Source organism: Talpa europaea (assembly GCF_964194135.1).
Source record: "Talpa europaea genome assembly, chromosome: 3".
NCBI classification, from domain to species: Eukaryota; Metazoa; Chordata; class Mammalia; order Eulipotyphla; family Talpidae; genus Talpa; species Talpa europaea.
Genome location: NC_140069.1, coordinates 30,845,918 through 30,974,950, shown reverse-complemented (window position 1 = coordinate 30,974,950; position 129,033 = coordinate 30,845,918). Strand labels below are relative to the sequence as shown.

Sequence of the window (129,033 nt, the reverse complement as noted above, 5' to 3'; positions counted from 1 at the left end):
CCTACACACACAAACACACACACACACACACACACACACACACACACTGCTTTGCGTGTGTTCCCAGCCTCATTTATTACTTAAGTGACCACCAGTCCCTCTCACTTTCTCCCTCCCCACTTTTTTTTTCTTTTTTATTCCTTTCTTTTTCTGTCCATACAGGGACTATTCTGCTGACAGGCTGCAGGAGGAGGGAGTTTTGCTTCCCTCTGCCTTTCATTCTTTGACAACCTTAAGCTTTGGGCTGGCTAGGCCCTCTACCTTGGGCACTGGTCTTCTCTAGATAGTGGCAAACATCCAAGAGAACTGTGTATCAGGAGGATTCTAAGCCCTTTGTATATATTATTTCATTTAATCTTCAACACAATCTTATAATTACTCTAATTAGCCCTAATTTACAGATGAGGAAACTGAGGCTCAAGGTCACCCTGCTCCAGAGCCTGGGCTCTTCACCACTAAGCTACTGAACTGACTGTTCTCCTCCTGGTCTCCTCTGATGATGCCACTCTGGCCTAATCCCAGCCCTATTATGTTCCCTTGATATAGTCTCATGATGGTCAAGTTCTAAGGCTTTAGGTTCAAAGTCAACCTTTTCTCCCTTATTGTCTTTGCGTTTTGTTTGTTATTTACCGTATTAACAATAAATGCATTTATTGTAATACATGCACATATGGATATTATATTTATAATCTTATACAGAGAGTAATATTATTTACTATAGTTACAACATAAAAGCACATGTAAAGAAACAACTCTTTCCTCAGATTTTTATTTATTTATTTATTTGTTTGCTACTACACGTCAACAATGGTTTGGCCTATATGGGTTTACCTCCATTCCTTCTTTATTATTCTTTACTTTTTGTTCACATGTCATTTTCATGTTATTGCAATCCAGGGATAAATGCTGTGTTGTATCCTTCCCTAGTCACTTAACCATGTGCCCAAAGCATGTCTGCTGATTCTTTTCATTTTTTGGTTTGGCTCTGTATTATCGCCAAGAAACTTCCTTCACCTATGCTCCTCTGTGGCTCTTCTGCTCCTCTCTGCAGGTTTTCATCAGCCCTCCATTGGCCTGCACAGGCCACCCCTGCAAAACCACAGACATGAAACGCCTTGTTTTTTTATTTACAGAAGCAAAGTTCCCCCTTCTCCCTACCTGTCACCCCTGGGGTGCATGTGGTCTGGTCTGGCCTGCTCTGAATCCTGTTCCTTACATCCGTCTCTGGATTGTCATCCCGGAGAGGCTTCCTCCTTGTGGTCTCTCTCCATCCCTTCCCTTGGGGGAAATGAACACTTGTGGTTTTCGTTATCAGCATTTTAATTTCTATCAGTATGGAGTCTGGTTAATGATGATTCATGGCTTCAGACCCTTTATTCCAATAAGGATGTTTCCTGCCTGCAGCTGCTGCCCTGCTTGTTCTCTCTTCCTTTTGCCCACAGCACTTGTTATCTTCTACAAGTTATCGGTAAACAGGAAACAAAGTAATGAACCTATTTGCTGTGCCTTCAGATCTCTCAGCACATTAGATGGAGTCATGTGTAAGAGTGAATGACTCTGGGACAGGGACCACAAAGAATATAGTCTGTCCTCCAAGCCTCAGGATTCCACAGGCAGACTGGACCCACCTTTGTTGCTGCCAGCCTCTGGTCTGTGCAGGGAGAATGCTGGTGGTCTGCGCTTGAAAGGACTGCCATGCTCATTCACAGGTGAGTTACAGAGGGACAGACACACTCAGGAAGGGCACCGGAGCCAAACTCTTGCCAGGACTAGGAGACGAGGCTGACTCCTAATCTAGTGCTTCCTTCTATTAAAAAAAAAAAAAAAAAAAGAATTCAATATGTTGGCAAGCATCTACTATAACAAATAAATCCTTACCTCTTCCCCCCTCATGGGTATGTTCCAATAGAATCCACCCCAGTATCAATTTGACCATGCCAAGGAGCTCTCTCTCTTAAAAATAAAGATACAAAGAGCAAGCTTCAAGTCAAAATCTTTAGATCTTGTCAGAACATTTTACAAATCTGAAATAATGCTGCTAAGTTTTCAATGTGGCCTTAGATTTCCCTCCTAATTCTTCAACAGTTTTTTTCTATAAAGAACATTAAAAAGTGAGAGGCTCTTGAGCTGGAGCAAGTGGGTGTGGTATAGGCATCTTTAAGAGTGTAATTGGGGCACTCTTAGATTTTTCCCCTCCCAAATATAAGGAGACAGAGACAGCTGGGCAGTGTGGTATGTGCTGCCCCCTTGTGGACTTTGAGGAAGTAACCGGAGCAAAACAAGTAATGCAGGATGTGGGAATATTTATACACACAAGATGAGCAAGGGACAGTGACATCCATGAACGTAGTCTTAACAAATTAAGAAAGTCATATATAAAAAAATATATCACATTTACAACCAAACATCCATAAATGAGAGCTCTGCCTGCCCAGAGATACAGCACCAAAAACAAATAGAATTACCTTGTTACTCTCTGAAATCTGTGCTGTTATTGTTTTAAATCTATTATCTCATATTTGCCCAGGGAGAGAAGATTCTCTGCCTGAAGCTGCTGCTCTGCTTGTTCTCTCTTTGTTTTTCACACAGTAATTGTTATCTTCTACAAGTTATCAGTATGAGCAGGGAAGCTTATATCTCTTGCTCATCTCATTTTTCATTGAAGTGTTCCTTGAAAGTCAGCTTTTATAAAAGTGGCTTCAGAGATTTGACTTTTAGTAAGGGACCTACCCACAGGTGAAATAACAATCTAATTATTGGTTTAATTGAGATACTGATTTCATATGGTCCCAGTTAGAATACAGATGTCAGGGTCCCTATTCATATTTTACTATCACTGGTGCACTGTTCCAAATATAATCTGAAAAGATTTGCGAGCAGCGACCTATGTGGTCCAAAAGAATTACAACTTGTAGCTTTTCACTTAAAGAAGGTTGATGGCAAAAAGGCCCAGTGTGCTGGCATTTAAATTCTGTTGTGTTGAACCTTTAGAATTTCTAGGAAATGAGGAAGAAATGAAGCAGGGAACTCACACTGCCCACACTCACTTCAACATAAGAAGTCCTTCTCTTACCTGGTCCTGATATTTTCACACAAATTCATTAAAGAAAAACTCAAAAAAAAAAAAATGAAAGCCATTGGCATGAATGCTGGGTAATGTTCCTCAAAGATGGGCTTCTTCGTCATAAATTTACTGTTCATATAGGTGTGGGTTTATTTCTGGGCTCTCAATTCTATCCCATTGGTCTATATGGCTGTTTTTATGCCAGTACCATGCTGTTTTGATTACTAGAGCATCACAATATAATTTGAAGTCTAGAAGTGATGCTGCCATTCTTCCTCTTTTTTTTTTTGGTCAGGATTGCATTGGCTATTCGGGATCTTTTGTGATTCCATATGAGTATCAGTAATGTTTGTTCTATTTCTTTGGGAAATGTTATTGAAATTTTGATAGGGATTGTATTGAATCTGTATAGTGCTTTGGGTCAGATAGCCATTTTGACAATATTAATTCTTTCAATCCACGAGCAGGGAATCTCTTTCCATTTCTGTGCATCTTCTATTTCTTCTAACAATATCGTATAACTGTCTTTATATAGGTCCTTCACCTTCTTTGTTTATTCCTAGGTATTTTTTTTTTTGGTGTAATGGTAAATGGGATCATTTTCTTAATTTTTCCTCGTCTACTTCATTGTTTGCATATGCAAAGGCAACTGATTTTTGTGTATTGATTTTGCAACCTGCCACTTTGTTGAAGTGATTTATTGTTTCATGCCCCTACACCATGAAATAGGGGCAAACTCAATTAGTTTTTCAGTGGAGTCTTTAGTAGAGACAGTTAAAATGAAATGGAGTAAAGGGTTGTGCCTGGTGGATATAGTATGTATAATCTCTCTGGGTCTCAGTTTCCCCCTCTATCAGCTGACTTAGAGATTCAGTGGTCCCGTGTCTGCTATCAGTATGTCAGAACTGAGATTGGCAGGGAATTCAAGTTCAGTTCTGGATATTGAAATAACTATGATGGCTCACTGCAAGTATCAAATGGACCCAATCGCTGTTCTTTGGTTCCACCTCAGGGTATGTAGATAGGCAACCATTTTATAGTGGCTCAATACCAGTGGTTCTCAAAGTGTGGCCCCTGGATCAGCAGCATCAGCATCACCTGGAAAATTGCTAGCAATGCCATTCTTAGGTCTCACCCTAAGGCCTCGCCTTAAGTCTCACCATCATCTAGTGAATCAGAAAGTCTGGGACAGTGATCTAGGCTTTAACAAGCCCAGGGGGACTCTGATGCCTGCTGAGGTTTGAGACCCACTGGTCTACACCATGAAATAGCAGCAAACTATATGCCAAGAACTTCAAGAAATGCTTTGATTTTTAAGAGACAGTTGTAAAGAAAATGCACAGTGTGCATCTTTATTCTCAGATTAATGATTCTCATTCCTAATGAGCAAATCATTTTCATTCCCCATGCAAACCAGGTGTATTTAATTGCCTACAGTCATATCATACCAGGTCAAACATGGCAGATCTGACCTGATCTCTAAAATAAGCAGGGTTGGTCCTGTTTAGAACCTGGAAGAGAGACAAAATCATGTCAGAAGAAGCAGGGACATCTTATATGCTGATGGCTACTAAACAAAAGGGAAGGGACTTGAAACTGATGGTTCCCACCAATCTGTCACTTCACAGTTTATGACCTCAAAATCTCCTAACTTTTGTTTTATTGCATCAGATGGAGATGAAAATATATCCCTCTGGGTTTTTTTTAATGCAGATTACATACAACAACCTATATAAATCCTTATTACAGATATCAGTAAGTATGGTGAATATTAATTGCTCAACCATTTGGATTTTTAAAATATCAAGTACTTCCCTGTTAATCTTGGTACTCATTTTTTATAAACTTTTGCTCAGGAACTGCATTTAAAAATTTCAATTTAACTAGCTTTCATATCTTTTTAAGAGTTTCTTTTTGTTAAGTAACTTCTCTAAAAAGGCTAAGTTTGTTTGACATAGTGAGCTTTTACTGTATTTCACTGTGAATTTGTGGTAACACTTTTCTTCTGTAATGATTCGACATGTTTTATGTTTGTCCAAATATTCCAGATTAAAAACACATTGCAGTTTGCTAATGGGTATTGAACAGACAAAATGCCTTCTCAAATGAGCGTATAGGATGCTTATGAGAGTAAAGATGATTAAATTCTGGGAATGATTTGATCCTTGCCAAATCTTGCATAGAAAATTACAATTACATAGGAAATTGTCTTTCCTGTTTAGGATCAAATTTGGTTTTAAAAATTACTACCAACTTTGTAAACATTAAAATAGAAGCAATAAAGATGTGAAATTTCACACAGGGGTCCTACAATATCTGGATAATTATAAACATATGGCTACTTTACATGAGATCTCTGTTAAATGTGTATTTACTAGGGCTCTGGGAAAACAGAGGTTCTCAAATTCAGGGTTTATTTACATGCACTGAGAATGTTGCATTTACTAACAATTTATCATAATCTATTTTTGCTTCAGAAAACTAAATAGCATTAACTAAATGATTGCACCATCTTTTGCTTATTGCTTTCTTCTCTGTTAATGTAGCAGGTTTACTTGTTAAAGAAATCACAGAGAACAGTGAACACCTGGAGCAACAGTGGTGACTACTTTCTCAATCACTCTTAAAACAATTTCAAATATTTTACGATAATATTCAGAGCATGAGCCTGACTAGCTTCAGTATATTCTAGTCAAATAGAAATGACTGATGCAACTATAAATTGCCATGTTGTTTTAAACTTTTTTAAAAAAAGATTTATTTATTTATGCATACAAGAACTGGGGTACAGGCCAGTGGTGTGGGAGGTGAGAGGATTCACCAGGGACAGAGCGGGGAGCAGACCAGGCAGACTGACAAAATACACTGCTGAGGGGAGCAGCAGGCAAGACAGGAGAGGTCTGCCGTGCCCCATATGGGTTTCTCCCTGGCTGGCCAGGGATTGGACTCGTGCTGCAGAGGCTGCGGATTGCTTCATAGTACGGTGGTTAACCCCCTGTGCCACCAGGGAGGCCTCCATGTTGTTTTTATTTATTTATTTTTCCTTTTTTTAAGAGCTGGGGTACAGGCCAGAGGTGTGGGGGGTGAGAGGATTCACCAGAGACAGAGTGGGGAACAGAACAGGCAGATTGATCAAAGTACACTGCTGAGGGGAGCAGCGGGCGAGTCAGGAGAGGTCTGCTGTGGGTTGCTCCCTGGCGGGCCAGGGATCAACCTCATGCTGCAGTGGCTGCGGATTGCTTCATAGGCTGTGTCTTAACCCCTTGCACCACCAGGGAGGCCCTCCATGTTGTTGTAAAAACAATACTTCAATGTATCTGTTTCTAGGAATCAATAAAAACAAAGATAAATGTGTTGCTTATTTATATAGAATTCATTAAATTAACACTTTAATCTGAGCAAGTTGAAATTTCATTTTGAAATTGATAAATATAGAATTGAGAGTTTGAATGGTGGTGACTTAGGGTGGTGGTAGCTTGTAGCCGTGTAGCTCTGTTCCTTTCTTGAGCTCTTAACCCATTTCCCATGTGCCTTAATCCTAGTTGCTTAAGGAAAGACAGAATTGTAAAGACAAGATAGTCTGATGACCTCTCCTTTTAGAGACTAGGAGCTATGGCTCAAGAAATTGGTCGGGGCCTTACTCAAGCTGCCTCAGTTCATCCAGTCAGAACCCTGGTCCCTGGCTTGAGTCCAGAGCACACCACCATGATTTTTGGCACTGTTCTCCCCTGAGTGTACATTTGAGTGTCTTCACTCAAGGAGACTGAGCACTACAAAAACAATGTAGGTGTTTCGTATACTGGACGAGTTCCCCACTAGAGTGGACAGATATGATGTAGAGATTTAGTCGCTCTATATTTATAGATGTTCAATATAGGTGTTTACATGCTTTATATACCTTTAAGTGGACTCCCCTGGGTGAGGCAGACATGATACAATTCTCAGTCTATATGGTCTGTATCAATACCTGCGCTGAAATAAACTGATCTCCACTTTATCTTGCTCTTTCTCCTACAGGACAAACTCCACAAGCATTATAACCCTTACTGAGCATTTTGCTACCTTGAAAACCATTATGGACTCGTGACCAATTTTCTCTCTTCCTTGCTGAATAATCCTGGCTTCTTCAAATGTTTCAACAGAATCCGCTGTTGCCAGGAAAATCCCACCCTCCTATATAAAGACTGGGGTGAAATTTAGTCTAGGTGGATGTCAGCTACATTCCAATAATCGAATCCAATCTTCAAGGATTTTTTAGTTCTGATCTTCATCACTTCTCACACTAGAAAACAATCACTAAGGTGGAATCTAGCTCAAGTCCATTCATTGAGATCCACTGTCATTTTTACATTGAAGAGGAACTGGAGTTGCACAAACGGTGGTTATTTACCAATCAGTGATTTAAGAGAGCAAGGAGAAAGGACAAGACCCCCAGCCTGTCAATGAAGCAGGGGTTTGCTCTGGTCTTTCCCACTCCCCTGACTCCCGAGACCTGCAGATGGCAGCCTGTTCAGGGTGCTCTCGCTCTGCTTAGTTCAGCCATACAGTCATTGCCCTGCCTCCAGGTCTTCATTCCTGCTGCCTCCTCTTTCTCCCATGCCTTATTTTTACCTTCCTCATCCCTCCCTCTTTTTTAAAAAAAAATATTTTATATTATATAATTTTTACATCATTTTTCATCTTTGCACAATATATGCATTTTCATCATGGTTATATTCCCCATATAATTGCACACCCCCCCCCCTTATTTTGACTCTAGTCCTTCCTCTCCCTGCCCCTTATCCCCCCCACCCCCAGTGTGTCTCTGGTTTATAATTGCTTGTTGATTTTGATTTTTACTTTGTATTGATTAGTCTTTTTCCTGGTCCCTTATTTAGGTTTTCTAAATTCCTGCTATGAGTGAGCCCATCCGGTATTTTTCTTTTTCTTTCTGGCTTATTTCGCTGAGCATGATCCCTTCCAGCGCCATCCATGTTGCTGAAAATTGCATGTGTTTATCTTTTTTGAATGCTGAGTAATATTCCATGGTGTATATGTACCACATCTTCTTGATCCAGTCATCTATTTTTGGGCATTTGGGCTGTTTCCAAAGCTTAGCTATTGTAAACAGTGCTGCTATAAACATAGGGGTGCAGGTGTTCTTTGGAATTGATGTTTCTGTGTCCTTTGGGTAAATACCTAGGAGTGGAATTGCTGGATCTTATGGAAGCTCTATGTTTAGTAGGTCCAGAAATCTCCACACAGCTTTCCACAGTGGTTGGACCAATTTGCACTCCCACCAACAGTGCAGAAGAGTTCCTTTTTCTCCACAACCTCGCCAACATTTGTTGTTGCTAGTTTTTTTAATATGTGCCCTTCTCACTGGTGTAAGATGGTATCTCATGGTAGTTTTGATTTGCATTTCCCTGATGACAAGTGATGTTGAACATTTTTTCATATGCCTGTTGGCCATTTGCATTTCCTCTTCAGGGAAGTTTCTTTTGTTCCTCCCTCTTTCTATCCCTTCTCCTTTAGCTAGAATTTGGGACTGGAGCACATTTAAAAAACTTTTCTCTCACATTGGTCCTAACTTAAGTACCAAATGAATTGAATTTTATATTTTCCCCTTAAAAAACCACCACTTGAAATTAAACTACTTTTCCTTTTATGTAAAAATGTCCCTTGATAGATTTATTTTCCCACAGTGGCCTAGAGGGGGGAAACAAATACCCTACCTCTCCCATAAGGATTTTATTACTTGATATTTGTTTAAATATGGCATCAAATAAATACTGATTCTTTCCCTGTATGTTATATTTTTATAACTAAATGGAGCCAATACAATTATTCCCTTGGTGCACTTTTTTAAAAGTTCAAATGCCTGCCATGGATTATTTGACCCTCTCTTAGAAGTTAACTCATATTTGAGCAATATTAGGCAGTACCCAACTTGCCAAGAATATCACTTCAGGAGTGTAATACCTGAAATTATCACTTTAATGCTAAAGGTTTCTTCAATGAGCACTGAGCTTCTGGCATCCAGAGTCTGTTGCAGTCTAATCTTAATTTCTTGTCCCAATGCTCCTGAGCACACACCTGCCTGTCATGGTGATATATGAGGTCCTGGAGCCCTCTGAACCTGTGTGCATTTTCTCATCATCTACCTGTGCCTCATCAGGAAGGCTGGCTTGCCTGCCTGCCTGCATCCTCTCTACCACCTGCTCTTAATATTGACACACACACTGTGTCATCAACCTCTGCCACAGCCCCTGCTGTGCCCCGCAAGGGGCAGGAGAGTTTGTGGAGATGATGGATAAGGGGGACTAAATCTCCTTGGATGGTTTGATCAGTTTTCCTGCCTTCGTGTTCCCAGATCACCTCCATATATGCACATACCCCTTGTTCTAGAGCAAGAAAACTAGGGTTCATCTTATAAAAGTAATATTTCTCTCAGGCTCTGTATCACAGAACATATCCAAAGAACTCCAAGAAGGATAATTTCATGGGAATCACTTTTGAGAAACTTCTAACCACTATGACAAGAATTTTTAAAAGTCAGATTCAAGAAAGAAAAACCTAAGGTATCTCCCAAGATGTGAGTGTGACCTGGCTGTGTCATCTGTCACCACACTCATCACCAGGGGAGATTCAACCTAACTGGCTAAGTGGGGGGTTCCTTCCTCTGTCACTTCCCCATGCAGATACCGCCTCCATAGAGGAGGGCCATTTGGTTCATGGTACACCAATCGCTGCACTCTCATGATAGAATCTCCAAACAAGCACACAGGGGACATTTGTAGGAGAATGTAGGGCAGCCACGCTTCTAAGACTCCAGACATACCCAGATGAGGCACTGCATGTGGCAATTGTCTTTCTGAAAATAATCACCCAGCTCAAGTAGCAGGAGGAATGATGATACAGTTTGCCCAGACACAATCTCTGTTCTGCCATTGTGGATCAAGACCCTTGCCATCTTCTACAACCTCTCCTGGACTTGACAGCTTCAGCTATAGTGTGGGGTCACCATAGCATCTAGCTCACATATTTGTGGTGAGGGGTAAATGAATGAATACTGGCAAAATACTGAGAGGCACATAGAAACATTTTCATTGTTAATCATATTACTATCTTATAGACAAGAGAAAAAAAGTCCTACACAGGTCTCAGACTTGGCAGCAGAGCTCGTACAAGAGCTGGAAAGGGAAACCACACCCTCGCACTCCCATTCATCTAGAGAAGAGGAGGGTGCCTTCATGAAAGTCATAGTGATTCTTTTATAAGGATGATTCAAATGATCAGAAAAGGACTGATCAGAGGGCAGAGATTCCTGATGCCTTCTAGTCACTTTCCAGGCATGCTGGAATAAAAACAAATTGAGAACTTTAATATCACCTCTCAAGACCAAATGCTCTAGATGACAGTGTTTTACACACTGTGGATTGTGACATGGTAGTGGGTTATGACCTCAGAATATTAATAACCAATAGTTTTTGAACTAAAGAGTGGAATGGAATGGAAGATATTAGATTGGTATGCACGGTACAAGTGCAACCCTTAGAAAACTTGGTGACATGTATATATGTATGTGTTTGTAAGAAAACCCATAAAATTCTAAGTGACATAGTTAAAATTGTTTTGTGTTTTTGAAAAACACTTCTTTAGAAAGAGTCTTGAATACTTTTTAGCACAGCACAGAGCTAGAAGATAGGAAAACAGTGAGGAAAAACACCCCCTTAATTCCCTTGGGCTAATTGTTCCATTAGCAAAGCCTCTTCTATTCTTTCTTCTGTGTGGGTGCTAACCTGCTTTACGAAGTCAAATGTTCCATGCAAAAGAACCAGGAGAAAAGAGCACTTGGGGGTCATGGAGCTGTAGGAGATGCTGTTCATTGCTATCATTTTTCAGAAATCTCTCCCAAGGGCCAGCTAGTCCCACGGCACTGAACCAAACTTCTAAGTTTCCAATCAAACAAATTGCTTTGGCCTCATGATTGATGACTGAGAAAATATTAAAGCCATCAGCAAGAGTGAAAGGATTAAACGTTGGAGTCAGTGACTCCCAGGCTAGTCTCACCCAAGAAAGCCTGTCCGACAAGCCAATGTTTCCTTAAAAGTTGTCTGCAAAATGTGCCAACTGACAAAATGTTTACACAATCCCTAGTTCTCCACCAGCTAGGTTTACCTTTAACAACTTGCTGAGATTACTCTGTAATCACCACTGTTCTGTGATTATCTTACTTACATGGCTAGAGATGAAAGAAAACTAATAACCGGGGCCAGTTAATTCCACCTGCCATTCTCCCCCACAAAGAAGATGGTCACATTAACTGTTTAAAGTGGTTATTTTGACTCGTTTTATAGAATGCAAATACAGAAACAGTGAATGAATATACCCTGGTTATTCCACACCTTATCCCTACTCCCCACCAAATCACTGTCTGTGAAATTTTTTAATTTAGAAAAATTCAATCCATTCCTTTATCCTCAGGGAACACTAACATGTGCCAGAAACAGGTTGATGACCACCTATAGGGAAATTAACAAAAAAGCCTATTGGCAATCCCCAGCTTGGTGCTTGAGAACTAGCGCTGACTTAAAGCCACCCACACATTCAGCTGCCTTGTGGGGTATCCTTTCTCTAGTAATTGACTTTAAAATGTCTGGACTGTCCATCCCAGATAAGGTTGGAAAATCAGCATCTCACCTGTTCTTGCTGTTTTGGGGCGGAGGTGTTCTTGGGGCACATGTCTGTTCTATTCCCCTTATTCCAACATCCTGGTTATGCTGAGTTCTCCCTCTGTCCTTCTAAGATTGACTCTTCTTGCATCTCAGCCTTGGATGCAGTTATCACCCTTCTAGCATCTAGCTCCCCCCAACACACCAGGCTGCCACATATGCTAGATATTACTGAAGTGTATAGCCCCTGGGCTGTCTCATCCCCCTGTCCCCCCGCCCCAGCAAATGACTTAAAAGGCATCATTAGATGTCATTGTTCTTAAGCAGTCTGCATTTGGACCTACCTCTGCCACTTCCTCTCTGCCATCTCTGTACTCCATCCCTTGGCCTCTGCATTGTTTACACACACTTCTCCATACACTGTCCAGAGAATCTCAAAATCCACTTTCTTTATTCCATAAATTAGTTTAGTTCTTGTTTCTTCCTCTCCTGCTGCCCCAGAGATACTTCAATACCTTGCAACAGTCAATCACATGGCCAACCTCTATTCATGACAGGAAGAAGCCCACACACCTCTTGAAATTAAAAGCTTATTTTACCTTAGAATCAAGCTAAGTTCATGGGTGACCTGATCTGAGATAGGCTGCTTGATCTTAGTAAAGAAGGAATAATATAGGTTTCCTAAAAATGGGTTTTTCAGTGTTTCTCTCATCACTATAATGGATATTAATAAACTTTCCCGACTCAGGAATGGCTTTTTAAAATATGTGACACAGAGTTTGTACAAACCAACTGTGCTGAAGGACTTCTCTGAGCAAGGAAAGAGGTGCTCAGATTTCCAGAACTCCTTGAGGCAGCACTTTGTCGCTGCAGTGGTTATTAATACCTTCCAGCCAGTGCATTTCCCTTGCTGGTGAAGGGACCGTCATTCTTCTGGGAACTCTGGATTTCCCCACTCCCGCTACCTCTCATGCCTCCATTGGGAGGACCCAGGACTGACGTGGGGTCAATCATAGTGTTACAGGGCAAACCCCGATATAAAATGGGGTTGCCTGACTGTGGGTCCTCACCTGTGCGCTTGAAGGGGACTTATGAATGCTAAACAGACACACACAAAAGGCTGATAAAAGGTTTATTTACAAGGGAAGGGGAACTAGGGAAATGAATAACTCAGGGAGAAAAAGAGGGAGATAAGTTCATAAATGTGTCCTACCCATTCTGCTGACCTGGAATCCCAATGACCCGCCAAGCGAGCAAAAACCTAGCATGCCTGGTGGCTAAGCCAGCGCCCCCGGCCACATGGCCAGTTAAATACCCAAACCACAAGGCTAGTTGTTTAACAAGAGCCTAGTTGTTTAACTCTGCCCTCGGGTCCTCGCAATCTTCCCTTTGGCGATCATGGGATTTGTAGTTCCCAGTGTCGTGGGGGTGGCGTCCACAAAGCCTGTTTGGAGTTTGCGCAGGACATCCTTTCCCCTATCAATAACATGAAAGACAGGTGCTGAGCCAATCAGGACTCTTCACTGAGATTTTTCCAAACGAAGTTGGGGAGGAGGCTGGACCCCTTTTTCTCTCCTGGCAAAGTTGAAAAGATGTTGGCAAAATATTGCCAGCCGTGTTAGTTCTAGCCGTATTAGTTCTAGTTTCAGAGAAAGCTGGCACATTGTAGGAGGGAAAAGAGCCCATATCCCAGGAAGGCTAAGATGACAGAGCATCTATGGGGCAACCTCCTTCCTTCCATCCCTTTATGATACCACCCTGCCCTTTTTGGCTGAAGTTAGTTTGGGTTGGGTTTCTGATACTTGCAACCAAAGGAGCTTTGACTAATGAAGTTGCTTCCAGCCTCTGAAGTCCCCAGAGCTAATGCCAAAGCATTATGATCTTTCAGTGGTCTTTCAATTCTGGAACCCCCCACACTCCCAACGCCCCATCATTCCAGTAAATCCTGATCTCAGTGTAAGCATGTTCAAGCTGGGTGTCTCAATTTTGCTTTTTACTTTTCTAGATCCATTTCCTCTTTTTTCAGCTTCTCCATGGGTTAGTGACCCTTAGGAAGGAAAGTTTTTCTGCTCTTCCTCTAGAGACATATGACCCATTTGGTTCCATGAGTGTAGCCAAGAAACACCTCTTTCTGGTCAAAAAGTAACAAGGCATAACATCCCCAGGTGGGCCAGTAGACTCTCCCAGAAGTCTCCTCAGAGAGGGACTTGTCCTGCAAATGAGCCGTGGCTGGTTAGTTTTGAGAGCTTACAGAGCTCCAATTGCTCCAGGTTCTTCCAGCCTTATGACCAATCCCTTTGCAGCCACATACTATTAAAGTGTGCTGGGAATGGGAGAAAGCAAGAGGGAAGGAAGCACAAAGGTCTGTGGTGATGGACTATAGGTGAGTTGGTGGTGGGTGCACTCATTTTTTTTTAAGATTTATTTTTATTTAATTATGCACATTTGAACTGGGATGTAAGCCACAGATGTGGGGGAGGGGGGAGAGGATTCACCAGAGACAGAGTAGGGAGCAGAACAGGCAGACTGAGTGAAATACACTGCCGAGGGGAGCAATGGGTGGGACAGGAGAAGTCTGCTGTGCCATGTGGGTAGCAAACTGGACAGGGATCGAACTCATGCTGCAGTGGCTGGGAATAGCTTGATAGTACTGAGACTTAACCCCTTGCCCCACCAGGGAGGCCCAAGAGCACTTTTTTCATAAACCTACTCTGATTCAGGCCAGATTAAAAAAACAGACAATGTCTACTATGAACTGATGAATGCTGTTGGTCTCTCTGGTAGGTTATTTGCCAAGTAGAGCTCAGCTCTGGGAACAATACTGAAACAGGCAGAATGCAGCGAGACAATCTACTATTTGGTTTTGAGATGAGTGAAGTGGCAGATCCTCAAAAACTTCTCACTGAAATAATTAAAAAGATTTCCTCATCCTTCCCAGAAGCTTCCTCGCTTCTAGGGCTCAGAATCACTATTATTTGCCCTTGTGCCTAAATTATCCCTGGAAACTAAACCAATCTTGTGGTTGCTTATTAGTCTTGACATTGGGCAGACAGGAACCAAGGAAGTTCTGTGTTACTTTGCTGTGACCTGAATTCATAGTGAAGAGTCAAGACTTTGCTCTAAAATTGATCTAAAATACTGGGTTTTTGGGCCTCCTTGGTGTCGCAAGGGATTAAGCACAGCACTATAAAGCAATCGCAGCCTCTATAGCATGAGGTCAATCCCCGGCCTGCCAGAGAGAAACCCACATGGCGCAGCTTGCTGCTCCCCTCAGCAGTGTATTTCAGTACATCTGTCTGTTCTCTTCCCCACTCTGTCTCTGGTGAATCCTCTCACCCCCCACACCTCTGGCCTGTACCCCAGCTCTTGTGTGCATAAATAAATAAATCTTTAAAAAAGATATATAAAATACTGGGTTTTGTTTCACCGAGTGATAATTGTCAGGTTCTAACTCTGATCCAACCACAGCGAAAGCAGAAACCAGGCTAACGGCGCCCCCTGGTGTATGACCAGCAACATGACTCTTTGTAATCCTGGGAGCTCAAGGAAGGGACCCCAGAGAAGAGTATGAAAAACCACTCGCAGGGAGAGCTGCAGCCCGCCCTGCACCTTGCCTGTCATAATCTTGTCCTGAGTGGAGAGGGAGGGTCCAGCACTGCTGCCCTGGAAACCCCGTCTGATAACGCTGCATTATCCTCGGAATTTGTTGACTTCCTTTTCTGTTTCAAAGTATAGAAAGTCACTCTCTTCTCTCATTGGAGAAAACATTGCTCCACTGTCCCCCCACTCAGTGAGTTCCCCATATCTAAACAGAAAAGACTGCCCACTTTACTGTGTGTAAGATGGTTAAACATGCTAACACTGGGCACGGGTGTGGTAGGAGAGGCATGCGCAAGGGAGGCACCGACGCGTCTTGGCTACCCTGCGTGGACACCACTCAGAATCCACTCTAAGTTTTACTTCCCACCCTGAAGTGATTCAGCTATCAAGAGGCATCCCAAATACATCTGCTTTCACCTCAGAGTGTCACAGAAGCAGCACATGAGCTTGGTGCAGAGGCGCATAGGTGTAACCTGCAGGATTGCCCAGCTCAGTATGAACCCAGGCGTCTGGACAGGGGCATCTCCGTGGCGACCACATGGGAGTGATCGCCAGACTGGATCCCCCCTCCCTCTCCTACTTTTCTGAAGATTATGACTCCAGGACACTACTGGCACAAAGAATGATGAAGAAGCCACGATAAGCAACTTACACTGAAGTGTTCACCTCAGTTGGAGAATGGGATCCTGAGCAAGTTTACATTTAGAAAAGTAAGAAAATGAACAGTCTTTTACCTTGTGGCATGGAGCAACTCCTGTCTGTTATAGGAATTTATTAATTCCCCCCATTCCACTCCATTCCACAAGGCTTTGAGCTATATAAGAAAAAAAATTCTCCCCAATAACCATTGTGATAACCATTTCAGCGCATATGTAAATCAAATCATTATGCTGAGCCTTAAACTTATCCAGCACACATTGCCAATTATATCTCAATGATCTGAAAGGGAAAGACTTCACTCAGTTAAGTCATTCTTTAGAAGAGACATATTTTTAGTTTTTCTAGTACGGGTGGTATAGTATTTGGAATATTTAGGAAAAAAATAGGGAAGAACACACCTCCGTAGTCGCTTTTCATCAAAGTTCATAGGAGTTGAGTAGCACCCAGTTTAAAGTTACTGACTACGTGCAGCACTATTTACAATATGCAGGACTTGGAAGCAGCCTAAACACCCATCAACAGATGATTAGATCAAGGAAATGTGGTCTATTCACACTTTGGAATACTATTTAGCCATAAGGAAAGATGAAATTCATCATGGTAATGTTACTTAGAAATAGAATCTTGAGGGTGAGAAGTCATTTTGTCCACCCTTCTGCCTCAGAACTGAAGTTAACTCAAATGGCTTCAGATAGATAAAGGCCTGGTGACATCTAAATATCTCTTCACAGATGGAAATTGCTGGCTGTCTAGATGAGAATCTAGACATATAGAAAATGATCAATAAACATTCCCAAAGTCAAATAGAAATGCAACAAAGCAAAGCTCATGATCAAGTAGATTTACTGCAACAAGGAAACTACCCTTCTCATCCACACTTCTCTGGGTTTTACCCTGGGTACTGGGCCACCTGTTAGAAAAGGAATAATAGTGTTTGTGTTTTCTCCCTCTAAGAAAGCCTTTGACAGCTGGATGCAGGGAGAAGTAGCCACAGAAAATACAAAATTTGTGGTTCCCAAGTAAAAAGGTAGCTATATGTTTGGTTCTTCTCTTAATGTCCAGCAGGTAAACTGAGCTCATATCCTCTCAGTCTTATAACAGCAGGTAATTTGGGGGGCCTGAGGTTAAAAGGTTTTTGTTGGGCTTTCTCCACGGGGGGCATCAAAACCTGATCTCATGACCACTGAGGATTTGCAAGCCACAAGAGACATCTCTAAACCAGTGCTTCCCAGCCCTGGCTATACAACAGAATTATCAGAGGGCTATAATAAAAATATCATCACCCAGGCTGTTCTTCAAACCATTTAATTCAAAATCATTTGGGGGTAAAATCCAGACATAGCTATCTTTGAAACAATCCAGATGATTCTAGTATGTAACCAAGGATGAAAATCACTGATACAAAGAAAGTTGAGGTTTAAGCAATCATCTTCTTCATCATCATCGTCATCATCTCCATCCTTTTACCCTATTTTTTCTCCCAATGCCACATATTTTGACATAAGAGAAAAATCAGTTGTCTGACAATAAGGTAAGTTGGGAATTTTAAAATTCCATTACTAATGGAATTAGTAATGTGATCCTAATATCAGAATTACTAATGTTACAGATGATGATGACAGCTTAAAATTATTGCACCCTTTGTGCCAGAAACAATGCTAAGAGTTTTACATGCCTTATTTCAAGCAATCCTCAGAACCAAAGCAGTATAGTAAACATCATTTTACTAAAGAAGAAACAGAGGTCTAGGAGGTAAATTCAATTGTCCAAAAATGACAGAATAAGCAACAGAACCAAGATTCAAACAAGTTGTCTGACCTAAAAGTCCATGTTCTTAACTACTTTTTATTACCACCTCCCTCAGTAACTTACAGAACTGATAAATCAGAGAAGATCCATTCTGCCCAACTTCAAAAATCACTCTTTAACTAGTATGTTGTACTACATACCAGTAACTCATGTTATCAGCACAAAACTTAATTCAGGTTGGCATCATTCCTTCAGACCTACTCACTTTCCTGGAAAAAATGTGGATGACATTGAAAAAACAATCCATGGCTAGAAGGATTTAAACAATCAGACTAGTGGAAATGGTCTCTGTATTGAACTGCAATTCCAGGGACAGGCAACTGAGTCCCCCATTTGCATGTTCAGAGATTTATATTTGTCAGACAAAAAACACTATTCAGAGGTAAGATTTAGGACCAGAAACTGCAGGTTTGCAGGCTGGTAAATTTTTCTCGCACTGTATTCCATATGGCAATGGCAAATGGAGTCTCTGATTGCTTTCATTTCTTTAGAGACTATAAAAAAGTATACATTTGCAAAAATCAATATGTGTTTCCTTTTCTGCCATTTGACATAACAGACAAACACAACCCCCCATCCCACCATGGAAATTACGTCGCACTTTTAGATCGCCCCAGAAATATGTACATAGCAATGTCTAAACTCATCAGGCAGTTTAATCTCAAAGTGCTCTGGTGTCCTGGGCTGAAATCTCTGGAGAATATGTATAATATATATTCAGATGGTTCCTGGGAAGCTTCGAGGACATCTAAGGCAAGGCCTGAAATTGATTAGAGCAATATATTCCAGGAGAAATATTTTGCATGATCTTCCTGGAGCAGGCTGTCACCACTCAGGAATAAGACCTTGAGCCCACAGTAACTCACACCTGATAACAGGACCTGGTAGGCAGGGCTGGCAAGAGACTCGTGGTCTTTTCAATGGTATGTGGCCAAGGGATAGGTGTCTCTCCATTGCATCCATGTGAAGAAAACACCTTAAGTGCGTGTGTGTGTGTGTGTGTGTGTGTGTGTGTGTGTGTGTGAGAGAGAGAGAGAGAGAGAGAGAGAGAGAGAGAGAGAGAGAGAGAGTTGGGAGGGAGTCTCTGGAAGTTTATTTCTTGCAAGTAGGGTCCTATAACATGCCAATCATTTGTGATGTTTAATAGAGAGAGGAGGGAGGGGTTGCCTAAAGCAATGAAAAACCAGCTTTGGAGTCCTGCTACCTTCAGGTTCAGAATCCACCTGGGCACTGTTGATTAGTCTTGTGTTCATTCACACCTTCTCCTCTCCAAATACTGAGTCCCTAGTAGGGAATCCCAGCCGGCAGTGGAGTAAGCAAAAGCCCCATCCGATGTAGTCGCCAGTCTAAGGTGTGAGATAGACAATCGATAAAACAACCGAATAGATATATAATATCATGTCAGGAGGGAAAAAGAAAAACCTGGAGTAAGGGATTGGGGGGGGGGTGCCTGCTGAGGACATGGATTTCCAGCAGAGCCCTGAACCAAAGGCGAGATTGAGCCTGATCTGGCAAAGAGCACTTCAGGCAGAGGGAAGCTTGAGCATGAAGACCTTGAGGTGGGTAGTGTAGGGTGAATGATTGTCAGGCTTTTCTGCTCTCCGGCCATTAGGATTGATGATGGATCCCTGCAGTCCTGAATGCATGCCTGATGGTGGGCACCTGGAGTAGGGTGTGGGCATGCGTAGGTGGGTACACCTGGGCTAAGACTGGACTGGGAGGCTGACCATTGAAGAGAATCAATGGTCCTTAAAATCAACCTAGTCACACCCTGGAAGTAGTTATTTTAACAATAGATAACAATTTCACAAAGCAATGAGCCCCTCCCCCAAAGAAGAACACCCTGTCAGTGCAATTTCTGCACCAGCCAGAGGCTGCTCCCTGCCCTGGACTGCCCGCCTGGCCTGTGTCTACACAGGCTTCTCTTAACAAATCTGTCCCTTCTCAGCACAGCTCTTCCTGCCTTCTTGTATCTGTGCAAGCATCTTCTTCTCCTTCCCTTTTCTTTCTTTCTTTTTTTTTTTTTTTTATACAATGAACCTGCCCTTTTGGATGTAATGAAACATCTCTGCCTTGTGGGCTAACTCACTGCGTGCTGCTGAAAAGGGAACTCTGGTGAAACTTTTCTCAGAGGGAACCCAAGGACCCTGCTCACTAAACCCAACTCCTCTCCAAACCGACATCAGGACTGGTTGCTGCTCTGGCCCCAGGTAATGTAACCCTGGCTCTGACACAGAAACATGATAGACTTGCAAGAGGTAGCCACGATCAAACCGAATGTGCACAATCTGAACGTGGTGCTTCAGCCTCGCTGATGTGCTGTCTATCTATGTTGCAGAAATAAATTCTAGCCTTTTACCCAGGCAGGGGAAGAACAAGCGGTACTTCAGGAATGGTGAGGTCAGGAGAAGCTTTATTACTCATGCATGAGGTCCCAGACCTGGGCAGCCCCATAAGGTCTGAGCACCTGTCTGGAGACAAAGGGCTTCTTTTACACACAACCGTTGTCACTTTTACAGTGATAACATTGGTTAGCAAGCACAACTGTTTGTTGTAAAACTCCTAGGGCTCTCCTTTACCCCATCTGCTTGGGTCATAGAGATCGGCACCGTGCCCATCCTGCCGCTACAGTATGTGTTTGGCTTATCAGAGAAACAAGAAAGATGAAAACAAATCACCCTAGTTAGGAACAGAGGACCAGCTCAGCAAGTCAGAAACACATCACCTAAGTCTAACACGCAGGCTCCAGGTGCCTCTACTACATCATCAGTGATGGAGGCTGAGAGTAGAGAATTGTAGAAGAAGGCGTCACAGACTAGATACTGGAGGTAAGGATAGAAATGTAACCTCGTTTAGATAAGCTAAAACTTAGATGGAAAGCTCACTAAGGAAAGGTTTATCAAGTAAGCAAACTTGTTATTTACAATTGTATTTGGATTATTTACTGCACCAGGCCTAAGACCCTTTAGCAGGAAAGATTTGCTTAGCAGTTCCTTTTCATCTACACTGTGTAGCTGTTCTCTGCAGATACACGCAAGTCATAGCGAGCAGAGAATGCTGTGCGAACATTAAAAAGTGCAAGACTTGCTTTTTATTCAATGCAGGGTTAAGGTATCTAAGTAAAATGTAGAAATTTAAAGTTAAAATTAAGAAGCTATTAATATTTGACATAACTATGCCTGCTCAGTAACTTTAAATGCCATTTACTTAAATAAATTGGAATGTATAAAATTACATAGGTGAATCAGCAACTAATGTAAAATAATATAATAATACAAGCAATGTAATTAAATTGAAACAAATCAGTGAAGATTATTTTTCCAGGAAAAATAAAACAACTGGGAAATTATTTCTTAAAATTATTCACAGTGAGCTTTTCATTTTAACTCAATATGCAAAAGTATATCTTAACTGCTGCTGAATAATCATTTGATATTGTGAATTGTTTTGCTTTTCAGCACTTAACATAAATACTGGTGGAAGAATTTTGCAGTTTTCTTATTCAATGAACTGTTAATTGGCTATTTGTCAACTATTTTATTTAATTCTCAAAGACAAAGTCTCAAGAGCAGGCACAAACACCGTTACAGGGCAGCTAACAGCAGCCCATGGGCAAGCACAGGCCACCTGAGAAATGACTCCAAGGTCATGCAGTGAGGTGAGAGCAAGCCCTCCAACCACAGGCATGTGTTCATCGTAGTATTGTAGCACCCATCTAACACTTTTTTTGTGCGTTTTCCTTAAACTCAGTGTCAGTGATGTTGTTGTGATACCTGAGAAAACCCAACTGATGGAAGCTAAAAGTAGAAAAGTTGAGAAGGAGGCATCACAAGACCAGAAACTGGCTCACACAAGGCCAGAAGCTGGAGGGAGGGGTAGAAATGATTAACATAATTGTTAAACAAGTTATATAGAAATGTAAAGTATCTAGAGGTGCAGAAGAGGTGAGGATATGGAGATGGAGGGTCACTGTAAAAAAATCACCGGTCCTTTCAAATTGACCTAGTCAAACCAAATACAGAAAAAGCCTTTAGATGCCAAGCCTAGAAAAAATTAACGGCAGCTAACAACCCCCCAGAGGAATGAGCCCCTCCCAAAGAGAAGACTACATCAGTGCAAGGTCTGCACTGACAAGATGCAGCAGCCTCCTGCCCACCTGTGACTATGCAGGTGTTTGTCTTCACCAACCTTCTACAAAGCAGCAGAGGCAGCTCTCCTCCCCAGAGTGCCTGTCTGCCACTGTGCAGGCCTCTCTTTTAACAAACCTGTCCCTTTCGGGCAGCTCTTTCTGCCGGCGCATGTCTGTGCAAGCATCCTTTACTTCCCTTCCCTTTTTACAATAAACCTGTCCTTTTGAATGTAACTAAATGTCTGCTTCTTAGGGAAATTCATCGTGTGCTGCTGAAAGGAAAAGTTTGATGAAACTTCCTCAGAGGTCACTGCAGGACCCCGCTGAACCCAACACCTCTCCAAACTTATGTCACCAACAGTGGAAATTAAATAGTAAGGAATAAGATTTTGTCAAATGGGGTTGAGCTTTGGAGAGCCATATATTAATCTACTAAGATTTTTTTTGCATCCCACCCAAGAACCAGTTTTCACCCTAAGGTGCAATATTGCTCTGCTAAGATTGCTTATCCTAAATTGTGAGCTCTTCAATCTTAAGGTCTATGTCCTTCTCATCTTTGTATTCCATACCAGTATGGGCAATTGCATAGAGGTGATAATCCAAATATTTGATGAGTAAAAGAATGAGAGAAGGAGGTAAGAGTAGATTAGTGAAACAATAAACATTAATCCAAGAGACCATTGTACACTCAAGTGGTCAGTGGGAAAATTATGAAGGAAGAGAAAGCACCAGGAGAGGGCTTTCTTGACAGAAGAATCGTGGAAAGGAAGGACATGGAATGAATTTCAAACAAGTGAGAAGAGGATCTTGCGCTGAGGATGATAGGGTTCTGGGTTGAAGAAACAACATAGCCTGGTAGGAAAGTAGCACATCTCCTTTTGGAAACTCACTGATTCAAGTCCAGCCATAACATTGATTGGCTTATGACTTAGTGCAATTCACATAGCCTCTCTCTCAATATTCTAACCTGTAAAATGGACATAACACTGACTTCATAGAGAAGTGATCAGATATAAACAATACACATCAAAAGCTGTGAAAGTAAAAATAATCCTAGAAATATGGTTATAGAGCCTTACATGTGGAGAGAGACTGTGACAAGCCAGACTGTGACAAGCCCCAAATACCCCACAGAGATGTAGAATTGCCCAGGAGCAGACAACTAGGTTATTAAAAGGCAAGGGAGAGATGTTTATTGACCATCCACTGTGTAGTAGCACACACCTCTCACACACCTTGTCTAAACTCCACGGCCTGCCTTAAAGTAGATCTTAAAGTTCTCACTGGGCTGCTGAAGATACTGAGGCCCAGGAAGATTAAAGAGACAGAATTATCTAATGGATTGGATATGGGGTGTCAGAGAAAGGGAGGAATTAAGGATGTGTTTTGCTTTAACATGGAGTGGATAGTGGTGATCGTTTTGAAATTGGGAACACAGGTAGGAGATGTGGTAGCAGAATTCAGCAGCTTTTTGGTGGGCATGTTGTTAAGTGGGAGGTGACTTGGAGACTTAAATGGAGGAGAGTAGGAAGTGGGGGGTTTTATTTTTTTTTTTAGAGATTTATTTATGCACATAAGAGCGGGTGTACAGGCCAGAGATGCGGGGGTGAGAGGACTCACCAGAGACAGAGTGGGGAACAGAACAGACAGACTGACTGAAACACACTGCTGAGGGAAGCAGCGGGCAAGACAGCAGAGGTCTGCTGCGCCATGTGGGTAGCTCCCTGGCTGGTGGGGGATTGAACTGGCACTGCAGAGGCTGTGGACTCCCTCATAGTGCGGTGCTTAACTCCTTGTGCCACCAAGGAGGCCCCAGGAAGTGGGGGGTTTTAGTGTGCAGCTTGAAAGAGAGGCTAGAGATGGAGCTACACTTTAGGGACTCCTCGGTATAAATGTTGGGTTTTAAGTATTTTTTAAAGCATGTTATTGAGACCACAAGGAATTATGGTAGAGGAGAAGAGAGGATTTCCACATTTAGAGGCTGGGATGAAAGAAGCAAATAGAAGGATGTGGTGCCTTGCACTGGCAGCCGAAGGGATCAACTTCTGGTTTTTGTAGATTGAAGGGGGAACCAATTGGGACAAATGCTGCTGGGAGGTAGAAGATGACAACTGAGAATTGACCTCTGCATCAGCATGCAGGTGACTGCTAGCCTCGTCCAGAAGGACTTCAAAGGAATGAGGCAGCAGATTCAATTAGAGAGAACAGAGAAAAGAGTGAGAGATGAGGGAGTGGAAGCAGTAAGCATTCCTTTGCAAATACTGTCACGGGAAAAGGAGAGATGAGGCTATTTGTATCTGGAGGAGGAGAAGGAGTAAAGGTAGTGTCCTAAATGATTGAGGACTTTTCAAAATGTTGGTATGCAGAAGGAAAGGATGACCCAGAGAAAGGGAAAGTTGCAGCAGCAGAGTTCTTGGATAACTGAGAAATGAGGGGACCTTGCACACAGGGGAAGGGCTCCCCTTCTAAGGGAGATGGAAAACCAACAAAAGGTTGTCCACGATGGCAGCAGGAAAGGCAGGCATGTGCGTAAATGTGTGGACAGGTTCTGGTGGTAGGAAGATGCAGTAGTCCTCTTCGGGCTGCTCCTTTTTCCTACTTTCTGTGATGTGATAATAGAAGCCCTGAGGAGAGTGAGGAAGAGGAGGATGAGGTGGTTGTTTAAGGAGAGAGGAGGTGCAAAATAGTTGTCTTGGGGAAAGAAAGCAAATTGGGGAGAGGGTGAGATCAGTGTGTGGTAAGGAGGAGCCACTCGAGAACTGTTACCCTTCAAGGACCACATTTTTTCCTCAGTTGAGCCAATTGGGTGGTAATAGGCACAGAGTAGCCAGAGTTGGTTTTAATTAAAATTGGGGGCTTTTCAGGGGGCCTCCCTGGTGGTGCAGCGGTTAAAATCTCAGCATTATCAAGCTATCACCAGCAACTGTGGCGTGAGTTCGATCCCAGCCAGGGAACTAACTAGCAAGGCGCAGCAGACCTCTCCTGTCTTGCCCTCTGCTCCCCTCAGCATCATGTTTCAGTCAGTCTGCCTGTTCTGCTCCCCACTCTGTCTCTGTGAATCCTCTCATCCACCCCCCTCACCTCTGGCCTACACCTCAGCTCTTGTATTCATAAATAAATAAAATAAATCTTTATAAAAATAACTGGGGGCATTTCAGGGGAGCATGATGGAGCAAAAGAGAAGTCACAGAGTTGAGGGCATGTATAAGAGAGGGACTACCCTGATGGACTACAGAATCCATGCTGGGTGCCGAGGGAAATGAAGAGGTAGGGGCAGAAGAGGCAGTGGTGAGGGACAGTGAGGTCAATGGTTTGAGGTCCTAAGAAGAATAAAGAGTTTTTGATGTCTGAGTACTAAGCAGGGGACTATGGGATGCTGGAAATCAAGTTTTTTTTTTTTTTTTTTTTTTGATAATGGCAAGATTTGGGGTAAGACCATGGGAGTAGGGGTCTAAAGAGAGCTGCAGGAAATGATCATTGAAATAATGAGGCTAAGTAATTGAGGCCAGAATGTTGATTATCTATGTGGATGCTGAAACCACCAAAGCTTCAGAGATGCTTCAGAGATCCATCTTTATCTCCCTGAGGCCTGCCCATGCCATAGTGTTTTGTGATCCCCTGGGTATTCCATCTTTACTGCAGAAGCCAGCATTTCTAGAGCTATGCTGAGAGAGTTTCCATCCCTTGTAACCATAGGATACAATAAGAATTCCCCAGGAATTCCTCCTATTTTCTGCTAGCAAGTCATGTTTCTGTTTTATTTCCCTTGAGCTCTGCTGACAGAACCTGGGAGTTGGCATATGAGATATGATGAGGCTGGATCCTGAGGTGGGCAGAAGAGGAGGGACGGCTGCATACTGTGTTCTTGGTTTATCTTTGGCAGTAGATTAGCAGATTGCTCTAGAATTGCCCCTAACTTTGCTGTTACAAGATGTCTCTTGCATGCATGCTCTAGTCATGGTGAGTACACACCGTGTTCTGCACATGGTGGTAAGCTGTATTATGCTTTGCACAATTTTCAGACTTTGATCTACATCTTAAATTCCTAAACACCATCGTTTTTGTAGAGGAACTACAGAAAGTCTAGTCAGATCTAATATTTTATAGGATTCTCTTGACTGTGGGACAAGATTTATGATGAGATAAAACTCAACTGAATCACCTAAAAAGATTCATGCTCAGAAAAATAAAAGAAGAAAGGAATAAATGAAAAAATATACACAATGACATCATTTGACAGATCCTGCTCCATTGAAATTCATTGGCACATCATTGACAGTGATTGAAATTTTCAGCAACTCCTAAGTTCGGGCTGCCTTCGATAGTTTATAATCTGCAGGGAGACAGAGCTGCAGCTGTCCATCCAAAAGGAAAAGAAATCATTCTCTGAAATGGTCATTTAATGTGTGGCAGATGTGACCCATAAGATAGAATATCATCAGAATTCTGGTTTTTACCCTGTTTCTCTACAGGGAAACCATGTAATAGAAAGGGATTTATCAGGTGTATTACCACTAATGTTCTTTGGGTGCTAGCGTCCCAGTGGAGTGGCCCAATGGCTTAAAAACAGCTGCCAGCTAACAATTAGGACACATGGAACATGTGAGCAAGTGTAGCAGGTAACAATGGAACAAGAAGGAAACAAAATCCCGAAAGAATTTTGTTGGGCCATCCTGATCATCAGAAGGCCCTTGGCACATGGAATATTGCTTTCCTCTCAGGCCCAGCACTAGCAGTCAGATGAGGTAGAACTCAAGGCTCCTTCAATTTTGTCTGCCTTTCTCTCACCAAGGAGCCAAAGGGCATTTGGGACATACGCCAGAAAACTTGTCTACAGGTTTCTATATCCTGGGACTAACCATGCTGTGAGTTAGAGCTTTATGGGCCAAAACACCAGCAATCCCGGCCCAATACAAATCCTGTCATGAAGAGGTTTTTTTTTGTGACTTATTTCCAGGATGTTTTCTTAATGCCACCGTGTCTGTGTGTGTGTGTGTGCGCGCGCGCGCGTGTGCTCTTGCATGTGTGTTTAAACTCTGTTAAGTCCTGAGATTTTCTATAGAAAAAGGGAAGAAGACAAGAAAATTAATCTCCTGGATGAGGTAGTGAAACATAGAAATAGAAGTCTGTATCTGCAATTACCAGAGGAGATGTAACACTTGGTGGGGAGCGCCTTAAAGATGCCAACTCTATCTTACTCATCTTTGACTCTTTAGTGCTTTGGAGATTAAGAAGAAATAGTCTATGACTGGAACACAAATTGCATGTTCCAGGAATGTTTGCTGAAATTAAATGTGTCAGGCCTATAGTGTTCCAGACACATATACCACCTCATGTTATCCCAGACACTCTGCAATAGATGTCATTATCCCTCTATCACAGATAGGAACAAAAAGCTCCGACAGGTTCACTCACTTTTTCAAGGTCCTACACAGCTGATAATAGAGTAAATTCAGTAAGTTGAGTCTTTACATCCTAGTTCATGATCTTTCTATTATGTCATGCTGCTTCCTTTTCAATTATAAATTGGTGGCATCATCACTACCCTGGTTAAGTCAAACCTTGATGACTTAAACATTGCATTCAAATAGTGTCTCTTTCTTTGTGTTTGCAACCAGAACATGAATTCCATGAGGACGGGGACTAATCTTAGTTCATACCTCCAAAGGAGAACACTCAACCTGGGGCCAGATATGCAGTTGTCTCATTTAGCTTTGTGTTCAGTGTCTGTCTCAAGACCTGGCACGTTGTATGTAATACTGTGTAATAAAAACAGTATAAATCAATAACCAGTTGCTATGAACTGTTTGGAATTTCATATATATTATTTAATGATTCTGTGAGTCTTACCATGAAAACTATTTCTCAGTGATTCATTCTTCCATGCCTCCAACAATGTATGACTTTGTAGCCATAACTATAAGGAATCAGACTTGAACTCTCAGAAGTTTTAAGAGAACTCTGAAAGAATAATCTCCAAGCCCAGCCACACCTGATGATGTGGTTCTTGTCAACTTCCCCAGCCCCGTTTTTCCAACTGTCACTTTCTTGGCCATCCCTGATGTTCCAAAGGACCTGTAGTCTCCTCAACCCCCAGCCCCACAACACCATTAGCCTAGCTCCCACTTCCTTACCTTTTCTCACATGGATCTTTACCCTGGATTCCTTCTCCCTGGGCCCCCCTCTGCCTGTCCATCCCAATCTCTTATTTATATCTTATGAACTAACTTGAGATGACACCTCTTTCCGGAGACCTTTCTGGATTCCCCACCCTATCCTGACAGAGGCACCACATTTTTGGAGCTTCCAATTGCCTCCTCATCATTACATTTCCATTTTCCACTAAGTTGTATGTTTCTCAAGAACTAATATGTTTTATTTATCTTTGTATCACCATATCACAGAAGACTAAAGAAGGGAGGAAGAGAGGGGTCTCCCGTACTTGATGCGTTTGGGACAAGGAAGCAAAGGGAAGAGAGTAACAGTTCCCAAAATTAGGGACAACTCAAGAAAAGACTAAGTTGGCTTGAACATTTAAAAATAGGATGGGGCCTCCCCTGGTGGCACAGCAGTTGAGTGCTGGGCTGCGAAGCTGCCCGCAGCCTCTGCAGCGCTGGTTTGATCCCCGGCCACTAGCGAGGGTCCCACATGGCGCACAGACCTCTCCTGTCATGCCTGCTGCTTCTCTCAGCAGTGTATTTCTTCAGTCTGCCTGTTCTGTACCCTGCTCTGGCTCTGGTGAATTCTCTCACCCTCCTGCACTTCTGACTGTACCCAGTGCTTGTATAAATAAATAAATCTTTAAAAATAAATAAATAAAAATAGGATGTAATTACAATTGGGCCAAAAATGGGAGAAGCAGGAGAGAAGAGAATGAAACTCCTGGTATTTGTTGCCCACAGCAAGGGAACAGGCAACAGGAGAAGCAATCTGATTCTCTAATTATATAGACACTGCTGGGGTTTTCATTCTCATTACTTAAGTGATTCTTACAGCATGTGCTGGACTTTTATAAGCTTATATGACTGAGCCAACTTTGCATAGTGCATATATTCTGTGGAAATGAATATTTATGCTGAGATAGTTGGACAAATACACAGCTTGTTGGAGTTTCTTTGCACAAAAGGTATCAAACTGAAAGGAAAGTCGACTCATGTATAATGGGATTTGCTGAATGTTCATCTCAGGGTTGTGCCAATGTGGGACTAGTAGAAAAGTAATTCTATGTCTATTAGGTGGTTAAAAAGCAGTTGCATAAAATCATCACCAAGTATCATTTTCATAGGGCCCCAATTCACTCTCACCAAGTAATTCTAGAGTTAGGAAACTTTCCAAAGAATTCCTGCATAGCTATACCGGGATAAAATCTGGCCCATTGTGAATATAAAATGGCAATTTTATTTAAACAGTTGTAACTCCTTGGGTCTCTCCTGGCTGACTCTAACGTTGCTGCTTCTCTATATACTTTGGACACATTTTCACTTTCCTCTAAAAAGAGTTTTACTGCTTAATCATCTTCCTCTTGCCACCTCTCCCTTCTAGTGAGTTCTGTGTTGCAACAGTGGAATAATTTTGGCTTGGCAGTGTGCTGATGAGTTTCATAAGAAAGTTATCCCTAAAAATCCCTAATTCATGCCCCTGATGTGGCACACTGACCAAGTCACTTCCCCTTCCTCTGCCATCATTTTTCCAGCTGTATAATTCAGCTGATAAGTCTTCATGCCTCAAGTCTCAACTGCAAAAGGTTCTGCTATGTAGAACCATTTCTTTGCCCAGAGTGAGTAATGGCTTTCAACAGGCAAATTAGAAAGGCTGACTTCAATTATTGTCCCACCTGTGTCACTTCTCTGGCAAACATGGACTAATAAAATGCATGTGACCTTTAGTAGTAGAATGTTTAGTAGTTTTTTGCAGGGTATTTCTAGTTTACGACCATGAACTTGAATGGACTGTGCATTGACCAGTTAATCGCATCATCAGACTTAGCCATCAGGATGAGTTTAAGTTTCATCTAATAACAGATCATGATTTAAATTTTTGAATAGAGGGGAAAAAAAGATTTACATGCAGACAAAAAATAATTCTTGGATATATACTATGTGCCAGGCATGATGAAGGATAGTGAGAGTGTTGGTTGTTTTTTTCTTCAGTGGTGAGACTGAGCTAACCAAAGAGTAAAAGTCATGGGCTTTGGGAATGTGGGTAAAGCAGTTTCTATGGCAATGGGTGCCTTTAGGTATACCCAACAGGTTGTGTCTGACAAGGCTCCGTCTTTTTGGTTTTTTTTTGTGGGACCCTCACTGGTGGCCAGGGAACAAACCGGCGCTGCAGAAGCTGTGGACAGCCTCACAGCCCAGTGTTCAACCGCTGCGCCACCTGGGGAGGCCCCAAGGCTCCGTCTTTCCTCCACTCTCCTGATACAAACTCAAGATGGCCTTGATATGATCATTTTTTTCTACCAACCTCTTAGCCAGATCAAAGAACCAAACACACCTGCCTAGGAGGAAGGGGCTCCAGATCAGCACCTACTACATCAGCTGCATCAGCCTAAATTTGCAACCTTCCTAAAATCTATTCTAAAAAGTCTCTGCTAGTAAACACATAATCTTTCCTTCCCTTTGCAACCAAATATCTTGAAACAGAAACCTGTGCTTGCTGCGGATGTCTTTTTATCCCACTTTGTTCCTCTTCCAGTTCATCTTCAATGTCACTCATTATGGGACCCAGTCACTTAACTTTACTACGCAAAAAGCTTTAGTGACTAAGAGTTGACTCCCTATATGGTGACCCCCTATATGGTGACTGCATGCCCTGTGGGGTTTCATGGCACCCTATCAGGCTTTGAGAGATCAAGTATTTTGTTTCATAATCTCAGTAGGTTGCAAACCCCTTAAGGATAAATACCTTGTGCTCATTGCACCTGAGCATGTGTGTTTTGGCTCTATTTCCAGCTCTCTGAGAAGTCTTTCCTTGCACCAACCCACATGCCATCCCTCATTCCCAAGCAGAATTAACAAAACCATTTTCTGTCCCCAAAGTATCACATTTATATCTCCAGCAAAGCCCTTGTACTGCAGTTGAGTTACATGTCTTATCTGTCTACCACCTGACCCCTAGTTATGTCTCCAACAAGACCTCCTTTACTGTCCCCTTTGTTTTTTTATACTGCAGCCACCCTGGCCACCCATCCATTTCTCAACCAAGCACATTCCCACCTCTGAGCTTTTTCCTTTCTAGAAATTCTCTTCCCTTGCACCACATGGCTTAATCTCTCATTGTCTTCGGCTTTCTCCTCAAGGTTCACCTCCTCAGAGAGGCTGCACCCACAGCTTCTATCACTGTACCATTGCAGGGTAAATGATTGTCAGGCTTTTCTGCCCTCCTGCCATTAGGATTGATGATGGATCTCTGTGGTCCTCAATGCACACGTAATTGTGGGCACCTGGAGTAGGGTGTGGGCATGCGTAGGTGGGTACACCTGGGCTGAGACTGGGCTTATAAGGGCAGCATCACTGGACGCCAGAAGAGCAGAACACCAGATGGAGAACAAGAGAAGAGAAAGAGAGCAGAGCCAGCAGAGAAGCAGATGCCACAAGAGAACTCCGGAGAGCCCAGAAAGAGTGAAAATTTGCTGGGGGCTGGGAGGCCTGCCAGCCTCCTGGCACCCCTGCCTGCTGTGTACCTGGTAAGAGCCCAATAAAACCCTGAAAAAGACACCAAGGCTCCAGGATGACTCCTCTACCTGTCTGCTCCAGTCGTAGAGAACCTGCACTGTCTCTTCCTGCCACTACAATCATCTTCTACCATCATTCTCTACTTCCTGGTCCCTTCATAGCACTGACCCTGACCGGCTTGCTATTATTCACTTCTTTGTTTGTATGACTGCTCTCACCTACAGTAAAAGGTAAGCTCCCTGAGGGCAGGGATTTTCTCTATTGTCTCTTAGAACAGTGCCTGACATGTAGTAAGCAGGTATTTACCTGCCAAATATTTGAATGAATGAATACAGTAATGGATTTCCTAAGGGTCTGTGAAAGCCTCCAGAGCCAGGATTGCTCCTTACCCTTTAACCTCCAGCATCTGCTAGTGACTTTAGCCTTGTTGTAACTTGAGCTTGTTACCTGATTTCTGATGCAAATTAGAGGTGTGCACAAAAGCAACTGACTTTTAGGTCCATCCGTGATGGGTCTCTGCTATATGACTTGGGATAATGCTGTTTTCACTTCACAGTTTTATAAGGTATTTGCTGTGGCCCCCACTTAGAAGGGAATGAGACTCAGCAAAGGATGGACTTGGGATTTGAATGTAGTTCTGACTCCAACTCCTATATTCTTTCTTCAACTTGATGCCTCTCCTGAGACCCCAGCTCTATATTTAAACAAATGGATATTTGACCCATGAAGTCCTGTAATTAATGAAGTAAGTCAAAGTAGAAATTTTAGAAAATTGTTTCTAAGTAATCTATTTTACTTTCTTTGATTTTTAAATTTATTTCCCCCTAAGTCAGTGATATTTTCAGGTTCCCTCTTGAGGAAGTAGGACAGAAGTGGTAATGATCATGAACATAACAGTCATTGAAACCAATTGTGACTATAAATCGCAGCAATTATGAGACTAAAGTTATTGTGCCTGCTTTTGAATTTGCTTACTCATATTTTTCTGAGAAAAATTAATTTACTTGCCCTTGCAGCTCTTTCAGTGTAACCTTAAGTGTTCATAAAAGTTTATCATTTAAGAAAAACAATGGATTTGCAACATTCCATTCTCCAGTTCTCAAAGGCTTCCTTTCTTTAGAGGTATGCTATTTGGATGCTGGGGTATGAGGGAGAAGAGTAGCAACAGACTGAACTTGTTTAAACTCTTCGTGGAGAACTTCTTGGAGATGAGATATTTTGCAAGAGGAGTAAAGTTTGGACTGATTTTACAAAAGTACTGATTTTTAAATATTTTGAATTTTCCTAAGTCTGAAATCAGTATCCGCACCAGATGACATCATTATCTTGGCGACTGTGGTTCAGGCGAAGCTCCCCAGTCAATTAAGGACTTATCAGGAGAAAACCTGGGGTCCGTGACATCTGGAGGCAGACATTTGTGCTGTTTTCATGGAATAAAGGGTTTGCAATGTGATGGTTCCGCCATACAAAATGAAACAGACACCCCCATTTGTTTAAGACCCAACTTGGATTTAAATATAGTCTGCGGGTTGTTAACGCCTCATTTACATTGCCTACAGAACCTCTGACACAGACCCCTCACCCAGCCATCAGCTGCTACTTGGGTTCCCCTTTGGGCTTCTAACAAGCGTCTCAGATACCTCACGCTGGGCACTGCACTGCCCTTTGCCTCTACCCACCCAAACCAATTCCTGCTGTTCACCTCATCTCAGCAGTGTTGACTTTGCCCTTACAGAGGCTCAAGCCAAAATCTTGGCGTCATCCTTGACTCCTGTCTCTCACACCCTGCGGCTAGTCTACCAGAGAGCCTGTTGCCTTGTATCCAAAATCTGGTCCTTCTCACTAGCTTCACTCTGCCCCTCTGGTCCTGGCCACCATCACCACTCATTTGAGCTCTAGCCATTGGTCCCCCTGCATCTGCCCCTTGTGACCATACCCCAACATCATCCTATAGTGATTGATTTTTTTTATTTTTTAATTTTTTAAAAGATTTATTTATACAAGCACTAGGTACAGTCAGAAGTGTGGGAGGGTGAGAGAATTCACCAGAGCCAGAGCGGGGAACAGAACAGGCAGACTGACGAAGTACACTGCTGAGGGGAGCAGCGGGTGTGGCAGGAGAGGTCTGCCACGCCATGTGGGACCCTCGCTGGCGGCCAGGATCTAATCGGCGCTGCAGAGGCTGTGGGCAGCTTCACAGTGCTGGTCTCAACTGCTGCGCCACCAGGGGAAGTCCTATAGTGATTTTTTAAAAAAATAAATCAGATCATGTTATTCCACTACTCAAAGCCTTCCAAAGACCCCCATATCAGAAAGCCAAGCTCCTTAATATGGCCTCTAGGGGCTGTGCACTTTCCTTGCAAGTTGCTACAACCTTAGTAACTTAAAACAGCAGAAATTTATTCTCTCACAGTCTGGAGGCCCAGAGTCTGAAATCAAGTCCCCAGCTTCCCGTGGAAGCTGTCGGGAAGAATGCAGCACTTGCCTCTTCCAGCTTTTAATTTCTGCGGGCACCCTTGGCTTGCTGCTCATCTCTCCTTCTCCATCTTTCCATTGCTTTCTCTGCATGTCTGTCATAAGGACACAAGTCATTGCATTTGGGGCCACTTGTATAATCTAATATAAATGCCTCCTCTAAGGATCCTTAATCATATTTTTACTATATAAGGTGATATTCACTTTTTGCCAAATAGGAGTCTAGTCACAGGTTCTGGGGATGAAGGCACAGACATCTATGTGGGAAAGGCTACCACTCAACCACTATAAGGCCCCAATGCACTTCCCCCATCACCTCTCTGGCCTCATCTTCCCCTCTCACCCTTTTATGTCCTCTTCATATTCCAAACCTCCTTGCTGCAGCTTACGTAGACCACGCTTATTCCTGTCCCAGGAACTTTGCATCTGCTGTTTCCTCTGCAAGAATGCTGGCTCCCTCCCTCCCTTCAGGTCTTTGAAGTTATCTCAGTGAGGTTCTCCCAGGTAACCATCTCTAAGTTTCAGTACATGCTAACATTTCATTTATATCTTTCCTGCTTTCCTCATCTCTAGAACTTTTAGATTTCATCATCTTATCTGACTTATTATAGATTTTACACAATTATTTACTGTCTGTCTTCCCCAACAGAATGAAAACTCCCAGAGGCAGAAATTGTTGTGTCATTGATCTGTGTCCAGCACCTTCAACAGTGCCCCACACATAATCTTCCTGTAACCATCTGATGAAAGAATAAAAGTATTTATCATGTAACCACTAGTAAGACTCTGTACTAAGGGTCATACATGTATTACCTCATTTAACCCTAATAATAGGATTCCCATTTTTCCTAAGGAAACTGAGGAGTCTGGGTTTAGTAAGTCAAGTTCACATAGCCAGAAAGAAGTTCAATCAGGGGACACAAACCCTGTCTGATCCTAAAGCCTGGGCTCGCTGAATGCAAATACTGCTACTGCTGTATTCATTTACTAGACCAGCCATAACAAAGCACGACAGACTGGGGGACTTAGACAACAGAAGTGTATCTCCTCACAATTCTGAAGGCGGGAAGTCTTGAAATCCAGATGGCACCAGGGTTGTTTCTCTGGCGATTTCTCTCCTTGGCTTGCAGATGGCCATCTTCTCTCTGTTTCTTCACTCCATGTTTGCCTGTCTTAATCTTCTGATAAAGACACCAGTTATATTGGAGTAGGATCCACTTAAATGACTTCATTTTACCCTAATTTTCTTTTTAAAGACCCTTTCTGTATATGTAGTCATATTCTAGATATTGGGATTCAGTCCTTTAACTTGTGAATTTGGGGGCACACAATTCATCCCATAATATTACTTCTTCATCAGAAGAGCCAACAAAAGTAAGGAAGGGCTCCCATCTCTCAAATCCTTAAATTCTTAAATCCTTGTTTCATAGCTCATTTCTCTCTGCCATCATTAAATTTTCTATCTTCTGTGGCTCCTTCTCCTCATCAACAAATACAAATACATTTATCCAATTTTTTAAAATTGTGAATCTTTCCATCCCCTTCAAGTTTGCATCCACTCTCCTTCACTATCAAACTTCAAGAGCCTCTCTTGGTCTTGTTTTACTCACTTGAATTCATTCTCCCATCTTCTGTAGGCATTGCTTTTGCAAAAGTCACAAATCCATACCTGTGACATCTTCATCTTCATTATCTCTTCACCTTTCCATTGCACACCATTCCCCAGACCTCAGGCTTACACCTCATACCATACATTTGCCTCTGACAATTATGACTCTTCTTTGGTTGATGAGGAAAAAAAGGAGGTCAGTGGGCAAGTTCTGCTCTTGACCTGGTTCAGTTGCCACTTGTTAAGCAAGAGCATCAAAGTATCATTGCAGTAAATGGTGGTGGGATTGGAGCAAGTTTTCTCATCCCTAACCCTCCATCTCTAACCTAAACACCCTAGTGTTTTATTAAGTCATCGTAACTAAGGCTCAGTTTACCGTAGCTTGTTGTCTGTGAAGAGTTGTTCTTTGTGCTTATATCATTAAAGTGGATTTGCCTTCGATCTTTAAAATGTATCTCTTAATCAAAGTTCTCATTATCTTTAAGGTAAAACTTCTAAGATTTCAAAAAGTCTGAAGCCTCTATTGTCTAGAAGACCAAAACAAGTCAACTGACATGATCTGGTTTTTTAAGGCCAGATCTGAGGTTGGGAAAAAACATCTTTGCTCCTTAGAAAGATGCTGATGGAGCTATTCAGAAAGGAGCTCTAAGGATTCCAGTTCTAAACAAACTCTAATAACAAAGCACTCTCGGCCAAAAGAGAAAGCCAATCTCCTGACATAAATGGTGCCAGCAAACCACCTTCCACCCCTCAGTGAGGCTGCTGACGCTTAATGACGCATCTTCCACCCCATTTGTGGGAGAGCCAATCAGTTCCCTTTGAATGAAATCTTTATTCAACTGTTTAAATCCTCCTGGGGAAAGGGTAGGGGAGGATGGGAGAGGTATTTCAGAAACAAATGAAACCCAAATGCCAAGTTTCTGCTCTTGTGACTGTTCAGGTTTTGGCCCTGTGAAGAAGGTCTCATTTCCATGTTTTTCATTAAGCTGGTTTGTTTGGCAAAACCCAATGATAAATACAAAACTCTGAGGTCAGTCTCACCTTACTCGGAAAGCTGGAGTTGGGAAGTTCAGCTTTCTGTGGTCAGGAAACTTTGGAAGTCACTGATCTGCTGTTGACAACAGGAGGCAAAGATATGGGCCAGATAATTTTTGCTTTACAAATGTACAAATCTAGGACTTTTCCCACTTAAAAACCTCACAGACAGGCTATCCTTTGTTGAGCTATGCTTTGTTGATAGTCCAGTACCAGTGGTTAGGTGGGGGAGAGAAAGCAGGGAAGATGCTCAGTAGAATAAGCACATGGAAGAAGCACCAAAACTGACCCTGGCCTCTCCCAGTTTTTCTGATTCTCAGCTACTCAGAGGCAGCCACACCCCAAAAAGGACGAGATTTTAAAGGGAACTGGGTAGGAGCAAGGCCTAAGCAGACAGGCTAGTCAACTTGGAGGGGTCACTGTTTACTATCTGGGACCAGCTCCTTTCCTGTCGTTGACCTCCAGGTCGCCTGTTCCCACTACTGCTTCTCTCTAGGTTAGTAAAATAAACCTTTTTTCTACACTTACCAGTGTCAGTTACTCCCAGTTAAAAATCAAAAGATTCTAGGCATGAAGAATCTGGTTTAGTGCTAGAAATCTGAATATTTAGTTCTTTATCATAACCTGTGAAATCCTAATGGGTAATACATCTTAAGTGCCACCGTCATGCACTGTTCTGTTCTTACATATGTAATCATACAATCTGATATAATGAATAATATTATCATCCCTATATTTTATAGATGAGGGTGACAGAGGCACAGAGAGGCCAAGTGGCTGGTCTTAGATGCCACAGCTGGTAAAGGGCAGAGCTGGGATTCGAACCCAATCTAAGTTTAGGGCTTTTAACCACCCCCACACAGACTCAGCCTTCCCCCTAAGTAAAGGTTTATGATGATGGCCTCACAGCCCAGGCAACAACCTTCCCAGCACTTATTCCTTGGGGGGAGGGCCTTCTAGCAGAGCAGGAACAACCACATAAGAAGGCAGTGGTGACACTGATTCATTGCACTAGGTCTTGCCAAAAACACAAGTCTCACTGTGTGAAGTCAGGCACAGGGACTGTGCATGCCAGCACCACAGAGGCCTTAACTTTATGCTATTGGAAGTGAATGAGCAGGCACCCTGATGGGAGAGAAGGCCTAGCAAACTGTCCCCCAATGCAAGAGAGATTGTGACACTGATCCCGGATGAGAATGGATGTATGCTACCAGTGACCCCCCCCCCCCCGAAAGATATGGAGCTTAGAATCAGTTTGTGGACTAGAAAACACAAAGCTCGAGAGCCTCCCCTGGTGGCGCAGCGGTTGAGTGCTAGGCCGCCAAGCTGCCCCCAGTCTATGCAGTGCTGGTTGGATCCCTGGCCACCAGCAAGGGTCCCACATGGTGCACAGACCTCTCCTGCCGCACCCACTGCTCCCCTCAGCAGTGTACTACGGTCCTTCTGCCTGTTCTGTTCCCCACTCTGGTGAATTCTCTCACCCTCCCGCACTTCCAACTGTACCCAGTGCTTGTATAAATAAATTGATTAATAAATAAATAAAATAAAATAAATAAATCTTAAAAAAAAAGAAAACACAAAGCTCAATGATCACAACACAACCAAAATATCTGCTAGATGTCATTTTACTCCCTCTGGGCTGTTACCACAGAATACCATAGACTGTGTGTTTAAAGAGTATGCATTTGTTTCAGTTCTGGAGGCTGGGAACTCCAAGCTGCCAACAGGCCTGTGTCTGACCAGGACTGGCTTCCAGGCTTGCAGATGACTGTCCTCTCATGTTCTCACATGACAGAAAGAAAGGACGGAAGCAAAGTTCTCTCCTGACTCTTCTCATAAAGGGCCAAGTGCCATTATGACTGATTTACTTCTCAAAGGCTCCTTCCTCAAATACCACTGGGGATCAGAGGTTCAACATAAGATGGGGGGGGGGCGGGGGGGGCAGATAAAACCATTTGGTCCATAGCAGGGGCCATTCTAGAAGGCTTCGCTGGCACTGTAAATGATTGGGAGAGGGAGAGGTGGAGAGGAGAGAAGAGGGAAAAGGAGGGAGAGAGAAGGAAGGAGGCCTGGGTCAAGTTCACAGGCTGCCTAGCCTCACAACTGAGCACCTCCACTCAACCCTCATGCAAGCTGAAAGTTCAATTAATGCCCTCATTGTTCCCAAATGGCTTTTTAATGTTACTGTGTCACTAGGGCAGACAGGTTATCCGCTCTGTTCCCCACTGCATGCCCAGTGTTCCCTAGCTTGGGACATGGTGGAGCTCAGCTACAACTGCTGAATTTCATTACTTAGACTCCCCATTCCTGCACGTAATCAAGGTCATCTTGAAATTTCCAGTGTGTCCAAGCCTCATGCAATGTCTCCAGAGTCTGACTAAGCTAAGCCACCTCAGAGCAGAGATGGCTACAATTTGTAGCCAATATTTTCATAATAAAGTATTTTTCATAATTAAAAGGTTCTAGAGAAAAGATATTACTGGTTCCAATTAATTTAAATACTTTTCAAATTGTCAGAGAGAAACCTAAATACACTATCTATTTTTGTTTAACTCAGGCACATTCCCTACACTTAAAAAACAGATTTATCAAGTGAAAGACTCTCTTTGGATATTTAAATGGTTGTGTTTATCAATCCCTCTCCTTTCAAACCCTATCTTAAGTCTCTGAACCTAAGTCTGTGGACCCTTTCTTCATAGGTACGAGGGAGCTATGGGGTTGAGGTTATAAATTCAGTCAAGCCCCAAGACCAAGTTCCAATTTGAAGTGTTAAGATCTAATGTTCATATTTTATTGTTTAACCAAGAGATAATTTGAAACAGTTGCTCACTGGCAAATTGGTTCTCTTGCTTTTTCCTGATATTCAGATAACAGTCTCAACAGTTAAGAGATTAAAATATGGGTCAGTGAGCTAAGCTCTGTTTTAGGATCAATACTCAAGTTAGTGAACAGAATCTTATACCAAAATTTCAATGTGGATTGGAAAGAAAAGCAATTTGGGAGAAAGAAGAAAAAAAAATCATTGCCTCCAAATGACTATTCCCTCTTTTGGCTCATCCATTTGTGCTGTAAATATTTGAGCAAGGTAAAGACAGAAGGCACTCTCTCTTAGCCCAGAACCAAGTTCCAGTAAATGGTTCATATTCTCTGCCTTCTTAATTTCCAGAGGAAGCTCTCCCCCTAGGAAAGGCATCAAAAAGTGTTGCTTGTATACTGAGTTTTGCTCACCAAGTGAAGTAATTGAATCTCGCAATTTTCTAATTAAGGGGTGTAAAGATTTGACCCTTGCTCTGGAAGGCGGATGATCTTCAAGATACTCTTTCTGCGGTTAGCAAACTGTTCCCAGACTTCCAAGTAGGAACAGGAAGAACCACTGTCTGGTTGCTGAGCATTTGGACATTATTTAAATGGTAGCAGAGCAGCTTTGACTTGCTACACTGGCAGACTTGGTTGGGGGTGTTCTGCCTGCAAGTTCAACTGCCAATACTCTATACTGTTTATAACAATGACACAAGAAATATTAAAGTGAGGAATTTCCAAGATACATGTTAGAGAGAAAAGTGCTTTCTGGTAGGTGGTGTGCTAGTAAGAAGTGAAAAAGAGGTGAAGAAATGAAGGGCAGTATCAACCAGTGTCTTACTTATGGGAAAAAAAAGAGACAAGGCATGAGAGGGAGTTTTGGAATTTGTTTTGTCTTTTGAGAAATACATGCATGTTTGAAATTATTCTGTATCAGTGATCCTTAGCCAGGGGCACCCAGATGATTCTGATGATCATTATTTATTTGCATACTGAATCAAACTCTGTGGGGTGGGGGTGTTGTCTGGGTGTGTGTTTTATGGGAAAGTCATTACTGGTGCTTCTAATAGATGCTTCTGGTTAAGAAAATTCATATACTGGGGCCTCCCCTGGTGGCACAGGCAGTTGAGCACAGTGCTGTGAAGCTGTCCACAGCCTCTGCAGCGCAGGTTTGATCCCAGGGCCAGCGAGAATCCTTCATGGCGCGGCAGACCTCTCTTGTCTCGCCCGCTGCTCCCATCAGCAGTGTATTTCAGTAGACCTGCCTATTCTGCTCCCTGCTCTGTCTCTGGTGAATCCTCTTACCCTCCCACACATCTGGCCTGTACCCCGATTCTTGTATGCATGAATAAAATAAATCTTTAAAAAATTTCATATACTGAATACATATTTTTTCTTTATTTTATCCTAATATCACACCTTGATTTTTCAAATACCATTAGTTTTTTTTTTTTAAAAAAGATTCATTCACTTATGCATACAAGAGCTGGGCTACAGGCCAGAGATGCAGGTGGTGTGAGGATCCACCAGAGATAGAGAGGGGAACAGAACAGGCAGACTGACTGAAATACACTGCTGAGGGGAGAAGCGGGCGAGACAGGAGAGGTCTGCCGTGCCATGTGGGTTTCTCCCTGTCTGGCCAGGGATGAAACTGGTGTTGCAGAGGCTGCGGATTGCCCCATAGTGTGGTGCTTAACCCCTTGCGCCACCAGGGAGGTCCACCATTAGTTTTTTTTTTTTAATGTTCTGATTATTAGAACTGCATTGAAAATTTGAAAAAGATGAAAAATCATATATAAAAAGTTAAAATTATCTCTAGGGCCTCCCCAGTGGCGCAGCGGTTGAGCGCCGGGTTGCAAAGCTGCCCGCAGCTTCTGTAGAGCCAGTTCGATCCCCGGCTGCTCCCCGGCCACCGGAGTGGGGTCCTGCATGGCGCACAGACCTCTCCTGCCGCCCACTGCTCCCCTCAGCAGTGTACTTCGGTCCTTCTGCCTGCTCTGCTCCCCACTCTGGCTCTGGTGAATTCTCTCACCCTCCCGCACTTCTGACTGTACCCAGTGCTTGTATAAATAAATAAATAAACATAAAAAAAATTATCTCTAATCCCATTAACCAAATATCCTTTTCTGTTCAGGGAGTCTAAATGTAATTGAGAGCGTCCATGGTTTACAACTCTAATGAAAAATTACTGTCTTTTCCCCTTTAACATATATACAGCTTCTATAATATCAATATGATATTGTATGTTTTATTCTGAATCTGTTTTCAATTAGGACATTTCCCCATATCCTTTGACACCCTTTGGGAATATCACTTTAAAGGGTGAATAATATTCCATTCACCATTCCCCACTGTTGCACAATACCCTTACCCATGTCATGTCTGCTATTATAAACAATGCCGTGATAAACATCCTCATACATAAACCTTTGCGTCTTTGTTCTCCTTTCTGCCCATTCTGAAATGTAGAATCAACTGGGTCAAATGGTATGTTATTTTAAAGGCTCTTGGAAACTGCTGCTTTTGAGAAAAATGTTGTCAAACTGTACAGCCACCTAGAATGTATATAAAAGTGTGAGTGGTTCTAGCCTTTTGCATGTATGCTTTGAAAATATATTGTGTCTTCTATTTATTTTCAGGTCCCTTTTATTAGTAAAGTTCTTTGAACATGTCCTTGAATGAGTTACCAGAAGAACAGAAGTTCCCTGAGTTCCCGGAATGGCCTTCTTCAGCCCTTAGCCCAGACGCATCTTCCTCCAGGATGAGCCCCTGGGAGCAGCTCTCTCCTGCTCTGTAGCTGTGTCACATGTGGTCCTGCAAGGCCAAGTGAGGGGAAATGCCACAGCATGGGTCCTGGTGGAAGGCAAATCCCACTTCCTGACCTAGAACATCAGGAGGCATCTGCCCACAACAGGCAGCATGGGGTGCCTGCGTGAACATGGCAGGGATTGCTGAGAAATCACTCAGGCCAGCAGCAACTGCAGGGCTTCAGTCCTGGGCAGGACCTGGATGGTGTGTACTTGAGCCATCATCAGTTTCTGAAAGCTTCTTCCATGCCTTCATGGTGCCCTGGATAACAACATTTTTCCTCAGAGATGTCCTTGTCTTACTGGTCAGCACCTGTGACTATGTTACCTTCCATGACGAAAGGGACTCTACAGATGTGATTCAGTTAAGAATGTTGAGATAGAATATCCTGAATTATTCAGGTGGACCCACTGTCACCACAAGTACTGAAAGAGAGGAAGGAAGCGGGAAAGTCAAAGGTCAAAGAAGGTCATGCTGATTCAAGTGAAGATTCAAGTGCCCATGACTGAGCCAATGCTGCTGGCCTCTGGAAAAATAAAGAAGCTGGAAAAATAAAGAACAGGTTCTTCAGAGGTTTCTGAAGAAACCAGCCCCGATGACACCTTGATTCTAGCCCACCTCCCGAATGGTAAGACATAAATTTGTATTCTTTTAAGCTTTTAAGTTTGTGGTAATTTATTATAGCAGCTATGGGAAACTAACACACTATTGTGATTCTACGATGTTCTCCCAAAACAAGGTCTGCTCAGTTAAGCCACAATCCACTCTATAGATTATCATCAACTGAGTGTCACCCTCCTCCTGTCCTCATCTCACACCATCCAGGGAGCAGGTGGGTTCACCCTGAGGGGTGACTGTCTCCTTACTGGGCTATCTCCCCCCTCCAGATGGTGAACTCAGGGCAAGGACTGAATGTGTTTCATCTTTGAAGCCCAGCATCTAGTACATTGGATGAGTGTTGATTGAATGAAAAGTTAAAACTTACTTGGGCACAAATGCACACAAAAGGTAGAAATGGGTTAAGGAAAAAAACTGAATAGATAGAGAAACATTCTTATTAGACTCTTTCTTTAGACAGTGGTATTTATTTTAAAAATAGCATACTTATCTATTGAAAAGGAAATTCTGTTCTGATTTATGACACCATTTTTTAAAGTTGACTTTTATGTGGACATAAAATTCTAAACATACAATATGTTAGCTAAATCGCTTGGACAGAACTGAAAGCAGAGCAAATGTAATCAGTTTGTGATGTTATTAAAACCTAAGGGGAAATGAAATGTCCATTTCAGTAACTCTGGGTGTGTCCATGTTTCTCACACTTCGGTGTTATTGTAGGACACTCCAGCAGCTGGTTGCAAAATCTTGATGGTCTGCTAAACCTGGCTTTATCCAGGCTGGTGTGGAACATGCAATTGAGATGCTTGGGCTTAAGAGTTCTCTCTCCCTTGCATGACAGGGAATTTTAAAGGATTTTTCCCCCTCCCCACCGACCATGTACCCTGTCTAAATTTTTTAAGCCTTTGGACTCTGTCCTACAAAAATGCAAACGCACAAGTGCACAAGGCTATTGACTACAGCTCTATTTGTATTAGCATTCCATTGGAAGGGACCCAAGTGTCAATCAGTGGGAAAGTGGTTGAATAAATCATGGGACATTCATAGTCTGGAGGCTTATGCATTCCTTAAAAAGAAAGAGGTAGTTTATACATACTACTTGCTTGAAAATCATAGTTCACTGTTCAGCTTAAAACCCTCAGGGCTTCCAGTTGTATTTATGTAAAATTCAAACTCTTCCCCCTGGTCTAAAATGCCGTCCACTGTCCACTGGGAGACTCTCTGATTCTCTTTGACCCTGGGCTTGCCCCCTCCCCTCTCCGCTGGGGTTCAGCACCTTGCTGCCTTCCATCAGCTTCTCCTTTGCTGCTCCAGCTTATTGCCACCCCAGGGCCTTTGCACTGGCTCTCCTCTCAGCTGGGATCATCCTCATCTACATCAGTGTTTCTCTGCCTTAGTTTCACATTAAAACTATCTGGCTCCCAGGCCACCTCCCCAAATTATCAACTCAGAACCTCCAGGATGGTACCCAGGCATCGGTTGGTTCGTGTTTGGGTTGCTGGTGTTCAAGCTTCTCAGGTAATTCTCTGCATGGACCAGCTTAAGAACCAGGAGGCTTCACACAGTGGATCCTCTTCAAATTCAGGGTGTGGTTCAAGTCAAAGACTAAAGATTTCATTTGACTAATAGTGTTTCAAAAGAAAAATAAAAGCAAGAGAGGTGCACAAGTTGAAAATGAATTTTTTTTCTAGAAGTTATAGTTCAGTCTTTTTTTTATTTAAATATTTTATTTTATATAATTCTTACATCGTTTTTCATCTTTGCACAATGTATGCACTTTCATTTTGGTTATATTCCCCATACAATTGCCCCTCCCCCCTTATTTTGACCCTAGTCCTTCCTTTCCCTGCCTCTCCCTCCCCCATCCCCTCCCTTCCTCCTCCCCCCCCCAGTGAATTAAATGCAAAGAAGGTAAACATGAGGCAGCACAACAATGTTGAGGTGCATGAAATTTAAATTTCAGTTTGCTCACCTGCTAATTATGACCTCAAGCTAGTTACCTAACATTTTGAGCCTCGTGAAAAGCAGATAACAAGCCCCCTTCAACAACCCCCCCCCCCGCCCCCTTAGAGAGCTTTTTTTTTTTTTTTAAGGACTAAACAGGCTAGGCTCATAGTGAGCGCTAAGTAAATAGTTTTTGTTGTGTGGCAATGATTGGTTGAAGCAGTAAGTGCTTCAGGAATTCAAAGAAATAGAAAAGTCAAGTGTTGGGGATCGGAGAGTGTCTTCAAATAGGAGCGTTTAATTTTGTCTTAAAGTGAGAAGCTGGGCAAGTAGGGAGAATAGTTGCTGGTGGCATCCTGAGAATTAGGGACCAGGAGGGAGAAAGGTGAGAGGTGGGATTTTGCAGAGTGTGTTTGGAGAAGAGGGAGTTAAAAAGGAGGAAAGTGCTTGCCCAGAAAGACAGCATAGTGGTATGTCAGGAGGGGCAGACCTTCTGTTTTCTGTCATACAGCATCTTTGTAGCCCTGTCATTTCCCTGAATTAACTTGTGTAGAAGAATAAGTCTCTGATTGGAAGCAGATCCATCAGGCGCAGAGGCAGAGGTGGGGGTGGTAGGAGACAGGCCTTGGAAGCCATTCCCCTCACCACAAACCTGTGTGGTCTCTTATTGGTTGACTCTGGACCATGAGTTGGTCAGCCTCAAAGACCTAAGTTTGTAAGGTTGCCTAGGGACAGGCCACAGACCACTTCCAAGGGGGCAGAGCTGGCGTTCCCAGTGGCGATCCCAGTTACCCCTGGGGAAGGCCAGCTCTGTGTGTCAGTCTTGCTTGCCAGTCAATTGCCAATCTAGCATCAAGTTCCTGCAAGCAAAGAACATCCAAGGAAGGAACTACTAAGGAAGTGCAAGCAGGGTGCTAGGGTGGGGAGGAGAGAGCACAGGAATCCTGAAAGGGGCTGCCTGGCAGGACAGTGACTTTTGGCAGAGGAATTCAGTCACTGACCATGCATGGCCCGGCAGGGGTGGGGAAGGCGGAAGAGGGTGGGCTGGGGGAATCAATACCACCACCTTCTTGTCCTCACTCTCATGCTGGTGACCTGCCACTGGCCAAACCCCAGCCAGAAGCCAGGGCGTCTATTGGTGCAGTTCATAAATGGTCAATCTCCCAAGGTGCAGAGCAGGTGGGAGAAGTGGATAGTGGATCTGGAATATCAGAGAACAATCTCACCAAATGACAAGCCCACAGAAGAGGCTGATTTCCAGCCTGCATCCACCTTAGTCACCCCATTTCACACCTCCTTCTCTAGTCCTCCACTCACACCCCCTGCTCATGTAATGATCATTACATGAGTCTTGCCAATTGGACCTCCTAGTGTCTCTCAAAAATATACCCTGCTCACATCATATGCCTAAACTCCACAGGGATTAAAGATTTATGGTTTTACTTCTTCAAGCTAAAAGCACTAGATAAAAACCTCACTGGATATTTATATAACCTTGGTGTAAAGGGAGGATTTCTCAAAGCATATCCTTAAAGGCAAAACCACAGAAGAGAAAATTGCTAGATTGCATTACATAAAAATAGGAAACTTCCATTTGACAATAACTATGAACAAAGTTGAAAAGGCATACAAAAAAATCCCAAATAAAATTGAAACAACAAAATAAAAAATGCCATTTTATCAAATTTAAGTAAAAGGAGTGCTGCCCAAATACATGAAGGTCTTGTATCAATTGATAAGAACTAACCCAAACTTCAGAGAGGGGCACTGAAAGAAAAACTTAACAAGGAAAAAGCTGTGAACACAAAAGTAGATGCAGAGACAAAAGCCATGAATAAGATTGATTGAGGAGGAAAAACATCATGATAACAGCATGTGGAAAAATGTTTAAATGCTACTCACTCTAAGAAATGCAAATTTAAACAAAGTCTCCACCCAATTTCACAAAGATTGTTAAATGACAGTGCTCAGTGCAGCCAGAGGTGCAGTGAGACAGACCCTGATGAATTGCTTAGAGGAGTAAAAATTATTATAATTTTTTTGAAAAGCAAATGGGCATTTTAGTATTGAGAAACTTTAAAGTTCATCCCCCTTGACCCAATTTGAAAATTCTGGGAATTATCACTTCCCAGAAACTATCCAACCAGTGTCAACTGTGGGGCCAGGAAGACCCTGTCCTCTGTACATCTATCCTATGTCTAGCCCAGAACCTAAAACACACACACCAAAACTAACAACAAAAGATTGTAGAATGAACTACGGTAAAATAAATTTTTAAGACCAATTTCTCCTTTCATACAATGTGTGTAATAATATCTAGGCCAAAGATTGCAAAGAGGATTAAAAGAGACAACACAGGAGCAGAGCCTGATTCGAAGTTGCTCTTCCCCTCATGATTTATCCCAACAATTACTTGCACTGATTAAATTACAGCCCCAGAATCTTTAGATGCTAAAGTGAGTCTTAAAGACTTTTTAGCAAAACAACTTCATTTTACAGCTGAGGAACCCCAAATCTATAAAAGTTAGTGACTTATCTAAATCATTAGTATCTGATCTCAGTTTACAGTTTAGTAGCAAACCACATTTTAAATGCATGCACCAAAAAGGAATTATAAGCTGACTCATGTAAAACAAATAATTATTTTTTTAGTTTGGCTTATAAATACAATTTTTATATATGTATAAATTTCTCTTTAAAATAGTTAGAATACTAAAAGGACAATTATTCAATTGAATAATGTTACCAGAAATTTTGCAGGGATTTGTTTTGAAATTACATTTTTGGCATTTGTGCAAAATAGGCAAATGTATTAAAATACAAAGTTAAACAAATACTACATTCTTTCTACTGCAAGAGAGATACAGTCACAATCCAGAATGACAATTTAAATAGTTTGTCATAATACCTAAGACCTTCAAATATTAACAGGCTCTCTGGAATCTACGCTAAATATTAACTACCTTGTAATGATTCTTTTCTTCTTTCCTGCTCAATTGCTAATATATACAATGAAATTTCTTAACAAAATATAATTTGGAGGTACCATATGATCTGAGGTCTCAGATTCTAACATGTTATGGCTTTTAATATGAATACCAGTATAACCAGAATTTAAACAAATTATGGCAAATAAATTAAAACATTTATATTTTAACATCTATAGACTTTATTAGGTGTTCCTTATACAGTCATCTGGTATGTTTAAAGAGTGAGCAATCATATAAAAGGAAATATGGTCATAACTGATTGAAGTAATAAAATCCTGAAACTAAATAACATCTCATAATTCATTGCACAGCATATATTAGATTTCATTACATCAGTGTATAGCTTAGTGGTAAATTCTCCTGATGGCCATAAACCTCTAAGGTGTTGTCATTCTGAAAAATGAAGGGGAGGGAGTCAGCGGGGGTACAGAATGGATAAATCTTCAATGGTGTGTGTGGGGGGCGGGGGCTACATTTTAAGTTGTAAAGTTGTAGTGCATTGCCACCTAGCGGCAGAATTTAGTACTTATTCCAATGAAGGAACTCTTTTCCTGTGTTTTTTAGTGAGGAATCTACTCATCCTTCAACTATACTCATGACTGATACAGTAGTTCCTGCTTTCATGCTTCCTCTGCAGTGTAAACCCATCTGTGCTTTACCCACCAGGCTGTCAAGGATTTTGCTAGTGCAGGTTTTATGTCCTCCTAACTTTTTAAATTCCGAGTACTTCAGTTATTTTCAAAGCCACACTCACGATGATGTTACTAACATCATCTTGTTTGTGAATAAAGTATTTTTATGACTATAGGAATTTTAGGATTTGGTCCAGTTTTTAATTCTTATTGCTGGATCTTTTAACAAGTCAGAATTAGTGCAGAGTTAATGCTTTAAAGTGAACAGCTACATTACCAAAATTTACACTTTGGATTTTATACTAATCTAGATTTTGAAAGCAGGCAATAGTGCTGTTAGTGACGATTCCTTCTCCAGCATTCTAGTAGCACTCATAGAGCATTATGTGAATACTTAGGTCATGAGAACTCAGTTTCGGAATGTTCTCAAACATTTCTGTGCAGTTTGGGAATAGGATAAGAGTCAGCATTTGGGGGGGGTCTGAGGCCCCAACATCCCTTACTCTGCTTCCTGCACTTCAACAACATGAACTTGGACAGTGAACATAAGGCAGCTGCTGTTTGCAATTTTCACAATTCTTCAAAGGACTGAAAAACAGGAAGTGGACCTTTGCAGAGTAAGCAACTCCTCCTTCAAGTTCTAGGAAATCTATACTCAAAACCTGCCTCAACATCAAACATTAAAAGCTATCAAGCATTTTACACTGTACAAAGAAAACCAGTAGGATGCGTAAGGTTGGAAGTTTAAAAAATATCACCAACACAAAAGGCAAAAGAAGAAGACATCAGAGTCTAACCTGGTCTCTATTTTCATCAAGCCGCAATATAGAGCTGAGTCCACCTGTTCCTTCTAGGTAAAGGCTACCTCATTCAAGGAAGTCAGACATCCCAGCAGAGCAAACTGACTGGAAATGAGAGTGCCATATGGGAGATGAAGGGAAACTGGCCTCAACTACTCAGTTATTAGACTTGATGCTATTAATTATTACCCCAAAACCTTCATTCTTCCTCCTACTCATGTGAAGAAGCTAACCCTTACACAGTGCTTACTGTGTGCCAGGATCTGTTTTATTTTACATATAATGAAGGCAGCTAATTTTCATCCATTATTAATTTTCAGTGATCCTATAAAGGAAGGTCTAGCATCAGTCCCATTTTAGAACTGAGAGAACTGAGGCATAGTGAGGTTAAATGACATACCTAACGTAACACAATGAATGAATGGATTCAGATCTGAGCAGTGTAACCCATAATCGCCTCTGAATTGCTCACCCACTCTGTCTAGGGAATGAGGAGTCTGTTTCAGACACTCCCACGGTTGATTTTTCAAACCATACAGTTTTCAGTAACAGGACAGCCCTCTCTTCAAATGAAAGGCTTTCATTGATAGATTAACAAAATTCTTACCCCTTCAGCTACTCTCTCAATGGGTCAAATACTAGTTGTACTTTGTGTTATTCTTCATATTCTTCACTAGCAGAACAATGTCAATAATTAACAGTAAAAACATTGCTATAATGTTCCATAGTTTTCAAAGAACTTTTGCAGCCTTTTTCCCATTTAGAAGAATGAGGCAATGAGTGATTTAGGATCAGCATACAGTTTGGCTGCAGGAAGAACTCTCACAAAGTCAGAAGTTGCCCCACTGTCCTGCCACTCCTACTTGAGCATGCAGCTGGCCCAGAATTTCTTCTTCCTGTTACCACTCAACCTTTGTCAGAGGTTTGTGCCACTGTCCTTTATTGGTGCCCTCAGGCTTGCTCTCAACGTGGCAGCATTTTATAAGATGGCCTCTAGGTCAGTGTTCCAGCTTCCTGCTGCCCCCCTTACACCTTTGTAGCACTCTGGTTTGAAATGTCTCAGTTCTGGTCTCCTTGTAAAGATGAACATCAGATGTCTGGTTGAATGAAACCAGAATCCCGCAAAAGTGATCTTGAACTTAAAAGAGCATCTGGAGAGTCCTCGTCAAGGAAATGTTTTGAGAATGCATAGGTTTTGAAAAACAGGGGTTCTGGACAATCCTTTCTTCTCAACTTCCTTCTGCCAAACAGCCCACATGGAAATGTTCTCGAACTGTGGCCTAATCTTTTTCTTACAAAACTCCAGGGAATCTTGATCGCCCCTGGGTAGATTTCATTCCCTGTGCTAGGGAATGCACTGGTCATGTGGGAACACAAGGGCACAGTCTGCACGATACTCTTCAGTTCCGCCATCCTTATTCAGTCTGCAAATGCTTCAGGAAAAGGATTTCATGTTATTGCTAGCTACTACTCCTTACATAAAAGCCTCTGGAACAAGCAGCTAATGCTAGACAATGGGTCCTGTAATCTATGGTTTGGAATTAGAATATAAATATCTGCTATTACTTTTTCTATTATAAGTGATTACTACTCAATTATTAAAAAATGACTATAGGAGGGCCTCCCCGGTGGCGCAGCGGTTGAGCGCTGGGTTGCGAAGCTGCCCGCGGCCTCTGCGACGCCGGTTCGATCCCCGGCTGCTCCCCGGCCACCGGAGGCGGGTCCCACATGGCACGCAGACCTCTCCTGCCGCCCGCTGCTCCCCTCAGCAGTGTACTTCTGTCCTTCTGCCTGCTCTGCTCCCCGCTCTGGCTCTGGTGAATTCTCTCACCCTCCCGCGCTTCTGACTGTACCCAGTGCATGTATAAACAAACAAACAAACAAACAAATAAAACATGCCTCTATTTAAAAAAAAAAATGACTATAGGAAAAAGCATCAAGATCACCCTTACTCATTGAAAGATCACTGCTGCCATTTCAGTGTTTCTTCAGCCTTTAATGAAGAGTTGAGAATTTTATCTTGTTACAGCCTCATTTTTTGCTCAATTGTAGTACTGACAACAGTTTGCAAGTTTTAAAACTACGTAAATATACCTTTTCCTTTACTATAGCTTAATGACATCTTATTATCAAAAATTAAAGTATGCTCAATTTTTCCACTCTTAGAAGCAGTTCAGCTATTGACATCTATTTCTGTGGATGCAAGGCCTTGGACAAGTTGTTTGACCAATGTTAAGCCTTAGCTTCATTTGTAAAGGAGTAGTACTGATCTCACTGCAATATTGTCACATGGATTGACAAATGTTATCTAGTCAATAAATGGTGGGCTGCTACTAGAATTTAAAATTATTTTGCAGTTCTTATACACACTGGCAAAATGTTATCCAAATGGGTTATTCTGAATATAAAATCAATCAGCAGTATATGAGATTCAAATTTACTTGAAAAAAATCTGAGGGGATAGGAATTGGCGCACTCAAACACAGGGTAGTCCTTGGTTGAGAATTTACCTTAATTACCTAGTTAGGTTTGATAGGGAAGCATATTGAAACAAAAATATTTTCTAATCAACTCTTTCACAAATAGTCCCTTACAAATACACCCTTTAACACCAGCATCTACCACCATCTGTGGTTTCCACTATTCCAGCAACATAATTCAAACTGATTGTAAAATCAAATCACAACCTACAAAATACTAAGTAAAAGAGAATTGCTTTAACCATGACCAAAACCATTATTAAGAGGATCTAGGCAACTTTCATTTCAGAAAACTGATATGAATTCCAGGAGAGGTTTTGCAGAAGATAATCTGAATATCAAAAAGAGGCTCTTAAGAAATTTAGTGAGGCTTTCTAGTATTTTATCAAAAATCTTTCAGTACTCTTTAATGTTCAAGCTCTGAAGTGAAACATACACAAATGTCAACCATTATTTTATGGAAAAAAATCATACCAAATGTACTTTTGTTTCAGGAATTTTAAGTATTGCACAAAATTTGTTTTTACTTTTGTTGCTTAAGATCCTAATCAGACACCCTTCTCCTTTCACCCTATTTGCTGTTGTTCCATGCTCATTTCCACCAAAACAACAAAAAAACATTGTAGGACTTAGGGGTGGGGATTCAATGGTTCCCTTATTAAATGGTTCTAATTTATATTTTAAAAATTAGCCTATAACCTTAAAACTGAGCATTATTATATCCAATCCTTATGCTTCGCAGCAATAATTTCCAAAGTGGAAGTCACTAAGATATGGGGGGGTAAAGTAACATTTGTCTTTGCTTTTGAATGTCTATTGTTTCTTATTATATATATTAGCACAGTCACACACACACAACTTATGCAGCCCCATCTTGGGACTGCATACATAATTTGTTCTTGAAAAACTAGGATGGGAAACAAATTCTTCCTGGAGCAGTGACTGAAAGGACTGTCCTCCAATCCTGGCACACTAGGGGGGAATCTTCTCTCATTTGGCAACTTTGAAGTCGGGCAGCCAATTGACGTGAGTGTTGTTTGCTTCAGGTAAAATGAAGTCACTGGTGCTTTCCTGCATCCCTGCAAGATAGGCCCTAATGGGGCTTCTAAGTATCTTGCTAAACTACAATGGCAATATAAAGGATGCTGTTCTACTGAATATGTCATCACTAAATTAAGAAGTTATCCAACTACAGAAGAAAAATTACTAACGTGGCCTCTCTGAGCTCTAAGAAGCAGTTAAGCAATAACTAAAAAATATTTTAGACATCTGGGGAGAATTATGATAGGTGAATTTAGTCATCATTCAGAATAAGGTTTAGAAGGAAAAAAATCCAACAATTACAGTAGATATTTATTTAAAGTAATACATATGCGACTCAGATAATTATACATTTGAGGTTTAAGTAACTTCATAAAAATCCTTTGTGGACAGCTGCACCCAGATTTTGACTACATGATTATTTCTTTGCCCATTCTTCTCTCTCTCTTCTTTCCCGAATAACCTCTTTCAGGTATGGTTCAAGGTAGAATTTATCCTAAAGAATAAAAATTACAAATATTATATGCCACCATCACATACAGATCAAACACTTACTGACCATAAATAAAACTCATCAAAACCTATTTTTATTTCTAATTTAAGAAAATACATTCTCAAGCTGACCAAGATGAGCCTGCTTTTCAAAAATGTAGATACTATCACTAAGTTGCTTTGATATGTTGTGAGGGGAAAGTCTGTAAGAAAAAGAAATGAATGTCCAGATGCCTATGTCTAGTTTCAACGCCGCTCAAGGGGCAAGGGCTTGTTTGCGTCACAAAATCCTTCATGGGAGCTAGAAGGCCACTCATTGGCTAATCACAGGGAAAACCACCACCAACTTTTCATCTGGTCAGGAAGCAGTGTAGAGGGAGAAAAACAGCAGCCTGAGATGTGGATTCTAGTCATGGGTCTTTATCTGAGAAACTTGCTCAGTGATTTTGGAACAGTCATTTTACCTCTTAAGTCTCAAATGTGTTTCTCTATAAATTGGAGCTGATTTCCATTTGATTTCCATCTGAGTTCCAGACATGGAGCTATTAACCAAGGTGGATTCTATAAGGATATTTATTTGACAGAACTTTAAGAACTCTAAAGCACTAAACCATGAGTAAGTCTCTCTTTCTATATGCTAAACCTTTAACTGCCAAAGTTATGAGGTCCATAAAAGCTGTGCTACCTCTTCGTATTTTGTCCACTGCTCTTTAGGCAAGATCTGCTGCCTGATGGTCAGATCCAGTGCTCTCTTAATGCGAAACATCCTGTCATTATAAACGTTTTCAGGAAGTCTTTTTAGGGCTTCTTTTACATCATCATCCTCATATATTGTATCATCTCGCATTAACCCTAACAGAAAACAAGGTAGAGTGAATATACATCTTAAAAACAAGAACATTTTTTTTAATGAGTAAAATAACATAATAATTTAAGATTCGGGTGAAATATCAAGGGTTAGGTATGACAGAAAATGTATTTCATACATAATGATGGGCTTTCAATGGGTTATTTCTTACAATATTTAAAATATTTACTGATAAGTCTCGTTTTCAAACACACATCAATAAACCACAGCTCTACTTTCTTATACTTTAAACGTGAGATCAAAGTAATAAAAAAATCTTAAAATGATAGTGTATTAAGGAACCAGTAACATTTAACAACACTTCCATCAAGAACAAAAAAATAAAAGCTATGGCAAATTATAAATTTGTAAAAAAAAAGTTCAGGCATCAGATGATTGTAAAGATGTCAGGCTATTTTAATATTCAAAAAACCTCTACTTTCAAAATTCATATTGCTTAAAATTTAAAAAGCTAAGTAGAGGAAATAGGTGAGGTAACATATAAGGAGATCTAGGGTCGCAATATATAAGAACATAAATCATTCCCACCTCAAACATATAAGACAATTCCATTCCTCTTTTCTCAAAATAATGAAAAAGAAATTTATTCAATAATAAAATGTGACCTGATTTTAAAATCTTTACATGTACAATTAAAGTATCTTTTGCATCCAAAACTACTTGCAAAAGCACAACTCTCAGAAAAATAAAAACAAAATCACAGATACTCACCCAGTTTATTGAATCCTGCAGCATTGTAATACCATTTTCGAATACCGTCCAGCCACCTGCCTGATGCTGAAACTGGTAATTGTAACATTGTTAGTAGTTATAATTCACTTATGCTATATGAACAGGTTGACAAGCAAGGAACGAGTACTTTTATAGTCACCTTGTTAGAGAATGCAAACATGGAAAGGAAACCTCGTGTTAAAAGCACATATACTCTAAATATTGTAAATAAAATTTTATGAACAAAAGTAACACAATTGGGCAGCAAGTCATGGGAAAAACAGGCTAATGTACAAATGACCTACAGACATAATTATCGTCACTTTAGCCTTTTAATGGCAAACTTGCCATCTCTTCATGTTCCCCTGCTACCATCAGATCTGAAGGGGTAGAAAATGGGAAAGGGACTCAGAACTCCTGTCATTCCTAGTTTCACAGATGACAGGAAATAACAGAACTTGTAGAGGGAGTTAAAGTTGTATGAAAAGGTAAGATTTCAGGAAGGTCTAAATGACCTTCCTCCAAAATTTCTATTCTACACTACCTTCACTTAGCAACTCTCTTTAATATTATACATATTTCTGGGAAAATTCTGATACCATTAGTTAGCAAAGTTAATATGAATTATGAAAGAAGCCCATTTTCCTCCTCCCAAGTTGTTAACCCATCAACAGAATGGATATCTGATAATGGATAAGGAAACTGGAGAACAAGACTGAAACCATGGGATAACACAGCAGGAGCTAAGGGCAACACAATAGTTAGTGCCTGACCTTTACAGGAGAAATGTGGTACAGAAGGAAGGTGGAACAGGTTTAAATTTTCTTTTAAAATTCTGTCTTAGGTTAGCCCCTTAGCATGGAAGGCAACCAAACTCCCCTTTAAAATCCCACATTACCCCTTACTCCTTAGTTCACACAGATAATATGGCTTTGATAAATCTCCTTGGGAATTAAACACCAAAAGTATAAAACTGTTTTTAGAAAAACAAGTACCAAAGAATCAGCACACATATTGTTGAAGACAAATTATTTGTAAATATATTTACCAGTGATGGTGATCAAGATTAATATTCACTGACCACTTACCGTGTGCCAACACTACATCCTACTTGCTTTACCTACATTAGTTCGTCCCCAGCCCACCAACACTCCTGTCGCTGCAGAAGAATAAACCTTCAGAAATTATCCTATCCAAGTATTCAAGACGAGAGCCAGCTAGTGAAAGAGTTGAGACTGGTCTGTTTCCCGACACAGCACAGAAGCAGAATGCTTTCTATATGTGTCAAATTAACGAACTAATAAATTCTTAGATGTCTCTCCAACCCTGAAAGAGCTCGCTGTCGCTTAGGTTAAAGCTTCAGTTTCGGGTCATCAGGTTTTCTAGTTATCTGATGTCACCATTGCAGAGGGCGGGGAGAAAGGAACCAATTATCTTTTAAAAACTATTCCATCGTAAACCGCTAGAGGACAGATACTGGGAAAAAATACAAAGAGAAAATACTCCGTTTGCGTTGTTTTAAACGTACTGTTAATTTTTCTATCGTTCCATAATGTATTTGTCACAGTGCCTACAATTTAAATATAAATTTCACCAAATCTACAGATCAAGCTGACGTTCTGGATAAGCCAAGGCTGAACTGAAATTTCACTGCAACCCTTGCTTAGCGCTATTTCCCGATCTGTGAAGCGCGAGGGTTGAAAGGAGGTTCGGATTCGATTTCCTCGGGTCACTTCGCCGCAATTATCCCAGTGTAAAGGGGAATTAACAGCTCCCTCGTCGCACTGGCCGATTCCGAGCTAATATTCGTGTCAAAGCTTCGCTCACAATAAGCACTCGGCTCATTCTGGTTCAAAGTCATTGACTAGTTATCTTGTGCCCTTGAGTTACTGGAGACCGGGGAGAAGAACTTTCGAGCACCGGCAGCTGGAACGCCTGGGTTTTCGGAGCCAAACGGGCCCCTTGACGAGCAGCAGCAAGTCCCCATCACAACCCACTAAGCGAGCCCGAGCCGGGGGCAGCAGGAGGGGTGGGGTGGGGGGAAGGCGGTCTTTTACGCTGGACCGGAGCTCCCGCCTTCCGAAAGCCGCAAGCCGGGCCACTCACCGGGCAGAGGAAGAGGAGCAAATTGCGGAGAGAACAAAAGGGTGAGACCTGCGATGCCCATCAGACAGAAAACCAGTCACTTACCAGCTGGCCTGCCCGCCATTTTGACCCGAGACTGACGCGTTGCCTACTGGGTAAGTCCTGGAGGACGCGCTGAGCCCACGGCGCAGTCGCTTTACGTCGCGTCGTGAGGCTGGGAAGGCCGCCCGCGCCCGCGCACGCGCAGTTCTGTTCTGCTTAGGGCACCTGCCGTTTGGTCCTCCCCGCATGGGTCTAGCCAATGGGAAGAAAGCTGGACTTGGAATTAGGGCTCTGGGCCTTTAAGCTGGGTTCTGCTGATGGTGAGCTGTGAGTCTGGGAAGTATATTAATTGTGCCTTTTGGGCCAAGTAATTGTTTTACAGACATTTTCTTTTAATTATAAATCTCTAAGGAAAATACTCTGATTATCTTCTTTGTAGAGAGTAGGAAATTGAGACTTAGAAAAGGTTGGATAAATCGTCCAAAGATACACAGCTAGGAATAATACAGATTTCATCCTCCAGAATCTGAGAATTTAGGTAAAGCTTTTGGGCTCCTTAGTTATGGTGCAATATAATACACTACTAAACCTCTCTGGCCACATCATTTTAGGGTAGGTTAGGAAAAAAATGTTTCTAATACGAAATCTAACATGTATGGCAGAATTTGCTTGCAAGGTAGAAGCAAGTACACTTTTTAGGTTCAACCCCAGCAAACCATGTCTAGAGCTTAAAAATATAGGGGCAGAAAACAATGAGGGAAGTTAGTATGAATGATTCGGTTACTGGTCAGCTTCTCAACAGTTGCTGTCTTGGTCAACTGAGGCTGCCTTAGCAAAATGCTATGCTGTAGTGGCTTAAGCAGAAGCTTATTTTACAGTCTGGAGGCTGGAAGCCCAAGGTTAAGGTGCCAGCATGAACAGTTGTTGTTGAGAGCTATCTGGATTATAGAAAGCTAGCTTTTCAACTGTGTTCTCATGGCAGAGAGAGAGTACACTCTTTTGTGTCACTTACAAATTTACTAATCCTAGCATGAGGATCCCACCCACATGAACTCATCTAAACCTAATTATCTCCCAAATATGCCATCTCCAAATGCCATCACATTGAGGGGTAGTGTTTCTAAGAATTTGGGGGTGGGAGTGGGACACACAATTCCATCTATAGTCCAATATCTGATTTCTTTAGTTTAAGCTGAGACCTGAGTCAATACAGAACTGTATTTTATGGTAAATTCAAAAGGTTAGTGGTCTTAGTTACATTCCAGTTCTGAAATACTATTGCTTCTGCATATTCTTCTCTGTGCCACCATATCTCATAGTACTATACTCAGTCCTGGATATGGCACTGCACCCAGACCATACTAAATAAAGTGAAATCTGGAAAATATAAAGCAGTACATTTGTACACTTGCACATTGCTTTACAAGACATATTCAATAAACTCTTCTTTCCTTTTACCCTTTAAGCTTCAACTTGCTGGTTACAGAGTGAAGGTGGCAAGTCTGTCACAAAACCATCTCTTAAGGCATTAAGTGTAGGGAACCTGAATCTTTGCTGGTAACATTAGTGTCGATTGAACTTATTTTTCCCTCCCAACACATTAAATATCAATAGTAAGATTTTATGTCTCTGTCACCTTAAAGCTGGGTGTGTCCATGTGACATTTTAGCCAAGAAAAATGTGTTAAGAGTGATTCTCTACATTTTCTTTTCCCTTCCACAGACTGGCCTATTCTCCAGACTTGGAATTTCCACCAACCTCTATTGCTAAAGATGTGGAACATTTTGGACACCAAGTTAGACAGGTATGATAGAGATTACTTTGGTTTTAAATCATGCTGTTTTAGTACTGTTCCTCTTAGCTATCTCATTGGTATGAGTGGATTGTAAATGAAGGCATAATGAGGTTCTGAACATAGATCAGGCAGGATTGTTCATGCTTTGTCTCCTGGCTGTATCTTCCTTGTTGCTTCCTGTTTATCAAGCTCATCCATTAGAGAACTCCATGAAGGCACATATGTACTCCACACTCACCACTGTATTCTACAAACTCAAATGTCTGTTGAGCAAATGAATAAAACACCTAACAGGAAAGGCACTATACTTGGCCCTGCTCAACTAGAATGTAACACCACCAGGCTTTAGGACATCTGATACATCACGAAGCCCTGGTACACAACAAATGACCCCCCCAATGTTAGTAGTTTAAAACATTATTTCTCTCAATTCTCTGAATTCATCTGAGTAATTCTGCTTCATGTGTTATCTGCTGAGGCTGGAATATCCAAGATAGCTTCTTCACTCACACATCTGGTGCCTCGGTGGGATGGCTGAGATTTGACCAGGCATCTCTTCTCTCTACCTCATTTCTTCAGTAATATCCACCAGACCTATTTATCTAGTGGTTCAGGATTCCAAAGCAAATGTTCCAAGAAGACAAGCCCCAAAGTGCAAGTACTTATCAAGCTTATTTGGTAACGTCCCACAGATCAAATCCCATTGGCTCAGACTCAGTGTGGTGAGGAGAGGGGAGTAGATACCAGGTGTGTTTCCACCAGTGTTAACAGTGTATCAATCTTGTGATCCTAAAGCAGAGAACAAGGCAGGTGGCCTCATTTGACATATAAGAATTAAACTCAGAAATTCAATTATTTACCCAGGATTACCTAAGTGGTAAATGGGAAAAAAACAAAACATCAATTCATGCTATAAATCTTCGCAAACTGGAGTAAGTCACAGGTTTGTTGTGACCTTTTACTATGTCTCATTGATTTCTACTTATAAACTACTTTTTTCCTTCCTGATTCTCAGTAGCCAGCTATGGACAGCAGCTGAGGTTCTGCTTTGTGACAACATCCTAAATGGAATGTGTTTCATAGTGTTACCCAAGTGAGTAGCAGATAGTAGATAAATACAGTACATTCTAGGAGAGATGAAACCACCTCAGAAGACCTGTGAACATGGGTCAGAAAATCTACCAGAATTACAATGCACTAACCTACAGTAAACTAAATCTTTCCCTAAGCTTGCCATGCTGTTAGTTCTCTTTACTGAGAAGGAAGGAAGTGGTTGAGTCAAGTCACTGGGAACATGTAAGAAGAACCTATTAAAAAGTATGCTCAAATTTATAATAACCAGTTATTTCAATATTAAGGAAGGCCTGAGTCGTTTATTTAAAAACATATTCATTTATTCATATATACATTCACTTTACATTTTACATTTTAACATCAAAAACTAAAGAGTTTTTAAAAATTTTTCAAAGTCCTTTACTGAGGCTTTGGCCATTTCTTCACAGAATGTTTCATCAGGCACAGATACTAATTTGTCCAAAGAGATGTAGTTAGGTTTTGCTGGATCGTACTGTGCTCTTCCTAAATAATTAAGAAACAAGTGTCTTTCTTTGACTTTAAACAACCTTGTATTAAATATCTAGAAAAGAAAAAAAAAAAGTCAAAAAAATTATGAACTGAAAGATACACTGTTTATTTGGTTAAAAGTACTACTAGGCTAACAAATATAAATTACTGACCAAATGCTCAGTAACTATGGTAAATGCCACAGAGTTTAAATCCTATAGCTTGTGCTAGGAAATTCTGATTAAAATAATAAGCAAGATTTTATAATTCTGTTTTTTAATTCCTGCTGCTGCTTCTGTTTATTATGAAAATGAAATGAACCTGAAATTTTAAGGGAGCGACTAGGAAAAGTATGTCTTACCAATCTTGAAGTTGAAACTCCCAAGAAGTAGAGTGAGTGGCAGCAACTTTAAAAAAGTACTTATAAGCAGACTAAATCCCTACAACCCGTTCCCTGCAAGAAGGGAGAACTGGGGGATCTGGCCAGACTAGAAATAGAGCCCTGAAGCTGAAGAGATGTTTGTGCGTCGCCCCCACCCCAGCAGGCCCATATGAAGCACATTCAGTATTTTGTCTGTTTCTTCTCTTGGCTATATCTCCAATATATTGGGAACACTGGTCATGGCCAGAACCTCACTTTAACATTCTTGTGAGCAAGCAATAGTGTCACAGGCAAAGAATAGGAAAGTCTGATTAGCTCAGAAAATATAATTATGGCTTTGGCATCACAAACTGGAATTCTTCTATACTTTGGGAGATCATTACAATATGGCTTGTTAATTAATGGACTTAGACTGTGAATACATTGCATATAGCATATAAAGGCGTTTTAAGGGAAGTGATCTATTTCACATTTAAATTAGATTTCCAAAAGGCAAAACCAGGTAAAGGCAAAAATTACAGAGAAATAATCATTTTATTTCTCCTCAGATATACATGTGTACTCTGAAAGGTGTAAGCTTTTCACAGTGATTTACCTACTCCACTCCACTTCTGATATAAATACAATCTCAATATATCTTAGACTACAATGCCTTTGGTCAATTCTGTCAGAAACAGCCAGGGATTTTCACAAGGGAACAGCACTGTGCACTGCCTTACAGAGAGGGTAGTGCGCTCGTTACCTGAGGGGACCGGACAATGATGTGGTGGGGAATGCTCATCACATTGTGCACATAATCAAAAGTCTCGGTAAGTTTCCTTTTATTTGCAGTTAACATCTTTGGGATTCTGGTTATCATATGCTGGATTTCATTACGTTTAAAACCTAGTTCGAGCTGATAAACCTAAAAGAAAGTAGAGCTGCTATGAATAGTGAACAGAAATAGTTATTTTGGTGCTATACCAGAGGACACATGGGTTCTTTCAGAGTTTAAAATAAGAATATTAAAACCTGGAGATAGCTTTGCCAAAGCCCCAAGGGATTAGCATCCTTTTTGTGGGATAACCTGAATTCCAAACCCCTTTCCTGAGAATGAGCCACTCATAGAATGGTGATCATCATGAAGCTCAACAAAAGGGGCTCTTAGAATGAGCTAGAACGATGGTGCGCAGGGGAGGCCTGGACAGGTTATCTGTACAGGCCCCACACCACACAGACCAGCATTAAGATTTCTAAAGTACTTTTTGCCTCTACTCCAGGTACACCCATATATGTTATCTGAAAAACTTTCTTTTAGCATCCCAGAGATGCTAAAACTGAACACCCCAAAGTGGGTGAGTTCCTTTTCTTACCTACCAATCCATTGCTCTTTTCACTTTGAATGCTCTCACTCCACTAGATGTATGCTCCCTGAGAGCAGGGAACTCACCAGAACAGTGCGTTGGCATGTGCTCAACAAAAATTTCAACAATAAGAAACGCTATAAATACCTGAGAAAAGAGGCTCTCTATGGTCATTTCAAACACTGTTATATAGTTAAGTATACTAAGTCAACTGCTCTTGGCTCCATACCATTCTCTTGGCAGAAAGGCAGTAAGGAGTGTCTAGTGTGTTTTGTGACAGAACTAGACCAGCAATTGGCGCAGGTACTGAGGAGAATAGTGTACTCGATTCTTTTGGATTCAGCCTCCAAAAATCATCTCCTGCCTAAGTGGCATCAACACAGACTCTCATAACTGGGCAACAGAAGCAGGTTCAAGATACCACCCAGATACAAATCTATTATTCTAGAATTATGGGTACATATGCCAGCCAGGTGACTTATTCATCCAACACCTGGCCAACACGTGAAAATATTATTGATTAAAATAAACTGCCAGGTAGATACTTATACTGTATCATTTCCTATACTCATCTTTTTAAAATTACTTCATAGCAATATAGTTTCCTCTAAGTTTATAATAGCAGAATCTATCTTAAAAGAAAGAAAGAGACTTCTCAAAAGCTTAAAGTTGTCCTACCTTCATATTTTCTTTCACAGGTTCCAGACTTCCAGTTAGTAGCCTTGGGAGACGAACTACCAGATCTCTAGTCTATAGTTATAAAACAGTCTCTCATTAATATGTATGCATATTTAACTAATTTGGAAAACCAAAAGCAGTACAAAGAATACAAAATTAAAATTTTAATGATGACCCAGTATATAAAAATACACACTTAATATTGTTTGAGGAAAAAACAAATATTCAGAAGAACCAATTTGATGGAATATTATAAAATGATACAGCTATGTCTAACTTAGAAGGGTAGTTTATTCTTGTATAGAAAATGCCAGGCATTTATAGCGTTCATATTGGCTAGGGATCCATTAGAAACGTTAGATTTAGCAGTAGTAAGTGTAGCTGTCGTGAAAATATACAAATTCTCCCCTTTTCTTTACCTTCTTCACACTAAGTTCAAGTTCTTTCTGAAAAAATCCCAATCTGTTATCCAGTCTTTCCACTGAAAAATTCAGCAGAAATGGTGCATTTCTGACCATCTGTGTGATATCTGCCTTACTGAAATTTTTTGATTGTAGGTAAGACACTCTAGAGAAACAAACAAAAAATTACCTGTATATAACACATTAACTAATATCATGATCCTCTCTAAAGTAACAACTTTCAAAATGACCCCCAAAGGGGTAAGTGTAAACATTCTATAATAATGACCCAAATATAGTTAAAACAAGCATCCATTCAACTCTGAAATAGTTTCCATTGGCAAGAGAAATCAATCCTGAAATCAGTAACAGATAGATTCCCTTTTCAGTTAATCTGATTTATGTGGTAGAAAACAGTGAAATACTTTCTAAGAAAGAATATTTTTTGCTAAAACCAAAAAGTACCTCACAAATTAAGAAAATAAGAGATTTTACATTCTTACAAAAAAAGACAAGAATGGTTGAAACTGAGAAGCGTTTTTATTTTAATTGTATTTACTGAGTTTGTATGTTCATAAGTAATTTTTAATTTAATCTTTCAATATATATTTTGTTAACAACGGAGAAATTCCCTTCTATTTCTGGGAGCCAAAATAAAGAAATAAAATACAGGAAATAACAGTGATTTTATTTAAACTATAGATATAGTAAAAGGCAGTTTTATTAAAGCCTAAAAAATACCACGACATTATCTTAATTCTCATCAGAAAAACTACCCAAAAAACACGTGAGCCAGGGAATAACAGAGTTGTGATATGAACTCAGGTATTCTGACATCTAATGGCTATGGTATTTCTATACCATGTATATCAAAAGTTACAGTTTATACTCAAATGACTATTACTCCTAGACCTATCCTTTTGAGGTCATAAAAGAAAAGACTGATAATTAGGAAGAGCAGAGCTGGATGTCAGACTGAGTTTCTTGGAATCATTTTCTCTCCCCCATATTTTATGGCCTGTCTATACTATAGCAACTGTAAGTCCAGTGAAAAGAGAGGGCTCAAGTCTAGTTCAATGCCTTCCCTATAACTGTTTGGTATAGGAATGAAATTTTGTATTTTTTCCTATTTTAGAGAAAAGGCATTCATTCTGATGAGTCAATTCTGTCAGTGTGAAAACAGCCCAGGGGGAAAAGACTAAGAAAGACCAGTAAGGAGCCTGCTGGATAATCTGGGTGTGAGATGATGGGAACCTGAGATGGGGAATTCAAAGTGAAGGGTATGAAAAGGGTGATTTGAGAGATATAAAATGACAGAACTGATATGTCTTAGTAATTTATTAGATGTTGATGCTATAATAAAAGAAAAGCCAAAGTTAATAACCATATCTCTGATTGGGGAAACAGGGTGAAAGTGCTCCCATTCAGTGCACCTGGGAATACAGGCAAACTCTGCTCCGATTTAGGTGAGAGGTGAAGGTGAACCAAAAAAACAGGGACTCTGTCTTGTTCTCTGTGGCGATCCCAATGCCTAGCAGGATTCTTACCTCACAGATCAATACTATCTCATTATATGGATTCTCACAGAATCAATATATTCTTTGAATTTCAAATGAAATACAAGTGTTTATAGAACTGTTAAAGAAAAAAAAGGAACTAAAGTGGCCAATTTATATAACTCAGATGAATTAATCATTTATTAACAGATTATTTTAAAAAACTTACTCCAGTTCCTGAAAATAAACAGTTAAATTTATCTCGGCAAGAAGTTGAAAGCATAAAAATAATGTGCAGCTAAATAAAGATGTTTTATATAATTAATTCTGATCAAAAATCCGTAACAAAAAGGTAGCATTCATGTTCATTATTACAGTTAGATCCTTACCCAGTTGAGACTTAAAAATATAATGTACATATATTCCCTTCATAACTGCTTGGGTTATATGAACATCATTCTGAAAGCCCTACCTGGTCTTAAGATTTTCAAGGTCTTCAGAGAAAATAGCATAGTTCTTGGTCAGGAATGTTCCCAGTTGATTATCCTCTATACCCAAATCTTTAAGAAACAGGAGTATTTGCTTAATGTCTTTTTCAAAATCCAGTCTCAGGAGGTGGTTGGCTGCATCTGGATGTTTTTCTATCTTGGACAAATCAACCCCTATAATAAATAGCAAACACTGTTGAAGATAACGCCTTAGCTCAGTCATTAAACTTCAAACAAATAGAAACCCAAGAAATTACTGATGCAGATCAACAATCCAAAGAGCTGAGGTAAGCCAATAGAAATGTCTAAATATATTTTTTAAGATTTTATTTATTTCTGCATGGAAAACTGGGGTGCAGGCCAGAGGTGCGGGAGCAGGGGTGAGAGGATTCACTAGAGACAGAGGGGGGAACAGAACAGGTGGAGCCACTGAAATACACTGCTAAGGTGAAACAGGAGAGGTCTACTGCGCCACGTGGGTTAGCTCCCTGGCTGGGGATCAAACGCAGGCCATCAAGATTATTGTACTGGAATTTAACCCGTATACTACTGGGGAGGCCTCTAAATATTTTTAAACGAAACTGGGTGCAGAAATAAACATAAATTAAAATGAAAACATGATACTTATTTCAAAGCCATGTATAGAGGAAGACAGTGCATTTAGGGTTAAATTTCTACCCCAAAATTTGCTAAGTAATATTGACCCAGGATCATCACTTTTATCTAAGATTTCTTTATTGTTTAAAGTATGCTTATGAATCCCTAAAGATCTCCATAGTAACTCTTTAACTGGTGATGCTGCAGGGTAACAGACCCTGTGAATTATTACTTTCTTTTAACTATTTTTTTTTATCATTTCCTTAGTTATACACATTGTTTAAAGAGTATAATTATGATGCCCTCTGTAGGGGAATGAAAATGACCTCACTGTCTCACTCACTGTAATCAATAGGTCTTTAGAACAGAGACAAGTACCTTGAATGAGCTCAAGAAATGTCTGTGTGAGAACAGGGTAAATGTATACATCTTTATGTACACAACAAAGCAGAAAGTATACAACCTTTACCTGTCACTTATCCTATAATCTTAGGTAATCTAATTAATTGAGTAAAAGAGCAAGAGAGAGAAAGATTGTGAGAAATCAAATTGTTAATTTAAAACATTTTTTGGTTATAGAAATAATTACATGTGCGCATTAGATTAAAAAAATAACCTAGAATTCAAAATTCTCACTTTTCCCATTTATATAATTTTTTTTTAAGATTTATTTATTTATTTATTTATACAAGCACTGGGTACAGTCAGAAGTGCAGGAGGTTAAGAGAATTCACCAGAGCCAGAGCGGGGAGTAGAGCAGGCAGACTGAAGTACACTGCTGAGGGGAGCAGTGGGCGGAAGGAGAGGTCTGCGCGCTATGCGGGACCCTCCTCTGGTGGCTGGGAAGCAGCTGGGGATCGAACCGGCACCACAGAGGCCGTGGGCAGCTTCGCAACCCAGCGCTCAACTGCTGAGCCACCAGGGAGGCTCCATTTATATAATTTTTTGAAAAATAAATTATACATGAATAGAATAGCTCATTTCTCTTTAGAATAAATGACTCAAATTTCATATTTATAAAAATATTTCTTTAAAGATAGCTCTCAATCTGATTTCAAGATACAGCATATAATCTTAAATATAAAAGCAATGAAATAAAATTCTTTAGCTACAGTCAGAAAAATAAATTGTAACCCATTAATTCTAAACTCACATTTCTTGATATTAAGCAGAAATTGATACAGGGTCCTATGAACGGAAATATAGATTACACGCACACAATGAAGACAGAAACAGTTCTCAGATGAACTGAAAATTTAGCATACAATAGTAATGGCACTTCAAATCAACAGAGAAAAGATGAGAATAGTCTTTAAAATATCTATTCATTTGAAAAAAATTAAGAATTCCTTTTATCTGATACAAAATTAATTTCAGATAGATTAGAAATCTAAATGTGTACTAACAAACTAAGAGAGGAAAATATTCTCTATGATATTTATTTCATAGAAAAGGACTAGAAAGCTACCCAACAAAATGGTAAATCATTGCCTTTGGAAAGTGCAACTGGAGAGGGTTAAAGAGTTCTTTCTCTTACAATCTTTGTACTTTTAACAACTGTTGTAATTTTTTTGCAATTTAAAAATGTTAATAGAAAAATAAATTACATAATTGGATGGATGGATAAATAAGATAGAAACTAGTTCCAAAAATCTATGATAAAAGAAAGAAAGGATGTTTTAAAAATAATATAAAGGGTTCAGGCTTCAAATCTAACTAAATGTTACAGCTTACATGTGCTGAAGTGTCTTACTCAGCATGAGCTGTCATACCCTGGCTGTGCTGAAACAGAAATCTTGAAAAGCTGCTTTTTAACAGCCATGGGAGAGCAGACTCTCATCAGGAGAGCGCACTGCTATCAGCACAAATCACTTGGGTTTCCATGATTTCATTAGCTTGGAAAAAGTCACTGAATACCTACTATGAAGCAGGCACTTCTGGCAGGCTCTGGAAATATGAAAATTGAGTAATATATGATTCTAATTTCTAGGTGACCACAGTCTAAGTTGGCTTATCCCATCAGTTCAGTTGATACAAACATTATTACTATATTCAGTTATGACTACACACATTTAGTGTATCATCAGGGTCTGGCAGGCAACAGAACTGCCCCACAGGCAACAGAACTGCCCCAGGATTTTAATGAAGGAACTCTCTCCAGTGGTCTGACCAGAGTGAAAGAAGCACCAAGGGCAATCCTAGCACTAACAGACAAAGGAGGAAAAAGTATTACCTGAACCTATAGGGGATTGGAAGTTATTTAAGAAAGGGATGCTCAGTCAGAGCTGTTGTCAGGGAGCAAGCCTGTCATATAACCCAAAGCAGGACCAGAACAGAGAAAAAACTACCCCCACCTGCCCCCTTCTCCTTTTTCAGATGCCTCCCACTGGTTGAAGCCGCCTAGAAGCCAGCTGGCAAAGGCGCCTGGATGCCTCTTGGGATACAGAACAGGCAGGGAAGGCAGAAAACAGATCTGGGAAGCAAACAAAGAAACGGGACACTTGGGTGCTCAAAAATACTGTCTGAATGCACCCATAGTTCCTCTCAGGCACTATCAGTTAAGTTACTTCTAAGATAGGCTGTTAAAGTATCAGCACACAGATGAAGGAATGGTTGAAACATATTCCAAAGCTCTAACTATGCTGTAAATTATTTAAAGGACCACATTTTATGTTTACTTTGTTTCATCCACAGTAACCATCACAAGTATGGGGATGCTTTTCCAAAAGGAAAGTGACTGCCTCTCCTACTGGCAGCATATATCACCTTTCTCCTTCATTTGAGGCCACAGAACACTATATTATCTCTCATGTGGGGCCTATCACTTTACCTTTCATCTTTGCTTCAAGTTAATTTACATATGTGTGTTTAGCTGCTTCTGAAGCCCTGAATTTCTTGAGAGCTAACTAAGGCCATCACCTATGTATTTGTATCACTTGCACAGGGACACAATTATAATAGTATTATCAGTGCTAGGAATGCCACAGGAGGTGATGCGTGAGTCCAGAGGAGGTTCGCTGTTTGGTGGGTGCAGAGGCCAGATTACAAAGATCTCTGATGTCACAGCAAGGCTTTGAAAGATCTTAACTGGGTCACTAACGTAGTAGATTTGCATTTTAGAAAGAACATTAAAATTAGAGAGATTATCAGGGGAGTACTGCTGATACAAAGACTGTCAAGTTAAGTAGTTTCTAACTTAGTGAAAATGAGGACCTAAACTAAGGCAGTGAGTGCAGAATGAGAGAAGCGGTGAATTTGAGAGATAATCCCTTACTTGTTCCTCTCAATCCCCCCAGAGAAAGGTTCATTATCTGAACAAATCAAGTAAGAGAAGTGCCCAGAGCAAGTGATAATGAAAAAATCAGAGGGTTGCAATAAAGTGCTACAACGAAAACAAGAGGACTAAATAAAAGTTTGTAGTGCCGACATCACCTATCTAGATCCAAAAGCACACTATATCTGCCAACAAACTGAGACAGATATGGAACAGGCCTAGAGAGAAACCATTCAAATCTTTAAATCATGATAATGGCTTCTAGGAGGAAGATCAAGGGGTAGTGTAGGAATGGAATTAATGCATCATCTGTCAGGGCTGACTGTATGAAAAACTGTCCTGAGGCCATTGGAAGGGATGGGAAAATTTAATCCAAAGAATGAAAAAAATGAGTCAAATAAAACAAAGGCAATTATTAATTCTAGGAAAATAAAAAGTTGTACAGATAACAATTACAGCACACTTCCTGGAATGAAGTGAGCAGTATTTATAGTCATAATGTAATCACTGCCTACTGATTTATCTAAAAATTGTTAATGTAACTATATTGAGAAAAGTAAATAGGGGATATATGTGTCTATTATATACAAGATATCAACTGATTTCTAAAATGATGAACTAAGCAATAGCACTATTAACAATTACATATCTTTTTAGAGGTTAAAAATAATCAGAAAGAGCTATAAGAGTTAAGTAATGACCTCTGGGGAATGGGATGCAAGGTCAGAAAGGTTCATGTGTATGAGGTACTTTGATAAATGCTAACCAAAAAAGCAAAAAAATAAGCAAAGTGTACGCTCAAGAAGTACCAGTATGTTACTCACTTACCTAGATGCACTAACTGCTGAAGAGTCTCAGAATGATCTACATAGTCTCGAAGTGTAAATGAAATTGGGGGCAATGGAGGGTCTGCAATTATTTGAATGGCCTCCTCATCGGAAATGGGCTGCAGTGGAGACAATGGAGGCAAATCATCCAGTTCTGTGAAGCCAGTCATGTGAAAAGAGAGACGTTAGTTAGCTCTCTAACCTGTATTCAATGCTATTTCTATAAAGACAACTTCTTCTCTAGTTTTTTTTTTTAAGTTTTATTTATTTATGCATACAAGAACTGGGGTGTAAGCCAGAGGTGTGGTGGGGTGAGAGGATTCACCAGAAGGAGTAGGGAGCAGAACAGGCAGATTCACCAGAATACACTGCTGAGGGGAGCAGTGGTGAGGCAGGAGAGGTCTGCTGCACCATGTGGGCTGTGAACTCCTTGGCCAGAATGGGATCAAACTTGTGCTGCAGTGGCTGACTATAGCTTGATAGCGCTGTCTTTAACTCCTGCGCCACCAGGGAGGCCCTCTAACTTGTTTCTTTTTAAATCTTGGGATCATTTCAGATTTTCCCTAAAAGGTCCAAATATATTCTACCTTCAAAGAGATAAAGTTAAGACTATTTAAAAAGTGATGAATTCCTCCAAGAAATTTGTTGGTAAACTTCTATTACAAAAGGAGAAAGTCCTGAAATGACTGTACAAAATTCCTTTACTTTCCTTCACTTTTTCTTGGCTCTACGTATGACTTGAAATGGCCTAAAAGGAAGTAAACAGGTAATTTGTTTAAATTACCAAAGCTATACAATTACCTTCAGTTCAGAATTACCTTCTAGAGATAGTTCAGAATCAAAGTTGGGAAATGTTTGCGTCTTCTGTGCCTGCTCAGTCACAGAAGGAAGTAGAGCCCTCTGAGTAGAATTATCCTCTTGCCTACTTGAGGTGGAAGACTGGGAACTATTCCATAAGGAGGAAGTCCTGTATGTCTTAAATCCCCACTGGAGAAAGTAATTGTCAGTGGATAACTGAAGCTGAGCAGAAAAGCCATGCAACAGTGCTTTTCCTGGTCTCCGAAGTGGTTTTCTGAGTTGTGTAGCATTAATGAAGGTACCCAATTTGATTGAGCTGAACCATCTGGGTAACTGTTGGGCTGACAGGGCCATTTTTCTTACAGTAGCCTACAAACAACAAAAAATATACAGTCATTAAAAAAGAAACTTACATTATTTAAATGTTTAAAGCAATACAAAGATAAACTGAAAACTGTTTTTTTAAATATAAGGTATTTAATAAATTTAGATGACTAATCAAATGTTTCTTAAGCACAGGAAAAGTCAAAACCAAGACAATGTCAATTACTAACCAAAAGACAAGAACTTCTGAACTAGAAAAATAAAGCTAGGCCTTACAATTTAGAAACAAAAAGCAAAATCATCATGTAAGAAAGACATTTAAAATAAACATTTGTAAATGCTCAAAATACAGCTAAATGCAATAATTTCTGTTAATTTAATCATTTAAGGAAAATAAGGTGATGTAATTAAGTGGTTTTGAAATTTATGTTGAAGGGCATTTAAGCAGCAGATTGGTAATCAAAATAGCAATGAATTATTCAAGGGCATTTGAATCACAAAATAGAAAACAACCTACTTTGTCATAAGTGAATCATCAAAATATTATTATGCTATGTAGAAGGCTGTTTTTGCTTCATTCTCAAGGCTAAACAACTGATTATTTCCCAGATAAAACTATCCCTCAAAAGGGAATTGAACAAAACCAGTTTTGTTAAAATCTGTCTCACTGTAGGAAAAAAGAGGGAGAAAGCCTTCCAAGAGAAAAGGGCAAAACTCACAAGCAAAATGAAATGACAGAAATAAGCAACCACCAATGAGTATATGTATATTTTGTCTGAAAAAACAATTTCTAAAGTTTATCAGGAAAGGCTGTTGCTACACTCTAGGAATAGAAAGGATTTTTATACTTATCCAACTTAGTGGTATTTGTTGTTAGCCAAGTAAATTTGATGCATCTAGTTTTACATAAAATAATAGTCCACATAAAATACAACATGAAATCTAACATGGGAAATACAATGTTAGTCACTTATTGATTACACAACCAAAAATGGATGAATTCTGCCTAATTGTTGCCTTTAACTTTTTGCTTAATTTTCTGTATAGTGGTATTCTGCTTGTTTTATACTCTGAATTAGACCAAATACTTGAGGCTCCAACCTCCTCTTGGACATCTCTAGTTCAGAGACGACTCTTGAAAGGGAAAGTCTCACTGTCATCCCAGAACGGTTTTAGAAAGGAATTTAATCACAGCCTTGTGGAGTTGGTAATGAGCCCAAATCTGTCAAGTTATCCCTCAAACCTACAGCACTCATTCTCAGCACAGCAAATTCCTAAGGACACTAACTTGGAAGACAGAAGACCTCAGTGATGCCACCTTGACAAAACTAAGTTCCATGTGGTGATCAGGCACAATGGCTAGCCCATGCTGGGGGTTCAACAACCACTCTTTAAATTTTATACATACATACATAATTATACATTTTAAACATATATTTTATTTTATTTTTAAAATTATATATATATTTAAAAGATTGCACCTAAGATAAGGTGCTTCTTAAAGTCTTTCCCTGTCAGCTCTAAAATGTTCTGACTTCTACGTCTGCCTAAGCACTTCATCCTATTCCAGAACAAACTCTTGAAATCCCAAGTTCACTCTGAAGCCTTCCCTGGCTCAAATTAATACTTTAGAACTCTATCCATCGTCGTTAAGACATTCATGCGCACCGTTACCATTGCTCATGCTGTGTTTCTGTACCAGCGCGCTCTCGTCTCTACATCATCCTCCCTTTGCTCTCCACACCTCCTCGGTGATTGTTCGTTCACGAGCGCAGGCCTGGGTCTGGTGTCTGATCGCCCTCCTCCCAGTGACGCCCACTCCCCACCTCCACCTTCGCGGGCCTCGAGCCTCGATCAACTCCTCTGGCTGTAAATTAATAAACCAGTGGCCGCCAAGATGACCTTAGCTGCCTAAACAGTCATCAGGGGCCGTAAGGGCAGGGCATCTGCAGGCGTGCAGCGAACAGTCTTCCAACACGTCTCCATCAGCAAGACGCGCCCCTACCTCTGCAGAGCTAATAAAAAGGAAACCAGGGCCTGGACAGGCAGTGGGGAGGCTGGCGCGGCGCCCAGGGGCCCGGGGCCGTCCTCCCAGGCCTTTCTCCCCAGCCCGCGCTCGCTCCCCGCGCCGAACTTCCGCAGGAAGCGCCCGCCGGGCTGCGCCTCCGAGCCGTGCCCAGGCCGCGCGCGCCCCGGCCCGGCGGCACTAGCGCCCCCGGGGTTGGGGGGAACCAGCCGGCCTCCTCGGGTGGGGCGGCCCAGCCCTACAGGCTGCGGCGCCGGAGCGCGGCCTGCGCGCGGCGGGTCGGGCCTGGAGCCCAGCCCGGGGCGCGGCCCTCGCCCGGCGGCCCTCGCTTTACCTGCGGCGAGGCGCGCGCCTCGGGGCTCTTCCGCGGCGGCCCCCGGCCCGGCCCGGCGCGCTGTAGGGTCCGGCCGCGCCGCACGCCCGCCGCTCTGCCCGCCGCCCGGCGCCGCGGCGCGCTCCCCGCCCACGTGGGCCGCGGCGGGAGTGGGCGAGACCATCCGCGCGCCCGCGCGGGGGGGGCGGCGGGCGGGGGCGGCGGCAGGGCGGGCCGGGGGCCGCGGCGTTCCCTCGCCCGCGCGCCGCCGCGCGCACACCCTCCCCGCCGCGCGCGCGAAGGCGGCGCGAGCCCGCGGCCACGCCGCTTCCAGAACGCCCGCTCGCGCGCGGGCAGCGGCGCCCCCCCCCCCGAGCCCCGTGGGCCGCGCCGCGACCCCGCCCTCCCGCGCCCGCCCTGCCCTCGCCGGCCAGCCCGTGCTCCGCGCCAGACCCGGCCCGGCCGCCCGCCCGCCCGCAGCGGCTCGTCATCCCCGGGGTCCCAGCCTTCGCGGGCCGGGGCCGCCGCCGCCGCAGGACGGGGAGGCGGGCCATGGCATCCTGCGTGGGGAGCCGGACCCTGAGCAAGGATGATGTGAACTACAAGATGCATTTCCGGATGATCAACGAGCAGCAAGTGGAGGACATCACCATCGACTTCTTCTACCGGCCGCACACCATCACCCTGCTCAGTTTCACCATCGTCAGCCTCATGTACTTCGCCTTCACCAGGTGAGGGGTCCCGGCTGCGCGGGGGGTGGGGGGGGGCGCGCCCTTGGGCGGAGGGAAGGGGTGGGCGGGAGGCGGCGGTGGCTGGGAACATGGCCCGGGGTGGTTCTGGGGTGAGGAAGAGGCTGGTACATACACACAGACACAGACACACATGCAGACTCGGCGCCCACGCAGCTCCTCCACCGGTCCGATGTCTCATAGCACTTCCAGCTTCCTCCCCTACAGCTCCTCTGCCGGCGATCTCCCCCACCGACCTCCCACTCCCTGTATCTCTTTCCCATTCGACGCCTCGGGCTATCATATCAGGAACCCTCACTGGTCTGGCGAGATCTGCCCTTCCCCTATCTCCTACCTCCCCGATCTGGGCTTCGCTGCACACACACATCACATCACGACGCGGGCCCCCTGCCCTCCATTCCCCCTTCCTACCCAGCACACCGCATGAATCATCTCCTATGCACCATTCTCAGCACATAGCACTACACACTGAGAACACCTCAGTCCACAGCTCTTCGGGCACCGTACACAGGCCTAGGACACAACCTAGGAACACATCCAGCATTCAACACCGACCTCCCCACATGTGAGGTGCGCCCACAGACTTTTGCAGCACCTCCCAAATGCATCTAGCATAACCCATCCCCCAGCCACAAACATCACCAGCTCTACCACAACACAAATGGCTCTAACCACACCTCACAGCAGACCTGTGTCCTTCCAGCACAGATAATATTCAGACGCCTGCCCACCACACATCATATAGTGCACACTCTGCCCCATTCCCCACCCCACATACATGCTGAAATGAGAAATTCTCAAGCAATTGGAGCATGACTGTTGAATAGTAAAAGCCCTGGAAGTATTAAATAAAACATGTAGACTTCACACAATGTAACAAAAATCTCTTATCCCATTGAAAGAAACACACACACGCTGATCAAAGCAATTCCAATGTATATATACCTGTGCATAGGAACGGAGCAGCCCAACTCTTAACAGTCACATCTGTAACTACCTCACCATACCTGTGACCCAAACCCAACCCAGGAAACTAATCCTACTCTGGCTTATAACTATACACACATGATGTTCCTGCTTATAAAGATTTGTTTTCTGAGTGAACCTCTTTGAAGAATGGAAAGACATGCTTATCTTTATGACTTGAAAGGCCAACCCAGAGAAGTGGAGTTTTAGAATCAGACTGTTGCTTTCAAAACCAACTGTGTGTTCTTGGTTAATTTACTTAACCTTTCCTTACTTTGAACCCCAGGATCCACATCTGCAAAATGGAGATAAAACATGTACTCACTTATGGGGTTTTGAAGATTAAATGGTGTTTTCCCCACATTTTTACTGTGTATGACACATATGTGTGAAGGCACCTGGCAGAATACCTGCCTGGTACCTAATGCACACTTTAATGTCAGTTACATCTCTCCCAGTATTTTTATCCATTGGCTCTTAGTCCAGGTCAGCAAAAATTGTGCAGGGGTATGTTTGGTGGTCACAAACAATGGGTGAACTTCTGATATGTAGTATCAGAAGTGGGGGTTACGGATGCGAAATGTCTTAAGATACCATGGAACAACAAAGAAAGAATTTTGCCCTACACACATGCATGCTGAGCACATGCACAAGTACCAGTGGTGCCTCCCTTGGGAATCACTGCAGTTTCCCAGATTGTCATCAAACTAATAGTATGTCTCACATCACACTTGTTCCTTACCTCCATAATCCATTTGACTCTTGGTTCTTATTTGTGTTTATCTATTTGCATCAATCTACCTAAGTATAAAGCTTATGTAACAACTACCTTTAATAGTTGAGGGATATAGCTACCATTATTGTCTTCTGCTAATGCCATGTAGTGGGGATAGGATAGAGCAGACCTTTCCACGATATCTGTCTGAAACCTGTTTCTGGTTTTGGAGACAAATTTGTCTTGTCCTTAATTACGGTTACCCTTTAATACTTCATCATCTCATCTGATTTTACCAGGAATGACTATGTACCAATTTAATTTGGCTAAGCCTCAGTTTCTATATCTGTATGTAAAATGAAAATATCTAATAATACTTCAAAGGATTGTCATGAGGGTTTGATTCTTTTTTTTAAGATAATCTGTGTTTAACTCAGCACATGACAAATAGCGCTCCATGAATATTAGCTTTTGTTATTACTACATCATCTCATTGTATGCTAATGCCTTCTAAATTATATTTGTGATTGAATGAGGATGTAATCTATTCTAATTGAGAAAAAGGATAAGCGCATCAAAAAATGGACATTGCTTTGCTTGGATAACAAGTTTGTTTCATATTAACTTCAGTTTAACTGCATCTCACATATGGGTTGGCAATGATGGAATTAGTGAAAGAGTTCTTTCTGAAACAGGAAAAGTATGGTATTTTATTTTAAATAATGAGAAGCAGGAGTGAGCAGTTTGTTTCACCCTTTTATCTTTAACATTATTCTAGGCCCTTTCAGAATAGACCGCTCTTCCTCTTTTGAAATACTGAAAGTCACATTCTTCTGGAATTTCCCTTTTACAGTCTAATCTGAAATAACAGTCAATAAATATCAGCGGTGAAAGTATAAAAAAGAAATAGGAATTTTAACAGCTTGCCAAAAGTAATTAAAAAAGTATAATCTGAAGCTTTGGCTTTTTCCAAAAATGTTATTATTCCACTAATTTCACTGATAAATGATACAATAAAGAACTAATAATAAATTTCATCTTATATACAATCATAAGCACCATTAATACCATTATTACTATATCTTTCTCATTTTTTACAATAATTCGTGACCCTTTATAATGGGACATTATAGTGATAGCTCTATTTTCTTCCATAAGAATTGAAAATAATAAAAATGAAATAATGAAGATTATTTCTGTGCTATTTTGTAATATTATCTTCAGCCTTTTTTTTTTTTTACAGAATGATTTTAATTCAATCAATGGTCAGTACAATTCTTTCAGTGAAACTTAAAATATGTCTTAAAGTATGTTTTCTAAAGAACAGGAGATACAATAGTTTCATAATAGTTTCATGGAGTTGTAGTGCCAGCATGTGAGAAGCTGCCTGGGTCACCTCACATGCTGCAGAAACACAGCAAGAATTTAGGATTGTGAAGGATTAGGTACCTCTCACAGAAGTCTGCGAACAGTGTGGATTAGTCAAGTAGTTCTTTGTTAAATAACAACTAGACCAACTCACAGTTAACTCATAGTGTTTAAATCTCCTATTGCTATCATTGTCATTAAAAATAAAACCAGATGCTCCTGAGTCTTTCTGCCTAAGATTTGAGAAAGCTTATTTGCCACATTTTAGAATAAGAATTTTTATAAATTAAATGCTGTGGCATATATCTTACAAGTTTGTTCAGTCAAAGTGGGCCATGGAGAATCTTTGTCTTAAGCTCAGGCTATTATCATTGCTAAAGTTACCTCATATTTACATTCAGAGGTTGATAAATTTGGAAATTATTAAATGGCCTTGGTTTCAAAAACTCAAACTTTAGATTTGTGAGCCCCAGAATCTACTAAATTATATCCTTAGCAGCTTACTCTCTCCTTCAGAGGCACCTGGCAGCCTTACAGCGGACCTAGCCTCGCCACTAGCACTTGTCCAACAAAAATCATTACTTTGATAATAGCACATTGCCTCCTGCAACTTGTACCTAAGTCATCATCAACTTTTCTGTGCTCGGCTCCTCCTTGTTACAGGACTAAGGAGGCAGATGAGAGTAGACAAATGGACACTCTTGATTTCCTTATTTTTATTTATTAATAATTATTTTTACTTCATTTCCCATTGTGGCTTTGGAGCTCCCGATCTTCATCGTATCACTGAGCCCTAGTTCCAAGCTTCTGTGGCACTTTCCTCCTGGATACCTGCCAGCCTTCCTGTCCTTTCCCTTTGGACCCTATCAATTCCTATTAGAAAATGTCTCCTGATTCTGCTGATTCAGTTGTCTCAGTCCTGTTTCCTTTATGTACATCATGTTCTGTTTCTTCCAATCAGAAGAGGCCTGGATGTCCTTGTTCCCTGACACCAACAATATTTAAGTGATCTTCCATGGCAGCTGCATACTGGGGTCAGTTCGTCCCTGGAGGGGGACAAAGAGCCCTATGTTAGGCAGCTCCTCTACAGATGTCTAATTAATAGGGACCTTAATTTTCCTCCACTTCTTAGTTAATATCATTGTTTATTAGATTTGAAAAGCATCTTTTTAAAAACTTATTTCTGGCATCTTAGGTCCCTAGTAGAGATTATAAACTTTTTGAAGGGGAAAATGTGTCATATATTTCTTTGGGGTCTTCTGTAGTAAATAGGCACCTGTGTGGCTCCAATATTTATTTGGTTTAGATGATGCTTTATCATATAGTTTATCTTGTGATATAATCCCTATAACCCAGATTTCTGTAGGGAAGTTAACAGGTAATCAGTCTCAATGCATCCAGAAGCCTTCTGGGACTGTTTCCTGAGCCCTTGCTCTAGCAGCCTGTTTAATTCAGTTCAATAATTCAGCAGTTTGTATTCCAACCAGCTCAGGTTCCCTCCATCCTAGAGTTCATCTAGTTTATCTCCCAGGTCTAATTGTACCTTTATAGCTTTCAGAACTGTTCTCCTCTTCCCATATTAGGGCTTAGCTCAGCAAACCCCCAGCCCCTTGGCTTCCAGGTCTTAACCCCATCTCCCTGGAGTTTATCTTCCGTGCTGTTGCCCCTATGACCTTTTAAAGACAAAATATGATCCCGTGTCCCCAGCTTGTCATCTGTCACTGTGTCCTCATCAACTCTAGGAAGGTGCTAGCTGGATTCCAAGATCTTTCATTACAGAGAAGGCTGCTTCTCCAGGCTTAACCCTCCTCCTCCACTCAGTCTTCCTCTCACCAACCCCCCTCACCCAAGCAGGTCCAGACGGCTCATCAGCCCCACACACAGTGCCAGGCTGCCAGCTCACTGTGACTTGAGAGCATCTCCTACTTGGTGCCTCCTGGCTACCCAGGAACCCATGGCACCTTCACAGCCCACCTGGATGGTCCCCTTCCATAATCCCTTTCTTGATTGTTCCAGGAAGCCCAGAGGAAGAAATGTTTATATACTACCATATCCTTTATTACAACACGTATCATATACTGATAATTGTTTCTATATCAATGTCTTGAGGCCAGATATTTTAATCATCCCAGGATATACACCAATATATATTGCATGAATTGATACAAGAAATCATTCCGATAGGATCTTATAAAAATATCACTTTTCTATAGTTGCTATTTTAGCTGTATCTCAGCTGTCTCCTAACTTTCTATAAAATGGCATGAATGTAGTCTGTGAAATAAAACAAAGCTAGGTCACATCGGTCTACCTTGAAACCTGGGTCCCTTTCCTCGGAGAAAGGATCCTTAAATAGTGACCAGCCTCATAAACATGACCCTACTTACACATCTCAGTTTTAAGGACTCATGAAAAAGAAGTGAAGGAGAAGATGGGAGGGGGAGAGGGGCATTCAGCTTAGGCTTCATGATCAAAGCTGTACTTATTATCTGCCTGGCCCCATCGAAACGCCTTGTCTTAAAGATTGAGTGTAAGTGAACGGAGTTTGCTTCAGTTTCCCCAAATCTTTTCACCCAGTGCCTATAGTCAGACATTAAACTCAGAATTTGAGTCCAAAGCTTTTTCTGAGTGTAAGCATTTTTTTTTTAAACTCAGGACTTTATTTACACTTTTCCTACTTTTTAGGACATTCTGCCTTCTCTGGGAGGTTCCTATACTGATTGAAACTGTTCAACAGAAAGAAAGGAATTTTGAATGCGTGTTGGTCACTCAACATGGGGGCAGGGAAGACACTGTCAGAATCCTGTGGACTTAGGCTACCATTGACCCTCACGTTATTAGAACCTCTGGGGTTGGCACCCCGCTATATTGAAAGCCTGCTATGTGCCAGCTATCAGGTGGGGCACCAGAGGTACCTGGGAGGAATGAGATGGGAGCTGTGCCCTTTGGAGTTTAGATTACAATTGTACAGTAATCTGTCCATTTGGTATTTTCACTGTATATGATCAGAGCACCCCCCCCCCCAGTAGTTTCAGGAATTCCTTCTAAACTTTAGACAGAGGAAAGAACTATGCTGCCCTGAACTTAGCCATTTGTGTAATATTTTGACCAGAGCCAGCATTCCAGAAGGCCTGGCACCTACTTCTACTCTGCCTTTATTTGTGTGTAACTGGGATAAGATAAAGCAAGAGCTTTATTTTCCTCATCCTTCAAGTAAAGATAATACTCCTCCACAAAACTGCAGCAGTTAAATAAAATGCCAGATGGGAAAGTTCTTTGGAAAGTTCAGAGCCCTAGAGATTGAGACATTTGTCATTGGGAGCTGCAGTAAACCTAGGAAAGAAGTCAGGGTGTTGTCATAACATCACACCTGAAAACTTAAAGTCCTTTTATTTTTTGTTGCTGTAAAGCAAAATGTCTTAGTTGAGTTAGAATCATGGGACCCTGAAGAGTTGAGATGAGGGTCTAGGCAACCCTGACTGCAAGTAATGACTCCCTGACAAGTGGAAACCACATTGCCCCCTCCAAAGCCTTTAGGAGGTGGCAACAACCCTGCAAACAGAGAACTAGTTATTTTGCTTTATTTATTTATATTTTGGGTTTGTTAGGTTAATCAGAAAATGTTCTAGCAAATTAAAAAAACCTTTTCCTCAGCCCAAAGCTATACTGAGATACTTGATCTCATTGTCTCTGTCATTGTGATTCATGAATAAGAAGCGTGTCTGTCTTCTCAGCCCAGAGCACAGCACCTAAAACAGGCTGGTGTTAACTAGTGAAGATGCACATGGACATAAATGAAAAACATTAAACATTATGAACTAATAAAACTGATCCTTCCTCTATGTCAGGCATTGTTTTGTACCTTGCTTATGTTATGTTACCCCACAAGTACCCTTTGAGTTGGAACTACTATCCTTCATGTACAGGGGAGGAAACCAGGGCACAGAGAGGTTGAGTAATCTGCTCAAGGTCACACAGGCTGATAAGTGTTGAAGTCAGAATTTTGGCCTAGGGAGTCTGGTCCCAAGCCTGAACTCCTAGTCTCTACATCAAAATGCCTCAAGAGTAGAAAATTTGGGGGCCTCTCTGGTGGCGCAAGGGGGGTTAAAATGCAGCACAATGAAGCAATCCACAGCCACTGCAGCACAAGTTCAATCCCCTGCCAGGGAGCTACACACATAGTGCAGCAGACCTCTCCTGATTTAACCTGCTGCTTCCCTCAGCAGTGTATTTCAGTCAATCCACCTGTTCTGCTCCCCACTCTGTCTCTGATGAATGCTCTCACTGCCCCCCACCTCTGACCTGTACCTTAGTTTCTTGTATGCATAAATAAATTAAAAAAAAAAAAGAGTAGAAAACTTGGACTTTGGAGCCAGGCTCCATCAGTAAAATGTAGATTATAATCACTTACCCCATGAAGGTATTTTGAAGGTTAAGAGAGCTAACATGCAGAATAACTAGCTTCCTAAGTGGGTACAGATATAGATAGCTCATTCTTATTTCCTAATTTGGAGTTTCTGGAATCACTTCTGTGGTCTAGTAGCTTTAGCAGCCAAATTGTTTTTCATGATTAATTATGGAAAATTTCTGTATACCTCAGCGTATGGTTAAGTCTCTGGATTATAGGATGTTTAGAGAGAATGAACTCATACCAGGCCTTAAAAATGGCCTTGTGTGGTCAGGTTGTGAGGAGGTAGGGGTGAAGGGAGCTGGGTAGCCTCATCAGCCATGCAGGTAGTTCTTTGTGGGTCCATTTCTTATAAAGGACTGTTCTAGTGCCTTGGGTATACCCTCTCCACCCTCAAGGGATTCAGTTTGTGAAGCTGGGGCCACTAGTCTGATAAAACTGAAATATCCTAAGTTCACCCGGCCACACTCCAATCTTTGATCACAGAAGTTGATCTTCCTGTGCTTTGTCTTTTCATTGTATCTAATGACCTCGCTGTCCATCTTTGATCGTTTTTTTCTAATTAGACAAATATAAAACTGCCAATATTTCAGGCCCACCTGAAATATTGCTATTTTATTCAGATTGTTTAATTCATCTTCATTTCTCTCCTGAAACTAGGTCATCACTGATCTCAAGTTACTATAGATTTAATAGTGAGGTATATTTTCCAACAGTGTGACTTGCAGGTCTTTTCAATAGGGAGTGATTTACTATTACCATAGCCATTTATTTCGTTAAAATTTTAGTTATTTTTTTTTGCAAAGAACATATCCACATTACTTGAAATCCAAGCTATCCCATAGAGCCTATGGTGAAAAGTCTTTCTTCCCAAGTTTCTTTTTTCTTTGGAGAAAACTGGTGTCACTCTTTCTTGGGTAGATTTCCAGAGATAGGCAGTGCAGCTAAAATACAAGTTGCACGTTATACACACACATTTTTTTTGTTTTGTGTGTTTTTTTTTTTTTTTGGTTTTTTTGCTTACTACAAACCCACTGGTCAGTTTGCTTTATTTACTTCATGATATCTTTTAAATTATTCTTTTTCAGTTAGTTCATAAAAGCTTCATTTTTTCATGGTTGCCTAGTGTCCCATTTTTGAGAGGGGCATCTGAATTTGCTTCCTCAGTCCGCTCCCTCTTGGTGTACTGTAGCTTGTTTCCAACCTTTTGCTAATACATGTAATGCCATAGTGAACAATCTTGTACACATGTCATTTTTGTATAATTGAGGGTATTTCTATGGGACAAATTCCCATACGTGGAATTGCTGACTCTCAGGTATACACACTTGTAAACTTAATATTCCCTGAAATGCCATCCATTAAGGTTGTTTAAATTTGTACTGTCACCATGTGTGAAAGGGCCTGTTTACCTCTTTATATCCTCACCAGTTCACTTTTTAAATTTTTACCTTTGTCATAAGGTAGACTAAAAAGGCTCTCTTGGTGTTATTTTAACTTCTCCCTCTCTTACCATCTTAAGCATCTTTTTGCTTGCATGGGAGTCATTGGATTTCTTTGTGAATTGTCTCTTCACATCCTGTGCCCATTTTTCTCTTTTTCTTTGTTCATTTCTTGTCCTTTTTGTTAACCGATTTTGGGAGGGCGGGCGTTATATATTTAGAAAATTAACCTTTAGTCTTGACATGAGTTCCAAATACTTTTTCCAAGTTTATTGCTTTTCCTTTGATTTTGACTACTTTGCTGTGCAAATTTATGACCTTTTTTTTTTTTTTTTTTTTGTAACTTTTAAATTGTGTGCCCTGTCAAGCTCTTTTATACACTCCTGTTCATTTAACATTAGCTTGATTTTGGAGGACAGGTAATTTTTCCCATGAGGTACATTGGCATAGGGAAAAAAACATCATCTTCTAGCAAACCTGGATTTGAATGCTGACTGTGCAACTTCTTACCTACCCAAGCAGGGCGAGTTATATAACCCTCTGAGCCTTTGTGACTTCATTTGTAACATGTGGTTGACAACATACATTTTGCAAATGAGTTGTGATAGAGATAATGTTTATAAACTGCCTGTTTAGTGTCTGGCACACTGTAAGTACTTGTTAAACAGGACAATTAGTACTGTCACTGTCTTTACCAATATCACTAGTATAATGTTAGTCGGAATAAGAACATTTGTCCCCACCGTCCTGTGTGTAGCCATTCTTCTCTAAAAGCTGGTCTCGGAGAAGAGGTTTCCCTGCCTAAGCCAAAGGCATCACAACTACCCTAATAATGATCAGGCTGGCATTTTTGGGGCCATATTCATAACCTCTGGGCAGATGTTAAAATGTTAACATCTATTTTTTTTAAAAGATTTATTTATTTATTTATTTGTTTATTTATTTATACACGCACTGGGGGGGCAGGGGTGGTGAGAAGCGCGGGAGGGTAAGACAATTCACCAGAGAAAGAGCGGGGAACAGAACAGGCAGACTGACTAAATACACTGCTCAGGGGAGCAGCGGGCAGCAGGAGAGGTCTGCGTGCCATGTGGGACGCTCACCTGCTGGCCAGGGATGGAACTAGCGCTGCAGAGGCTGTGGGCAGCTTTGCAGCCCAGTGCTCAACCGCTGTGCCACCAGGGAAGCCCAAAATGTTAGCATCTATTAAAACAAGATTTCGCTTTGCTACAAGAGGAAGTCAGTTTTATTCTAAAGTTTTTGTAATCAGATCCGTGAATTTCTAGTTAACATTATTTATCCACATAGTGCTATTTGACCATATGATGATCTAAAACATTTATTATCCATATGATCCCTTATTTCAGAACCTTATATTCAATCCAGTCATAAGTCTGGAAATTACTAAACAGAGGGCAGAAATTTAACAGCATGAACAGAAATTGATATCTAAGTTACCTTCTGTGTTTAAAACAACACCCCAGGACCTATTCCTTAATGCGGTAATTCATTATTGTTTTATTCTACACGTCTTCATGTATTCTGATGCTCCAGAATTTTTTTCCTAGGCAAACTTGGTTTTCTTCTGAGACTTATTTTACCACTTATTTTTCCTTTAGTAATGTTTAATCTTAATTTAATATTTGTCATGTGAAACTCTTTCACTGCAGTTTTTTTCCACATAAACTCAATTTCTTTTATAACTTTTATGATTTATTGGTACTAGTCTCATTATTTCTAAAATATCTCTTTCCATTTTGTTCCATCTCATATTTCTGTCTACTCATCCTGCATCTTTTTAAACTGAAATGATGGACTTCCATCTCCCAAGCTTCTCTGTAATTATCAATAATTCAAAAAAATCTTAGCCTTTATATCTCTGTTCTTTTCTCTTCTTGATTCTTCACTGTTAATGTTAAGAAAATTTCCACTTGGGAAGTTATACTTGATTTTACACAATAAATTTTCCCCCTAATCTATATCTATTGAGCACCTATTAGATTCCTGGCATTGAGAATAGAAGCAACTAATGCCCTGCCTTCAGAAGCTTGCTTGCTATGGGAAAGACAGATAAAACATAAACTAACAAAGGGAATTATTTCAGTTGCTAGGGCTATGAAAGAGAGAGAGTAATAAATTAGAAATGACCAGACTCAAGATGGAAGAAACTCATCTCCTTTCATTTGATTCTTTTGCTTCTGTTCTGATTTTAAATCTTGTATTTTGTTTTTCTGTGATTTTGCTTTTAACAGTTTTTACTAATACTTTCTTATCATTCATCCCTTAGAGAGCCGGCTACCCATCTTAAGGTATAATTATATAATCTCCTGCATTATGCCCTTCTTCCTTATACTCTTATGCTGCTTTTCTGAACCCGAACATTTCTTTACCACAGTCTATATAATCATAATGAAGATGATCTTCAGTTACTCTTAAAACTAGAAATCATTCCTCTTAAATACACCTTAACTTTTGAAACCCTGGGTACTTTTGAAAAAAAGAATAATGATTCTCAAATCCTGTCTAAGTAGAATATGAGTTGGTACATCAGATTGCCAGTTGCTTTTTTTGTAAGAACTGTACTTAATTATGAGATAGATGGTATTTTAGTAAATGATACTGAATATCCCATAGTCTATATAATGACTTGGCTCAGCAAAATAAATAAATAGCAATCCTCCAGTTTTTAGAACATGAAACTCTTATTCCTTCTAGGTTGACTGTTTAGATCTGAAAATGAATGCTCAATGTTATTTTTCTGTTTTCAGGGATGACTCTGTCCCAGAAGACAACATCTGGAGGGGCATCCTCTCTGTCATTTTCTTCTTTCTTATCATCAGTGTATTAGCTTTTCCAAATGGTAAGTGATGATATACTTTATCACATTTCTCCTGTGCTGTATACCCTTTTGGTATTTTTGAGATGTGTGTTATCTAGAAGATAAAACTAGAAGGTAGGTTAAAAGAATAATCTATGTTATACAATACAAAAATAATCAGTGTTATAGCACAGACTGTGGAGGCAGACCACCCATGCTGCCAGTTCCTAGCTCTGTGGCCCTGGGAAGACCCTTTGTTACAGGGCAGGGAGGGGGGATCTCCCCACTTTTCCTGGGGACAAGCCTGTTACACCTTATGTATCTGAAAGCGTCTTTTTATGATTGCTGCAGTTTCTCTAATAAATAGAAAATTGAGAGCAGGTTAGAGTACTTTCATAATGTTAACTAAACTAATGCATGTTAAGTTCTCTGAACAGTGACTGACAAATTGTAAGCCCTCAATGAATGTCAGCTGTTCTTCTCGTAGCTATTTTTGTATTACCAGCTGAGTCATAAAATACTGAATTACTGCTCAGTAACGCCTTTTTGCTAAAGATAGGGTCGATTCTGTAGGGAGTATTACTTATGTAATTTGTTGTCCTGAGTGATTTTTTTTATTGTAGTAAACTTTGCTTATTATGAATTTGGGGTATGAATTTTCATGAGGTTAAAAGGTAATTATGAATTTTACCCCCACCTCCATCATGATGATAGAGGGAGGCAAAACCTCTATTTTAAAAGCGAGGTTGATATTCTGCTTACTTAAGATTCATATGTTTGCTCTGAATTGTCTCTTATAGGATGCTTTCTTTTTTCTTCCTCTTCAGTACCTTCTCTCTGGAATATTCTTTACTTCTCTCTGTAACCATTTCTAAATGCTTAATTTTTGTATGCTCTGTTTTACACTTAGGTTGTTTTGGAGATGTCTTTAGTCTTTCTTGTGAGTTATGCTCCACGGGCCCTACTCAGGTTTTAAATATGCTTTAAGATGTATTTCTTCCTTACCTCTCATCTATTCACTATAGTAAGAGAGCTCACTAATGAATGTTAAGGATCACTACCTGGAAATGTACCAGGGTAATAGGATTCTAATACCAATTCCAGTGTGGGAGAGAGGAGTGGTTCGAGGTTTTTCCCCCACAAGCAGTTCTCAACCAATTAATGATTCAAATCTGTACTGGCACTATCTACCCAGAGGTAGCATCAGATTCTACAGGCTAAGGGCTCAAGCCCACAAAACCGCTCTCCACTTCAGATGACAATCACAAGTCCAGGTTGTCACCTTCACTTCTGACTGGCTGGCTATAAATCAGAGGTTCCCATGACCCCCTCCTTGCATTTGATGAATTTGATAGAATAGCTCCTAGAACTCAGGGGGCCAGTTAACTAACTAGATTACCAGTGTATTATAAAGTATGGTAATCATAGCCAGATGAGGAGAAGGGCTCAGGGGCTTCCATGTGCTCCCCAGGCACCACTTTCCCAGTGCCTCTACATAGCCACCAACGTGGAAATACTGTAATCCCTGTCCTTTTTGCTTTTCCTAGATTTGTACATGACTGATTAAATCATTGGTCATTGGAATTGAACTGAATCTTTTGCCCACTCCACCATGAGCAGGACTGAAAGTTCCAACCCTCTGATCTCAAGATTGACTCCACTGCTGCCAACCCTGTCCTTCCTTCCTTTCCCAAGTCATCATTAACATTACAAAAAAAACACCTTTAGGCTCTCCTTTCTTAGGAAATTCTGAGTTGTAGGAGTCTCTTGCCAGAGATGGGAGCAGACTGAATATATTATTCTTATTATAAATCACAATATCTCATGTGGCAACGCCTTCACATTTCCCAAGATAGTGGCAGTGACTTTTTCTGTCTGTATTTTTGCTTACCTTGCAGGATATGATTTTTGCTGGTAGCATAATAATACTACCAGTAAAACCATGACTGTACCCTTCAGGGAATGAATTGCCCTAGATAACTAACTTATTTAGAAGCTGAATTTAATTCTCCAACCAATTCTAGTTTTTGGATTAATTTTTTTTTTTTTTGGTGAAAGCCTTTCAAGATAAGAAAACCTGCTGTCCTGTACAGTACAGGCTGCTATAGCAGAATCTCATAGAGTGGGCGACTTAAAGAACAGAAGATTCATCCTGAGGCAAAATTCCTCTCCATCTGGAAACTTGTGAAGCCAAACATTACGTGCTTATAAAATATAGCCATCTCTTCAATGAAACTTTAGCAGAAGTTGGGTTTGGGGATTCCTTAATTCCCCCATAGTCTTGAAGCTTGGGGGAATTAAATCTGCATGTAACATTTTGTGTGATTTCTGCTGGTTTTTCCTGTCTCCTAGTAAAGCCCTCCAATCTTCTCTGTCTTCTTAACTTGCTCGGTCTCGTGGTAGGACTGTCCTTTTGTTTTCAGTCGGGGAAGATAAAGATTAAGTTTGTTGTATGCTTTTCTTATATTGGCTGTGTGGATTTTGTGATACGTGCAAAGAGGGGAGGCCCCTGTGCTCACCTAGTTTAGCCTGCTGGGTTGACAGCCGAGAAGGCTGAAACCTGTGGTCATCAGTTCCCATGAGAGACACCCAGCTGCCTGATGTCACCCTAGTGTTAGGGCCCTGGTGTTTTCCTTTGCTCAGCATTGCATTGGTCACATCTCCTGTTAGGTCCATGGTGAGGTGTTTGATCTCTGGCTTCCTGTGTGTTCCATCTTTCTCTGCTTCTCTTTCTTTCCCTCTGTCTCTGGCTTTTCTCTTCCTGAGAGCATGTACCCAGTGTGCTTTGGATCCTGCAGATGGGTGATAGTTTTGTGCCCATGCTCCTTCATGGCCCAAATGCTATCTGTGACCAGCAAGATCGAGCAGACGATCTGAACTGTCCCACTTCCTCCTTTTTCTATTTGCATCCTGCCTTACCTTTCCTCCACCCGCTGTATGTGCACACACACACTCATCTGTAGGCAGACATGCCCAAGGCAAGGTTTCTGATAGATACAGAATAGCAGAACAGCAGCTTAATATCCTATGTGAGAAGGATAAGACATTACTGTCAGGGGAGCAAGTACTTTCAGGGATTCTCTTAACAAAATGTGTACATAGCAAAAACACAGTATGTCTGCCTTGTTTTAGTCTTTTAAAGATCCAGTTAGTCACCCTTTGCATAAGATTAATAAAACCGTATGTTTTCCACATTAAAGATTGTTATTTTTGAATGTTTCAAAATTAGGGGTAGCTTTGGGAGGTGCCAGTGGAGAGGATGGGGGAGCTGTCAGGGCCACAGGGGAAAGGTGCTGAGCCATGAGGCCATCCCCTTCAGAGCCAGGATTCTGACTTCTGAACTTTCCAGGAGCTTCTTCAGTGCTGGTGGCTGCTGCCCTGAGAGGCATATACATGTCTCTTCTTGCTCCAGTCTTGTCATCTGATTTCCATTCTCCCCACCCTTGGCACATAGTGTCAAATTAAATAATGAAAATGAATGGGAGGGAGAAACAGAGCCCAAAATTTCTCTTCTCCTTGAAAGGCAGTTTTGGAGAAGTGCCGGCAGTGGATGGCATTCCCAGAACTGTTCTGTTTGGGAAACACAGATGCATTTACCCTTGACCTAGTAAAGGATCCTGCATGTTTGAGTAAAGGTCTGGATTTTGTTGTGTTCCTTTATTTCTTAAGTGTGATTTCACATATGCTGGCTGTGCCTATGTGGGTAGAATTGGTCAGCTCCCACAGGAATGGGTCCTGGGATTTGTTTTGTACATAGTCTAAATAACAAAGAAGGCCCTTGACTTTCTCCAGCAGTCAGGATGCTTTCAGCTGTAAGGATTAGAGGTCCCATTTCAGGACAGTTTAAAGAACAAGGATAATGTGTCCTCTCTGACATGACAGGAAGTTCTGAGGTGGGGTGATTCAGGCTTGGCTAATTCAGCAGCTCAGTGACGTGTGAAGACCAAGTTCTTGACATCTTTCTACTCTACTATGCTCAGCATATTGACCCTGCCCTGTGCGTCACTCCCTAGTGAGCTGGAGAAAGCTGCTATTATGGCGGACAATATCCAGGTGAAGAAGAGGTGTATCTTTTTAAGAGTAAAGAGTGAAGAATTTTTTCCTAGGAACCCTCTACCTTCACTTCTCTATGTCTGTGATTGGACTACCTATCTCTTCTCCAACCTGTGCTGAGAACAGAAAATGAATAGTGCCCAGGGGAGTAGGCACAGGTCTTCAGTAAGCAGATCTTCCGTTGATATTTATTGACTGAAAAAAGAGGAAGGGAATGGCTCCCATTGACTTAGAGCTGACCCCTGAGTTGCCCAATGAAGGAGTGAGCACTTAAACAGGATTTCATTTGACAATCAACAGGGTGGGTGCTGGGGTGGATTGTGGAGTTCTTCAGCCCTGTAACAGACATGGAAGGAGAGACCCTGATGTGAGCCTGGGAAGGAGAGGGTCTGATATCTCTCCTGCCTTCTTTTCCTCTTCCATGTCTCCTCATTCTCTTGGTTCCCTTAAAAATTTTTTAAATGCTGAAGGATGTAAACCAATGGTACCTCAGTTAAAAAAAATAAATTAGTTAAAATAATAGTTTTTAAAAGTTGGGCTGTAAAGTTAGAAACAATTTTTTTAAATGGCACCCCTATCATTATAGCAAGTGATACTGTGTCACTGGAGTGTTCATATAACCATCCCTGTTATCACTGGAGTAGATTTAGAAACCTATTTGAATCTTCAGTTGGCTATGAGGTTTCTTCCAGCAGCTGACCTCCTATGTACTCTTCCAGCTTTGGAGGGATCTCTGGAACTGTTTCTCCCATTCTGCCCCACCCTACCCAAACAGCTCAAACCTTATCTATACCCCCAGTGCCTCACCCCTAGTGGCCTCGCAGGAGACAAGTGTTGGATTAAGTCATGAATCTGCCAGGAAAAAAGTTCACAGAATTAGCCATCTCTCTTCCTTTCCTGTCTTCAAGAGAAACACCAATTAGTGCTCCGTTAGGGCATTTTGTGGAGAGCAGAATACTAGCATTTCTTTCATTTCCTGAGTTTATCCTTTTGTTCGTCCTCATTTGACTTCTCAGAGCTGAGATAGTGCTAATCACATCTCCTTGAGGTTTGAAGGTGAGCCAGAAGGTTTACTGTTTCCTAAATTTAAAAAAAAAAAAAATTCTTTCTGAAGTCTGAAATGAAATGTGCTTAGAGGTAATTTTATTCACTTTTTCTAGGTTTTTCTAGAGGAATATAAATTTTGAAATAATAGCAATCAAATGCCTTATAATTTTGTCAGTAGAACTAAAAAAAATAATAGTCAAGTGGAGAAACAGACTTCCTGGGACCAAGGAAAGAAATGTGTAGCCATTGCAGGACAACTTCTGATTTTGTTAAAAGAATTATACCTCCCTTAAACTTAGTTATTCACAAGTATTGCTGGCAAATCAAGGTGTGATCTCATTTTCTAACTTCTGAGGTCCTTCTTTTCAGTGCCAGCTCTGCTTATGACAAAGATTTGCTTTCTCTTTCTTTTGAGTCAATCTCTTCCGAAACCCATTGGATTTCTTAAGCCTTTCTCAGATCAAAATGCATTTCAGTTTGCAAAGCTGAAAGGACATTTTTAAGAACTCTATTTTTTTTCCAGAAACATTGTGATGTTTTATTTTGATGTTAACATTACAGAGAAAAGAAATACAGAGAAAAGAAGAAAAGTCAATAGGGATAGGTCAAGATAGGGCTTTAGAAAAACCAAACTGCATTTCCATAAAATGAAAATTCTTTCCAGGTTCTGTAGCTACACAGTAGCAGTCACAGTCCGATAAAGAAAAATATCTTTGGGTTAAAGCATTTAAATGTTAGGTGAGGAGCTGCAAGGCTTTGTCAACCCCAAATTCTTCAACTACCCATCCTCTTATTTACTCTGCTCAGGGTCAGATAAGAAAGGGCTGAGCTCTGTTGCCAGAGGCTACTCTTAATCATAGGTCCACACTTTGGAGGTCTTTCTGCTGGTCAGTGTGAGGGATTTTTCATGTTTCCTGCCTTTTCCCTCATCCTTGCCGTTTTCCCTGACCTTGTTTGTCCAGTCCACGTTGCAGCAACTATAAACAGCACTCACTCCTAGCTTGCTTCTCCCCTTGCCCTTCCTCTCCTGACCAGGAGACAGTCTTAGCTCAAGTCCTCAAGCCTCCCTCCCCTCCCTGCCTCCTGAGTGGGCTCTTGCTGACAGTGGGTGAAACGTTGTGCTCCCTGCATTTTACCTGGTCACAGTGTGGACTCTGACAGACTGGAGGTGGAATCCTGTGAGCTGTTGACCGGGTGAGTTCCACATGCCACCATGTCAAGTGGGACTGCTGGTAGCCTCGTCCCCGCTCAGGAGAACTGAGAGCAGTGTGGGTCTCATCCCCCACCCCCCGTCCCCAGTAAGTGCTCAGGAAAGTGCTGCTGGTTATTGTAAATTACAGTTATGATTGCTCTTTGGAATTACATTATTTATACGGTTTTAAGTATCGGTTTGGCATGAAGTTCTGTTATAAGCCAAATAAAAGGTGATAAAATTTTATCAAATTTCAGGGCCTCCCCGGTGGCGCAGCGGTTGAGCGCTGGGTTGCGAAGCTGCTCGCGGCCTCTGCGGCGCCGGTTCGATCCCCGGCTGCTCCCAGGCCACCAGAGGAGGGTCCCACATGGCGCGCAGACCTCTCCTGCCACCCGCTGCTCCCCTCAGCAGTGTACTTCGGTCCTTCTGCCTGCTCTGCTCCCCGCTCTGGCTCTGGTGAATTCTCTCACCCTCCCGCGCTTCTGGCTGTACCCAGTGCATGTATAAACAAAACAAACAAACAAACAAATAAATAAATAAAGCATGCCTCTATTAAAAAAAAAAAATTTATCAAATTTCAAACTCCTTTATAAGAAGACTGGGGTCCCATGTTGTGTCTGAAAGATTAATTCAGTGGTTTGGATGAAGTAATACTTGTAACCAGGCCATAGTATACAGCTGTCATTCTTGATGACGAGGCAAGAACCATGAACCAAAATTCGGTGAAGATCTTTTGGAAGTGAAGATTACTTAAAAGACAATGATTTTAGCCATCAGTTTTCCAGTGACTTGGAGAAAGTTAACCATGTTATGTTACCTGAAAGGGGATTCTGTTTTCTATGTTTCCCTGTGCTTTTCTGAGGGAGAAGCAGTTGATAGAAAAAAATATGTAGATGATTCCTCACCTTCTGAGCCTTTGCTCTGATAATTCAGAAATTAAACAGATTTAGATAAACTTTTTGATATACCCCCACGCTGTCTGGCTGCCCACTACTTAACCATCTAAAACTCAGAGACCAAATTAATTTGTATAAAGCAAGAGTTCCTGGTGAACCTAACTCACTTTCTACCACCTAAACTTAGGAACTGAATAGATTTCACTTGTGGTGGTGGTGGGCGGGGGGGTGTGTGTGTGGGGAGGAGGGTATGTGTGAGGACTGCTCTCCTAAATATGAACTTGATTCTCCAAAAGAAAGCAATTAAAATATGTTTCAGTGTAGTCTTTTTAGGAAGACAAGGGCTATTTTAGAATGAGTTCCAGAACGAAAATTATAATATAATGTTTGCTTCAGGCAGGATTCCAGATTGCAAGCAATAGAAGCTGACTCTGCTAATTAAAAACCTGTTCAAGGATATTGTCTGACTTGCAGAAGCAAGGAAGGCTAGGAAGCGAGGTCCCAGGCTAAGCTGGTAGCAGGAGCTGCCAGGTCACCCAGGATCGGTCTAATGAAGAGACCCAGTCAGCATTTGCTGTAGTCTGTCCCTTTGTCACTTCTGCTGCAAAGTCTTAATAGAGCTGCCACTGCTGCCAGCACCAGTGCCACCTCCCCAGACTATCCCTGCTGACCGGGACTAGAGAGAGGGAAGGAGAGTGGGAGGAAGAAGAGCTTTGTGTGCTTTCTTTACTGTCAGTAGCCTGAGGTCAAGTCTGAAGGAACAAGCCCTTGAAGGTAGGGCAACAAGTTCTGGCATCTCAGATTCCAAAGGTGTGGGCAGCCCCAACCAGGTCAGATGCCCACTAGAGCAGTGTTCAGTATTTGCCACTTATGACCTTTCAGTTGGTGGTAAATCCATTGAGTAGATTAAAGTCCAGCTTGCTTGCTTGTTTGCTTCTTTCTTCTACTTTTTTTTTTTTTTTAAATGAAATAAAACAGAAGAGAAAGGATTGGCTCAGCACTTGCAGTTAGAGGTTGTTCATCCTGTGAAACTTCAGTTTCCATTGAGTGGAATCAACATCTCTGTATCTAAACTCGGTTGCCATTGAAAGGTATTTTTTGTCAGCCACAGGTCCCGATCAAAACACTGCACTGGCCTATTCCAGTGCCCCAGGGTTGTTGTCAGGTCTCACTCCCCTCCTACTTATTTCCAGAACACGGTATCTCTCTCTCTCTCTCATTTTTAGACTTGGTCTCTCTGTCTATCCTGCTCTCTTACACACACATACTCTCCTCTCTTTAACACCTCTCTCTCTCCCCTCGCCTCTCCCCCACTTCAAGATGTCACTTGTTAAGGTGCAGTATATATCAGATACACTTAAGGATAGCCTGGTAACCTATTTACTGTTAGAACATTGTTCCCATGGGAAATTCTGGTCTGAGTTCTAAAGATAAAACTTATTAAAAAAAAAAAGAAAAAAGGGCCTCCCTGGTGGCGCAGCGGTTGAGCGCTGGGTTGTGAAGTCTCTGCAGCGCCAGTTCAATCCCCAGCTGCTCCCCGGCCACTGGAGGAGGGTCCCACATGGCGCGCAGACCTCTCCTGCCGCCCGCTGCTCCCCTCAGCAGTGTACTTCGGTCCTTCTGCCTGCTCTGCTCCCCGCTCTGGCTCTGGTGAATTCTCTTACCCTCCCGCGCTTCTGACTGTGCCCAGCGCTTGTATAAATAAATAAATAAACAAACAAACAAAAAGAAAGAAAGAAAGAAAGAAAGAAAGAAAAACCCTCTGTTGGGTGCCTGGTACAGTTGTGAGGACATTGTTATAATGTGGATAAAATATTTCAACCTAGACTTTGACCTCAAAGTATTAATGTGGAATAAAAGCCTCCCCCCTCCCCAGTGAACTGTTTGTTATTGTTCCTCTCTACGGAGATCAGCAGCGGGCACTTCAGTTTTAGTCTCTGAACCAGTCCTCGCTAACCGTCTAATGTTCTCTCTGCAGGTCCATTTACCCGACCTCATCCAGCCTTATGGCGAATGGTTTTTGGTGAGTGACCCATTCGTACATTTAAAAATGTATTTTTAAAAATCCGTTTCTGCATATCATTCTATCAGTTTTGCTTAGCACTCTATGGTAAAACTTGAATAAAGCTTTTTACTTTTGGTGTCCCTAATGTAAGTTTTTTATTAAAATTCCTTGATACATACTCATACACACAAAGTACTGGTGATAACTTAAATCGCAAACATGTGAACTGTTCCACCTCCACTTGCTGGGTTCTACGCTGCTGTCTCTAAATGTTACAGGATTTGAAGGGAATGTGGCTTGTTTTTTATTATGCATCTTTATGTTGCTATTTGCTGATGCAAGTCAAGTGTGTCCCTGAACGTGTTTTGTCTTGGCCTCTGGGAGGGACTGAAAACCCAGCCAACTCCTCGGTGTTATGAACAGGAGAGGACGTCTCCAGACAAAGAGCCCGATTTGGATGAAGGTTTAGTGATAAGGATCTTAAATAGATAGTACATGTCTTATTTTTACTTGATTTCTAGTCCAAATGGCTAAATCACCTGAATAGATTTAAAATAGATCTTCAAAACTTCACATATTGGCCTTATCATGCCTAAATAAAACATCAAATAAATTATTTTAGGTTCAGAAAATGTAATCTTATGCAACCAGCTCCCTAAAAATAGATATTTCACTCAAGGTTGTCTTTTTTTTCTTTTACCCTTGAGAGCTCATAGGCAAATCTCTTTGAATTCATTGGGTACTTGTCTGCATTTGTGCTGCAGGTGTGTTGCTGCCACTGTGCTGTCCTTGAGGCTGCAGAAACCCTGCTCCATACATGTTCCCTTTCTGTTCTAAAATAATGATTTTGAAAGGAAGAGGCATTTGGTGTGAAATTCATAAAAATAGACCAATAAGTGCAAGTCAGAATTGGTTATCATACCAACAGACCAAAAGTGTGTGCTCCCTAGGTAGGCTCTGGGACGCAGGATTGGATGGCTGTGCTGCTCTCCAGCCTCCCCTTGGCCCCCTGAGGCCTAGGAGAGGGGTCCTACTGGAAGATCTGGAGCTGTGTATGGTATGGAGGGTTTTCTCCAGCCACAGACATTCTTTCCTTAGAGCAGTTCATTGGAGATGAGTCCTGAGCCAGGTCTGGATGGGATGCAGTAATCCAAAGTCATTTGTATCAGTGTCTAGATGTCCTATAGAAACATCTTATTTCTAGCAGGTTCCACAGAAAGAAAGGTGACAGTCAATGGTGGTTGATTTTTCAAATCGTTCTAAAGTATATTTACAGACTTGCTTTCTTAAAGTAGACCATTGACATTTTTTTTAATGCAACGGGGGGTTAGTGGAATATCAGTTATGCTATGTGGCAGTAATTTAATACCTGCAAGGGCTTACTTAACATGGAGTGTAAGACATGGCTAAGCGGCCTTGAGCTACCTCACACCTCGCACCTGTCACTCATTCCTAGGATGTCCTCCTAGCAATCAGAGTCAACTTCATGAAATGTTACCTAGGTCATCTTCTTCCCCAGCCCCCACCCCATTTGAAATCCATCAGGTGCTCCTTATTCCACTTAAGATAAAATCTGAGATCTGGCATGACCCCCAAGCCCTGGCTGTTTCTTTAGTGACACCCTGCTCTATTTCTCTTTTTGTGGCACCCTCCCCCCACCATGTCACATGCCAGGTTCTAGATGGTTCTTTTTCCAGGGACCCACCTGCATGTTGTAGCCACTTCTCCATTCCCACCTACACACCCTTTGTCTGAAGCACTTTCAAGTCTCAGCTTAAGCATCATTTTCTTGGAGTGTTTCTGACCCCTCTTAGTTTGAGGTAGGGCTGTGCATCAGACAATGCTGGATTATAATCATTGTCTCAGTGCACTGAATTATAATACCATTCTGCTTGGCAAATAGTGATTTGAGTCTGTATCTGTGCCTGGCTTGGATCTCTGCTAAATTGAGTGTGTTTTTATTTCTTATAGGACTCAGTGTGCTCTACTTCCTGTTCCTGGTATTTCTCCTCTTCCTGAACTTCGAGCAGGTCAAATCCCTAATGTATTGGCTAGACCCAAATCTTCGATATGCCACCAGGGAAGCTGATGTCATGGTAGGTACTGGCGGTGGTCTCTTAGATAAATCAGTAGACTCTTGGGTATAGGAAGTAGTTGCTTTACATTCTAAACTTATCCTTCCTCTGTATTTCCCATATAAGTATCTTTGGGCAGGTTGGTGGGGTGGGGTGCCTGCTTTCCATGAGTGTGGTAGCAGTCGAGGGAAATTCTCTCATAGAGCCAGCAGGGATGTGGGAAGAGAGTGACATTATCATCAGACAGCCTTGGGAGGGAATTCTCCCTCTGTCTCCTGTTGGCTGTATGAATGTGGGCAACATACTTGTTAGCTTGTTTCCTGTTGCATGAAGTAAGATGGTATTTGTTTTGGGAGCTGATTGTGAGCTAAAGGAAGGAGTGTTGTCTCCGAGGCTGGCCTGGTGGCTTGTGTACACTGGGTCTTCAGTCACAGTGGCTGCTCCACTCCCTCATTCCAGCCCTGACAACATGATCCTCCCCACTTGCTTGCCATGAATTGCCAATAATTGCAGCCATTACATTCATTATTTTTATTAAACTACAAATTTTATTCTTGGTGAAAACTATTCCATATTTTGTGTTTTATGAAGAAACTGTTTTATACTTCAGGTTTGTTCTTTTACCCCCAAATGCAAAACATGTGGTACTTGTTGAAGAAAAACCTAATGATGCTGTAAAAAAAAGATAGGCCTTTGGGCCACAGGCAGGTTTGCTTTGAAGAAACAAGAACAAGAAACAACATGAAGGGACTTAAAGAAAGTCCGAGAAGTAAGCATTCTACCCTAGTTGAGATGGGTAGAACGTAGAAACCTTCTTGGCATGGTTTCCAGACTTCATCTTTTATAAAGGACATACAAAAGGCAACAGTATGTAAAAGTCTCAGGCAGAAAAGTCTGCTTCAGGGTTTCTTGCTGTAATGATGCAGATGGTACAGGATGACCTGCAGCCCCTAGTGATGAGGCGTTATAGTTTGGGCAGTTACAGATTATGGATTGTCTGCTCTGCCAGGCTCCATGCTGGGCATTTTATATGTGCCAGCCTGTTAAGCCTCACACCTGCTTGCTAGGCATCACTGTCCTCACTTTACCAAGGAGGAAATAGACAGTTAAAATGGATATGTGGTTCACTCAAAGCCCAAACTGGGAGGCTCCCTCTGGTTTTAAAACCTATTCTTGTCCTTTGGACTGTGCTCCAATCATATATTTTGGAAAATAATAAGTGCTTTGATGCTCACAGGAGCTTTATGAAATAGAAACTGGTAGAAAGCTATCCTAGCTAATATTCCCCCCACAATATTCATGGATTTTTTGAGCAAATTGGTCATATTATGAAACAAACTATCTTGTCAGGTAGATTCCCTTTAATCTAGTTCTCTCGCAGGACATTGAATCTCATCATGCTAGTTTTGACAACTAACTTCCTTCAGAATTTGACATCATGGGGCCATGCGCAGGTCATATTTATGACCTCCAAGCAGTTGAAACTGGCCCTGAGCCAATACGGTTTGATTCTTTCCTGTCAAGTGGGAGGCTGTCTTTAAATGCTAGAGTCTAGCTGGTGTGAGGGGACAGCCTGGCATCTCCAGCTCTGATCCCTCATCACTTTATTCTTCCTCATTCACGGTCCTCATTCACGGCTCTGAGAACCTGATCACTGACAGCTCTAGAAAAATACCGTCCCTGTTACACAATTTGTGGTAATAGGAACACCTTTGCACAGACAGCAGGTCTGTAATTCACTGGTTCCCAGGGCCATGTGCTCTCACCCTGCCTGTGGCTCTGCCATCAGCTCCTAATCTTGACAGCCTCTAGTCCCTTCTTGGCGTTGCACAGTGAAATTCAGATTCCTCTCCTTTAGAGTTAATGTAAATTGGGATCAGGGTCACTGACATCCTATTAGAGGCAGTTTTTATGTAATTGTCTGAAATGTTTGCTATTCTTCTAAAAATTCATTCTTTTTGATACTAATGTATTCTAAGCTTCAGACAAGCTTTCAGAGCCCATCTCATTTGTTATTTGGGTTGTGGGAAGTAGCAGGCTTTGGTTTAGTAACTATTCACTGAGCTTTCCTCGGTCTAGGCACCCTGCAGCGGTGGTGGGGCAAGGAAGGGAGGGGGCACTCTGCCTGTCCTCCTGAGAGCTTAGATTCACAAGAGGGCAAATAAATGTATTTGTTGGCTCTTTTTCTTATACTCTAAAACAACAACAGTTTTTTAAAAATGTTATCAACTCATGTTCAATCTTCTTTCATTTACCTCTTACATCTTACATTATTTGAAATGGGTCTAAGACATTGTAACAGATATATGGACTTTTTCTAAAAAGTATATAACCATAATGCTATATCTTCAGTGGCTTAATAGTTGACAGTATGCTGCGTTGACATTTACAGTCACCTCCTAAAGGCTCTTACAGTTCATTTGTTCAGAGCAGGATCCAGAGAGGCCCACAGTCTGCATCTGATGCAGCTCTTAATCTTTTAACTTGTAGTCCTGCTCTACCTTTTTTCACCTTGAACTTTGCCAAAGGCTGCATTGTTTATTTTATAGTTTCTCATGTCAGGATTTTGCAGTCTGCATTAGCAGGGTGTCATTTAATCTTCTCTCTGTGCCCCTATATTTCCTGTCAGCTGGGAAAGAGATGTAGAGACTGGGTTGGAGTCCAGATTCCAGTTGGGCTCTATGGCAGGACTACTTCACAGGTGGTGCTGTACATGCTTATACATATAGCATATATTGCAAACTCATGGTGGTGGTGAGATGAAGAAAAACCTGGGGAGGGGAAATGAATGTGACTTGGTGTCGGGTTAAGTGTTAGGCAAGCAAGGAAGAGGGTGGAGCCACCAGGATCTGCCCTCAGCCCAGCTGGAAGGCAGGAAGAATTTGTCCTGACTTAAGCCCTTGCACACCTCTCCCCTTGACTGCTTGTCCAGGCCCTGGCTCTCGGATGTCTTCATTTAACTCCCCTTCCTCCTGCTTCCCAGGCCTGTAACTGCATGTGACTCCCGATTGTGAAACTGGCATTCTGTGTCCCTTCTAGTACCAGAAGCTGGGGTCTTACAAATGTGAAAAAGGACAGACCTTTTTATTAGTAATTATAATGCCAATAGACACATTTGGTGTTTATGATTCTCAAAGTGCATTTCCCTGTGTTGAAGCACAAAAATACTCTAATAGAGAGTAGAAAGGCCTCCACAGTCATCTTCAACCAATGATTACTTTAAAGGCAGCCTTCTGAAAATAGAACTCAGCCTTTTCTTATCTGACCTAAGCAGTGTGTTCCAGAGCAAATAAGAGGATAAACGGCTGAGAAATTTGGGGTCAATGGGGCTTGGCAGCGATCTTCACCTAACATTTAACTGCTCTCGCCCAAAGCTATTTTTCTCTATGATCTGTGACTGCCTGTGATCGGTACATGTTCCAGAACCTGGAAAGAGAATTTTCATCATAGTTAGAGCAGTAAGATTTGGGTTTTTTAAAGCCTAGCTTGACCTACCCCTGTTGAATGTTCCCTCTTTTTTTCTAGACTTTCACATTACACATCATAATACCACATCACAGTAATTCAGGAGAAAATACAGTTTTTAAAAATGCCCTGTCAGCTTTGCAAAGTGAAATGCATTTGACCTTAGGAAGGCTTAAGAAATCTGACCCGGTGGGTGTCAGAGAGATAGAGGAGTACCAGCCTGCTCTGTCACTCCCTCAGAGAGTGTCAGTCCTAGAAATTTGAAATGGTACACTTTATTAAAATTCTTTCCGCAAGATGATAACAGGTGGCTCTTTTCCAGATCATCCTTCTTCCTATCAGATTAATCTGGGGAAGAAAAATGAAATGTGAAGGAAGTGCTGTGTTGTCATATGATATAACTGCTGTCATAACAGAGACATACAAGGATGTCTGTTTAAACTTACATAAAAATGTCTTATGAAATAACAAAAAGATTAGAAATGGAACCAGTCTTTGTAATGTAAAATTACAAGCTTTGTGATTTTTTAAATTTTTAATACTGTTTAATAATTGTTACATTTTTAGGGTGGGGGATTATTCTGTTTTCTTCTAATTTCTGAAGTTGGCTACTTCAGCCTTTTTTTTTAATATAGGCATTTAAGGCTTTATGATATTCTCTTAAGTTCTGTTTAACTCCATCCTGTCAGTGTTGATATACGGTATTTTCATTATTATTTTCTACAGAATATATTTTAAACTTTTATTATCCATGATATTTGAATGTTTTTAAATTTCCAAGGTTATTGACTCTATGATTTTTTTTTTATTAGGTTTCTGTTTGTTCTATTGTTTTGTTTCTAGATTTAACACCATTGCCATGGTCAGATCATATGGGCTATGTGATCCCACTTGTTAGACATTATGTCTTGATAAAATTCTTATGCTTCCATTTTAACCTAGTTTTTACAATATCAAGCAAAGCAATTCTGACTTGTAAACTCTAATAATTGCCTGTTATTCCTCCAGAATCTTAAGTCATTAAAACTTTTAATAAACAGGTTGCATCAGTTCTTTTCATGAGTGCTCTTTCCATGGCCAGTCTATTGCTGTCGTAATCCTGGCAGCAATTTTGGTTCCTAAAGTATCAATAATTATTTCCCATTTTATTTTAACAGGATTATGCAGTGAACTGCCATGTTATCACCTGGGAGAGGATTATCAGCCATTTTGATATATTTGCATTTGGACATTTCTGGGGCTGGGCCATGAAGGCCTTGTTGATCCGTAGTTATGGTCTCTGCTGGACAATCAGTATTACCTGGGAGCTAACTGAGGTAAGAAGGGGAGTGCATGCCATTTTCTAGACTCTATGGTGTGGACAGCTTTCATGTAGGAAAAAGACAGTCTGTCAGTTAACAGCCAGGTAACCATCCTCCCGCTCCTGCGATGCAACACTGTTTAAACTGTCCCCTAGAAAGTGGTACACCATTGTAGTGTGAGCCTCTCCTCCCAGCTCCTCCATCAGTTGTGCTGTCTATTTTTGCACCTGGACAAAGTGTGCCTCATATTTTAGATACTTAATATGTTGCTTTTATGCCTCTTGAGGGTAGTGTCCATGTCTGCATATTTCCAGACCCCAGCACTCTGCCTCACACATGCAGATACCCCCTGGATCCCTCAGGAATGAGTGAGTGTGACCCCTCCAGATCCTGTAACTGATCCAAGTCTCTCCTTGGTCCATCTCACCCCCAGAATCTGGAAAGCTCCTCAGGTTCAAGTATGACTGCACTTTCCTCTCCCCTGCATAGTTTTGTTTCAGGAAATATGTGTCATTGCTCCTGCTGAAGTTTCTCTTCCCTTTGTAAGGGCAAGAGTTAATGCTCCACCTCATGGCATTGAAACCTAGAATGTCCTTTAGGGGTAGTACCAGGCCCTCCTGGGTAAGAATGCAGCCACCAGCCATCACATTCTCGGCAACAGGCTCATTGAGAAGGGATATTCCTCATATTTGTATTGTTGTGTAGGCTACAAAATACTTTCATGAATAGTTTTATTTTGTAGTAAATACTATTTTGTAGTAACTATTAATTAGTTCAGAGGTTTGTAATTATGGGCTTGCGTCTTCTAGGCATTGTCTTTGCAATTTCAGTTCTCCTTTAAGTGCATCCTCACCCAGTGGAGCATGTTATGGGCACAGCCTCCAACCCTTGGTTTTGTGCACAACATCCACACACCTTTGGTTTTGCACACAACTTCCCTAAGAGATCATTGCTCCACCCTTGCTCTTCTTGTTCCCCCTTGCCCTCATCTCCATCTCTCGAAATCAGTCATTCCTTTTCTCATTGTCCCTGCTCATTCCAATATTTCTTCCTTCCAGAGCCTTCTTCAATGCCCATCTGTCGGATGAGTCTCTCTTTTGTCCCTGCCGTGTTCCATTTATGTCACTGTTGTAACACACTTACCTCCACCTACCTTCTCTTTTCTTTTCTTTTTTCTTTTCTTTTCTTTTTGTTTCATTTCTTTTCTTTTCTTCTTTTGTTTTTAAAGATTTATTTTTATTTATATAAGAACTAGGGTACAGGCCAGAGGCATGGGAGGGTTAGAGAAATCACCAGAGACAGATTGGGGAACAGAACAGGCAGACAGATAGAAGACACTGCTGAGGGGAGCAGCGGGAGAGACAGGAGAGGTCTGCCACGCCATGTAGGTATCTCCCTGGCCGGCTGGGAATTGAACTCACACTACAGAGGCTGTGGACAGCTTCACAACGCTGTGCTCAACCCGCTGCGCCACCAGGGAGGCCCCACCAACCTTATTTTCTGGTTCTGAACAAATATCTGATTCCTGCCATGAGATTAAGAACCTTGACTTCAGTTGGTCGCACCATCATGCACATCATAGTCCCTTAATACGTAAAAGATCATCTTTATTGTGAATCAATTAATGCGAGCTTTTTCTATGAAGCTATCAGTTTCCTCCATGTCATCAAGATCCAGCCTTTCTACTTTTATAGTATACTCATTGTTTTATTTAAATATCCATGGAATGTTTCTGAAATACACATTTTGAATGTCCGAACTGCTAATTTGAGGATTATGGCAATGCTTTATTGTCAGATTTGAAAACTTTCTTCCTTTCCCCCTTCTGTGTCCTTGTCATGCCATTAGGTAATTCATTGGTAGTATTTTTCAAGAGTGGCCATCATGTCTATAAAGTTCTATATCAAAAAAGAAGAGGTGTTTCACTTTGTAGTATTTGTATACCATCCATAATATAAAACCCAAGAACAGGATTATAGACCCTGATTTTTTAGACACATGGAAAAACTGAAATGTCAGCAACTTTTCCTAAAACAATGTGTATTATTAAAAAGAAATTGAGCTTTCAGTCTGTTACCCATTTTTTTTACAACTTTCTTTTGTGTTTCTCAGCTTTTCTTCATGCATCTTCTGCCCAATTTTGCCGAATGCTGGTGGGATCAAGTCATCCTGGACATCCTCTTGTGCAATGGCGGTGGCATCTGGTTGGGCATGGTTGTTTGCCGGTTCTTAGAGATGAGGACTTACCACTGGGCAAGCTTCAAGTGAGTTGTCTTCTTTCTGGATATTCGTCACAGTTTCTCAAAATCTTATTTCTCTGCTTTCATCAGTACGATTTTAGTACAGCCTTTGATGATACGGAATGAATTACATATTAGTAACTGAAACTCATAAATAATTGAGCCTGATTTCAACCATTCATTCATAAAATGCCAAACCAGTCACAGTTTTTTTCTTTCTTACTTTGAATTTTTAGAGCATCCTGGCACCCTCATCATGCTAAAATATTTCTCAAATCCATACCACTTCTTTTTACCCTAATGTCTCAGCCTGCATCCAGACTGCATCACACAATTAATTAGTCCCCTGTCCCCAGGTAAGCTCCTCCCAGTTTGAGTGACTTGAGTGGTCTTACTGAAAACATCACATTCATCATGGCATTCCATTTAGGACCAAGAGTGCATCCCAGGCTTGGCAGGTGAGGTCCCTTTCCAGAGGACCCCATGGTCCTGAGCTCACACATGTACTTCTGTGTGCCTGGTTTGACCCCTGTTCTTGGGGGCCAGGCTGACCAATCCTTTTCTGACTCAGCTCACTTGTCTTCTCAAGTATTTAGTTGTCTCTGATTTTTTAGTTTACCATGCTTGAGCCTCCAAGGAGGGCAGTGCATACCTGTTCTGTCCAGCTTCACTGAACCAGCTCCATTTGACTGTGAAATGGATCAGGCCATTGATCAGGAGGAGAGGATCGATGGTAGCAACATGAAACATTTTTCTCCCATTAAATATTCTTCTAAAAACGTATTTCTACAGGACTTCTTCATATCTTAATATATGAAGAAACCATAAAGTACTTGACCACCTCCCTTTTATGGTCATTTAGTTGTGCCAGAGTTTTCAGTTTTATGCGAGCTAGAGAACACTCTCAACCGTATATATTGGTGTGCTTTCTGACTTTGTATTGTAATAAATACTTGAAGAAACTATATCAATTTATATTCTCACCTGTACCCTAGTGTCTGTGTTCATTTCATTGTTTTTTATTTTAAACCTTTGTCAGTTTTGTCACACAATATTATGATACTGAATTTCTACTGGATTTTTCCTTTTATTAGTGCTTTTTATAGATTAAGGATGCTAACACTTTGTCATAAATGTGACTTTATTTTCCATTTTGTCATCTCTAATTTTGTTTGTGGTAGGTTTTCCATTTAAACTTCAAACATTTTTGTGTCGGTAAATGTTAACTTGCATTAGTAACTTATTTAATCTCTCTTAAACTTATTTCGGTATATGGTATGAGGGGAAGATTTCACAATGGTTTTGCAGTTGATTGACTGATTTTCCCCATTGCTTTTATTAAATAATCCTTTCTTTAATCACTGAGTTGAAAGGACACTTTTTAATATATATGTGTATATATGTATTTTTAAATATATTTAAGGCAGTATAATATAACCAAAATTGTAGCTGCGTTGGGATTGCTCCAAGCAAGGTTTATAAGCAGTATCACATCTGGGCCTTACATCAATCCTAAGGGTAGACACTGATCTCTTCATTTCAGGGATGATGATCCTGAGACTTGGTTTAGTAATTTGCCTGAGGACAGCTAGCTAACAAGCAGCTGAGTCTGCTTTCTGGCTCCTCAAACATTGCTATATGCTTCCCATTTTCATACATTTGTGCTTCAAATTTGATATGAAAATCACTCTTGCAGTTTACCAAAATGTAAGCCCAACTAATAAACAAAAAAAACCCCATTCATTGTTGGGTTGGTGTGGAATAAAGGATCAAATCTGGTTCCAAGGCCTGAGGGCCTGTTTGTCCTTGTGCTTTCAACACTCTACTGTTTTTGAAACATGAAAGCCATTGATATAAAACTGTTGAATTAAAAAATCTTTATCAGTTAGGAAATGCTCTTTGCCTTCAAGTTAGCCCTCCCAGACTGGCATGAGGGGCCTCAAATCTGCACCCAGCTCTGATGCTTACCTGGAGAGCCCATGCCTGAGCCTCACTGTCCTCATCTGTAAAATGTGGGGCTCAACAATATGATTGCGTTACTATTGCACCCCGACTTGGGAGGGGAAAAGGATAGAACCATGTCCTGCTTATAATTCAGTCTTCCCTGCCAGGTGCCAGTGGTTGTATTTAATGCCTCTCAGCTTCTTTTGTCACCAGTTTCCAAATCCCAGGCCTCTCCTGGCTCTCCACTCACCTGCCCTGCGGAATGGTGGGTCATTCCCAAAACCTCTGGAAGTCGAGTGCGCCACTGCTGCGGTGAATAGAGACCATGTTGGAGATAGTTCAAATAGAAAAGAATCTTTCTGTTTTGATTATTTGTTATAACGTCATAACTCAGTTTTTTCTTGTTTTGAGGTTGTTTTCCCTTTCTCTTCCTTCTGTCTTTGGATTTTCACTGGTGCCATTTCCTCTTACAGGGACATCCACACCACCACCGGGAAAATCAAGCGAGCTGTGCTCCAGTTCACTCCTGCTAGCTGGACCTATGTTCGATGGTTTGATCCCAAATCTTCATTTCAGAGAGTGGCTGGAGTATACCTTTTCATGATCATCTGGCAGGTATTTTTTTCAGATGCCCAAAACTGGGGGCAGGGGAAAAAAAAGATAAAAACCATCCAGGAATTCAAGGTTACTATTAGTTGACATTATTACCAGCTTGATACTTTAGATGATCTAATATTCTGCAGTTGACATGTAGACTAATCGGGACAAAGTATATTTGTTGTACCTAAAGTTTTGCTTCTTTATAAAGGCCTTAGAAAATATAGATCTTAGAATTATAAATTAAAAACATTAAAATTCCCTGTGAAAAGCTGTTGGTCAGCATCTATCATCCAGTGAGTCAGGCATTAGGTTGCTTTCCAGAATGATCAAAGAAACAAATGAGGTGTTTTTTTCTTATGTTCCCAAATCAGTGTTTGGTTCTTAGAGTTGTGCTGCAGCTAATCCCCCTGCGGGCAATGTGTAGGAGCTCAGTGAAGACTGGTCATCTGACACGCTGTGCCAGCATGCTAACCTCTAACCTCAGAGGGGAAGCACCCCTACCCCTAGGTGAAACTTGGGGGCTGACCTTTCAGTCTTCAGAGCTCCCTTTCATTTTGGATTTACTCGGTCCCTGGCATGTTCTGGAGGAGTCAATATCATCTCTCAGTGATGTATCTCATGCTTCTTTTGGTTATCAAAGAGCTTACTTTCCTGCACTCAAACTTCCTGCAGACCTGGCCTGATTTCTGTGAGACTGCATAGGTGCTCCATGGCATGTAATTGTTTTCATAATTTTTGCTGTCCTCAAAGCATCTCTCTCCTTACTGTCCCAACAAATCACCCACGTGACCCAAGGGACAGTCACACAAACCTGGAAACTTGGCCAAATAGCTGATGCCCATACATGCCTCTCTTACCACTCCAGCAACTCTCTCTGCACCCCTGGCTGGTTGGTGTCCATATTGCACTGGCTGTTACCTAGTTTGAATAGCAACCCTCGGAAGACCCCGGAGAGTTCTGAAGATGCTTTGCACATTCCAGTTATTTTTAGCTGTAAAATGTCCAATTAAGAAATCTATGATTATGAGTTAGCACAAAGGATCGAACTGACTAATGTCCCCTTCTTTTTCAGCTGACCGAGTTGAACACCTTCTTCCTGAAACACATCTTTGTGTTCCAAGCCAGTCATCCATTAAGCTGGTGTCGGATCCTCTTTATTGGCTGCATCACGGCTCCCACAGTGAGGTAACTTTGTACACACCTGGCTGTCCCTGAGCACAGCGCCTGCTTTATTTACATTGTTCTGCTAGTTAATTTCCATGAATGAGCATGTTTTCCATGAAAATACCATTTTAAGGAACTATACATCTGAAATATGAAGTAAATATTTTATTCCCAGACCTCAGTAAAATGATGTGAACAAACAGCACTTGATTGTTTTCAAACCATTTTTACAGTCTCCACTGCTGCGGTTCTTTTTTCTTTCTTTCTTTCTTCCTTTTTTTTTTTTTCTGTCTTGTGATATCCCATTTCAAAAAGAATGAGCAGCAGTGATGCCAGTTTTTCAAAATGAGATTATAGGAAAATACAGAAGTTTATATGGTGGATCTGAAGTCCTAAGTGGTGTTATTTTTAGAATAAGACTTTATTAGCTCCTTTAGAACAAATAAGTTCATTTCCTTTTATTTTTAAAATTTGTTTCTAGTTGTGCTTATGGCTATGATTTATTACAGTGAAAGGATACAAGACAAAATCAACAGTGGGAAAAGGCATGTGGGGCGTAGTCCAGATGAAACCAGGTACAGACAACTAAGAGTCTTCCCAGTGGTCATTTCCTTTTCAGAAACCCCTTCCTGTAATCCACCAGGACTGAGCAGCTGAGATAAGCTCTGGTGTTTGTGCTGGTACTCCTGGGATTCTGTTCGGCCCCAGAGATGAGGCATTGTTAGAGACCATCCCTCACATCAGCTCTCAGTGATCTGCCAAGGGAAACATTCTCATTTTTCCTGTTTAGAAATAGCACTTGGGTTTTATAACTAGTACAGAGTTCCAGCATTGATCAGTAGCAACACCAAAGATCTCTGCACAGTTGATACAAATATAAGCGAAGCAGTTAAAAGGGTTAACTTTTCAGAAGCTGTAGGATAACTTAATTCATCATTTTTCCACACATTTGCAAAATAGTCACATGAGGGCCTCACTTACCAAGGGATGTGGCTATTCCTCTTGGTCAAACTGACCCCCCTACTCCAACCAACGCCTCCTCTTGTCATCAATCATTATTACAAACATATACCTATGTACATATCCCCAGATCATGGATTGAATAAACCAAATGAAACACAGCTGAGTCCTGTAGAATTAAGGCCCACAATCCCATCTCTTTTTATCATGAACCAAATAGGAATATTAACAGTTGGGATGCAGGCAACCCTTTCACACTTCCTAGGTTGGGGTCATTGAAGTGGTAACCTCCTAAGTGCTATTACCCACCCCACAACCCCCTTCACCTGTTTCCCCCCAGAACCTGCCTCCATCATCTAAAATTTAATTTTGAGGCTCATGATTGTTTTCAGAAAAGATGAACAGCAAGCAGTTCCTTCAGAAAATTAGGAGCAACCAACAAAGTCAGTACAAAGGGGAAGATGCTGTTTTTTATAAAACAGAATGCAGATCTTAGCTGATTTATCATGGAATTTCGGTGTGGTCAGGATTCTCTGACCCCCAAATATGACAAGCAACCAGTTTAGGTGCTGCCTCTGGAGGGATGGATTATGATTTGGGGGAGTCATGAGGTTGAGTCTGCGCAGTTCTATATAATAGCAACTTGCCACGTATATGGCTCTGGAGCACAGCAACATGTCAAACATTGTACCACAAAACTAAAATACAATTTTAGTTTTGCTTTTGCTACATTTTTTCTAAACCCTGTGGATATGCATATGATCCTTTTTTGCTTAAAAATCAGCCCCCCCCCCTTTTTTTTTTTTTTTTTTGCAATGCTGAGGCAGCTCCCAGTAAGGAGATACTCTTACAAGCTGTTTGGATGGTGGGAGGGCTCCTGTGGTGTTAGCGCAGACATCCCCGGCAGCACATTCCAAGCTCCATGAGCAGAAAGCACTTATAGGCTTTGGGATGCATCACACTCACCGTATTTCTATTTTCTTCCTTTTTGATTTGGCTCTTCGCGCAGACATCCCTGGCAGCACTTTCCAAGCCCCATGAGCAGAAACCACTTATATAGGCTTTGGGATACATCACACTCACCGTATTTCTGTTTTCTTCCTTTTTGATTTGGCTCTTCTGCTTTGAGAAAATGTTTGAGTGAACATTCTTTTAACCTGATAAGATAAAGTGCAGTATAAGGGGTTGGATATAAGTAGAGGGTAAAGTCGATAAACTGGTAAAAGCAAATTAGGTAGTATATATGTGAGGTTAGAGGTAAGCCTGAAGTCTTTACAAGGAGAATTCTGTCCTCGGACCTTTAGGGTGAGGAGGCAATACTTCTTGAATGAGCTGCCTCTGTGGACTGAAATTTAATGCAAAATATTGTGCTCGCGTTTCATATGTCTTTATCATGGCTTTCACCAAATCCTCAAAGGATTCTCTGGCCCCCAAATATGATGAAGTCCTGGTTTATTTATTTTTTTAAAAGATTTATTTATTTATTTATACAAGCACTGGGTACAGTCAGAAGCGTGGGAGGGTGAGAGACTTCACCAGAGCCAGAGCAGGGAACAGAACAGGCAGACTGATGAAATACACTGCTGAGGGGAGCAGCGGGCAGCAGGAGAGGTCTGCGCGCCATGTGGGACCCTCGTCCGGTGGCTGGGAATCGAACTGGGGCTGCAGAGGCTGCGGGCAGCTTTGCAACCCAGCACTCAACCGCTGCGCCACCGGGGAGGCCCACATTTGGATTTTAAAGACGCAGTACACAAAAATATAAAAGATCTCATTATACATTCTCAATATTAAGATGAAATTTTTTCTGTTTCTTTTACTTTTTTTTTCAAGCAACTACTGGGAGACTTAAGATGGTATTTGTGGCTTATATTATATTGCCCTTGGGCGAGTGCTTCACATCACATCCACTTCATTGCCTCTTTTGTCTGATGTTGTCAGTAACATTTAAAGTCATTTAAAGTCTATTCAGCATCGAGAAACAACTAGGGTCCCATTCCGGTTTGTGACACCCAACAATGCACATACACTGTTAAGTAGTTAATGAGAAATAACAGCCCTACCTGAAGTGAAACAATGCAACATTATTTGAAGACCAACTTTTGGTATGTTGTTTCACTTAAAGTGACAGTTTCTGAGAACCTATCAGTGATGTTGAGTGAAGACTTATTGTTTACTCCAGCTTATGATCTTTGTCCTGGAGAGAGCCCAGTGACAGACACTGGTGGTGTCTTCTCACAGACGGAGCAGATGACACTCTCTGTCACCACAGAGGGAGACTAAAGTACCCTCCTGAGCTTGCTTTGGCCCTAGACTATGGGAGTTTGTCATGAATCACGACTCCCTGTGCCAATAATCTGGCTCTTAAAATCTGGTTCCCTCATTCTACCCTGGTTCAGATGCTTAACTTCTTATAGGAATGTTTCAGTGGGCACCGGCCTCCTCATCCCTTAGACCAGGCAGCTTGAGTGTGTGGGACAAGGCAGGATATTTTTTATATCTGCTCTTTAATTAAAAGTGATTTAATTCTATACTGACTTGTTGGTCTTCCAGAAGCTCTCAATGAATTCCACCTTTGTTCTTTCAGACAGTATTATGCATACCTCACCGACACACAGTGCAAACGCGTAGGAACACAGTGCTGGGTGTTTGGGTGAGTAATCTGTTAATATGGAGATTTAAAAATCATTTAGGCCTCTAAATTTCCTTGGTTATTCCTTAGCCCTGAGGTAAGTACTTTCTAATCCAATTTTCCGATAAAGGCAGGTGAATGTGATTTGCTGGTTTTTTATATATTCTTTTATTTTTAACAGTATTTTTTTCTGATTTAGGTTTAGAATAGATTTTTGGAAAATTACAGAAAGGAAACAGAAACTCCTTTCTGAAAAACTGTTAAAAAGTCAGAAAATATTACAGCATTGAACTCTGAGTCCTTGTTTTATTAAATAAACTAGAAAATGGGTTGTTTGAATTCTGTGATGAGTTTGGGATGTGATCTTGTGATGGGCTTACCTACTCTTCATGTTCCTTTCACATCCAAAAGATCCCTCAAAGCAGCTGTTTGTTATTTACTAAGATAGAATTTTATTTTAGAGAGAATGGACACATAGCCACATGGCCATAATTAGTTGTCTTGTTACAGACACAAATACTGTATCTTAATTTGCCATTACTTAAGTGTTTTGACTGAGACCATAGGTCTAGTGTAACCCCCCAAAGTTAGTTGTGACCCTCCTCAGTATCTTGGGTAAGCCATTCTCGTGTTTAAACATCATCAATAATTTACCATGCTGTTTAGCAACCAAAGTCCCAGAGACATTCAAGCAAATCTGTGCTTGAAGTTCATCCGTTAGGTAACTTAGATTCTAGATTTGGTCTGGGTTCTAAATTGACTCCAACAGTATAAAGAAAATTTAATGAAAACCTATAGTAAGGAAGAAATGGTAACTTTCTAAGATTTTTAAACAGAATTTTTTTTTTTCCAATTAACAATATGTTCGTATTGATGAAACTCAGAAAAGAAGAAATTCAAGATCATCCAAAGATGTCTTTTCTTCCAAACATTTCTGTGTTTGTGTGTGTGTCCAGATTCTGGAAGGTTTACGCAAATTAGATTTAGGTGAATCCCTCTTTTCTACCCCCCACCAAAGTCAAAAGGACCATTATCATTTGTTTCTCGTAAATTCTGTGAAGTAAGCTGTTTTCCTACCCAACAGTGATTGCAACTTCAAACGTGATCAGATGGATTGGATCCCCCTTATTTAATGATCTCATGGGAAAGAGCTTTTACACATCTATGAGGGCTTTGCACTTTCCTTCTTTCTGTCTTGTCCAAGGAGGAGGTAATCTCTCTGCCACTTGAGTTCTTCCTGCTGCCACTGAGATGCTTTTTCTACATGTCTCTCCCCCCTGATATTTAAAGGACCTTAGTAAAGTCTTTCTCTACTGCCAGTGGATAATTTTCCACCAGTGTCTCTAAGAAGAAAAGAAGATACGAATCAGAGGGAGAGGTAATGTTACACCACAGTTTCTTTCTAATTAGGCAGCCAAAAATGATAATCCTGGCGGTGGGAGAAATGGCAGAGGTAAACTAGGCCGAGTGTTAGCGCACCCTGCAACAGAGTTGTGCCTGGTTCCGCTTGAAAAGTGATAAAAGAAAATAAAATGCAAAGGAAAGAGATCGTTTGGCTTATTCAGCGTGCTTTGTTGAGATTTGAGCACTCCCAGATTAGTGATACAAAGATTAATGAATCTTGAGAACCAATGGACCACGCTGAAAAATAACAAATCCCTTTTCATAAATCACACACAGCAGGTCTGCCTGGGTGGGTACGAGAACTCTGGCAAGAGCTGCCGCCTGCAGGCCAGTACTGTCAGCGGTGCTGCTGACACAGGAGCCCAGTTCCTGTTTTCCTTTCTGAATATTTGCTCCTGGGAGGCTCCCACCCCACTTTCGCCCCATCCCTCCTCCAGCCTCTCTAATGTCCTCATTTTGTCTTTACTTCCTGATTTCCTTCAAAAAGTAGTAGCTGCTTTATAGCTTTCTTTTCACTGATTTCAGGCTTCAGCAGCCTTCACAAGGGGAGCAGAGATTGAGCACCCCATGCGGGTGACACTCGGAATTTTAACCTCTGGGGAGATGTAAGGTCAGGACTGCCTGAGGCAGCTTTCCCACCATTCCATGTCTTCTTCTCTTAAGAAGGGCACTTTTCTCTTCTGTAAATGTTACGCCCTCAAAAAGTTTGTATTAATTACCTGCGGCTGTAACTAAACATGACTTACGCTGTGCTCTCCTGCAGTTGTACCGTAGATCTGAGCTTTTAAGCTTTATATGCTTGAACGTGCTGTGCACAGCAGAGATAGGACTTCTTCCAGCGAGGGAATAGAAACCCCACCAGGGAGAAAGCTGCAGCATGAAAAAGTTGGCTCCTTCTCTATTTAGAAAGTCACATTAGCCACTTGGGCTCAGTGGGAGTATTGAGACTAGACCCATGTGGACATTCCCTAGATGTGCACCTGAGGTTATCATCTCCATTCCAGCCTGATAATAAGAGAGAATTGGCTCCTTTGTAAAGAAAGGAGGTGTGATCACTTGGTCCTGGAAGCTTTGACTATTGTGGGAGTGAGTTGTCACTTTCCTGGAAAAAGTCATGGGGAGGGTAAGAGCCAGCTTTGCCCAGGGGCCCTAATACTTCCCTTGCTTCTGTCCCAACCTAACAAGTGCCCCATTACAGTGTGCTTCCACTCCAGTAGTCTGTGGCCTTCTCTGTCCAAGGTCACTTCCAAATCTAGAAGTCTTTTCTCCGTCCTTACCTCTCCTGTCTCTCCACAGACTTGCCATCTTGAAACTGCCGTTTTCCTTCCAACCACGATCCTGTTGTCCTACTTCTCTGTTTCTTCTTAGTTTCTTTTGCTGGCTTCCCATTCCTCCCTCATCTCCCCTCCATAGCTTCTTAGAGCTGTGCTGTTGTTCTTGGAGGCTCTTTTTGAAGCACAGGGGAAGGGAGCTCGCTGAGGGGTGTGGACAACTGTAGGAGGGTTCACCCGACTCTCTGCCCATGCCCAGCCCAGCTCAGTTGTCACTTCCTCTGGAAAGCTGCCTTTGCTCACTCTGATCAGAACTAGAGCCTTGCTCCTGAGCCCTGCCCCCATGTGATGATACAGTAGCTGTGTCATGTTACACACATCTGGTTTCCACTCCTGGAGAGTCAGCTCCTAGCTGGCTGGCTCCAGAGTGGCTCACCCTCCCGTTAAGCCATTCCCATGATGCCTTCTTGTGAAGCCAGCCAAGCAGTCTTTGTGGATGCAGGCTGGCATGGTATCATCAGACTCCAAAAGCAGGTTTGTTGGCAAACTGTAAAGATCCTTCGCTTCTCAGAATTGGTTTGTAATGCCCCCTGACACACACACAGTCTTGCACTTCCCTCTCTGAGTATCTATAAGGAGCCTACCGACATTCCTGATCCATTCAGTGCACAACTCTTCACCCTGGACTCTACATTAATAATCACTTTATTTCTTCCCTGTCTCCAAAGAGCAGGCTCCCCAGAGAGGGGGAGCTGGGAGTGTTCCCAGTTCTTCCAGCCCTAGGTCAGGAGTCTCTATGCCATCTCAGGCAGTGGCACTCAGGCAGCTAAAATGTCAGTGTGCTCATGATCAGGAGCACCACTGGCATCAGAAGGGTAGGTGCTCAGATTGAGTTCCATCAAGCCAGTTGACCACCTGGCTCTGACTGATAACCATCTGAGAGCCTTGTATTTATACAGGGTCTCAGAGCCATGCTGAGGGAGGCCTGGGTGACTCAGTGGACTTGAGTATCTAGAAAGCTCTCGCAGTAAATTCCCAGATGTTCTGTCTGACTGAAGGGCAGATAGGTCCTTACTCCTGGGCTTAACATTTCTGTTTGTAGTTCTTTAAGAAGTCCCAGCTGGAGGTCAGACAGTCCTTTTCATGTCCCCTCACAGGCAGCCTCCCCCTCACCAGGCAGCTGGAAGGAGCCAAAGTGTAGCTGCCCACATAGCTGTCAGCTCCCAGGCTAGGCCTCAGGATGACTGGGAAACGCAGCCCTCAGGCCTCCTGTCTACCCCAGCTAAAACCATGCTCTCTCACACTCGCCATCCTTTGAGGGTAGGGAAGACAAGCCTGAAATACTCAGCCAACCACTCTTAAACCTAGTATGGTTGGGACTCTGGGGAAAGACACAATCAGATGTTCTGAAGATAAAGACTTTTTCTGCTTTACTGAAGTGGTTCCAGTTCTAAGTGTTCAGCTGTTTAGAGCCATCCATAGCCTGGATGATGGCACCAAGACCGCCTTTGTGTATGTCCGTGTTGGAGGGGGTCCCTTCTCACCTGTGTGACTGTACATTCCCTAATTGTCCAGATTCTATCTCGAGCGGGGAACGCCTGAAGTGGGGTATCTGAAATCAGCCTGCTTAGGCAACTAAGGATCACATGACCAGGCACCCCACCATCCCCTCATCTGTTCTTACCGTCAAGCTCTGAACCTTTGTAGAGGTCTGATTTTTATATTCATAAATGAAAATATAGAACACAAGAGTGACTTTTTTCTATGATGTTTTAATTAGTGGGTTAAACATAATCTTTAAAAAAACATTTTTGTATTTTGTGAAATTGCTTACAAATCAAGAGCAGATATTTATGTTGTCAGTGAAAACAGAGGATATTGAATCTGGAAGTCCTTAGAAGGCTGGGAGGGGGTAAGGTTGCTTCCTTTGGAGTTACTGGAAGGCTCAAACTTGTTCTGGACAGCTGGAGGGCAGCCTTGGTGCCCAGGGGTGGAAGGAGGCAGATACCAGCCTGAGACCAGGAGAAGCCTCCCGGCAGCTGGAGAGGCTGAGCGATGGAATGAGCCACCCAGGAAGGTGGTAGGCTCCCTGTGCCAAGAGGGCTTCGACACAGATGCGACCATCCCTGCTGGTGGTCACAGAGACTCTGAGTCAGATGCCACCAGGTGGCCCAGATACTCAAATGTGAAAGTTGAGATTTTAGTCTGGGAGGAAGAAGTAAAAAAAAAATGTTAGGATTTCTGGGGAGGGCGGCAGGATGAACAGGCAGAGTGCAGAGGATTTTTAGGGCAGTGAAAATGCTCGTATGATCCCGTAATGGTGGGTACATGTTAGTGTACATTTGCCCAAACCCTATATAGAGCATACGATTCTGCGAGTGAACCTTACGATACACCATGGACTTGGGAGGAAAATAGTGTGTTAATGTAGCTTCATCAGTTGTAATAAATGCACCTCTGTGGGGGTGGGGAGAGACTGCATGTGGGGAGCATTGGGTATATGGGAAATTTCTGTCCCTTCTTTTCAATTTTGCTGTGAATCTAAAACTGCTCAAGAAACAGTCTTGAGGCAGCTCTCCTCCCTGCCCACCTGTGACTATGCGCGTGTCTCTCTTTTCTCTCCTTTTCCTAATAAACCTATTCTTTTAAAATGCAAAGGTAAAATAAAATAATTTTTAAAGTCTTAATAAAAGGAAAAGGGGGTAACAATATAACTAACTTATAATTAAATCACATACATACTGTTTCTGAAGAAAGTGCAGTGGGCTAGAACATTGTCATTTTGTAGGGGACCAGCTACTAGTTTTTAGGACAGGAATCTTGTGACCAGCTACACTTTTTGATGAAATAATGTACAATTTTGGTGGACTAATGTATATTTCTATCAACATGTATGCTCCAGCATGAAATATTAATATTTAACCTCTTGTTTTCTAACAGGGTCATTGGCTTCCTGGAAGCCATCGTCTGCATAAAATTCGGACAAGATCTCTTCTCTAAGACCCAAATACTCTACGTCATGCTGTGGCTTCTTTGCGTGGTAAGTTAATACTTCTTTTTACCCAGAAGTCTCTCTGAAGTTCAAGACTGAAACACATATTGAACCACACAGCAGCCTAAAGGAATAGCCTTGGCTGGTTCTGGCCTGATGCTCTCAGCAGACACAACATATTTGTGTTTATGAATTTGTCAACCTGTACTAAGAATTTCAGGCCTGCCCTGAAGGGACAAGGCTAGTTACAGAGCTCTAGAACATACATATATATATATATATATATATATATATATATATATATATGTTCTGGCTCTGGTGAATTTTCTCACCCTCCCACACTTCTGACTGTACCCAGTGCTTGTATAAATAAATAAATTTTTTTTTAAAAAAAAGAAATCGATCTTAGCCAACTTAAACATTTGTGTCTGTCCCTCTTAGTTATATTATTTTGGGAAAAAGTCTAATTTTACATTTATGCTTAAGACCCTTTGTTTTACTTGGTCTAAAAATTTATCTGGGCTTTTTTATAATCATAGAAAATTTCAAAGGTATTTGGAAGTAGATGGAACAGATGACCCCTCATGTGCCCATCAGTTTCCACAATTAGCAGCCATTTCTTTATAAACCTTATTCACTATCCTGACCCCAACTTATTTTCAAGCTGATCCATCTTTAATATTTCAGGATGTCTCTCTCCAAGAAGATAAGAATGCTTTGTTTATTGCAAGTGCCATGCAGTTATCATAGCAGAACAAGATTTAACATTATTTCTTAATACTATCAAATATCTAATCCATGTCCTAATTAATATTTTCTTCAATTTTATACTTTTTAGCAGTTTATTGAAATCCACATTCACTCATTGTACCTGGCTGGCATGCCTTACAAGCTTCTTCATCTGTAGTTTTCCTTCTGTCTCTAGCTCACTCTCCTTTGCAGTTTATTTGTTGGGGAAAAAACAGTTCTTTTGTCCCGTAGATTTTCCCACAGTCAGGATTTTGCTGATTCCATTCTATACTGTAACTTAACAGATTTCTTTGTCCTGTGTATGTTTTTTAAATTGGTAACTGGAACAAGAGGTTTAAAGTGTTTCTATTGCCTTCCATGGTGTCTATTTTTAGGGCTACTTGTTAGACATCCTGATGGTGCCAGGGCGCCTTGAGCCTGTTCTGCCCTGTTTTTATCTTGAACAATAAAGAGGGAATAATGATGTCCTTTGTACTTTAACTCCAGAATTAAGGCTTGAATATATTTTTTACATCCCAGTGAGATGAGATAGAAGGATCATTTAGGGGAGTTTGTCAGATGCTCCTGGAGATTTCAACCATGCGCTACTCAGATTTCTCAGAGACCTACTGCAGAGGAGGACAGAGGTAGTGCTGCCCTCACCTAGCCCCGAGGGCTGTGAGGACCACAGAGAGGTTGAGGCAGGCAAGACTCCTGGGACATGGTCAGAAGCCCACTTCTCAAAACAGCCCAGCACAGGCCCCTGCACATAGCTCTCCCTCGGGCCTCAGTAGCCAGAAAGATCCCAAGAAAGATCTCTCTGGTTCGCCCAGCCTGCAGGTACCCCTCCAGTCTCTCTTTAAGTTTTAGAGACTCTGTTTTACGTATACGATGTTTAGCATACACTACCTTCTGTCGGTCATTTTTGATTTGTCCTTGTGTCTTTGCAATTGTAACTTGATTGAGGACATGAATCACTTTCTATGTTCCCATTGATCACTACTTCATTGGCCTGGTCCCTTCTAAGCCTGTCATTCATCCACAAAACATCAGAGCTGCACCTGGTGCTGGACTCACACAGGTAGACGATGGTGATGATAAAATTGATTAACGCTTTCTATGTGCTAGCCATTTTCACAAGTTGCATTTTGACTTTCACTTTGCAGGAAGAGACTTTATTATCCCTCTTTTATAGAAATAGAATTCCTCTTTTATAAAGAAATAAATAAGGCTCAGAGAGCTTCACTAATCTGCTCAAGGTCACACAGTAGGTAGCACAGCCACCTACTGCAGAGGAGGACTCAAACCCAGTCTAGCTAGAGAATTCCAGCCCCCCCCTCCAAGAGACTGTAAGTCCAAATGGGAATTATCCATGCAAATGACTTATGTTAATAGGTGAGGAATATTATGCAGACTGCATGTCCTTGGAGCTGAAGGAGCATGAGGGTTCCAGACCAGCCTGGGAGGGGGTAGCTGGGAATGCTTCCTGGAGGCACGCAGGATCTTAGAGGATTGCAGTGAATGGGGCCCCTATCACTCCAGTGGACCTGCTGGAGCCTAGAGGGCTGTTTCTGTCATTCTTCACATTTGCAGATCACAAAGTCCTGTTACTCAGCGAGTAGCCCATCTCCATCCCCCTTCTCCATTTCCACCACCTCACTGGCTGTCTGATCAGCCAGTGAGACTGATCACCCCATTTTGCCTTTGACAGAATGGATATTCTGTCTGCTGGTGCCAAAGTAATTTTATCCAAAATCCATATGCTAATCTCTTTCCCCTGCTTAGAAACCATTCCCTATTGTTGGGGGCTTAAGAGGGTTCAGTAATATACCATTTTCCTGCACCCACATTCAAAAGAATTAAGAGATAGGTCTGTGAAAGGATGTGGAGATCAGAATAGGATCTTTGTTACTGAGAAATCACTTTTTGCATTTTGCATTTTGATTTTCACACTTTGTGGGAAGGTACTTTATTATCCCTCTTTTATAGAAAGAGAATTTCTCTTTTATAAAGAAATAAATAGCTTTAGATGCTCAGTAACAAAGAGGCTTCCTAACAGTAGACCCCAGAATTAGACACACTTATCTCCAGCCCCAGGAAGCAGGCCTCCCCGTCTCCCTGGTGGCCTAGCCCCATGGGGAAAACAGCATGTGCCGAGCCTCCTTGACTAACATTCCCCAGCCCTGAGAGGGCTTTCCCTCCCTCCCCCTCGAGTTGGGAGACAGGGGTTGGGGGGAAGCAGGATTACCACAGGGAAGCTCCAGCTCTGTAGAAGGAAATATCGAGAGGGAGAAAGGATTCCCACTACAAAACCTACCGGTGGAAATAGGAAATCTTGCCTGTGTGATTAGGACCATCATTATCTAGATCATTTGTCATACCACACCCACCTGTGCCCTATACTCAGGCTGCATCCAACTGCTCGTAGTTCTCTCAGTGGTCATTCTTCCAGATTTCTCTTGCCTTCATACACAGTGCTTCCTTTGCTGGATCTGAATACTCTTCCCTGCCTCTCTCCCCCTGATTCTTTATACCCGAACACCAAACTTAGTTTATGCCCTTATGAAATACACCTTGTCTTCCAGGGAAGACTAGTTAATTCTCTCCTGGAGAACTAGTCACCCTTTCTTCATATATCTTTGAGTTCCAACCCCAGTGACTGTACCCTGTCTTGTTTATAACTTGTCTCCTCAACATTGTACTTCTTGCTCTCAAAGAGTAAGTTTTCATTGTTCTTTGTCCTCACTGACACTAGCACAGTGCCTGGTGGATGCAAACACTCAGGAAATACATGAAGAATAAAGGAATTTGTGCAGGAGACAGAGACCAGGAGAATTACAGGCTGACTGAGAGGCAAGCAGACAAGAAGGTGGGCCAGTGCCCAGTGTCCCAGGAAGATGGCAGCCTGTTTGGGCGTGAGAGTGAGGAAAGCTAACATGCAGAGAAGAGGACAGGGGCATCTCCTTAGGCTTTGTGTGTCTGAAGTTGCAGGCTAAAGGTTTTTCAGCAAGAAAAGCCTTTCTCGACCTCACAGAGAAACCTGTAGAGGGATGGAGAGTCTAGCAGAAAGGAAGATGAAAGAAGTATGTGGTCTGAGGGGTTTGCAGGGCCCTAGGTGAGAAATGACTGAGGCTGAACCAAAGCTACCTGTTCTAATAACAAACTGGGTATATCAGAGAGGCTGTTGAAAGGAGATGAATTTGGTTCGGGAGCACTGGAGTTGGAGAAACCTTTAACACTTAAAATTTCTTGTATCGTTGAAAACTCTGGTCTCTGATAATCTTGGAAAGACTTGATCAGCGGCGGAGGTGAGAGAGTTGGGAGCTACTGGATTAGGTAAGAGTTGGGGGAACACAGCATGGGGATGAGGATGGAATTTGGGGGAGCAGCTACATGTGGAGGCCAGGCTGAGGCTGAGAAGCTGTCAAGTATTATCAGTGATGAGTGCCATGGAGGTGGGCCTGGCTTGAAAAGAGGCCATCTCTAGAAGGATTAGTGGTCTCCAGTGACTCACATTTATTAAAGAAGAAGAATGGAAACAAGGAATGGTACTTTTTCATATTTATGAGAGATCAAGATTGATTTCAATAGTGAGGTGAGCACTATTCAATGAGAACGTGAGGTTATGCCATGCCTTCCACACTACTTAAAAGCAACACCCCTAATTATTTCCCTTGCGTAATGAGACAACACATCCAGAATGTGAGATTAATGTGGAAGCAAAGACCACTTGTGCTGGTGAATAGGTCCTCATAAGCTTGGATGCTCATGTCCCCCACAGAGAGGTCAAGCCGGGGCTCAGGCCCCCATGGCCTCACACCCATCGTCCTGGAATACCTTGGAACTTGTTCCATGTATTTTTCTTCTCTCACTAAACAAAATCTGTACAGTGGCTATTTTAAATCCAGGCCTTGACATTTTTAAGTAGGTACTTGTGTAGATTTGCACAGGTGTGATTACAAACCCATAAATTACATGCCTTTTGTCTCCAAGTGTAAAATGGGCCTCCTATACCCAGATAAAGGGGTAAATCTGGCACCCACAGCAGACCCTTTGTGTGGCGGTTGTGATGATAAGCACTTGTCGCTCACCACCTGTTGGGGTTTGTATGCCCGGCTGCAAAGCCAGTGCTGCAATCTGTCTGCTGCTGGAGCCCCTGCCACCCTCTCTGCCAGGTGTGTGCCAGTGAAGTCAGAGCCCCACACGTCTGCCCTCTGGTGGACAGAATTCACAATGACAGCCCAACCCTCCTGGCTCCCGGCTCCCGGCTCTAGTGGAAGGACCGCTGCTCTGGCCAGTGTCCCCACCCCCATGGCACTACCACTGTCGTCCTGCTGGCCCTGAGCCCCAGAATGGCCTGATTTGCACTGTAAAGGACATGCCTCGTACAGACATTTACTCACTGCTAGTCCTTCACTTGTCCCTACTCTTTCCGTGAAGGAAGGTGGTAGGTGTATATCTAAGCAAGTGCTAGACTGTGTTCAAGGTGAGAAGTCGTTTTCATTTTATAATTTTTTTCATTTATTTATACAAGAACTGGGGTACAGATCAGATGCACGGGAGGGTGAGAAGATTCACCAGAGACAGCGCAGGTTAACAGAGCAGGCAAACTGATGAAATACACTGCTGAGGGGAGCAGCGGGCGCTACAGGAGAGGTTTGCTGCCCCATGTGGGACCCTTGCTGGCTGGCTGGGATTGAACCAGCACTGCAGAGGCTGTGGACAGCTTCACAGCGCCATGCTCAACCACCTGTGCCACCAGGGGAGGCCCCATCTTAAAATTTTAACACATTAATTATCTGTTTCACTTTTTGATAGTGGGATGTGAGCTTTTTAAAAAAAGAAAAAAGAAAAAAGAAAATGCCTGCTCCATCCATATATATGCCCCTTTGCATATGGGTTTACTATAAAATGAGGTGAGGGTCCTGTTTGTGTTTCTTGTTATCTCTCCCTCATTGTCAGGGATGAAATGGAAGGGGAAGGCCTGTGGGATCACATGAGCGCCTTTCTTTTTTGACACTGAAGAAGACGAGAGGACACTATACACCAGCAGACAGTACATGGGATTGACTGAAAGGAAGTGGACCAGAGCTAGACAGCAGGCTGCAGAGGTGGCAGTGCAAAGCCTCTGCCTCCCCCATGCTCCACCCCAGATGGAGCCATGTAGCCACTGCCGCTCCTGGCTGATCCCACCATGCTTTTCTTTCTCTGGGATGGATGAGTGGTTAGAGACCTACAAGTGTGCAGATACAAAGTTACCGCTTATCGTGATGGCCACCCCTAAAACTTGGGTCAAGAGATATCCGTGCTGGCTCCGGTTCTAACACACACTAGCTCTGTGTCCTTGACAAGGCCATCTCCCCTCCTCTGAGAAATGAGGGGAGCTGGAGTTAATGAACTCTGAGGTGACCCTCTTAAAAAGATCCAAAGTTGTGATTCTTGGGAATAGTAAAAATGATGCCCTCAAGAAGTGAAGGTTCCAGCATGACCCCACAGCTATACCTATGGTTGGGACTAGGTAACAGGACCCCAGCAGGAAATGCATAGGAAGAGGCGATGGTTAGACAGTGAAGATGGTTTAGTGTCAAAGATTCCTTAGAGATGAAATTCTAAAGCACGGAAATCCTGAAGAAATTTAACGGTGCAACAAGCAGTCATTTTATTTTGGCTGATTCACTTGCAGATGGGCAGGTAAGGCCGGCAATACTGTGGCCCACGCTTCTCCATTCTGAAGTCCTCTTCCCACAGAAGCTGACAAACCGAGACCTTTAACTCTCTCCAGTGAGGGGGCACAGTGGCGAGGATGGGTCTTGAAAACCAGTAACGAGGTTCAGGAGAACCTGCCATGCTGTCAAACATGCACCCCACCTTATCCTGCTTGTGAAGATGACCTTGTATTCCAGCATAGTCATGAGCAGTGACTGTGGTCTCATCCTAACTCCTTGTCAGAAGCTTCGGGCTGCATCCTCCACTCATCTCCTCATGTTCCATGCCTGCCACGTCCAGCCATTTTGTAGCAGACGACCCAGGAGAGGTGGCAGGGATGCACCGAGCTGTCTCATGAATGCCCACCCAAAACCTGGAGTTGTGGCAAATGGAGTTTTTTTGTGCAGCATCATTTCTAAAACAGTTTTGTGCTCGTCTTTCCCTTCTAGGCTTTCACCACCTTCCTGTGTCTGTACGGCATGGTCTGGTATGCAGAGCACTATGGTCACCGAGAAAAGGTACAGTCAGGGAGCAGAGAGAGTCCTTGTTTAAAGCAGGCATGTCCTGTGTGGAGCCTTTGCCCAGAGCATGGTCATGGGGGTGCCGGAGCTTGGCAGGAGCTATGAGAGTCCGACTTGCCCCTCTAGACACCTGTCCAGTTCAGGATTCATTCCCGAGCCCCTGATGTCCATGTCAGTGACTGCCCTAGCCTGTAGGTCTGTATTTTTATCCTTTTATAAGGAGTTGAAAACTTTCAACTACATGCTTGTTTAAACAAGAAACTCGGGGGGAGCCAGTGTTTGGACACCCAGGTTTTATTCAGGTCTCTTCCTGTGACCCACTTGGGGTTCCCCATCACAGCACCCACCTTTTGGTAGGGGTGAAGGTTAAATAGAGAAGAGATGTGAACGATTGAAGCACTGCAGCCATCTTGGCAGCTGTACTATTTTTAAGTCAAAATAACAGCTTTCACCCTTTAGTCTAAGCAACTAAAGGCACTTTTTAGATGTATTCTGCATCACCTGCCAGCTAGCCTTGGTTTTACAGCTGAGAAGTATAGGCATAAAGAGGGGTTCACACTAGAGAGACGGGGACCCAGCAGCCTCACTTTTTGCATGGCCACCCCTCATCCCCGGGGTCCTGAAAATTCCAGGACTGAAACCTCCTCTCTTCCTAGACCTACTCAGAGTGTGAAGATGGCACCTACAGTCCGGACCTCTCTTGGCCTCACGGCAAAGGTACAAAAGGTATATCTTTCTTAAGTTTATTGTTTAAAACTTTTGGGGGCCTCTCCCACCCAAGTAAGGAGATTTAGAGTCAATCTTTCTCTTCTGATTATTGGTAAACACATACCTGAACACTCAGCAGCATGCCGTCTGTTAATTATTAATGAAACGAATGTGTAGAGTACTCGAAGGATCTCCCCAAAATAACTTGCTTCAGAAGAAAAGGCTAAAGGCTCCCCGTAGCGCTGCCTTTTCTGGCGTGAAAGCATACCAATGCCCCTTCCACCTCAAGCACCTGAGCTGCCGGGAAGGTTCTTCCTCATGGCTTTCCTGGTGAGTGAAAAGGGTTAGGGGGAGTTGTGTGCCAGGAGGGGCCTTATAGCAGTGGTGGATCGATGGCATCAAATTTCTTCAGGAGGCAGCCAGGGTCAGGTGGTTTCTCAGTGGGCTCAGGTACCTCCCATTGGCCTTTCTCCAAAGAGCATTTTGGAAAGATTTGGGGTCACCTGGTTTTTTAAAATAATTAGGCTTGTGCAGTCATGATGCTGAGGAGGTTGTACTGCACGGCAACTCTTTGCTGATTCTCCTGTGCTGAAGGGGGCTTGACTGCAGGGAGAGCATCACTAATACCAGAGTCTGACTTGTAGCTCACAGGCTTGCTGAGAGAAGCAGCGGCCCAGGGAGAGGAAGGCACTGCTGTGGCATCACTCTCCTGAGTTCTTTGGGGTCAACCTTCATTAGAGTTCTCCGAAAACACAAGCCAGCACCCTGCTGAGCTTCTGGGAGCCTTATTAAAGTGGTTTCTCCTGAATCAGGATGTCAGTCAGTGACTTGTTCTGGGAGGCTGGTAGAAGTGGGCGTAGGGGTTCCCCAGAGCTCCCTTATTCAGAACTATTGCCTTGCAGGTCCACTCTTGACACTTCTCCCTAAAAAGACAAAAAAGATGCAAGCTGCAGTAGGGATAGATTTAATGGCAGAGAGATATTTAAATGAACGATACCCAGTGACAAAAGGAAAACCTTTAAAGTGGTAAAAGATTCTCTGTGACCAAGCCAAATACTATTTACAATGGAGACTAAAACTCTGGCAACTTGGATGATTTCCTTTTGGGGCCAGGTCTAAGCCCTGGAGTGCAGAAGCTTTGGCTTGGCTGAGAGGCCCAGGACTAGGCCACATTCCTGGTCTTGAGGGCAGAGCTAACCCAGTGCCAGGAAGTTCCTCTGACTTCCCAGGCCTTCCCCCCCCTCTTCTCAGAATACCCCACCCCAGCTCCCTGGATTCAGCCTTCCACCTGGCTCGTGCCTACTGATTGCTCAGCGCTCAGCCCACCGAGGAAGTCTTGCCCCAACTCCAAAACAATACAGTGCCATCAGTGATGTTGGCCCCTTGGCTTGTGAGCATCTTGGGGGCAGGTAGCACCTTCAGTGTATGAGACTCTAGGGCACTCTGTCCTGAACAGCAGGACCCCAGGAGGCTTCCAGATCCCACTGGAGAAAGCAGGTAATATCTTTAGCTTTGTGAAGGTAAGAATCCCTTCCAATGCAGGGATTAGAAACTCTGGTGTGTGGCAGGTCAAGGTGTGGAAATCTAGGTGATGCTTCCTTGGCTGCAAGGAGAGGAGGCACCTCCGTGTGGTCTAAGTGTTCATTGTTCCTTCTGTGTACCCTCACTCTGGCCCCCCTCACCACCACCCCAGTGCACTACATACTGTGAGTGTGGCTGCCTTCAGGACCCCCCAGCCCTTACCGCCGCCGGGGGCTGTCGCCTTGCCTACCCAAGCGCAGGCTGTGCTGGTTCAGTGCTAGGGTTTCTGAGCTTGCCTGAATTTATTAGTGAGGCCACTAGGTGGTGTGCAAGTATCAGCGGAAGAGCTTGCACTTCCCCAGCAGGCCTGCGGCCACTGGAGAACTAGTGAAGGGGCGGCCAGTCCCAGGCATCCGGTGGCCCTCATGACTACAGCTTCTGCTTCTTCTGGCCAGGTTCTGAGGACAGCCCACCCAAGCACCCAGGCAACAACGAGAGCCATTCTTCCAGGAGAAGGAATCGACATTCCAAGTCAAAAGTCACCAATGGAGTTGGAAAGAAATGAAAGATGCTGGTTGAACAAAGATGTTCCAGAGAGTGCCTAGAACGGGGAGGGAACGGAACTCATTCAGACCTCCCTGTTAGGTCTAAAACCAACAGTGCAAACGGGAAGAGAGGGGACTTGGGGGGGAGGGGCCATTATCGGAGCGTGTAAGCCTTGTTTCCACGCAGACCTGGCCACAGCGGGCAGGTCACTGCTGGGTACTTGGCCAGTTGGGGAGTCTCTTCTAACTCCAGCCCTTGGCATGCGGTCACCAGGAGCCGTGCAGTGTGGCATGGAGAGGTAGTTCTTTACTCACAGTTGCCAAGAGCAGCTTTGTGCTTACGTGTGTTGTGGATGCAGTTGACACACTTCCACATGGATGAGGCGTTCACTATATGGCTAATGGACTGGTCATCAGTTTTTAATTTTATGAATCTGCCTTTCTCTCTGAGTGACTGGTTGATGTTCAGGCTACTTTACTGTCTTTTGTTGTTATTTGTTTTTATGTCAGGATACTTAAAAGTCTTCAGAAGCCACTGCTGAACTGGAATGGGGAAAGGTTTCCCTCTCTTCTGAAGAAAAGAGCAGGAGAGAGCTTTTATATTACTATTTAGCAACCTCAATCTCCTTTTAGGACCTTAAACCACATGGCAAGTGAACCAGTCCAAGGAAAGTTTAGCTACCGACATCAAATTCTGGCCTTCCAGTCAGAACCCCTATGTTCCGTTGCACATGTCATTTGTCCCAACTCCCCCACAGTGTACAGAAGTGAGCCTGTTGGAGAGGCATGAACACCATGGCTTCTCCCCCCCAGCCAGGTGCCTTCTACATTTTACTTGTCCTCCTTCCATGGTGTACTGCTGACGTTGTCTTAGTCTCACGTGAGGTGCTGGTGAGTATTACCTTTCATCCGTGCCATGCGCTAGGCCTTTACCCCAATAATTCACCTCCGATGGATCCCAGTTTTAAATAAAACAATTGACGTTAAAGCCCATCAAAGATCTGTCTCTGTAAACTATTCCTTTCTCTGCATCTTGCAAAGGTGTGCATCTTCAGTGGTATTTTCCATCATTGTATTTTTAGCCATCACTGTATTTTTCAAGACTTTAGGATAATATGAATTAATAGGTGTGTTTTATAAAGTGACAAGAAAAAAGGAAAACATGTAGAGGGTTCACACACAGATATGTCTGATTTCTTAACCTGCCCAAGTAATCAGCAGGAAATGAACAAGAGAATCATGGCTTTTCACTCTGCTAATGGTTACATCATCCAAGTTGGAATTTTTTCTCCAAGTGGCCAGTACCCAGCTTATAGACATAAATTTACTGAAAGCAATCCCTTTGTTCCCTCATTTCACAGAGCACAAAGGTTTCCCATGTCTTTTCCCCCTTTAAGGAAATCTTTAACCATAGAAGTGTCATGTTTTTCTTTTTCTGTCAAGGAATTCCAGGGTGAAGGGGTTAAATGAATCGTGCAGCCCGGGGTCACATCCTGTGCTCGGGCCACCGCTTGGTAGAGAGCCTCACACAGACTTGCTCCAGAGCTGACGTGCAGTTCAGAGAGGCGTCAGTGGTGGCCAGGCCGAAGCTACCTGGGAAAGGTGGCTGTGGCGGGCACAGCTCTGCACTTCCCCACTCTCCAGCTATCCTTGCCATCAAAGCACCAAGAGAGACCAAGAGGTGATGCTTCATAAACCCGCTTGCACTCTAGGACCCATCTAAGACCCTTCTGTAAACAGGCACAGTGTAAAACTTTATTTTACTTTGAAATCATGATTTGTCTGGTTTATCCTTGCACACTGCCTTCCTGAGCCCCAAGTGCTGCTGTCTGCTGGTGTCCTAGCACAGCCATCGTCCACCTCCGCTCTCCTTCCGCAGGCCTGGGCCACAGTCCGGAGTGCTTCCAAGTCCGTTTTCCAGAAGAGTTGGGCGTGGCACTCGCAGACCCTTCTGATGAATGGCCGGTCCCACTAAGGAAGCGTGTTCCTTTCCCCAAGAGCAGCACAGAGGGAGCAGCCCTGTAGCACGCCCTGACTATCTTTCCTGTGGGTTATTCTAAAAACAAAGCACACAGGAGACAATTTTCCCTGCATGGCTTTGTACAAAAAGCCTGGGAAGTCCTCAGATCCTTTCCACGCTCTTTCTTTGAGTCGACTTTCTTTGTCCCCTTTCTGGAAACGCTCTTCACAGTGGCTGCAAAGCCAGGGCTTTCGTGACCGGCCAGGACCACATTGCCATTCCTCCTAGAAACCGTGCTGCTGGATTTGGCCTACT

General features: G+C 42.0%; 3 protein-coding genes across 3 annotated transcripts; 1 reads left to right on the top strand and 2 right to left on the bottom strand.

The window, feature by feature from the left end:
- Window positions 1–53,239: 53,239 nt before the first annotated feature.
- Window positions 53,240–54,939, bottom strand: UQCRB (ubiquinol-cytochrome c reductase binding protein; the record flags this gene model as incomplete). The annotated part of the gene is made up of 3 exons (XM_084230233.1): window positions 54,893–54,939; window positions 53,999–54,165; window positions 53,240–53,317 (listed from the first exon to the last, which is right to left on the bottom strand). Exons 2-3 carry the CDS (start codon window positions 54,158–54,160, stop codon window positions 53,240–53,242), a joined length of 240 nt encoding a protein of 79 aa, XP_084086359.1. The 5' UTR covers window positions 54,161–54,165; window positions 54,893–54,939.
- Window positions 54,940–60,255: 5,316 nt separating this feature from the next.
- MTERF3 (mitochondrial transcription termination factor 3) lies at window positions 60,256–71,015 on the bottom strand (the record flags this gene model as incomplete). The annotated part of the gene is made up of 7 exons (XM_084230018.1): window positions 60,256–60,450; window positions 61,502–61,663; window positions 62,781–62,852; window positions 63,200–63,347; window positions 65,150–65,339; window positions 69,865–70,017; window positions 70,682–71,015. The coding sequence occupies 7 exons, from the start codon at window positions 71,013–71,015 to the stop codon at window positions 60,256–60,258; spliced, it is 1,254 nt and encodes a 417-aa protein (XP_084086144.1).
- Window positions 71,016–73,771: 2,756 nt separating this feature from the next.
- Window positions 73,772–126,778, top strand: PTDSS1 (phosphatidylserine synthase 1; the record flags this gene model as incomplete). Its single annotated transcript, XM_084229292.1, has 13 exons — window positions 73,772–74,055; window positions 85,741–85,832; window positions 94,957–95,001; window positions 96,955–97,079; window positions 101,681–101,839; window positions 103,937–104,088; window positions 106,482–106,623; window positions 107,681–107,793; window positions 111,317–111,382; window positions 116,977–117,076; window positions 123,913–123,981; window positions 124,641–124,710; window positions 126,669–126,778. The coding sequence occupies exons 1-13, from the start codon at window positions 73,877–73,879 to the stop codon at window positions 126,776–126,778; spliced, it is 1,422 nt and encodes a 473-aa protein (XP_084085418.1). The 5' UTR covers window positions 73,772–73,876.
- Between the last annotated feature and the right edge of the window lie 2,255 nt (window positions 126,779–129,033).